This window comes from Thunnus maccoyii, chromosome 15 (genome assembly GCF_910596095.1).
Source record: "Thunnus maccoyii chromosome 15, fThuMac1.1, whole genome shotgun sequence".
Taxonomy (NCBI): Eukaryota; Metazoa; Chordata; class Actinopteri; order Scombriformes; family Scombridae; genus Thunnus; species Thunnus maccoyii.
This window is the reverse complement of record NC_056547.1, coordinates 8,632,831-8,770,630: the sequence shown is the minus strand read 5'-3', so window position 1 is coordinate 8,770,630 and position 137,800 is coordinate 8,632,831. Positions and strand designations below refer to the sequence as shown.

At 38.4% G+C, this 137,800-nt stretch overlaps 5 protein-coding genes across 5 annotated transcripts; 4 read left to right on the top strand and 1 right to left on the bottom strand.

Annotated features, from left to right (window-relative positions):
- Nucleotides 1-18,367: 18,367 nt before the first annotated feature.
- On the top strand, nt 18,368-21,879 carry trhrb (thyrotropin-releasing hormone receptor b). Its single transcript, XM_042436054.1, has 2 exons — nt 18,368-19,393; nt 20,245-21,879. Exons 1-2 carry the CDS (start codon nt 18,608-18,610, stop codon nt 20,668-20,670), a joined length of 1,212 nt encoding a protein of 403 aa, XP_042291988.1. The 5' UTR covers nt 18,368-18,607; the 3' UTR covers nt 20,671-21,879.
- Nucleotides 21,880-34,103: 12,224 nt separating this feature from the next.
- nudcd1 (NudC domain containing 1) lies at nt 34,104-73,903 on the bottom strand. Its single transcript, XM_042436251.1, has 10 exons — nt 73,544-73,903; nt 71,135-71,289; nt 68,999-69,184; nt 65,473-65,656; nt 63,360-63,548; nt 57,645-57,852; nt 53,044-53,188; nt 51,913-52,038; nt 39,199-39,358; nt 34,104-34,617 (listed from the first exon to the last, which is right to left on the bottom strand). The coding sequence occupies exons 1-10, from the start codon at nt 73,812-73,814 to the stop codon at nt 34,328-34,330; spliced, it is 1,914 nt and encodes a 637-aa protein (XP_042292185.1). The 5' UTR covers nt 73,815-73,903; the 3' UTR covers nt 34,104-34,327.
- A 73-nt stretch (nt 73,904-73,976) lies between these two features.
- Nucleotides 73,977-76,629, top strand: LOC121913580 (transcription and mRNA export factor ENY2-2-like). Its single transcript, XM_042436252.1, has 5 exons — nt 73,977-74,068; nt 74,176-74,246; nt 74,349-74,419; nt 74,507-74,581; nt 76,363-76,629. Exons 2-5 carry the CDS (start codon nt 74,179-74,181, stop codon nt 76,437-76,439), a joined length of 291 nt encoding a protein of 96 aa, XP_042292186.1. The 5' UTR covers nt 73,977-74,068; nt 74,176-74,178; the 3' UTR covers nt 76,440-76,629.
- Nucleotides 76,630-82,365: 5,736 nt separating this feature from the next.
- On the top strand, nt 82,366-132,091 carry pkhd1l1.1 (PKHD1 like 1, tandem duplicate 1). Its single transcript, XM_042435056.1, has 77 exons — nt 82,366-82,455; nt 82,789-82,893; nt 83,095-83,172; nt 84,657-84,801; nt 84,910-85,018; nt 85,114-85,171; nt 85,259-85,352; nt 85,663-85,716; nt 85,863-85,936; nt 86,023-86,065; nt 86,349-86,419; nt 86,511-86,621; nt 87,946-88,038; nt 89,279-89,544; nt 89,728-89,819; nt 89,904-90,063; nt 90,729-90,864; nt 91,066-91,209; nt 91,396-91,550; nt 91,776-91,886; nt 92,128-92,277; nt 92,491-92,615; nt 93,280-93,446; nt 93,801-93,970; nt 95,366-95,498; nt 96,537-96,691; nt 97,415-97,537; nt 97,924-98,029; nt 98,640-98,747; nt 98,862-99,026; nt 99,194-99,315; nt 99,598-99,730; nt 100,789-100,981; nt 102,479-102,618; nt 102,895-102,999; nt 103,349-103,534; nt 104,572-104,745; nt 104,893-105,098; nt 105,894-106,866; nt 107,679-107,927; nt 108,824-108,973; nt 109,575-109,749; nt 110,875-111,031; nt 111,243-111,399; nt 111,753-111,962; nt 113,088-113,217; nt 114,409-114,650; nt 114,995-115,131; nt 115,270-116,299; nt 116,936-117,127; nt 117,409-117,560; nt 117,691-117,850; nt 118,514-118,685; nt 118,981-119,069; nt 119,431-119,579; nt 120,429-120,558; nt 121,572-121,690; nt 121,935-122,064; nt 122,407-122,580; nt 122,730-122,833; nt 123,589-123,715; nt 124,093-124,214; nt 124,300-124,390; nt 124,525-124,673; nt 125,124-125,246; nt 125,351-125,462; nt 125,931-126,047; nt 126,182-126,347; nt 126,713-126,945; nt 127,137-127,301; nt 127,398-127,555; nt 127,753-127,888; nt 129,104-129,448; nt 129,571-129,722; nt 129,844-129,990; nt 130,490-130,643; nt 131,404-132,091. Exons 2-77 carry the CDS (start codon nt 82,827-82,829, stop codon nt 131,712-131,714), a joined length of 12,711 nt encoding a protein of 4,236 aa, XP_042290990.1. The 5' UTR covers nt 82,366-82,455; nt 82,789-82,826; the 3' UTR covers nt 131,715-132,091.
- A 1,117-nt stretch (nt 132,092-133,208) lies between these two features.
- On the top strand, nt 133,209-137,299 carry gdf6b (growth differentiation factor 6b). Its single transcript, XM_042435023.1, has 2 exons — nt 133,209-134,062; nt 134,319-137,299. The coding sequence occupies exons 1-2, from the start codon at nt 133,624-133,626 to the stop codon at nt 135,209-135,211; spliced, it is 1,332 nt and encodes a 443-aa protein (XP_042290957.1). The 5' UTR covers nt 133,209-133,623; the 3' UTR covers nt 135,212-137,299.
- The last annotated feature ends 501 nt before the right edge of the window (nt 137,300-137,800 follow it).

Here is a 137,800-nt window from a genome sequence, read left to right as displayed (position 1 = left end):
GTGAAATTAAAACTAACCACTGAGAGATGTATTGAGATGAAGGCCTACATCACAGTTCAAAAAAAAAAAAACGCTTCCACCAGATTATTCCCATGAGATTTTTTTTTCTAGTAACACAACTGCTCTGTTGTTTTATGATCTGAAATGATTTGTCATTTCCTCCAGAGATGCTCACAACCAGCAGGCCATTTTATTCATGCCATCCGGCGAAGTGTGGCATTTTACACTGACGGATCTGCTGTGAAGCCAGGGCACAAGTAAAGCTAAGAATAGCTGATGGGAAGCCAGCAGCAGAGGCAAAGACGCCGGTCCAAGGTTAGACTAGGACACATACAGGAACTGTGCGTAAAGGAGAGACACAACTGAGTCAGACGGCCTTTCAGCTGGACAGCAAGGACGCCTTTAAACTGGACAGAGCACACACACACACACACACACACACACACACACACACACACACATATATCTGCTGCATGGTTTGTGTCCTGTGGCCACTAACCGGAGGCCCGTTGCATAAGAGCTGAGTCAAGCTGCAATGCAAAGCTCAGCTGAGTCGTCTGATTTGTCTCACTGCTCTCACTCAGCGCAACTTAAAGGGTATTTTGGATGATGTTCAAACAGGTAAATCATAAAACAGCATCAAACAGACATCAAACAAACATTTGAGTTTGCCCTGAAAGCAGGAGTGCAGCTAAAACACAGGCAACAGTTCACCAGAGGCTCCCGTTCACCTCCTCCTGTCTCCACTGATAATCCATCTAGTACAAAACATCTCCGTCTACATCCAAAAACACATATGAGTTTAACCATCAAATATTGGACATGTTCCTGATTGAAATTCTGGGTTTTTGGAGCAACAACACTGAACTTTCAGCTGTGGTTGCTTGTTCAAAATGTGTCTAGGGAGGCTAGTTTTGTGTTAGTTTGCACAGGAGAAACTGGGCCAAATTGTACTTTGTTTTTTTTCCTTGCGCCTGATTGTCTGAACAGTTGCTGCATCATATTTCCGAGAAGTTTTTTATTTGCTTGCAGTTTTGAACATTTCAGACAAATCCTGCTGAAACCGGGACAGTGTGAAATTATAGTGCGAGTACCAGTTTACAACGAGGCATAATTATGATGGGTATAAAACATCCGTTGTGGAATAGTTAATCAACTTCATATTCTTTTATATTCTTTAACATCACCTGTTATATATGTATATTAATGATTCAATGTATAAATTAGAGAACTTTTAAGTTGCCAGGTTGGGAGAATAGATTTAAATAAATTATCTGTAACTTTCTACATGTTTTTGCCCTTAACCTCATTAACTCTGTTAGTTGTCCCTCTCTCCCTTTCTTGCATTTTTGTCATAATCAGGTCGTGTTTACAAAAATTAGGAATCTTTTTGGAAATTCGTCTGGACCTCATAACAAAAACACTGCAGAATTGTCATGCTGTGTGCTATCTCTCCAAATGTGAGGCAGGTATTCTCTGGTATTTCGTATACAGCCCCATACTGTCCTTGACCTTTACAGACAAAGACACAAGCAGTTATTTAGACTGAAAAAACATCTTATTTTTAGGTGGACAAAATGTTTAAATTTTTACTGAGTTCAGATACCTCTTTCCTCTCTGTGTCTGTATTGCCTCGAGTGTTTCTGACACTGTCACAAGAAACTTTGGGAGGTTTCCTTTCTGGCAAGGCCTTGTTTATGCATATAGTCACCATGGTTCAGGATCTACAGCCATTTTAATTTGGGTATTAAATTTTAGTTTTTGCTCCAAAATAGGGGTCAAGTGGAAGAAGTTAAACTGCACTAAAGATGGTGGAGCATTCAGTGTTTTGATTCAAATGTACAATCTCACCTTGTCTTTGCTGGTGTTAAGCTATCAAGCAGAATGAGATGTCATCGGTCTCTCCTCACTATATACTGCCCACCTGTGGCGTTGCTACAGAAAGGGCAGCATGCAGAGACTCACAGTGGTTTATAATGACAGTATGAGGCTGCTGCTCAAAGCTCCTAGAAGCAGTGCAAGCCAAATATTTGTGAATGTTGGTGTACCTACCTGCTCTGCTGTAATATGAAATCTTACATATAGACGTACGCGCAGGTTATCTGATTCTGTTAACGGTATTATTTCAGCTTTAACCAACCCTGAACTGAGATATTTATTGTAAAGGCTGGGGAAAAGGAATGCAGGCCTGGGGAAGCTTGGGCAGATAACCGAGTACTGGGGCTGGGGCTTGGGCAGGTAGCTGGAAAACTGAGGCTGGGGATTGGGCTTGAAGCTGGGAACCAGGAGCTGAGGCCTGAGCTGGAAGCTGGCAGCTGGCAACCAGGAGCTGAGACCTGAGATGGAAGCTGGCAACCAGGAGCTGAGGCCTGAGCTGGAAGCTGGCAGCTGGCAACCAGGAGCTGAGACCTGAGCTGGAAGCTGGCAACCAGGAGCTGAGGCCTGAGCTGGAAGCTGGCAACCAGGAGCTGAGGCCTGAGCTGGAAGCTGGCAGCTGGCAACCAGGAGCTGAGACCTGAGCTGGAAGCTGGCAACCAGGAGCTGAGGCCTGAGCTGGAAGCTGGCAACCAGGAGCTGAGGCCTGAGCTGGAAGCTGGCAGCTGGCAACCAGGAGCTGAGACCTGAGCTGGAAGCTGGCAACCAGGAGCTGAGGCCTGAGCTGGAAGCTGGCAACCAGGAGCTGAGGCCTGGGTTGGAAGCTGGGAACCAGGAGCTGAGGCCTGGGTTGGAAGCTGGGAACCAGGAGCTGAGGCCTGAGCTGGAAGCTGGGAACCAGGAGCTGAGGCCTGGGCTAGAAGCTGGGAACCTGGGGTTTAGGCCTGGGCTGGAAGCTGGGAATCTGGGAACTTAGGGTTGAGGCTTGGGCTGGAAGCTGGGAAGCCGGGAAGCTGCGAAGCTGCAAACCTGAGGCTAAGACCTGGGCTGGAAGCTGGGAAGAGCGGGGATCTAGGGCAGGGAAGCAGGGTTGATGAGATGAGATGAGGACTGGAGACAAACCACAGAAACAGAGCAGATGGAACTGCAGGAGACAGGAATACAGGCAACAACAAGAAAACTGGATGAATGCAGGTGAAGTGGCTTGAAGAGTAGTAACACTGACTGAAGCAGAGGCTATGATCTAGCAGAGTGGAAGAGGCAGGGCTGAGTATTTGAAGAGGGCTTGATTACTGAGATGAGGTGCAGCTGATGTCGCCCTTTTCTGACAATAACACACCTGTCTCCACTCACACTCACACACACACACACAGAGAGGGAGAGAACCACTCGAGGAGTGGCAGCAGATCAGGGAGACAGGGGATCATGACATCTTGAAGTTGAACTTCTCTACTGATTGACATATGTAGCACATAGGGTATGTATATGTAATTGCCCACATACTTAATGTGTATGCACCTTATCTTGCATGTTTACAGACACCCCTATTCAATTTCAAACAACTATTTTGAGTATAAAAGGCAGTTAACACCTGAACCAGTAAAGCCACTGAGGACTGTGCTTTTCATTTATTCTTTCAGGTAAGTAAATGTCATGTAAGCATTGATACAGTTTGTCAGTCTTGTAGGCTTTCTATTTAGTGTACTGTTATGTGTTGTAGCATGTTGGCACTAGCTTACACCTGTCAAAACATGTCGAAGGGAGTCAGATGTAACGTTTGCTTGACTCCGCTGATATAGATGTATGTGTAGGATTTAATGTTTAGAGTGTTTTGTAGTTTTTCTTTGTTTTATTTATTTTCTCCTAACAGTTAATAACTTCAGTACATTTTCAGTTTCAGTCTATAGTGGTTAATAGGATGATAGAGCCAGAGCCCGAACAGCATGATTAGCAGCGCTGTTGTTTACTGTTGCCACAGCAACCAGGCAGAGCTCACAGGTTGTAATAAGTCACATGTAAACAAAGAGGAACAATAAGAGAGATTATATCGTTAATGTAATTGTTGTGTGACTGAAGGGATAAGGGAGTAATAATTGTTTTGTACTGGAAATGATGAGAATTGTAGATAATAGAATTATATAGAATGAGCACTTTCAATATCCTTACATGGAACTGATCATTTTTAATAGCCTGTTATATATAACAGCCTATTTTTTGTTTTTGTGACTCTATTAGCCTATTGGTTTTAATTGGAAATATCTAGTGAATGCATGGTTATTATCCTATTTTTAAATATTTAAATTTTGATGATTTTGATATTATATTGTTATTGTTTTACATTTATAACAGCCAATTTTATGTTTATTGTAATTCTATTAGCCTACTGATTATAAATGGAAATATACAGTGACTGCATTGTTATTACCCTATTTTGAAATATTGAAATTTTGATATAATAATGATTCAGAATAAATAATTTCTAAAATATGTCACCCCTTGAGTCAGCTTGCACTCTATGGGTGTAACACATACAGTAATGTCTAAAACACATTTAGCCAGAAATGTGTTGGTTGACTGGTTGTATTTAACCTAGAGTCATAAATGCAAAGCTGAAAGAGAAGATTTTAAAAACTACACCAAATCCAACAGTGATGTCAAAGGGTCCTGGAGTAAACCTGGACACAAGTGTACATATGCAGAAACCAGATTTTCAAGGGGTGTTAAGTAACTCTGTAACTCAATAAGTGAACTGAATCTCTGCAAGACGTGTCCAGAAACTTGAAATTTTATGTTATGCAACACTGCAAACACTGAATCAGGATCAGAACCAGGTATATATAAGGAATTTGCCTTGGTATTGTGGTGCATAAGAAAGAAAGAAAGAAAGAAAGAAAGAAAGAAAGAAAGAAAGAAAGAAAGAAAGAAAGAAAACCTGTAAAATTGCAGCTTCACATTTCCTCTTTTGAAACAATAGGTTACATCTTTAAAAGAGTAGTTTCAACCTTTCAAATCATCTCAGTTCTAATTTTATGAATTGTGAAAGGCACTTTCGCACCTTCACTCCTACATACCTCCATGTATTCACACCTGGTTCAGCTGCCCTGAACAAACACAATTTTCTGTCATTGTTGTGCGCACCATCAGTCTTTTTCTTATTTTGATCCTGCAGCCGTCTCGGTGCGTGTTGTGTGCAGAAGAATCCCACACAGAAGAAGGTGGTGAAGAAGACAGTGAGCTGCCTTATAAGCAGGAGTAATGCTTTCTATCAGAGGAGGTTATGGACCGGACCCCACAGTATACTTACCATTAATTGATGCAGGTCAGGGTCGAAGCACTGGGCAGCTTGTTTATGACCAACCTTGAGTCATGGGTCTGTAGTGTGTGTGTGAGTGTGCATGTGTGTGTGTGTGTGGTTGACAGCCATATTGGTCTCAGTCGGCTCCATCTGATTTACTTTAAAATGACCTGCCACCAAACCAGTAAACCAGGGCGGTCAAGAGTCATTTCACATTTTGCAGCACTGTCATGCCATCGATGAGTTATTATGCATACTGTATATGTTTTCCTTTGCATCAACACAAAAGTAATGTTTTTTTTTCAATAAATACTTATATATGTAGTGTATGTGTATATATATTCAGGGAAGTTTCACTTTGGCAGGAACGCCCTGATCACATTCACACAGAACACATTCACATTTAGATTTACTACACTAGAAGTGAGCAGTTGCTTTGCACATTGTGTAACAGCCGTATAACTCAAAGGAATTGCCATGTTTTATGGTTTATCGCTCTTTGGGAACAGATACAGACACACTGATATATATGTTATAGGTTTGTGTGAAATATCATGAGGCTCAGTCTCATCAATATTCATGAAGTACCTGCAGAGAAAATCATAATCTTCCCTACACTGCCATCTTTTTATGGTGTTCTTGTCAGACATCAGCATTGCAGCCTGTGCAGGGCTCATGTTGAACACTGTTCAGGGCTCCACATTGGAAACACGGCACTGACTGTTTTTGTTATTGTCAAAGGTAATGGTCTGTGGGCCCAGACATCATCGAGTCCTCCAGCTCTGGAAACACACATGTTCCCCCTGCTGGCCTCAGGTTGAAACCTGACAGAGCTTAATCTGTTGCATTTCTGCAGATTTGTCTCCTTTGCTTCTTCTCCCTCGTTCTAAATATAAATCTGACAGAAACAAACGTAACACACACTGTGGGTTCTGCTGTGCTGAACTTACAGCCCTTTGAAGATGTTTTTCAGCAGCCAGCGCACGTTCTCTTTTTATTCTTTATTTTTTTATTTCTGTAAGATTTTTGTTTGTTAGCTTTACAGAAGAAAAAAAAAGAGGACATCAAGGAGGGAGGAGGGAGTCTGAAATCTGAAATCCTTTTCAATTATTTCTGCAAGTAATCAAACAAAAATTTGGCATAAAAGAAAAGAAAAACAAACCCCCAACAAAACAAAGCAACTTAGCAGAAACAGTTTATTTTAACTCCCCTTATTTAGCATTTATAAGCAGTATATAACAGTTATATATTATAACACACTATATTGTAGTTTTAAACAGATTTAGTGTTTATTAATGTCTGTGTTAACAACTATAACTCCTCTTTTAGAGGCATTCATAACTGGTGTTTAAACAGTCAATGAAGGTTTGATTACATAGTAAATGCAGTTTTAATTATATATATTAAGTAGTTTTAAAAACTGTTTTAAACCTAAAGGTATAAGAAAAGTTATAAAATTATGTTTTTGAGCTTTTAAAAAAATCTTTCTCTGTTAAACTTTGTCATTTTTAGACTGCAGATATAATGCTAGTGACACAACAACTGTTTATCTTTAGAAAAATGTTTAAATATGAAAAGCTATTGTGTGAGCATCGTTAACATAAATAAATCATAGATCATTTCACTTAACTGTGTTTATACAACATGAAGAGGTATTACTTGAGTGAATGTACTAACATGATGAATACACACATTAGATCAGAAATGTTTCCACAAAAATGCATAGAGTTCTGTGTGGGATGCACATTCATGCTCCTGACATGTGATCTATACGTTCTATTAGCATTTATCAGTATTAATCAATCATACATAGTGAACCCTTTACTTTAGGCCCCCTTTTCATGTTCCAGTTTTTCTGAAGTTCCAGGTTTTACTAACAAAGTTAACAAACCTGCTTCTTGGAAAACATTCAGTTTCTAAATATGCAGCTCACATTCACGCTCAGCAGGAAATACACACTGATTTTGTTGCTTAAATGATCAACAGCAAATTCTTGGAAAGTAATTTATAGTTGCTGGAGGACAAATAAGCAAAGCACCTTGTTTTTCTAAATACAGAAGAAAGAATAGATGGATGGATGTATGTATGTATGGATGGATGGATGGACGGAAGGACGGATGGATGGATGGATGGATGGATGGATGGATGGATGGATGGATGGATGGATAGATGGATGGATGTGCGGATGGATGGATGGATGGATGTACGGATGGATAGATGGATGGATGGATGTACGGATGGATAGATGGATGGATGGATGTACGGATGGATGGATGGATGTACGGATGGATGGATGTACGGATGGATGGATGGATGGATGTACGGATGGATGGATGGATGGATGTACGGATGGATAGATGGATGGATGGATGTACGTATGGATAGATGGATGGATGGATGGATGTACGGATGGATAGATGGATGGATGGATGTACGGATGGATAGATGGATGGATGGATGGATGTACGGATGGATAGATGGATGGATGGATGTACGGATGGATAGATGGATGGATGGATGGATGTACGGATGGATAGATGGATGGATGGATGTACGGATGGATAGATGGATGGATGGATGGATGTATGTACGGATGGATAGATGGATGGATGTATGGATGGATGTACGGATGGATGTACGGATGGATGGATGTACGGATGGATGTATGGATGGATGGATGGATGTATGGATGGATGTACGGATGGATGTACAGATGGATGGATGGACGGATGGATGTACGGATGGACGGATGGATGGATGGATGGATGGACGGATGGATGGACGGATGGATGGACGGATGGACGGATGGATGGATACACATGCTCCATTAAGGTTTGAATTGTTCATATGTATATACCACTAAAGAGAAGTGATTATTATATTATTATTCAATCAGTCAATTAATTGATTACCAATTTGGCTGAAATGTTTTTTTGTTTTTTTGTTTTGCAAAAAAAAAATTCAAATCAGGTCAAATATCAATCCTAAAAGTTTTGATAGCACAATATTTACTTGTTCACAGGTCTTTTTCTCCCTTTTTTCCTTTTCTGCACAGTACAGCACATTGATATTACAACAACCATAAAAATATAACTTGATAGTTTCAATGAATACAAACTGTCCTGTATAAATGTAAGTGCATTGTGCTCATTCTGAACATCATGAAAGGTTTTCTGCACAGCATCAGTCTCTTTTTTTGGGGTGAAATAGCATGACAAAAAAAGGAGTGACATAGAAGATAAATAAGATAAACATAGTGGACATACAGACAATAACATAAAGCAGTTACGATGCTGTATGTGATGATATGATTAGAGTCTGGGAGTAGAGATTAGATTAAATAGGGTATGTGATGGGTTGTGTGTGTGTGTGTGTGTGTGTGTGTGTGTGTGTGTGTGTGTGTGTGTGTGTGTGTGTTTGGATGTTTGTATGAGAGGCAGTGATATGTACCTGTGTTTAGTCATCCTGGACAGGTTGGTGTGTGGAGTAATGAGTATGACGTGTGTGCGGACAGAAAGAAAAAGACATAGTGTTAATGTTATAGTGATAATAAATATATGATGTAACAGCAGTATCACTATAATAGTAATATAATAATAAAATAATATGATAATAACATAATACTATAATCATTATATACAATGCAATATAACATTATATCATAATAACCATTATAATAATTAACATTACATTTATACAGCAATGAGGAGTGAGACCAGACCGGGGCACCAGAGAGGCGAGCGAGAGGCTGCCACCTCCCGGCCCCCTAGCAACACAACCAGAAGCCCCGGTGGGAGACAGGTGGGGCAGGCCAGCAGGTCACCCCCCTTTTAGTTTTAGGGAGATTTTGTTTCGAGCCTTAGCCAGTCCCAGAGGAGGGCGCTGACCCATTGCAGGTCTTGTGCCTTGACCTACCTTGGACCCCTTCCAGACCTTTTGGGAGGGAGTCTGTCTGCTGAGGAGTGACATTCTTTGTTTTCTTTGATTGTTTATTTGTTTGTATTCCTGGGGAGGCACCACTGCCCCCCTCAGCCAACGCAGTCCGGCCCCACACCCCATTGCTTTTGTTTAACAGTAACAATGTCATCACCACAATTACAGCAAGAGAAGATAAAAAAGTAATAACAATTCTCTAAATCAATAAGGAGTATGTATATGTGAAAGAAGAGAAATAAGAAGGGGGTGTAGGTGTGTGTGGGGGTGTATGAGTACAATGTGCCATGAGTGTGTGTATCCAAGTAGATGTGTGTGTTGCAATATGATGTGTTGTGTGTGTGGGAATGTGTGCGGCACTATGCCAGCCCCAATCTTTCCTTAAAAACTTGATGTTGTTGTTACTGTAAACAGTGGCTTTTTCCATAGATATGTATTCAGAAAGGAAGTTGGTCCAATAGTTAATATTCATTGAATTTTTGAATTTACAGTTTAAGAGAAGTGTTTTCTTGGCAACAGTTAGAGAAATGAGCAAGCTGTTCTTGTTCTTTTTGTTTGGTATGTTCATTTCTGAAGTGTATCCTAGCAGACAGAGCTGTGGGGATGGAGGGATTCTGCAGTCCAAGATGGTGGAGAGCTTTTGTGTTACAGAGTCCCAGAAAGAGTGAACCTGTTGGTCGGCCCAGAGTGCATGAAAATAATGATCTGTTGTGCCTATTGTGCATTGTGAGCAAGTATCTGTGTTTGCCAGTCCCATTATGTACATTTTATATTGAGCAATATGTATTCGGTGGATGATTTTGTATTGGATTAGCTGTAGGTTTGTATTGGGCGTCATAGCAAAACTATTTTTATTTATTTCTATCCAGAAATCGGTTGCGGGAGAGATGGATAGATCAGTGTTCCTACTGTAGCTGCTGGGACTGTTACAGCATTATCTGAGCTTAATAAAAGTCTGGAGAGTTTTGAGGTTAGTTTATTTAAGTTTGTAAAATTGAATTATATCATTTATTATTTTTGGAAGGTTCAAGTGTTGAGGAAAGGTAAATCTGAGAGTGAGAAGTTTTTGCATTATAGTTGCTCCAAATCTAACATGGGATATTGTGGTTGGTTTGATGGATCCATTTAACAAGGTATTGTATTGTGTTTGATTTGCCATGTAGTAGAAGAAGAAGTTTGGAGCATCCAGCCCACATTGAGATTTGCTTTTTTGTAGAGTGGATAGTTTTTCTTTTTTATTTTTCCAGTAGAAATGTGTAACGAGAGAGTCAATAGATTTGTACCATTTATCTGTTGGTGTGACAGGCAGCATTGAAAAAAAGTAGTTAATCTGGGGGAGTATTTTCATTCTGACAGCTGCAATTTGTCCTATGAGGAATAGAGGTAGATTCATCCAGTGCTGAAGGTCATCTTATACTGTTGTTAACAATGGAAGTCTAGTTAAGATGAAATAACTCTGACAGTCTTGGCGAAATGTCAATGAATGAATCCCAGGCATCTTCTGAAAGTGAGAGTATAGTAGACTTTTTCCAGTTTATTGTGTAATTAGAGATATTAAAGAAGGTGTTAATGAGATTAAAGGTTTCTTTCAGTGATGATAAGGGGTCCTGTAAGTACAATAAAATATCATCTGCATAGAGGCTCCTTTGATGGCATTGTTATGACGTAAAGCTGCGGCAAGTGGCTCTAGGATGATAATAAATAATGAAGGAGAGAGTGGACATCCTTGCCTGGTGCCCTGGTGAAGTGTGAAACTCTTTGACCTGATTCCATTTGTGGTGACTGTGGCTTTGGGTGAGATGTATAGTGTCCTTCACCAATGGATGAGTGACTCCCTGAAATCAAATTTGTGTAGTGTGTTTAACACAAAAGTCCAGTTAAATTGTTTGTTTTGAACTGGGTTTAAGTAGAACTGATATAACGGATGTATTCATATGCAAAATAATTTGTGATGTATTTTGTATTTCTGATGTTAGTCTGTAAAATACTGGGGGTAGTATTCAGGAGGGAAGCCATCAGGTCCGGGTGATTTATTATTCGGCATCTGGAGTGGGGAGTTCATCTGGGTGTCTGCCTCTTGCTTAGATAATTTGGGTAGATCCAGCTTGTTAAGGAAGGACTGTATCTCTGAAAGGTCAGGGTCTGTGTCCAAAGAATATAAATTACTATAAAATATCAGGTTTTTTAAAATTTCTTGTTGGTTTTGGTTGGTTTCGCCTGTTGAATTCTTTATGGCTGGAATTGTTGCTCTTTCTTTTTTGTGTTGTAACTGATTAGCTAAATATTTGCCTGACCTATTGCTGTTTTCAAAATGATCATATTTAAGTTGTTGAATCAGAAATTGTGTATTCTTTTTTGTAATTTCGTCTACCTGGAATTTGGCATTTTGTGGCTAATTTGTATTTGTTCATTGGCATTGTATGAGTACATGTCTGTAAATTTCTTAATCTTCTGTTTCAGATGTTTTTGAAGTTCCTGTTTCTTTCTTTTCTTGTTTGAGGACTATGATATTATTTGTCCTCTAATTACTGCCTTACCTGTTTCCCATAGTACTGATGACGAAATTTATGGGTAGTTGTTCAGTTCCATAAAGGCCATCCTCTCTGTATAAAGGGAGTGAAATCAGAGTCTTGAAGCAGTGAGGTAATGAAGTGCCAGCAGGGAGTCTTTGGTAGTTGATTCAATCTTTGAGGTGAGGAACACTGGTGCGTGGTCACTAATAATGATTGGATGTATGATGGTTTCAGATACCTTGGTTAGAAGTGTGTTATTGATCAAAGAGAAGTCTAATCAGGAGAATGATTGGTGTGGTGAGGAGAAATAAGAACATTCTCTAGATGGTGGGTTACTCATTCGCCAACTGTCGCCAAGATCAAAATCTCTCATGTATTGTTTTTATAATTCGGTAGAGTGCCAATTTCTCAAACTGCCAGCCGTGCTTGACCGATCAATTGTAGGATTAATTACTGTATTCAAGTCCCCGCTAATTATGATATTTGTTGGTTCTTGTAATGTAGAGAAAAATGTGTCAAAGAAAGATGGATCGTCACTAATGGGACTGTATGTATTGGCAATTTTGAATTTTTTGTCATAGATGGATGCAGTAATTATAACATGTCTCATTACCAAGTCAGCAGTTATGGAGTGGTGAATTAGAGGGATTCTTTTGTTTACTAAAATAGAGACACCTCTCTGTCTACTGTTGTAAATTGGTGAGAATACTTGATTGATAAATTGTTGAGATTGAAGTTATGTAATTCTGAATGTGATAAATGAGTCTCCTGCAGCAAACATATGTCTGCCTATAGCTGAATAAGATGTTTTAAGATTTTTGCCATTTAAGTATGAGAACGAATGCTGCACACATTCCATGTTATTAAGTTGAGTGTCTGTGTTATGTTTGAGTGAGCCTCTTTTAGAGTGTGTGTTTGTGCATGCTTCTTGTTGACAATATAACAGTTTTTTTAGTTACACAAATATAATACAAATAAGCAAATAAAAAACAAAACTAAGAGAGGAAAAAGAGCAAGAGGGAGAGGAGAGAGGTAAGGAATGGACGTAAGATAGAGAGGTGATGTTAAGGTCGGAGATTGTGTGTTTGTGTTTGTCTGTATGTGGGGCGACAGTCTGAGTCTGTGCATACATGCAATAAGAGCCAGTTTGTACATAGGTGTGGAGTGAGAAGAGCAAAAGAGAGGAAAAAGAATCAAACAAAATGAATATAAATAAGGAAAAAACAAAAAAGAAGAGCAAAGAACGTTCGAGGGGTTTACAGGTACATCATGTTGATCGTTATGTCTATGATGTGTTTAAAAGAGCCATGGGGTTAACTTTGTGTTTTGGAGTAGTTGTCCGTCAATGTAAAGTTTGTCCACTACTGGAAATTGGTCGTTCAGACTGAATTTAGTTCCTTTTAGTTCTTTCCCTCTGCTTTTGATCAGTTCTTTCTGTCGAAAATGTTCAAACTTTGTGATGACTGGTCTGCGTCCTCTGGTTGATGGTGTACCAATGGAGGGTTATGTTGTTTACTGTTTCTGGTGGGAGTTTACGGTGAGTTTTCATGAAGTCTGTAATCTTTGTTTCAGGATTGTCAGATGCAGTCTCGAGAATGCCGGTGTTACTCTGTATTTGGTGACCCAGTCAGATCCTTTACCTAAGTATCAATACCACAACTTAAATACTTCATTACAAGTAAAAATCCTGCATTTAAAATCCTACTTAATGGACCAGTGTGTAAGATTTAGGGGGATCTATTGGCAGAAATGGAATATAATATTCGTAAGTGTGTTTCCATTAGTGTATAATCACCTGAAAATAAGAATTGTGGTGTTTCTGTTACCTTAGAATGAGCCCTTTATATCGACATAGGGAGCAGGTCCACTTCCACAGAGGTCGCCATGTTGCACTGCCATGTTTCTACAGTAGCCCAGAACGGACAAACCAAACTCTGGCTCTAGAGAGGGCCTTTCTCATTTTCTGTGAGTTTTGCAGCCACCATAGGTTCTCCTGCTTGAAAGGGGAGGGATGGTTAATTGCAATCTGCAACCTCACCACTAGATGCCACTAAATCTTACACACTGGTCCTTTAATGTAATTTCCTTTCATGTCTGGGTTGATTTTGCTGCCTGGCTTTTCCTAAAGTAAATTTAAGAGGAAAGACTGACATCTATGAAATCACACTGCTCTGCTGATAACAATGTAACTGACTTTCAGACTGTACTCAAGAGGATTATTGTTTTATTTCGGAAATTGTCCGATAGAATCAGTAAAAACAACTAGAAATCTAAATTTATATCCATGTAAAGGTTAAAATCAACATTGCATGTGCTCACACACACTGCTGTCAGTTATTGTTTAAAAAGTGTCTTTGAGATATTTTAGATTACAGCCAGAACAGTTCTTTGGAGGGCATCCTGATGGCCTGGAGGTTTATGATACTGACCATCATTTCCACATCCCTGGTTTGATTTTGACCAAGGACTTTTGTTGCATCATAATTTCATCTCCCCTCACATCATGTCACCTCTATACTGCTCTTTGGATTTGAGTTTGTGGAATGACCATCAAAAATATAGGGACTATGTAATAGAAATGTCTGTTATAAATTCAGGTGATCAGTTTCCTCTCAGTCGCAGCACTGATCAGGTTTGTCCTTTGGGTGGCAGTAAAACTCTTTTAGTTATTTTCTACAAATCCCTCTCGGCCACTGCTGCTGGGATGTGAATAATGTAATCAAACAGAGTTGATAAAGCTGGACAATAATGATAAAACAATAATGAAACATAACAACATAATTAATACTGATTAAAGCATGAATATGTAAACAGTTTTACTCATTTCCAGAAAAACAAATTGCAATTAATTTACACCCTTTGTAATAACCAAAAAGAGGCCGTCCCTGTCTTATTGTCCTACTGTCTAATTGATTTTTAACTTGTTCATATCCACTGGTCTTACCTGTTTTCATTTAATTTTACTAATTTGTTTTAAATCACCCTTTTGTATTGTATTTATTGCTTTTGTTGTGTGTCACTCTGTCTAAGTGATATTAATTTTTCAATGTTTCCCTGTTTTTGTGTGCAACTTAAATTTCCCATGAGGGACAATAATAACTGAGCAGATCAGAGAAAGAAGTTCAGGCTGTTTTGAGGCTATGCCACAACATTTTCACTCTGTGCATTTGTAACCAGGAGATAAAAAGCTGACAGTTGGCTAAAGTCTTCTTTTGGACTCACTCCAAAACCACCATTTTTATTCAAATAGATGACATTTTGATCTAAGTGGAATCCTTGTCATGTCAAAAGGTTTCAATGTTTCAAGATGTTGCAGAACATTTTGACCTGATGATGATTGAAATGTTTATTTGATTAAAAATTGTGGCTTTGGAATAAGTGTGCAGACATTACTCTTTTCCTATTGGGGCTGTTTTTTAATAGTCTTGCACCTATGTGATGCATGTATAATTGCACTCCTTTAGAGTCTCATTTTGTGCCATTTTCGAGTGCAGCACTTGGCAAAAGAACCATTCTTAAAACCATATTGTTAACCTTTCCAAGTAGAGTGGATTTCCACTCTAAAGTAAGTAAACTCTTCCTTAGAATGAATTTTGAATGAAGGAAAACTCACATAACACCTGCTACACACAAACCAGCTTTACTATCAGATTTGTGTTACTTGACTTCACCCAGGCCTGAAAAGCAGATGAACAAACATGCATAAAAGCAATTGATCTAAAACAGACTCTTCCCTTGCTCAGAGTAGATTTCCACTCTAAAGTAAGGGCAGTAAACTCTTAATTTGAATCAATTTAGAAAGAAGGAAAAGTCACATAAAACCTGCTACAGTAAACAAACCGGCTTCGTTATCAGATTTGTGTCAACTGACTTCACCCAGGCCTGAAAAGCAGATGAACAAACATGCGTAAAAGCAATTGATCTAAAACAGACTCTTCCCTCGCTGAGAGATGATGGGAATCATGGGAGAAAAAGGGGAGGGCGTCGTTATTATGTAATTCCCCGTTGTCCTGGTCCACCTGTTGCTCGTGATGGACGGCTGGCGACTTCAGCGCTCGCAGCACAATGAATAACACGGCGTGTTGGCGTGATCGTCACCGTTTTCAGCACAGTTCCTGGAGAATGTGCACAGTTGGTGTGGAGGAGAGTTTACCACCTCCACAATGTTGTGCAGAGAACAGGCAACCCTGCAGATTCCCATGTTGTTGGGCAGCACGGCAGTTAATGAAGGTTACGCACTGCAGATCTGTCTTTTTGTGTTTTTCATGTTGGCTTTACAACAAAGAACTGGTCTATTTTTCAGCTTCATTTACTCATATATTACAATTTAATGTATCAGCTTTCCACTCAGTTAGGCACAGCACAAATTAAATAGCACAGAAGGCAGTGTTGGACAAGGAACTAATTAGTACTTTTATTAACTAAAAATATCATTACAGTATTCAGTAATCACATTTTAGAAGCAGCTTGTACTTACACTGTTGCTTTAAGTGCACTGTGTATCAGGGAGGTTTTTTTAGTAAGTGATTGCAAAGAAACAGCTGCGATGATTAGTTGATGGTCAGAAAATTACTCAGCAGCTATTTTGATAATCAACTAATCATCATTTTTCAAGCAAAAATGACAAATATTTGATGGTTCCAGCTTCGCAAATGTGGTGATTTGTTGTTTTTCCTTTTCATATATGACAATAAATTGAATATCTTAACATTTTAAACTGTTAGTCAGACAAGACAAGCAATCTGAAGACATCACAGTAGCCTCTGAGAAATTCTAAATGCCATTTCATCCATTATTTATCAACATGTCATAGTCTAAATGATTAATCGACTAATCAAGACTATAATTGGCAGATGAGTAGATAATGAAAATAAGTGTTAGTTGCAGCCCTGCTTCAGGAGGACTCTTCAGTAAGTTCATACACTGTTATTTTACCAGCTGTGGTAGAAATACTGAAATAAAGATATTATAAAGATGTTTGTCACATCTGATGGTGAAACATGGACAGATGGTGTTACAGCATATACGAATGAAATTAATATTTAACACCAAACCTCCACTGTTCTGAAATCTTTCTTCCTTCAGTCTTAATCAGGGCTTGTACCATTGAGGACAGTGAAGTTATCTATCCTCTAATTTTCTGGATATTTGGGGAGTTTTGAAGCCTCAAGATACTTTTAAATATGTGGTCAAAAATGTGCACATTACACGGTGAGTATTATATAGGCTGATTCCAGTATTTTTAGGCTCAGTATGTTTGAAGTTCTCCTCCAGACATATTTTAAGAGGTATAAAAATGCTCTATATGGAATAATAACATCTGTCTGATGTGTTTTTTTCCACAAAAAAGTTCAATTACTGACTTCTGATCCTTCTCCCTCTTTGAGAAATGCAAGTTGTTTCCTACTTCACATTCTCAGTATGCGCACTGGAGGTTTCAAGTTTCCACATTACTTGTGTAAGTTTTATACTGGACCACATTTGGCTCCAGACTAGCTGTGAGCAAAATACTGTCTGCACATACACTACTCGGACTCAGATTTATGGTAAACACAGAGAAACTTTCCGCCTTCAGCAAAGTAATGTGAAAACAGCCTTCTGTGTCAAACTCTGCACATACATTATTCTGCATAGTGATGCTCAAACAATCAACTGAAGTAACAAGAAGAAAAACACATTTTTGAGTGGAGGGTGACTTTAAATTTGACAATTTTAAGGTAAATAAATAAAGGATTCAGTATTTTTCCAGCAGAATTTTATTACAGATACGTGACGAGGGCAAGAGTTAAGAAAATGTTAACTCTTAACTGAATATTCAAATAAATTATTGTTTTGTTGTCTGGTCAAAATCTTCTGAAGGGGTTAAATGTTGCATTGGGATGAACTTTGACCTCAGTATTTCTAAAATGCCTGCTAAAATCTGATCTTAATTGCAGTTGGAAAAACAACAAACAATTTATTGTCAGCACCTTATTCATCTGCGATCAATATCATGACTTCATCCATGAAAGTCACTAGGACATATATAACAGAGCGATCCAATTCATATTTTACAGCATTATTTATGTAATGACTCTGTTTTGATGCAAATGCAGTCCTGCAGAAGAGCTTGTACAGCCTACTACATCATCTTCCAAAAAGCATCCACTTCTAAATTAGATTCCCAATGAAACACTGCACCAAGGAGTCAGCCTACAGCTTCACCTAAAAGCCAGCAAATATTGACCAGCTTCATCATATAAAGACTGCATGCAATTCCATTATGGAGCCTAATTCATTAAAGCGACAGCCTGTTGAGCTGGGCTATTCAGAGGAGGTTAGACTGCCCTGTAAAATCACGCAGCTCACAAACTGAATTCAGATTTCAGCCTGAAATCGATTTGAGGATGCAGATAAACAGTCCAAAGATTATATCCATGAACAGTAACATAATAAGTAGTGCCAAGCACACCTATATTGTATGTTAAAATCACCTTTTTAGGCATTGCTATCACTGATTTCTGCTATATTTTGTCGATAATAAAAAAAAACCATCAATTTGTGTCAGAGCAGCAGATAGACACAAATATATTGATTCATTTTGTTGATGGGGGAGGTCTGGTTTCGAAAATGTAATCATGGGTTAATCCCCTCGTGTGCGTAATGAGAGCTCGTGCCAAAAGCAGGGCTCAAAAACCAAATCGCCATCTGTCTGACAGACACAGTTTGTTCGGACGAGAGCAAGGCGACGGATCGCCTTTTACGCACAACACGACCACGGAATTACACCGGAGTCCGAGCAGCTCTTTGGCACTTCATGTTGGTGTGATGTGCAGCACAAGTCTGAGTGCACTTTTAAAGTATTAGACGTCGATTTACACTTTTCCAGACCTGCAGAGTTAAGTAGATCTCTCGCTTCTGTCGCGCGTAAAACCTGTTGGGCGCGTCGGGGAGCAACAAATCCGCTGTGAAGTCCAGTTTTTTCGTCGGATATTTGAGCCGATAACACAAAATGGAAAACTTAACAACAGCTCCAAAGCTGAACCACACTTTAGGGATTTGGACGGACTACAGTATCCAGTACAAAGTGATAAGTAGTTTGCTGCTTTTCGTGATTTGCGTTTTGGGAATCGTTGGAAACGTTATGGTCATCTTGGTGGTGCTCACTACCAAACACATGAGGACTCCTACTAACTGCTACCTGGTCAGTTTGGCTGTGGCTGATCTGATGGTGCTAACAGCTGCTGGTTTACCGACTATCACGGACAGTATCTTTGGATCTTGGGTATTTGGACACTATGGGTGCCTCTGCATCACCTACTTTCAGTACCTCGGGATCAACGCCTCCTCTTGTTCCATAACCGCGTTCACCATAGAGAGATACATCGCTATCTGCCACCCCATTAAAGCTCAGTTTCTGTGCACTTTGTCCAGAGCAAAGAAAATCATTTTATTCGTTTGGGCTTTTACGTCTCTTTACTGCGTGATGTGGTTCTACCTGTCAGACATCCAGGAGCTCGTGTACGACAACATCACCATCATCACCTGCGGCTACAGAGTATCCAGGAAGTTTTATTTGCCCATTTACTTTTTCGATTTCGGCGTCTTCTTTGTGTTACCGCTGCTGCTCTCCGCGGTCCTGTACGGACTCATCGCCAGGATCCTCTTCCTCAACCCGCTGCCCTCCGACCCCAAAGACAAGAAGAAGAAGAACGGACATAGCAATCACGCCATAAATAAGAGCACCAGCTGTAAAAACTCTCGCCACTCCAGCTCCACCGCGACCTCCCGCAGACAGGTGGGTGCAGGAGGCTCACAGCTGACAAGCTGACAGCTGTTACATCAAACTACTGTCCTAAGACTTCTGCTAAAATTGCAAAAATGTCCATCTTATTATGCGTTTTTGTCGCACACTGTGCCATGAAATGTTTGCAACACAATTAACAAATTTAGTTCATCAAGTTAAATTACGTCAATTAAAACCAATTACCTAACTAACCACCCAATTGATGACTAATAAAAATAAATATTCTTGAAAGAATGCAGATTAGTTCAAAAAGATGCCACTAAATTGGAGAAAATACCAATAAAAATTGTGTATTAGAAATGTATTGTACATTCTCCGTGCATTTGATAAGAGTCAATACTTCAGTGAGTGGCTTGTGATGACTATTTGCTGCATTGCACTTCATCACATATTTATATCAAAAACACACAATCCTCTGGTAAGTTCTTGGAAAAAATTCTCTTTTTTCCATGCAGATTTTTTTAAATGACAAAGTCTGGGTACATTTAAAAAAAAAAAAAAAACATTTGGATACTACTTGCTGGAAAATGTTTTGTTTTGTTTCTTTTTGTGATATGGGTGAAATGACCCTTTAAAAAGTGGCATCATCTGTGGCCAGAACTCCTTCACTGTCAACTAAAAAAAGCATCTTTCTCTGGATGTCTATAAACTCAAAATGATGAAATGCAAGAACAGATTATCTTTCAATCATTGCTCCTTCACATTATAACATGTGCAGCTCCTCATTTGTTATTTTTATTTACTTGTTCATTGCTCAACAACAGTATTGATTTGCCTCTCGGCTCTGCTGGGAGCTTTACTGCTGCGGCAGCTTTCATATTTCTCCTTGTTGCCCACTACAGGTGACTAAGATGCTGGCAGTGGTGGTGATCCTGTTCGCCATGCTGTGGATGCCGTACCGCACCTTAGTGGTGGTCAACTCCTTCCTGGACCGGGCCTACCTGAACAGCTGGTTCCTGCTCTTCTGCCGGATCTGCATCTACCTCAACAGTGCCATCAACCCGGTCATCTACAACGCCATGTCTCAGAAGTTTCGCGCCGCTTTCCGTAAGATCTGCCGCTGTGGGCGGCAGAGCTTGGATAAACCTGCCACCTACAGCGTCGCCCTCACCTACAGCGTAGTCAAGGATACATCAATTGTGGAGAGCACAGATCACTTCACAACAGAGCTGGAGGAGCTTACTGTCACAGACGAACTGCTGTCTGATCAAAAAATGATGTTCCCAGACTCCTGCGTTTATGGGAAAGTGAATTTCAGTGATGCTTGAGGTTTGAAAGACTCCATGTTTGAGGCCAGAGGGACGACTCTGAGGGCCACCCGAGGATTAAAGAGTTTGGAAACATCACTTAATGGAGTCTTTTAAATGCGGATATTGTTTCCTGAGTGCCTGCTGACCTTTTCAAAGCCAGACTGCTGTAGCTGGAGATGTAAACACAGATTACAGCCACTGATGCGTAATGACAGTGTTTGAGGCACAAAGCCAAACATGCTCTTCATCAAGAATGATCCTGCACATTGTAGAGTCACAAACATTGACAAATAAGCACTGTTTTAATCGGACAACTGTTATCTTATCTTGGACCTACCTAAGTAAGATACTGTGTTTGAGTCAACAAAACCTGAATGTGAACAATAACACCATCCCCACCTCTTCAATGCCAGTGTCACAAAGACTCATATCTGATCTTTAAAACTGCACAAGACTGCACGGCTGTGAGCGGTAACTGGAAAAAATGTGAACTCCAATACCCAGAAATCCTGTGATGTGATGTCACTAAACTACCTACATGTTTACCAGTGTTTGTCAGTGATGCTTTACGCCAAAGGATACAAAAGACATGACAGGAGCAAAATGATCTGGGTGGCTTTGGTCTGGATGGAGTCACAGTTTGGATTTCTTCTTTCTCCTTTCTGATTCACCAATTGCAATGCGTGAAGTGACCCTGTACATACCAAAATTCAGGTTTTCTCCGCTTCAAGCATGTCTGCCTGATTTTAGGCTGATGAGAACGGTGTATTTTCATACCAAAAACCTCATCCCGTGCAGCTTTGATAACCATTTGCCATCCTGCTTCTCTGATGTTTTTCCAAGGCAGACAGTCTATTAAAGGGTGAGTCACACCTGAACCTTCACTGACAAAACGGTTCCTATATTTATAGTGAAGGACGCAGATGCAGCCTCGAGCACCATGTGAAAACCAAGGCAGACTGCTGTGAGGGCTCCGGAGCCTGGGGTTAAGTCTCTGTAAGGACATTGTGGGGTTTTTCCACTGCAAATGACAAGTGTTTACTGAGAGGTATTCAGTATAAAGTACTTTGTAACTTAAGTTCAAAAAGTGCCATAAAAATTAAGTTTAATATGTGTAGTAATAGCTCCCACAGCATCACCCTCATTCAAAACAAATAATACTTTATGAAGGGTTTAAAAGTTGTGACTAATGGCTTTATTCATAGGAAACAGATACTTTTATAATGCTTTATAGATATGTAATAAGCCATTTGTAAGAATAACTTTTGAGTTGCCAAGTATCCCTTTGGTTGTTGTGTATACCCCTCCAGCATAACTTGATTTTTCTTTTTATGTAGCTAAAAGTTATATTCCTTAGGATTAGCATGAAATTAAATGCTGTTTTCAGTATTATTTATGTCAGATTTTTTTAGCCAAAGGCATTCAGTGTATTTACATCCCATAAGAATCCCTCTATATGGTAGTTTTCAATGTCAGTAACAGAGTCTGCCATTCAAATTTGCTACCAGCACAAGGATTCACAGGAAATGATGCCCGTAATCTGTTTTTTAATTTGATCTCACTGATATCAGCCTCAGTGCTAACCACAACATTTTCAGAGACATATTTAATTCACACTAATGCAAACCACACCAGTGCAAAAAACAAACAAACTGCAGGGTGGCTTCTATTGTGAAGTAGTCACAGAAAGTTCAATGTTTTTGTCACTGAGGATAGTGCTACCCACAATCACTTATCAAAAATGTGTCCACAAAACAAGGCATGGTCATTTTGGGCATTTTTTGACAGAGAATCAGCTTCAAATATTGCAGGGAATAATGGAACAAGGCTGCACACCTCCAACTTCTCAGCAAAGAAACCAGCTTCCCTGTGCCCCGTTATTGTGTGGACAACCACTAATACCGTGAGCAGCATGGAATCATCATCATGCTATTGACTGACTTCTTTATTAAAAACAACATGAGTTTGTTTGGCTGCACTGTAAACAGACAACACCAGCTGCTCCTCTGTTGTTTTTCTGATAAAGCAACTGCTCAAGCCACACCTGCTGTTACCACCAGTAAACCACGCATGTCGCCAAAGCAGCCAGGACTAAAATCGACTATAAATTAAATTCAGCTGGAAAACACTAACCTGGTTTCAAACACCTTTTTTTCAAATAGTAAGTAGATCTGGTGTTGTGCTCATTAACTGTAGTTTTCCTGGTTGGAAAAACAATCAGAGCCAATCAGAGCTTAGTAGATGGGATCATCATCAGAATGGGGATGTAATTTTCCCATGCAAAAGCCAGAATCTATTCCAAACTAAAATGTGATGTAGATGTGGATGAGATGGACACAACTAGATTGTTGTAAGTCTACTTACAGAAATAAAACATCTGGAATTGACATATTTCTTTGAGCAACATGACAAACATCAAGTTAACTGTTCCCAGCAACCACAAGGGATCACTGCTGACTATTTAGGGAGAAAAATGCCCCACTTTCCATCTCATTTAGAGCTGTGGATCATCTAGACCTAATTCCTTTTACTAACAACTTATTAGCATTTATTGCTCCAGACTTAATGGATTACTGTCATGAATATATTAATTAATGTATTTATATGTTTATTAAGAACTCATAAACATTTATCAGTGCAGAACTGATGGGTTATGTAGGAAAATCTTAACACTTATCTCTTAATAAATATTGATACAGTATTAGTTACAACTAATAAGCCCTTTATAATATATGCTTTATTAGACATTGATGCCTCCATCATTCTTGAATGATTATTCTATGGGTAACTCACACATTATATTAAAAAGAAGTTTTGTTTGTACAGCAGCAGTCGTTGTAAACCTCAATATTTTAAGTGAGAAAGACTGTATATAGTGGTACAGAGACGTAGTGTAATATAACATAATGATATATTTTAGCTTTCATCTAACCATTAGTGTTGATGATCTCCAATTGCAACAAAGTGAAGTGAATGTTTCGGTCTGTGTTGTGTATCATGTGAACTGTGGATTTAACAAACCATCGCTTTGCTCGTCTCGCTTTTTAGTTGTGAAAGCCGTCAGTGAGCCGGTGAACATGGATGGACGTGTTTAGTTTAGATATGATGATGTTGCTTGTCATTTTCTGCCAGATCAGTGACTGTTCATGAATTTCTGAGCACAGTCTGCCACACAGGGGAATATAATTGGGCAGCAGCAGCAGCAGCAGAAGCCACGGTGGAGGAAGATGAAGCTCTCGCTCTGCTACTGTTGCAGGCAAACAGGGTTTCACTCACTCCTGTATGTGGGAAAACAGCTACAGTTTTGTTTAATGATTGTAACAATACATGCATTGAGTTTCAGTAGATTCATGCACTTGTGTGTGTATGTTCCCTGTGTATTTAAAGTGATTTTTATTTGTTTGTCCGGCAGCTACAAGAGGATAACTGTATATTTTTATGCACTCTGTTGCCTTTACTATTGCCCATCAAAAACATTATATATAATATAATATATATATATTATTTTGTGATGTGCTATTTGGAAGCTTCTGCCTTGGCTTTTTGGATTAATATGTTTCTGTGAATATGTTGATGGTTATATAGAGATTGTTCATTTGTACATTTTATGTTTATGTTCCAAATAAAGTTGTTTCTGAAATTAGAGTAGACCTTTATTCCCATTTCACATTTGAGGGTGTCGACCTTTCTTTTCTATATGAAGTACAGCACGTTCTAAAAAAAAAATGGTGATTATGTTTATTGTTCTGCATGCCCATCTCTTCAATAACCACCCACACTGAGCAGGATTGAACTTCAGCCCAACAGAGAAGATTCAAAAGGACAAATCCAATGTTCCTGAAACTAAATTTCTGTCTATGGATCAAACATGAGTCCTAGCGGCTAACAGGGGCCACGCTGCTTCTTATATCTGACTGGAGGGTTGAACTGTTTGATCCACTGCCTTCATCACCTCATTAACAGGCCTCAACAAGACTAAAGGCTGCATGCTTGAAAAGATCTATTCTGTATGATATGTTGTCAGACCTTGTCAGAGGTGTTAATAGCCGTTCTGAACGGCCCACCGTCAAAGAGACGGGCAACATGTGGGGCTGATGGGAATATCATTAGTTTTGCAGGTCAAAAGTATTTGTCAACTGGAGTTCCTTGAATTGATACCACACATGCCACATATCCACAATGTCCTTGGTTCAAGTCTGGCAAGGGACCTTTGTTGGATGTCATACCTATCTCTCTCTCCGTTTGTTTTTCTGTTGGCCTCTTCGCCAGTAACCATCCAATGAAGTGAAAAAAAGAGAAAAAAACAAAAAAAAATCTTTAAAAAAAAAGTATTTGACAATTCAAAACATGTACTTGATGATGGTGCTAGATGCAAAATTAGGCAACCACCAAACAATTAACCTTGAGGAGGGCATGAATTTCTGTACCAAAATTCATTGCAATCTATTCAATAGTTTTACAGACATTTTGCTCAAAACCATAAATGTCAGTTGCCTCCTTGATAATAGATGAAAAGTCAGGTAATCATTATTAGTATAAATTATCAAGGAACCATGAATGTCTTTAACAAATTTTATGCCACTCAATCTAGAAGGTGTTGAGATATTTCAATGGACAAGTGGAGACTTTGATGTACTGTTGAGGAGAGAGGAAGGGTCACCAAATCAGTCAGTAGTAGGATTCATCCACTGGGGATCATGAATGTTTGTTCAACATTTCATGGCAATCCATCCAATAGTTGTTGAGATATTTTGGTCTGGACCAAGTGGTGGACTAACTGATTGCCTCATAGACTGACAGGCTGTTGCTAATGGCAAAAAATGGCAAATATTCTCGAGTTCCAGCTTCTCAATTGTGAGGATACGTTGCTTTCTCTGTTTTATAATATTGTAAGTTGAATATTTGCTGACTGAACAAAACAAGACCTTTGAAGACTACGCAATTAATTGATTAATTAAAAGTACTGTGGATTAAAAATGAGTCTTTGCAGCCATCAAAAGCTATGCTGCTCCTTATGAACAACAAGAAGAACTGACTGAACAACTGGCTTTTGGTTAAAATGTCAGCTAACAGGCAGCAAAAACAAATTATACTGAAAACACAGTATTTTGTCTCTGGAGGACCTAAAGAGAATCAGAGAATAGAAAGACAGACATGAAATGTGTCATCTTGATTTATATCAATAAAAAAAAAATCATAATGTATATTAAAGAATAACACATGGTTATTTATCTATCTGTCTACTTACATAACAACTATAATACTGGTGACTGTGAATACTGTGTCTATGTTTCCATCTTAGTAGCCACAGAGACAGTAAATCATATTTATGTAGTGTTTTGTTGACATTAACAGACAGCTCCTCTGACAAAATGGAAATGTGCTGATGTTTAGTATGTTAATGTTAAAAAAAACAAAAAAATACCAGCTGCCATCTATAAATTTATATTAGTTACATAACAGTCACACTCATTTGCATTCAAATGGACATCGTTCCTAGACTGGATTTATTTTGAGAGTATATATGATAACATAAACACAGCATTTCTCACCAATAAATGCAAATTCTGTCATCATATCCATCGCACATCACCTAATAAAAACTCAGCCTGAGAACCATTTCAGTTACTGCTAATTTACCTCCATTGCCAGGGCTGAGTTACGTGACTGGAATTTCAAAAGGATTCATACAATTTCTATGGAGTGTAAATAATGTTTTGATGTGAGCCCTCCTCCCTGTACGCAGATGTTGGTCTGCTATGGGCTGCAGACTCCGAGGTGAGAATGGCTATAAAACTCCTTATAAAGAAGACAGGCGGTCCACAGAGAGACATTAACCTTTAGGCAGTTCTCTGATGTAAACCTGTCGTACAATAACAAAGGAGCAGGCGACCTTTCTTGTAGTTTATACTACAAGAATCACTCAGTAGCCGGCATGTAGCTTACATTAAACAATGTGTATTTAGGCCATTTTGACTCATTTATAAGGTCAGTTCACCAAAAATTACAAAGAAAACTCAACATTTTCCTTTAGTGGTATCTAGCTATGGAGATAGTTTAATAAAATAACTAAACAAGCGATGGTGGAACATACCTAAGTGCATTTACTCAAGTACTGTAGTTAAGTACAATTTTGAGGTACTTGTACTTTACTAGTACCTCAGTACTGGTAGTAGTACTGGTATTTCCATTTGATGTTACTTGATACTTCTACTCCACTACAATTCAGAGGCAAATATTGTACATTAGTTACTATTAGTTACTTTTCAGATTTAAATGTTACATGAAATAAGATATGATGAGCTCGTAAATAACACTACATTGTTAAAGATTAAATCAATAAATAACTGAAAACTCTCCAGTATTTCACAAAGAAGCAAAGATTTGAGAAAAGCTTGAAAAATTAATCCAAATTTGTGTAGAAGAACTTTTTGTTTTTTCTTCTTTCTTTTCCCGTTAATTGTCTCATGACCCCTCAGATTTATCATATGACCCTTTAGAGGTTCCCTAGGTTGGGAAAGTCTGGGTTAAACTGTAGTTAGCTGTAGTTACATCGATGCATCAGTATTAACAATGTACTTTATTAAATTAATTCAATATATACCAAAAAACATTAGAAACAGTACAGCAAACAGTACTACTGAAGAAATAGTCATTATTACAACTGTGAACAGCATATTCTGTAGATCATTGAAATTTTTTAATGTAATCTTTCAAAGCTTTGAGCACCAGAAACTATTCACCATTCATCTCCACTGTTTCTGGGTGAAGGCAACAGTCTGACACCTCTGCAGTCAGATAAAATAGGTGTTTGGACTTGAAAGAAATATGCTTTCAGTGCTGCTTTACCTAAAAACCCTCACAGCTCAGCCATTGTGTGTCTGCTCTATCGATCAACACCAATGTGTTTTTCGAGCATTAGCAGCACCACCTGTATTTATCTGACGTGTTTTGTGGGACTGTGGCAAAAGAATTGATCTTTATTCAGTGTGGGCTGGAAGAAAAGACAGATGACAAATGTACTTGATGCACATGTTGATGTGTTGATGCAAAAACTGGTCCATTAATCAGCAACCACAACAACTGCCCCACAAAGCCAAAATGCAGAAACTTCACTACATATCTGGTTAAAACTGACATTCGCTTTTCCCATGTAAAAATCGCAGTGAATTGATGGAGTTCTGTTAAGTTAAAACTAGCAGGTAAGATAGTCACCGCTAGCCTAGCTGAAGCTAAATTTACCTACTTTTTCCAACTTGCTTTGTAATTGAAAAATCAAATTTTTTATATTAAAATTTCTGTTATTGGGCAAAATGTAGAAGTGCAGCCATGTATTGTATCTGCTATTTATGTAGTTGCTTGACCATATAATATAACTCACAACCATTTTTGTAATGTACTGTAATGAATATACAGGACATTAATCTTACAATATCTACACAAAAAAATTAACAGCTTTTTATTCTTATAACATTACTACAGTTTTGTGCATTTCACAATTAACTACAACATTTTTGTGACAAAGTTAGCCTAAAAACAATTTAAAAGACATCATTATGTCACCAACACTGTTTGCTTGACAGGTGATTTCAGGGAACTGCAGTGCAGAAACACCACAGCAATTACCCATTAGTGACAAGGACAAAATCTAAAACAACTTGTGGACTACTTCTTTAAATGATGTTTCTGTAGGACAGGATATAATTAGCAGACTATCTGCAAGATGCAGGCGTTGAACTAGATGAATTACATTAGTACCCCTCAGGAAGTTAAATAAAAGTGCATCCTCGCTGTAATATTAATAATAGTCTGAATGTAGCTTCATCAAGTGTCAAAACAGACAAGGTGTAAAGGATGAGCTGACGTGAGGGGAAAGATGAGAAAGAAATACACAAAGTACAATCAGAAAAAAAGAAAAAGAGGGAGCATGAGCAGGGGAGAGATGTAGAGAGGTAGAGTTAAGAAACTTTCTGGCTCATTAACTCTGAGATAAATGTGTTTCAGCACAATAAAAAGAGGTTGTTCAGTCATAATGGGACTGTAATGTTCGTTATGACACCCCGGACAGAGACAGCAACAAAGACAAGGGGTGGTGTAATTACAGCTCTCCTGCAACGAGGGAGCAGCGCCGGCTTTTATGAATAATAATTACAAGTGGAGTGTCGCTGTTCAAAGAGAAGTCACCTTTTCTCCAACAACTGTGATGGAAAACCAGTTTTCATATTATACAGTAATGAAACAAAGTGCTGTAAATCCAACTACACTGTAAAAAATAATCTTTGTTTTTACTGATTTTTCCTGTATTTAAAAAGTATATGAAAATGTCAATAAAACTATAGAAATATACAGTGAATTAACATGTCAGATGTAAAATAATATGAAAAACATGTAACTCATATCACACTTAATATGATCTTAAATTAAGTGGATTGATGCGATTATTAACATGATCATCTGTTTTACAGCAGTGTTTTGACATTTTTAAAAGGTATATCAAATGTTTATTGGTGATAAATTATTTTATTACATTAAATAATAATTAAATATACAAGATTTCACCTAAACATGTTATTACCTGTAATTAAACTCAACTTAAAAAAACACAAAGAAAATTTAAAAAATACATAAGATTTCATGTAAAATTCAAACTGTAAACTGCATTTTAGTTACAGGCAATTACTGTATTTTTATGAGTTGGTTATTTCCTGTTATTTTACAGTATTTTTTGGCACCCAGCTGCTGTTTTTTTCTTTTTTTACAGTGTGCTGTAAAGCCCAGAATTTATCTGGCCGTATATTTCAAGGATACAACTGGTGTTATTGTACATTTTTCTTTCCTTTTCCCATAAAAAGACAATGAAAACATCCATGTAGCCAAAGCCTGATATCAAAAATCTTCTCATCTAACTGTCAGCAAGAAAATGAATACACGCATTTCCCAAAATGTCAAACCATTCCTTTAATTACAGTCTAGCAGCCTGTAATCATTCACAATGCCCTGTTTCACACCTTGCACAATATACAGCAGACTGTAAGTTTTCTGTAATATATATATATATATATATATATATATAATTTCAACACATTGAAACACTGACAACACAAGGTTGATGGAAAACACTACAGTCCTTTTCTAAGTAATCTGTCTGGTTTCAAGATGCTAACGTACTTCTACGCTGTCCTAACAACCGCTGCCTGCAGAAAGGCGACTATGCAGGTATGACATCCATAACATCTAATTACTTTCCCTCCGGCGAGTGATCCCAGCAGGGGAGGAGCTCTATTCATTACAGAAGAATGTGCAATCAACCAAATAACAATTTACCTATGTGATTCTCTTACCGAAGAAATATGTGGGTTTGTTTACTTTAATCATTTGAAAAGGTGCCAATTACACCTTGCAGAGAGAAGCGGTCTCATCTGGAGCGGCTGAGCTCTGTAATCACAAACCAAAATCACAAGGCCTCTCGGTTCTCCTCACAGTTAAGATGACACAATAACACTCTGATATAGCAATATATAGCATTTGAAGGATGTACCAACAGTTCAGCTGATGATTAATGATGAATTAAAGCAAATACCAATGCTCATTACACCAAAACTAAAATATTTACATTTCCTTATTAACCTATCTATGAATTAATGTTTACACAGGATATGACATATGAAAAGAGAAACATGTTATGCATCTCTCTGTATACATGATTCTAACATGAACCTAGTAATGAAAAACAACAATAGTTTATCTCCTGTTTTCACCTTCATTTCAGTGCAAATCATCTTTACATCATTACTTTGTCATCATATTTTTACTATATTGACTTACCACTACGTCACTTAAATTGGAGACACACCTGTTGACAGACACTGATCACTGAAGAGTTTGGACGCCACAATATTCTGGTTTCTCAAAACCTGGATGAGGCCTTGTCAAGATTTCTGACACCAGGATGTTTACATGTGCAATTACATAAAAATGCTAACCTGAACCTGCACCTGGTGCTCGTAAGTTAAGGAGATGTATTTGAGACGGTGTTGTTTAGAAGTTATGGAGTAGCTTCCAGTTCTTGGCATCATACTGGAAGGACGACAAAATGAAATCACCAAGTCAGTGTATTTAAAGTCCCTCTGCACTCAAAAATATGTTTTTCTTCTTGTTCCATCAGTTGGATGTTTGAGTTTCACTGTGCAGAATGATGTATGTGCAGAGTTTGAGTAGATGTAAGGATTTTAACAAGATAATTAAACATTTTTTTGTGGAAAAACCATATTGGACAAATTATTTTTTATTATTATATATATCTTTAAATCACAACTGGGCCACTACTTATATTTGAGAGTAAGAAATCTTAAATATTGATCTGAATAAATATTTATCAAGATATACAATTGATCCTTCATCACAACTAAACCTTTAACTGCAGTTTTATGACACAGATATACACTCACTGTGCAATTTATTAGGAACGTCTGTGCAATCCAGTACAATCCAACACAACAGCTCTGCTATAAATTCTACTTTTATGAAGCTTATACATTTTCAGTTGATGATAATTCTACTTTATGTTTATTATTGAGGTTGTAGTGGGTGGTGATGTACTGGAGTGCATTATATTGAAAAGCGTTCCTAATATTTTGCCCTCCTCATGTATGTTATTGCATTAGATTGCACAGGTGTTCCTAATAAAGTGCTTCCTTTTATCCTATCTGAAGACATTGTTGTATTTGTCCTCCTTGTCTTTCTTTGCTTTGTGTCCTTACTGAGATATTTATCAATCACTACGTCCTCATACCGTGTCCTTGTGATCCGAGATGCGTAACAAATGCAGTATTCACATCTGAATATTAATGTTCTCAGATTATGGTGTAACACTCTGTAATCATACTGTCTGTATCGCAGAATTTGGAATATAGATATCAAATATCTCAATCAGTCAGGCTCCACCTGAAGCCATAATTAACAAATGTATAAAACCTCAACAAGGACTTTGATATGAGTGTTCTGCTGTAATCCAAGATGTTTCTTTTCTTCATTTCTAGTGTAGAATTTGGGGCTTACAGTTCATGATGGCCCTCCATAGCTCTATTTTTGTTTTGAGATGTTTATTTCTTATAGATTTGGGGATCTCTGATTTATGATGTGCTGGTACTACTATAAGGTGCTTCCTGATCGTATTTTTTTTCTTTCTATATTCACTGTTTTCCATACTTTTTTTGTATTCTATAACAAGTATGGCTTCCCTTTGTATGCTTCACTTAAAAACTACAATTCCCAAGAGGTGGAGCTTCTACCACCAGTGCACAGGTGTATCTCATACTGCCAATGATTAGAACGGGATTAGTTATTTTTACCTGCCTGTTTATGATTGAATCATGTCTGATTTTGAGCTCAAAATAAAGTGAGATCCTGCACAGATCTAAGTGTGCAGAAATCGATGCTTCCAGCACCTTACAAAGATCTAGCCAGGTGGAGCAGTCGTCATCCTGCAATATAAACTTAAATTAATAAAATGTGATTACCTTTATTAAAGTTGCATGCTAATTTTACTGAATGTCATATGACTCAGTTGGTTGCCTGAGTCAGCACTGATGACTAATCCTTGAGCATCAGAGTCTACCTTATTTGATTATGATGAACAGATTACAACAAGTATCTTATACTAGTACTGAATGTTTACTGCATGATATGACTGAAAAAACTGACCCTGTTTTGGGAAACTTGATTTTAATGTAGAACCAGATCAAGTTTCCTGATCCTGGAGCCAATGAAACTCATTCGACGGGACTGATTAAATTTTAAAACAGCATGTCTGTCAATCTGGAAAATTCTCTTTTAATGAAGTTCACAAAAAGTTGATTTATAAAGATGTGTGATGTGATATCTGAAAGCGGCAATGTGGAGGTTTGGGAAATACAGAGAGTGAGCTGTAACTATCTTTCATTATCCAATTCTCTGCGGTCAGATGGCTTGACAACGTGTTTTTTTCTTTGTGTCTGAGTAAACACAGAGCTAATCCTCAGAGACATTAGCGGCTCTGACAGGCCCCCTTCAAGTAATCTAGGGATGCTGGTGCACCTAATAAAAAACAAGCGGTGCAGTCTGATTCAATTACACACCAATAATTAAATAAAAACTCTGAGTAAAACTGGATTTTCCTGAGCAAAACAATGACAGCCAAGAGAAAAGGGTGATTACCTGCGGCCAATAGTGTGGCTTAGCACGGGAAAACAAATCGTCTCAGAAACTGGCAGGACTCAAGGGGAGATGAGGACATAAATTGCATATAGTCTTCACAAAATTGCCCATCCTGATCAAGACTACTGAATTGTAAAGCCAAATTGCCTTTGACTGGGTCATCGCAAAGCAAACATGGACTTATGTTCTATAATTACTGAATATCAGCAAACAGCAAACACAAACTAGCTGTTCTGTTTCTTGCTGCCTTTGAACATGAAAAGACACTGATATTAATCTGTTTCTTGCAGAATCCAAAGGGGATGTTCAAGCCTCTAGACTTTTTTGGATCAAACCCTGCAGAAAAAACATTCATCCTTTGTCTCTCTCGGTTCTTTTTTGTGTTACAATGAAAGAAAATATATATTTTTAAAAACCACCCTTTTCTTTCACAAAAAAAAAAAGTCCATTAGTGTCTCTCGTTTTTGTATTTAGCTGGTCGATTGGCTGAGTGGACTTCTTCAGGATTTCTTAAAATGGAAAAGGAAAATGTTGCTTAATGCTTAAAATGTGAACTTTTCTCCATCATGTGTCACATCTTGCTGAGGTACACACGCACTCTAGTTTAATAGCTCAAGAGCAAAAATCACACCACAGCATTTATAAATATATTTCTAGCTTCTATGAGCAGTGTAGCATTTCCATTTCAACCTTCAAATCCAACATGAAAAGGAAACAAAAAACGTTTAGAAAGAGTTTAGATGCCACAATATTCTGGTTTCTCATAACCTAGATAAGGGCTTATCAAGAAGACAACAGGATGTTTACATGTGCAAACACATTTGCATTTTTATGCCACTTGAGATTTTAGGCTTGAGGTCCATCCCAGATTGAGGCTAATGCAACAGTGAGTCAGTGTAAATGTTTTAAAACATGTTTATGGAGATATATGGAAATGAATGTTTGCTTCTTTCATAACTTCCACAGTAATGATTGTAAAATGAGTCAAGCGGAGGGATTTCCTCATGTGTCCTCCTCCCCACTCACCATCTGACAAAACGCGACAACCAACCCTCAGTGCAACACAGCCAGCCAACAATACGCCAGTCATTCATTAATGGAAATAAATATTAATTATTTTGGAATTGGAATTAATGCACTGAGCATTAAAACAGCACTACAGTACCTGTATATGAAATGTAAGTGACATCCAGTATCATCAAATGTGATCCATAAGATAACAGTGTGTTGCCTTAAAGAATTTCCTTAAAAAAAAATTCAGCTCCTGTGAACATTTATTATTATAATCTGTCTTTCTGAACATGATTCTTTATTTCTTGGTTGTACAGACATATTGTAGCACAGAAGACGTGTGACAGGTGAAACATGAGGAGAATACAGACACATGAAGCACAAATTTGCACACAAGGACATTTAAGTTTGGAATGATTTCACTTTCAGGGTGAAATGAGATGAAAATCTGAAATCTAAAGTCCCAAATCTAATTATTATTGACTTTTAGAACAAAGAGGTTACTGGAGGTCAGGATGTACAGTCTCTCGTTGGTCGCTCTGAAGCCTAGAATCGGTTTGTCGGAGTCCAGGCTGGCCACCTGTTGCTTGGCAACCTGCCCCACCTGGCGGCCCTGCTTCCTGTTGAAGAGGACGGTTTCCACCGGCGACGGCTGTCGGTAGATGAACGCGCGGCGGAGACACTCGCACAGTGAGGCGTAGGAGAAGTTCGGAGCGCAGGTCGCGAACTTCTTATCCCGTTTGGATGCCTGGACGTAGCCTATGAAAAAAAAAATTAACAATAAAAATCAGACACATGAAAACCACTGCAGATTGCCTGATGAACTGTAAACTGCACATTAGCAGCTCCAAATGACACAATGGTTTCTCTTGGATTTGGTGTGTAGGTGGGAAAAGAATTGGACAAAAGAATAAAAGAGTCAGACATCACAAAGGACACAGCTCATCATTATATACATATACAGTACATCCCTCAGTTTTACCCGAAGAAGACCATGAGTGGCTGAAAAGTTGTCCATGTAGAAAGAAAGAACAACTGGGGACAAGAAAGCACAGTGCCGGTACTTTTTCATCCTTTTGCTTCAGATTATTGTTATCCAGCACCTGCAAATATTTATGGATGTGCATGTGCCTCCTGATGATTGCAGGAAAACAATTAACAAAATTAAAAACAAAACAAAACAGCTTAAAAACTAATCATGCAGCAGAGTTTAAAAAGTCTTACAGTTGTAGTGTCAGGTGGAAACATGCTCAGGTATACAAAGAGTGAGGATAAAATCACCTGAGTACGGCTAACGTAGCACAGTTACATACATGTTTAATAATGAAATCCACCACAAAATGCCTCAACAGATGTAACACATGAATAAAATCATTAATGATGACACAATGAATCACTTAGTTGAGTCATAAAAAAGAGTCATTTATCAAGCAGAAATGACAAACATTTGCTGGTTCCAGCTTCTCAAATATGAGGGTTTGTTAATTAAATTAACTGCTTCATGTTAATGTAAAATAAATATCTTTGTGTTTTGAAATGTCATTTAATTAAAAAATCAATCTACACATTAATCATGATGAATGTAATGTAGTTAGAGTAGTTGCAGCACTGATGTAGCTTTTCGGTTTCTTATTCTGTTCTTCAAGCTCTGAATGCTCCTCTTCCACTCAAAAATGTGTTTTGCTTATTGTTACATCAGTTGGATGTTTGAGCTTCACTGTGCAGAATGGAGTATGTGCAGAGTTTGACACGAGACGGCTGTTTTCACATTCGTCTGCTGCTGTGCTCACCTTAAATCTGAGTTTAAAGCGTTTACCTACAAGCATGACTTCTGACATCACAACCAGTTTGGATTATTATCATTTTGAAAAGAAAAATATATTTGCGTATCATAGATTCTGGGCTTTTCAGTGAGGCAGAAGGACAACAGAGGATTAATTTTCAGATTTTGTTTTACAAGGTAACTGCAGTTTTTTGTGGAAAAACCATATCAGACACAAATTTTTCAAAGCAGAGTGCTTTTTTTTAATGTCTTAAAAAATGTCTTGAGGGGACGTTTAAACTCATTAAAATCATTTGCCATCTGTAAACTGCCCACAGTGACAGTACCCTCATATCTACCAAAGCAGAAAGCATGTGATCATATAACACAATACCAAAGAGGACAAAAGATCAGATGTTAGTGAACTGAGCTTTCGATGGCAAGGGGCTCGTTTGCTGCTGAAAAACAAATTATCTTTCACTCTTAAAATCTGATTAGCTACTACCTGCGTTCTGAGATTTCCCATCTGAGACAAGGGCATTTCAATAACACAAGACGGGGCATTTTTCTCTTCAGCTGCCCAACTTACTCATTAAGGCTAATAAGATTAGTTTTACAAAACAAAAAAAACAAAACAAAATCTTGCCTAGTAGAGCTTCGACCAGCACAATCTATTCTCAACCCAATACTGAATTATAAATTCTGCTCTGTCAGACTGGGAAACATTTTGAGACTAATGTTTGTCCCGACAGTGCAGGATCTTTCTATATGAGAATATATATAAACTCATTTGCGAGGTGAAAGCCATTTATAATAATGACAGAGTCCTTTCTGTTGCACCTAAACAGGCTTTGATTTTCGTGTTCAAACATACTTTTTCACCAATTTTCCTCTGAGTCTCATTTTTGGCTCGCTGAGATAACGTCTGAAAATATCACCGGGGATCCATTTATATTCTCAAATTGGATGATACATTTCACACAGAAATGGACAGATTGGCAAAACTCTGCGGTGTTAGCGGCAGACAAATGAAGATGTCATACCTGCCAAACGGGAAAATTGAAATAAAACATGCTCCAGATGCCGTCGTTGAGGAGAAATAGATGAGTAGATAAATTAAATCAAGACGGAGATTGAAAGAGACGCGGCTCTAGAAGTGGGTACAGTGCTTGATGGCCTGAGTATCTGATTTAAGATTTGGAGTTAGATGAACAGTCAACACATCAGTCAGTGACTGAGCTAATGGGCAAAATATAACCCAGACCTGCTTGAATGGTTTATATGCACAGCAGAGGAGAGACCTGCTAATGACCCTGTTTTCAAACAACTTTCATATATTTCGTTTTGTGTCCTTGTAGGCTGAAATCAGCGCCGGTAAACACCCTCTTATCATTTACTGGGCTTTTATTGCAGCCATTTAAAATGTTTGTCGTCTATCCGCCGCAGCACCGGAGGCACGGCAGCTGCATGAGAGTGAATATAAACAAAGTTAATAGCTGTAAGAATGAATTATTCAACTCGAGTTGGTGTGATTCATCAAAAATGGAAATGAAGGAAGGCTTCTACTGAGAATGCTGACCACTCCCACATACTTTTACTAATGTTCACTAATCATAAAAGGTAGCTTGTGGGTTTTTTTTTTTACCACTAGGAGCAGTGGTTTTAATGAGCAGGTCTATATATTGATTGTTATGTAATCCAGCGACACGTGCACACCATACGCCCAGAGGTAATGGGATCTTTCATCGTGAGACTTATATTTAAGTGTCTTTTGTAGCACCTCACATCCATGCAATTCAAATCTCAGGGATTCTCACACTGTCAAACAAAGAACTTATGTTTTTTATAATCCTAGTACAGTGATAAATGTTGGTCGATCCTGGATACTACCCTGGATACACTGGTAGTGGAGCAAATGGGGGCAAAATAGCTTGTTTTGGCGTTATTGTGACTGAGCTTGTTCTAAAGTGGACTCGAGGATGTAGAGTGAAAGAGATGAGGTGGCAAAAGAAGAGAGCAACAACTCTAGACACTCAGGCTCTCCCCAAGCCAATTTTCTACCAATGCAGAGGTTAAATCAAATGTACTTACATAAATAGCCTTAACAATTATTAATATATCCTTTTAGTATAATGTACCGACTTACAATGTAACCTAAAAAACTTCAAATAAAATCTACTGGCTGTATTTTGAGTAAATCCTCAGAAGACATTTGCAAATAGATTTAAAGCCTCTGGAAACGTAGCTTGAAATCATAAAAATGCATAAATGATATCAAAGTTGAGTGGCTCATTAAGCATCCACAAAAAATCTGAATAAAAATAAACGTTCATAACTATTAGAAAATTTAGCTCAAAAACAGCTCATTTGGCTGCTCAAACCATTTCTCAGGAAAGTGTGGGCGTGTCCAGATCACGTTTGATTGACAGCTCACTTTCAGCTCAAGTACCACTTTATTTTCTATTCATTCACTAAAACGTTTTGCTGATATGGAATAAACTACCAAATCTATCAAATGGACTCTACTTGGTTAGAAAGCTTGACTAATCGACTAACTAGCAAAACAGGTTAAACCACCCAAATATTTGTGTTTATTTAACTATACAATGTAATAAGTTTGCATGTTAAGGTTTTGCAATTGTTTTACAAGGTAAGAACATTTTTATTAGATCTTAAAGCGGCTATAATCAATATTTTTTATAATAACATCGTATCAAATGAAAATGTTTAGTATGAGAGGCTCGTAGTGATGAACCGACAGAGAATTATTCTGCAGCTATTCTGCAGCTTCCCTCGGCTTTACGGAGCTTTATAGCGAGTTTCTGTCTGGCTGCAGCTTTACTGTTTTGGTTCACTGTCTCATGATGTCGTTTTTGGCTGTGGCAGACAGCTGTTTTCAGAAAAAAAAGCTCTAAAAACCCACTGTACTCTACCTGCTCAGGACCAAACGGCATACAGAGACAGTTAGTGGCAAGCTGATCAGAGTGGAGCATTTAGCAGCTACAGACTCAGATATTTCCCTCAGGAGTTGGGAGAGAGCAAAAACAGAGATAAAAGAGAGTGAATATTGGACTTACATTCACCAGGTGGACAGAAACTCCAAATGAATGATAATGTGTTTCTGTAACTCCTGGATGTTTAAATAAGCAACTGTTCGCTAAAAAAGTTCAACATATAAACTTAAAAGGTGATGCGTCAGTGATGACTGTTGATTTATATGGAAAACTCTACTGTGTTACTTTTATCAGCAACATTAATGCCAAAAATATGACCTTAAGAAGATGACATCACTAGGTGTTTACATGGCTGACATCTTAATCCCAGCATTACATCATCAAGCTCCAATGTAGCAAGGAAACTAGTGATCTGTGATGTCCTCATTTTCAAGGTTTTATCTTTCTAATGATGTATCATGTTTCAACTTGGACATGGATAATAAATCATAAATAATTATGTCTAATACAAAAATTCAGTTTTTCTGGGAGATACTTTAGAAACAGCATGTTTAATGCTTTCAGGATGTCTGTGCGCCTGTTTGAAAGAATCACAATGAGTTTGTTTTAACTTGAAGCTCTTACCCAAAGCGTTGAAGGTGGCGATGTGCTCCCACATGTTGCTGGGCTGGTCGGGACGCGGCTGCCACAACAGAGCGTCGACGTCGTGTCTGAGGCAGAGGCAAGGCATCTCAGATGGGTTCACATCAACTGTGAACAGGTACTGATGGCTGCCTAGATTCACCTAGAGAGAGACAGACAGGAGAGGCAGGTATAGGTATGTATGTTTTGTTCACCTTTTCTCCATCTGTCATACACAAACGTGTGAGAGGAGTGTGACATCCCTGAGCAGGTTGAGGATCAGTGCTGCAGTGAATTGACACAATAATGAGGATAGAGTGAGGATAAAACCTGTGATTTTCCACCTTCCTTTCCTTTACGGTGAAAAGCGACTATAATAAACTCCTGAATGACTTCTGCCATCATTCCCCTATCACAGCCAGACTTTATCAACTTGCCAGCTACAAAAAAACACCCCACAATAGCCTCAAAATCTGTCCAGAAATTGAGATAGATAGTATCTGCATTCACAAGGATTAGGGTGAAATCTCCCAAAATGCAACACATCAAAGATTTTACACTGATGTGGAAAAAACTGAGATGCAGAATTTGTTAAATGACACCTTTCCTTTGACATTCTCCTTTTTCTGTTTAGCATCTCTGATTCAATATTTCGTGCAGAAATATTAAAGAGGAGTGGTGTGACGGGGCAGCCATCATGATACATTAGTAACCATGAATACCAGTTATGCACATCCATGTGGATTGCTGATACACTCTTTTTCCCCCCCATCTTTCTATTTTAGCTTTTATCTCTTAGAGCTGGACTGATATATCAGCTGACATTAGCATATCAAAGATATTATGGTATCAGTCTAAATGTCAACCGATAAGGTACAAGACATTTATATGACATATGACAATATATAATATGATTGAGGTCATTTAAAAACACAGTTTGTCCGTGAGAAAGCACTGATAAGTATTTATTTTAATTAAAAAATTATTTGCACAGCACATATTTTTTTTTCCCTTAAGGGAACTGTGGCTGATGAATGTTTAATTTAATTTTTAAAATCTCTTTAATCTTGATATCAGTGTCAGTTAGACTATATTATATGTTTTTACTGACAGACTTGTGTTAATTTTTGTGATGGTGGTGGTTTGGGGACATGTATTACTGATATGTTTTAATTTATTAATGTTTACACTGCTCATATTTCATTTCATTTCATTTTTTCATTCCACATAGTTACCAGTTTGATTAAACAGGGAGTTTGCTGCAGATCTCCATCCTGACACTGAACATGGCCATTATGGGTAAAAAGCTGTTCTGAATAGTAGCTGATAACAACCATAAAAGTCTATGTATTTGCTCCACGTTCAGCTCACACTCATGAATGTACTTCAAGTAATTGCATGTGTACAGTCTGGTGCTATTCTAGTCTGACTCCATTTGTTTTGGAAAGAAAATGACCGCTGTTACGACATGATCGCTCCTTGACATCTGACTGTTCACACCGATCTCTCACTCAGACTCAACTCCCATCCCGTGAATCCAACTGCCAACATCATGTCTCGGAGGCTGTCAGGCAGCGCTGTCCTCCCCGTCTCAACACACACTTGACAGGCATTGAAAATTCAGCATAAACCAGCCCATATGTTGACGGTTGTGCACAGTGACAAGCCTTTTAGCGAACCATCACTCCTCCACTCTAGAACTCATTTTCTTGCCACTTGTGTTTGACTTGGAGCGCACAGCAGACATTCGCTAATGCTTTAGTGGAGCCTGTGTGTGTGCGCGAGTTGACTGACAATGACGGCAGTGATTGCAAAGGGTCATGTTTTGTGATGAAAAAAAAAAAAAAAATTAAACAACTACAATGTATGCTAAATTAAAATGACTTAAATCAGATGATTTTATGTGCCGTGGAGGGCAGAGAACGTGCAGGTTTAATCACAATCCCTGCAGCGAATTCTTTTAATAATTAGTTAATCTCTGCAATTAAAGAATGTTAATCAGTAGGATACGAAAAGACAACATGGCAGACAGCAACATTGTCTTAGGACTGCATCTAACGATTATCTTCATTCACTGCTGATTACTTTCTCGATTAATCATTTTGTCTATAAAATGTTCTACATGTTCTATCTTGTTATAATTTCTTACAGCCCAAAGTGACGCCTTAAAATGTGACGTTTTGTCTGATCAACAGTCCAAACTCTAAAGATATTCACTTTCTGTCATGTTTGACACAAAAAAGCTTAAAATCCTCATATTTAAGAAGCTGCAACCAGCAATTTTTTCGCCATTTTTCCTTAAAAAAAACATACAAAAACAATTATTTGTTAATCACAATAGTTGCAGATTCATTTTCCATCAATCAACCAATCAATTAATCAATTAAAAGCTGCAGCTCTACATCGGCCCCACAGATTTGATTCCAAACACCGGAAGTGAACCCTGCAAGCGTCACGACAAGCACAGTGTGGTAGGTTTTGGGCGTAATGACTGCGTGGGCGTCTCTGTGCGCACCTGCTATTTTGGTTCATATATGTGCTGCACAAGACTGGAAAAAAGTGCAGAAAGGCTGAGTGAGGGAGAATATAGATCAGTGGGTGTGGTGGTTATTAAATACTCTCTCAGCCAGTCACATCGCTGCTCTCATAGCTCTTAAGTTTTTCTTCAGGGAATGTCTGGATAGTTCAGAGCCCCACGGCACAACTTTTGCTAAAAAGAAGGTTGGAAAAGAGGCTATGATGAACGCTAGCAACCCGACATCTCAAGCAGAATATTGACTTATAACCAACTAGTCTGATGTGTGTAGTTATTCTGTAGCAGCCTGGTGTCATGTCAGGGCACTGTGCTCTGGTGCAGCACTTCTCAGAGTCTGCAGATTTATCAATATATCAATCCTGCTGCCTTCAGATGCTGCAGGGATTTAATGAACTGAAGGAGAAGCTTTTCATACAGTATAAAGCAGCTGTGGACAAAAGATACTGTAAGAATCACCCACATTCATTGATAGATCACTGCCAACTGATTTACCGACTTTCATGCTTTAACCACATTCAACGTTATTTTCAGTGTTTAATTGAAATAAATTATTTATATTTCAAGCATTAATCCATTATTGCACCATGTTTCCAGCAAGTATTTAGTTTGCTCTTGTTGATGAACATCAACGACGCAGCAGAAGATTGATGTGGAAAAAGAAACAGACATCATTCTAAAACATCTGTTTTCAGAGCAACAACTAGGACCAAACTTAAACCAAAATACAGCTACTCACTTTGTGCTGCCTCTCCTCCAAAGCGAGTTTAAAGGTCAGGAAAATACCAAACAGTCAAAGCACTGCTTGCACTGGTCGTTGTGCATCCACAAAAACAGGGCCCATAGATTTCACCAAAATTTCTGAGTCTCCTGATGATGTAGTTAAACTTAATAATCCCTGACAATGTTTTGTTGAAGTTGCTTCTGACACAAGAGAAGATATAATCTTATGGATAAACTTTGATACTTGCAGAAAATCTACTTACCTCTTTCTCAATATCTGACACTCTAAGACATAATAACATCCTTTGCCCTTACTCACAGATGCTGACGTATTGTGGCATATTGCCCTTAGAGTTCTAACTAATAAACTAATTATCTCTGGCAGTAAACTTAAATCTGCAATTACATTTCCCAGAAAAATAAAACTAGGTTCTCAAACTCTGTAGGTTTAGTTTGTTTTGCAAGACATTTTCAGAGTCAGTGACTAAGTGTTCCCATTATACGACTGATATGAATCTAACTTTGCCTCAGTCTTGAAAAATGATACCATTTTCTCTGTGGCTTGATAATGGTCACATTCTGAAAAAAGGAAAAATTAAATTACAAGGCTTTTATCTCATTATTTTTCAGTATACCTTTTCCAACAGCCTCTGGACTGCTTATTTTGTCAGATATGTACCGTAGAAAGTTCGGGTTTCATCTTACAAGAGGGCAATCAGGCGAATCAAAACATCTACAAAAAGGAGCTCAACTATCCACATAAACATAAGAAGTTTCTGCTCGATTCGAATCCAGTTTCTTTACACAGCCATTATTGAATGAGGAGGATTTAACTGCCAGCAGCTGAACAGAGCATCGGATTAACCTGTTGAATCCAAATATGTTACCTGCAGAACCGAGATACGCTACTCTACAAAGAGAGCAATAAACACATGAAAGATACGCTCAGTTCTTTGGGTCCAGAGGGCTTTTATTAAAACCGGTGGATGACCTAGACACAGCTGAACTTGTCTCAAGTAGTCTGTCAACAGGCAAAGAAAAATATTTTCCACTGCAGGACATTAAATGTACTGTATTTGATGTATTTACACAGCAGAAACAGAATGCAATGGGGTGAGCACGTTTGCCATTTGACTACTTTCATGTCTGCTGTGGTAAAAAACACAGTTTTTTTTTTAATTATTTTGTATAGTTACTACAGGATATACATTTAGTAAAGGAATCAGTAAAGTACTGAAGCTATGAACATGTCAGAGTATGTACAGCAAGTTTAAATGACCGCAAGATCTTCACCTGATAATTAGACTGACATTCCACTTTGTTCCACTTAATCATTTAATCATTGTGTTCATGTTATTTTGTTTTGTTCTAACCTAATCAGTGTTGAGTGACATATCTGTCCCACCAAAACCATTTTTACAAAAGCTACAGTTGTGGTTGCTAGGAGCAGTGGTGATGAAATGATAGTAGATTAATCAACTAGTCAGTTGACAGAAAAAAAATTAATCTGCAGCTATTTTGATAAGCTGTACAGAGGCTGTACTTATCTAGTAAAAAAAAAATACCAAACATTGGCTGGTTCCTGCATCTCAAATGTGAAAATCTGCTGCTTTTCTTTGTCTTATGTGACAGCAAACTGAATATATTTGGGTTCGGAGCTGTTAGTGGGACAAAAAAAAAGACTTTGAATAGGCAGTTTTCAATACTTTCTGTCATTTTCTAGACAAAATGATCACATATTGAGAAAACAGATTCACAATTTATGATGATAGATGATGATGATAGAAGTAATATGCAGATTTAAGAGCTACCCTTGTTCTTAACCCTGCATACAAAGCTCTAATTTGAACTACAGCATTTGAATTGCTGAAAAAAATGAAAGATGTGGGATTCAGAGGTCTGAAACCAGGCTAAAAAGATCTGGGTCCATTTAAAAAATAATAATACTAAAATGTTTTTTTAAAAGGTGTCTTGTGTATAGCAGGAAAATATATATTATATATTGCATTGATGGTTCTGTCTTGGCCTTGGAAACAGCAGACAACAACTTATTGTTGTCTCCAACCACATCATGTGGCCTTGTACTGCAGATGGAGCTGAGCATTAAAAGAGAGTAACTCTATTCAGTAAGTTGAACCTTATGTTGAGAATATTTTGTAAGGATACTGAACATTGTCTGATTGTAGGGGTTGTTTTATTGATGTACACTGTATGAAGCACTATAATTGGGTTCAGTATAGGCAAGAATACATTACTTGTACCTGTTCTGACTCTACAGAAAGCTTTTTAGTGAATACTCTTCTTATCAAAGGGTTTAAAGGCTTTGTAGATGGAGGAGAGGAAGCGAGAGGGTCACATTACAAGACCAAAAGCAAATGCATCTGTACACAAAGGCCAGATGTCCGTAATAACAGCTGAAATGCCAGCTCACCATCATCGCTTCCATCATGTTCCTGCAAGGCTGGCGTTCACTCGCCTTTACAGCCAGAGGACAAATCTCTGTTTGTTTAGACTCTCTCCTGCCAGAGATTTTTCGAGTCCTTTTAAACTGCCCAGGTTGATTAGTTTGACCGTAGAGAAACCAGTTAGATCAAACAACATTCAGACACGATGACCTTTGATATCATCCAGTCTGCGCTATGTGATCATAACTGTATGATGGTAAAATCACTTTCCCTCAGGCTGTTGGTCCCTTTGAAATCACATTGAATTAGTGTCCCTTCTTTGAATCAAAGGGAAACTGATTATTTTAAAACTGGTATCATTGTCCATTTTACACAAAAACACAGTAGATGGAGGTGCTCTCTGTGCTCTGCTATTGTAAGATGTTGATTGGCTTGCGGAGTCACACCTGTCTTGGTTGACGGTGCCAACACGATGAAAGAGTTTCACACCATGTTTGTGTTTTCACTCGCTGGAGTCAATAGCGTTAGCCCAGCAGTATCACACTCACACAGGCCGATTTAAATAAATAGTGGGCTTTCACAAAAATTACAATTGTTATAGTTTAAGAGAGGGATATAACACAGAGGTATAAATTTTAGCTGTGTCCTAGGCTGACATTATTGTCTTCCAGAGGCTGCAGCGGGCTCAGTTTTAAAGCTACAGTGAAGATACGGGTATCATATGAAACTAGGCTATCCGTTGGTACCGACCATGTCATGAGTGGTGCGCTGCTGCAGAATTATGACCACCACTGCTGAAATTTCACACCATCACTAATTTCAGTTGGCTACAAATGATTTTTCACTCGCACACTGTACAAGCACGATAACACCCTTGTTACTGTGGAATTGTTTTGAGCCGTTGACTAGTGCATCAAATCCCAGAATCCTCCCTCTCCTCATTCTTCAAAGGACATCTATGTGAAAGGTACTGTTAAGAGTAATGTAGCTCCTTTAAGGAATAGGGCAGTGCATAATGTGTGTGCATAGCGAGCGTGTGGTTGGGCGTGTGTGAGAGAGCGAGCGGCAGAAAAGTGACGAGTGCCGAGAAAACTCTCGTCTGTTGTTTCCCCAACTGCTGGAAAAGTGAAGGGGTTAGCCCCAAATTTAGCAACAATGGGTTAGCCCGCCGCTGCCGCCCTAAATTAGTAACAAAACTTGAGTGCTGATTCTTTAAGTATTGCAATTCCATATTACAATTTATTCCGATTTTTGTTTACTTTTTTAACACTAGACCATGTGATAAAGTTAAATCGTGTATATCCTGAGTTATATTTCCAAAAATGATGTAATTTTCTGTTTAACTTTTGATGATCTGTTGACATTTGTTTTAACAGTTTCTTTTTCTGTCCTTTTCATATGGTACACTTATGCATTATGCTGCATTTCTTGTATGAAAGGTGCTATACAAATAAAGTTATATTATTATTATTTTGATGTGTATTCATAACAAAAGAAAAATTACACTTCATCTTTTGACTACATTGCCATCTATCAACATTGTTAATGATACTAATAGATTTTACTATTATATATTGTACAGCTGTGTTGAAAGAGAGGGGCCTTGCTGGTGTGGGGAGTCCTGCCCGAGCAGCCAAGAAGAGGGAAATCTTAGACATACAAGGTTTGGATTCACTGTATTTAACTATAGCCCTAAATAGTGAAAGCATAGATGAAAGATCACAGTTATTGATCTCTTTGAGTATTTTCTTTGCTGTATTAAGCATGTGAAATGAACACAACATGAATTGTGCACTACAAATATTTTATATAAATTGTAATGTGTGCAGGGGCTCGGGGAGTGGCATGAATCAGTGGAGCCAACTGCTGGAACATAGATGTGGTTCTTTCATGGATCAGGCAACAGGTGGCAGGCTATTCAGCCTCCTGCCTCATTGCCTCAGCCTGGGGAGCAGGGTGCAAAGTTAACTTTTTTTGTCCACCACCCAAATGGCTAGCGAATGTTCAAATTTTACCAATCACTCAATAGATTACCATTGTTTTTTGTGAAGTAGTGAGAGCAGAGTGAAGCCAATCTAACAGCCATTTGCATATTTTACCAGCATTTGGCTGGTGGCTGGCGCTAATTTTGTGCCCTGCTTGGGAGAGAACCCTTCTGTTTCTGAATCAGCGTCCCTTGATTCAGCGCCATCTGAGCCAGACCAGGGAGAGTGTCAGGGTCAGAGGAGCCAGGGCCACCAAAAAGGCAATGGTATGACGCCATATTGGAACTGCTGGAGGGGGAAGGGAATAGGGCAGAGGAGAGGGACAGGCGGGATGAGGCCAGGGAGGAGAGGCTGTTAAATGTATTAGAAATAACAGATGAGAAAATATAAATGATAAAAACAGAAAGAAATTTGTTTGTTTTCAATAATAATAATAATAATAATAATAATAATAATATTAATAAAATTCTTTTCCAGAAACTGATGAGCACCGACTGATGGAAACTAATATCTACAAAGCAAATTCTATCATAACATTTCGGTTACTTTCCAATGGGTTTAACAATGTTATGGAGAAGTTACAGATCAAAGGCTATATTGTTAATAACTATTAACACTATTAGCAATAGCATTTGAGACTATTTACATGAAATTAAGCTTCAATCAAAAAACTTGTGTGAATGGGTTTTGACTTAAACATGTTTCCTTAATAATAATCATGGTCATGAAGAGCTGGAGTAGTGTTGTTTGGCGCTGAAAGAACAGTGGCGATGCGCCCATGCAGCTGTTCCCCACACTGCAAGTCAGGCTGAAGCCGACCACCTCTCGGTCATCTGGCCCCAGTGCCTGTTCCACAGGCTCAAGTGTGTCTCCATCTCTGAGGCTGCTCTCTAATTGATCGCTTTAGATTTTCCACAGCTCTCTGCGCTCCAGACACTCCCACTTTTATTGGCAGAGAATTGGTATTGTTTTTATGTTTTTTTTTATCTAATGTTACTGGACAATTCTTGACACCTGTCATTCATGTTCACCTTGCCATGTTCACCTTTGGTCACCTTGCCACCTCATACTGAATTTCATGTAACTTTGGCTGCTATATTGTATTGCAGCCCACAACCCTGGTGAATGCTGCGGATCCAGCCAGACGTTCAAAGCCAGCACCAGTTCTTTGAAGCTCATCAGATGGTGGAAAGCAGATGACCCTGTTTTGAGCCTGATTTTTTTGTGTGCGACCTGTGGAACGTGGGATGCCAAACGCTCTAAAGACAACATGGTAAGAAGTTGCACTTGCCAGCCAAAATAGGAACACTAGAAGCTCTAGGTCATGACCCCAGCCATGATAAAATGGAGAGCAGAGGATGTGCATCTGGAGAGGCGGAAATCTGGTCGCAGGTCACTTTTGGCCATCAAAGCAAACCACCCAAATCTGTATTAAATCAATGCTAACTGTTTGATGTGAGTGAATGGAAGATGCTAAAACATTTAGGTATAGTTCAATAAATACACAGATATTTGTGGTACCCTAGTCTGCTAGTTAGCCAATTAGTCAAGATAACAAGCAGACTACTGGGGTAGTTTATAATAAGCTCAAAAGTTTCGCACGGAAAAGCTAATGCTAACCATTTCATCTAAGTGAATGGAAAATGCTGAAACCATTAGCACCATACTCCGGGAGATATAGTTAAATAAAAACACAGATTTGGGTGGTCTAACCTAGTCAGCCAGTCAGTCGATTAGTCAAGCTTTCTAACCAAGTAGGGTCCATTTGATTGATTTGGTAGTTTATTCCATGGCAGCAAAACATTTTAGTGATTGAGTGAAAAATAAACTGGTACTTGAGCAGAAAGGGAGCTGTCAATTAAGCGTGACCTGATAACGCCCCCACAATCCTGAGAAATGGTTTGAGCAGCCAAATGAGCTGTTTTTGAAATAGGTTTTCTAAAAGTTATGTACATTTATTTTCACTCAGATTTTTGCGGATGCTTAATGAAATACTCAACTTTGATATCGTAAATGCATTTTTACTATTTCAAGGTTCCAGTGGCTTTGAGTGAATTGATTTTTTTTTTCCCACCCCCAGTTACCAGATGAGTAGTTATCCTCTATTGTAAAAGGTATTACACATATGGCCAGTGGAAATGACTCACAGCCTCCCTCTGGGAAACGCACATAAAAACCATTTTCCATCTTTTCAACTGAGACCGGAACCGAAGAGGAGGAGATCGATAAAAGATGCTTAATTAATAGGAGGTGCTACAATTTTAAGCTGAAAGGTTTTTAAAAGAGGTCAGCAAATATATATCCCGGTGGGCAGGCGAGCGACTGAAGCATTAAGGTGGATACAATGAGGGGAAGGAGAAAAATAGAAGGGTAAGGCTTCGTGGATGAGATAAACACAGGCAAACATCCACACACACACCTGCATTGACTCACATGTTAGCACACATGTGGAACAAACAGATGACTGCCCTTCAAAAAGGCTGATGGTATACAGGTACGGTCACAATCCACCTTATTTAAGGGCAGCAGCTTGCCTGGATGTACTATTTGCAGAGTAAATGGAGGGAGAAACATTAAAGAGCTTTCATTCACATCAAGACCTTCATCACAGCCTGAGTAGAAACACTGTACCTTATATTCAATACTCATTATTAGCCTTTCATTACATAGTGAAAGGGTTCATTTTTGACTGTTGTGTGAGTTTTTGTGATGGGGAATTCTTATCCATAAACACATATATTATTTTGTGCAAATGAAACAGAGAAACTGTTGTAAGTGGAGCATCAGTGACTGACATTGACTAATGTCCACAGATGAATAGAGCTTTTGAAAAGTGCTACGTATCTGCTTTTCAATATTTATATCAGTATTTTCAAAATATGGAGGCAAAGCTGTTATAGCTTTGCTTTTTGAAATACGTCTTGGAGCAAAATATTTTTATTTTTTGTGCTATCGGCAATTTTCTAAGTGTACAATGTGAATGTGAAATATAAGTAGTAGTAGTTTTCTCTAACTAAAATAGATTAACTTGCCTGCAGCTAGACAGTTGTTGTTTTTTCTTCACATATTCAGGGAAAATCTGGATGGAGTAAGTAAACAAGACAACCTCTTACCTTCCTCAATGAATGCTGTTAATGAGCAAAAACCTCTAAATGCATAAGGGAAGGTTGAAAAATGACATAATACAAGACTGAGATTTCACTGTGCAGCACTTCAGAACAAATGTACATAAGCACCCATTATACCACAGCTAGAGGGCTTCTGCAATAAAATCATTCACAGCTCAGCTGCTAAAACATACAATTACAAAATACTGGAGGAACATTTTATATTAAACTTCCATAGCCATTATAATCCACATAACAGTAAAGTGTATTCTATATTGAAGTCTATCTAAAATTACATTTAATCATCCCTCTTTGCAGTAATAAATAATAAAAATAATGGCTACATGTTTTTAAATGTATTGTTAACAGTTTTTTTATTATTAGAATAAAGAAAACATATTAGAAATTCCCCTTTTTTGTGTCACAGGCTGGTCTGATTGACATTAGCTGGTGTTAAACCACACAGAACGGAGACAAAGTAAACAAACTGCTGTAGCTACAAGTCATGGACAGACAGCATGTCACTAACAGGGATTTTGAAGAGCAACGACCAAACCAGCACATCTGACCGGACCAAAGTGACGTTTTCAGGAATGTTAACATGCTGTTTTAATGTGATAGAGAATGAGCAACTAATTAGCTCTCTAGCCTGCCAACCGATGATAGTGGTGCACTTTTCCCTGATGAATGTTTGTTTGGTGGCTCGTTAAACAGGCCGAGGTGAAGGACAAGACCTGTGATCATGTTTGTAAATTAGATAAGGAGACTTTAGCAGTTAAGTTAATGTGGGTTGTTGTTCAGAGTCTGTGGCTCTTGTGTTGTGTAGCAGGATGCAATCAGGCTCAGTGTGACCGTCTGTTCTGCCTATGATTGAACGCCACATTATCGCTTTATTCAAGATCTGATTTGCTGCATTGAAATAAGGTCTCCAGCTATGTAAGAAGATGATGGAACAGTATTTAATCAAAATAATGTAAAACTAGGGGGCACGATCATGAAATCAAAGACTCTAAAATACACATTTCTCCCTTTTGGGTTCTAAATTTTTCTCAAAGGAGAAAACAGGACAAGTGACTTACAAAGCAGATACAGTATGTATGCTGTAGTAGACAAAAAAGGCAATTTAATTTCAGATGGACAGAGTAAATGCCTATAATGCAATCGAGCAAACAAATCCACAGTAACCATTTACTTGAGAAGCTATAGCTTACTGCACCTGAGACAGACACCCTAGTAGGTAGACCATCGCAGGTATATATCAACAAAGCAATAACGAGTAAAGATCCCTTTGATGCAGGGCACATTTTATATGAGTGATACTATATATCTTTGGAAGCAAGCCAACAGGTCTGATTATTTCTCGTTCAAAAAGCAAAGAGTCGAGATATACGACTCAACAACAGAACAACATAAATAATGAAGGTACCAAACAGGAATCTAATCAGGAATCAGCAAATCTAAACCAACTCGTGTACATTATATGCTGGCAGAAACTTTGTGGGATGTAACCTGTGACTTCTTAATTAAAGGACAGCCTCTCTAACCACTAGACAACCCTGCCAAATGACATGTTGTACCCTGATGAATATATTCATAGAATGAGTGTTTATAAAAATAGATGTTGGCTACAATGGTTTAGCTTCTTACTATTCCAGTCATGAGGAGGGGCGAGGAAAATTAGTTGGTGTGCCTTTCTCTTCTTTACTGGACGTTTGCAGAGCTCTCTGGTCAAGTGGCTTGTTAAAGGGTAAGGCCAGCACTGGCTTACGCACTGAAAGCAGGGCTGAATAAAAAAACATGCTCTCATAAAGGCGGTGAGCATCAGGTAGCCAATAACATACTTGAGGGGAATGAAAGATAGAAAGAGCCGACAGAAACAACTGAAAATGTTTAATATGAGGGCTCAGACTTGAAGGATTTCAGAATGAAAGTGTGTACCGGTGAAGGAGAGAGGTGTTACTCACCACCTGAGTGGGCATGAGCGATTCTCCATCAAAGTGTGTGAGGCTAGAGCTGTCTTCTGGAAACCCATCACAGTCCTCCAGCTCCTGAGAGTTACAAGGGGGCTTGTCCCTGTCAGGGTTACCATTCTGGACAAAAAGGAGGAACAGGATAACAAGACAGAGGCTCGGGTTACACTTGTTTTGCATTTATTAACATGTGAAAGGCTTGATTTGCAGTGAAGCCCTCAAGTGGACCCAGATGATACTAATGAAGGGTGATGGTGAGAGAGGAAGTGGCTAAAAACACTGTCGAACATGAGACTGAGAGGGACTCCGGAGACCAGAGTGTTATGATGTGTACAAGACTGACGGAGGAAGAGGACTCAGAGCAACTGAAGAGGAGAGGGATGACGATGAGAGGCCTCGGAGGAAGGAGGGAGGCTGAAAGCTAGAAGGGTGAACTTTAATAAGAAATGTATGGGAGGTCATGAGTAAAGCCCTGGAGAAAACAAACCTACCCCACTAGAAAAATCAATGCATCACCAAAGTTTTATGTTTGAATAATATTTTCAAACACTGAAAAACTTTTTGCTATACGATGATATATACTGTAACACACAGACATCTTGTTATTCATCAACAGTTTCTCAACTGAGTTTCCAGAAAATATACTATAATCATGATATATAGATATTATATTCTTAATATTGTGCTATATGACCATAATAGAAGATTTTATCCATACCGTATAACTCTGCTGTATTCTGCATCTTTTTGTAAATATCAAAGTCTAATAAGCAGAATGTTCCAAAAGTTATGGAGTTAATTCTTATTCCTTCAAGGATTTTTCCTTCAGCAAAACCTTCAGGACAAAATGTGAACCTTGCACACTTTTATGTTGTAAAGATAAATTACCATCTAATTTATGAGCACATTCTCACTCACAAGGAGACAAACACTTTTGATTTAAAGTTTGGACTGCTGCCATCAGGAACACTGGTCCTGTCTCCTACTTCACTTTTATTATTTTCCTTCATAACTTCGGACAGGATGGGGCTGCTCTGCAAAGTTTTCAGTAATTTAATGCATGGAAGGCAGGATGTTTGTATACAACTGGAGTTATCAGTGATGCACATGGAGAATCAGCCTCACCAGGTCTTCGGAGGTGAGGTGGGTCAGCCTCTCATGGATGAGGGCGGCCTGCTCGTCACTCATCACATACTCCCCTCTCCTGTCTCCCATCACCAGCTCCGACCACATGGGTCCCTCACTGCGCTTCTGCAAGGTCACCTCCAGGCTGAGGACACATTCATATAGACACACATGTATAGAAATAATTACATGTTCCCTCTCGTTCAAAGTGCTGATGATATGATTCATATATGCAAATGATAAAAGCTTAAGCACACAGCGTGAAGACAGGTAGAATCAGGAAGCTCAGTTACCGGTTCGCTAAATGTATGACTGTTGGAGCTCAAAGCTTTAGTTTCAAAATCCTAGAAATTGCCTGAGAGCCTGATTTTTAAGAACGCCAGAGCGAAAAGGTATACTTAGAATGAGACTGATGCAATCAGCCAGTAAACATCCAATCAGGAGCAGTCTGAGCTGAAATGCATAGTTGATGAGAAAGGTCAGAAGAGATCTTGTAGAGTTATTCGGGCTGACAGGACTGTGGCTCATCTGGTTTTGACACAAATTAGGTTCCCCAGTGTCAAGTGAGAGGTGTTTGAAGTTGAGCAGCAGAATAAATCAAAGACGGCAGGAAAAAAAAATAGTAATATGACCACCTGAATCTCAAAACTCCCAAAAGAGGCATCATTTGATGTGGTATATACCTAAAAACACTGCACAGTGCTGAGCCAAATTTACATCAACATGAAATGACAAGGGTGTAATTTGCACTTGCGAACGCTTTTATTGTCAGGTTGATATTATCAGTTAAGTCTCACTGAACATTATTTTGTTACTATCCTGCCTCCGTAGTCCAGATTAGAGAAGATCTGAGTAGATAAAAGTGTTGATTACGTCCGTCTGAGTCGAGCAGCAGCCAGTTGTGCAGCAGGTGCTTTATTCTGGGTTTCACCTCTCAGTTTACATACACTGTAATTGTGTCTTTCTACCAATGAAATCTATACAATAGATGAACTTGGCTGGAGGGTGCACCGTGGATTCAATACACAGAAACGTGAGTCTATTCATTAACTCTCAGTGTCTCATTAAATGATGGTAATGAAAATCATTCAAGGACTCAAGGAAAAATCTGAATAAATTAGAATAAAATTTGAATGTGATTTTCTACCTTGTAATAAATATGTTTGCATATGTGCATTTTGCTCAGAGCGATGTTACATTTCCCTGTGAAAGTCAGTCGAGGTACTGGGAATACTTAGTCACCAGTGCAACATTTGTAGATTTTTTCCATTAAGCAATAATGATCTATGTTGGAGCTTTATCATGTTTTGTGAAACTGACTCCATCATGTACAAATGTGAACCCATTTTGAACTACAGTATAAGGTTGAATAGAAATGTACAGATTGTACAGTTTTACCTGTGATGTAGAGCTGCAACAATGAGTCGATTAACTGATTAGTTGCCAATGGTTAAATTAATTGCCAACTATTTTGATATTCAATTAATCATTTGAGACATTTCTAAGAAGAACATGTCCAGATTCTCTGATTCAAGCTTCTCAAATGTGAATATTTTCTGGTTTCTTTAGTCCTCTATGATTGAATCTACCACTTCAACATGGCATATGGGGCAAATGTTGGCAGCTTCAACTGAAAAATTCCAACAGCAGCCTTCAGAAGCCAGAATCACTCAGTATGCTCTATTATACTGCTGGATGTAATAAAACAGGACCATATTTGGGCAACAATGACAAGATATGAAAGAGACACAAAGGGCAGCTTCTTAATTCAGTTCCGGACTCAGGAAAGCAGGATGGTGCTCAGCTGTCTGTCAATAAAGAGCCATTTGTATGGAAAAACATGCTCAAAACAAACAATGGGAGTGATTTTTTTTTTTTTTTTAGATATTTACATTGTAATAGGCCATCCAGATGCAGTCTGCATGCATGCATGCACACCGATACATGCTTTCCCCTGCTAGATTTCCATCCAAACTACGCATTTTTAACTTAAGATGGAAACAAATCAAACCATCTATTTTATATTTTGTTGAGCCGTCATGATGTCCTTTGTGTATCCTTGGAAAAAACACAGTGAATACCCAGAGTGAAGGTGATTTACTTGAGATATTCACAGCTTTAAAGGGCATCTAGAGATGCATTCAGCACACAAAGGAGGAGATATCACCTACAGATGCAGACAAAGAGAAAGGGTCACGGTCTGGAATTATTGCTAAAACGGCGAAAAAAATGTATCCTTGGTAGATAAGCAAGTATAAGCTTTGAGGATACGAAATGAAAAATGAATAAAACTTGATGGATAAACACTCCAGCCCACCTCACAGATAGTTAACCCAACCACATTATTTTTAGATTTTTTCTTTGTGCACACAAAAACAAGACACAGACAGACAGATATGCTCACATGCAAGAGCCTTGGGATGTATCAAGGATTATCAGAAAACTAACTAACAGGCTATGTAACATGTTTTTAAATCACAGCATTGAAGGACTCATATTGAAAGAACAGGAAGCAGAGATGGAGAGCTAATAGAGAGATGAGAGGTCTTAAAGGATGGGATATGACTCAACTTCATGTTGACAACAGGATTGATAGATTTAATGCTTGGAGTGCAGTATTCAACCCCCTGAGCCTTTTTTTTATGTTTTATTATTTAGCAACACTGAATCACAGTGGATGTGACATCACTGAGGATGCATGTCAAGCAAGCAGAGCTGCAACAATTAGTCAATTAATTGATTAGCTGATCGACAGACAAATAATTGGCAACTATTCTGATAATCGGTTAATCATTTAAGTCATTTTTAAAGCAAATATGCCAAACATTCACAAGTTTTGCTGCATTTCTCTTCATAGAATTGAAATTTGAATATATTTGTGTGTTTTTTACTGGGCTCTGAGAAAGTGTGATAGACATTTTTACTATTTTCTGACATTTAAAAAAAACAAACGATTCAAGACAATAATCGGCAGATTAATCGATAATGAAAATAATCATTAGTCACAGCTGTATTGAAACATTCTTATGGTATCGACACCACCGACAATTTCTGTCATTACTGCAACTATCTTCATTTTCTGAGGGCACCATGAACACAGCGCAGTGCTTCTCACACCCACAGCAAGATCAACAAACCAGGCTCCTTCTAACTCGAGCTGCTGAGGCCATGACTTACATCCACTGAGGTGCAGCTAGTTTATAGGTGCAAGAGAAAACATGTGTTTTATGTGACTGACAACAAAGATATTTGCTGCCTCAAGACTGCACACTTTACACTCTTCCTCACAAGTCAGCTTCCACTCTGCCCGTGGTGTTTGATTGTAGTAAAGTGGAGGTAGTGGCTAAGAGCCCATTATGTGCCACAGTCCATCGCTCTTATATCCTGTGCATGGTGCATGTTTACAAATGTTCTGCCCTTTAAAACGTACTATTAACACCCAACAGAAAATCAGAACATACATAAGAACATGACAAAGACGCCATGCTGCCATTCAAAGTCATTTCCAACTCCGACTTAGTCTCAGACTTTTAACAATCTGCTTTTGATTATGGTGTTTGAAGTGTATTTGAAGGTTTTTTTTGCAGATTCTAACAATATTACAATATAGTGTTCACAGTGAAGTTTGTCAAATTTGATAAAATACAAGGCAAACATGGTATAAAGGTAATTTTACTTTATCTTAGCACTAATAGTATTATAGTACCGTGACATCTTTGACCGCAATAATCGTAGCATGAAAATGTTATACTCTTATTGTGAAAGTGCTCGTTCCACTGCCCAACTACAGTATATCCTCAGTCAAGGTCAGTAGTTGGTCTCCCCTGCTGAAAACCAACTGAACGAGGCCCCGTCTACCCTTCCACAGCTCGTCTGCAGGCTCCCCTCCCAGGCCCGGCTCCAGGAGTTTGTCTCGGTCTCCCTATTCAGGGAGAGGTGACTCTTTCCCGATGGCGTTGGTTTAATGTATAAGGCTTCTTTAAATCGCTCTTGGGTCTGGCTTTTTGCCTGGAGAGACCCTACAAGGAGCTACCGACCCCTCAAAGGCCCCTCGAATGATTTCTGGGTCCTGACCAAAACAACACTTGTAACTAGATCCCCCACCCGCATCTTTTCAAGATCTGAATTTCTTGACGGTATACTTGGCTGAATTGCTATATAGATGAAGACTGTTCTCCACTACAACCAACACCACAACATGTAAAATGAGTGTATGTACAAACAAGCTCATAGTAAGTCTCATGTCACTGAAATCACTGGAATGGTGCATGAATGTGGCATATAGTGAATATTTCATCATTTCCATGTGCGGAACAACTCTATCTCCTGAGATTCGTGGGGTGCGAGCTATTTACAGTATGTGAGATTCATGGTTTTGATATGAGAGAATGAAAGTGAACACAGAGTAGAATAAACAAAGAGTTGGAAACTGTTCTTTAGAGTCAATAGTGTGTGGGTGCCTGAGCACAAATCTCATTCTGGGAAAAACTGAAATACTGCTGTAATACACTGTGAGGTTTCTTGGTGTTTCAGCTCCTGAAAATCCTGAATTTAAAAGAAAAATTCTGAAATAACAACAATACACGTTTCAAGTTGCAAACCTTTTGTCATTTTTGATGATCCAGGCGCTGGCCTCTGGGTCTACAGATGCGAACAGCTGCCCTTGCACTAAGGGAGGGAAACCTCGGACTCCGATGCTCACGTTGTCCGCCGTAAGCCTGAACTGGACCTCTTCTTTGGTGATACCCTCGGGCATGCGGACGCACACCGTGATGTCCTCTGTCGTCTGCTGCCAGAAGTAAATGGGATCTGAATTCAAAAAGGGAATAAACGCACGGTGCTGAAGTTAATGACAGTCCTGTGCCAGCTGTTGCAGGGGTCATGCATAAAACATCTCAAACAGTGCAAGAATTGAAGGTAATTACTGTTGAATATTCAGTGACACTGCAGACGGGAGACTTGAAATAAATGAGTTATCAGACTGCAAGGGGAGATTACGAGGACCTGGTTCACGCCAGACGCTATTAAGCAACATTCTCTTCGCACAAATTGGCATTTTAAGCACGCGGTGCAGTGCAGAACCGTCCAGACAGTTCAACTTTTTCATATTTTGTTGTGTCACATGTAGTTACTGACATGAAAATGATTTATTCTCAATTTATATGATTTTCAGGCTGACGTCTATGCAAAGCACTTAGTTTAATTAAAGTAAAGTGAGGATCTCAATTATATAAACTGCAGACTATTATCTTAATATTCACACAGTAATATGCAACCGAGGGTCCATGGACTGATGCGAGAATCCAAAATTTTAGTACATTTTACATTTTAGTGAGAATGCGATTATGGTGGCAACAGTTATTAATAGTGTCGTGGATCAAAATCTAAATATTTACAGTACATGTGAGTCAGCAAAAACTAATCTATGTCATTTATTTCCTCCTCCTAGTATGGACCAGAGAGGTTATGTGTTTTGGTTCTGTTTATTTGCTAGTGAGAATGGTTTCTGAAAAAACCTGTAGACAGGTTTCAATTAAATTTAGTGCAATGTTAGGCTACTGGCCAAAGAGCACATTAGCAGTTTTTGGTGTACATCCAAGCCAGGTGCTGATTCATGGTTTTTTGGGGGGTTTTTTTTAAGAGGATTTCTCAATAGCGCTATAGTAAACAAGTCTTTTACTCATTAACTGCTGCTCTTACTTGAATGGAAAAATCTGGCACATATATCCTGTGATTGTATGTGGATTTCAATGAGCTGGATCTAGATGTAGCATGAAAGTTTCATTTTCTATAATTAAAACAACAAATTTAAAAAGGTCTTTGTAGCCTTGAAGAAGGAATCATTTGAGTAGCAGAGTGGGATGAGTTACAGGAAGGGTGATTTGACACATAACACCATAATTAGTTCAAGCATCTGACTTCCTCGTTAAAAGACTTTTTTCACAAACATGATGTATTTCCGCTTCTTCTTAACAGGGAACAAATCTGTTCTCACCAGTGCCCACATTGTTAAGAAGCCAACTTTCTGTTGTCTCTGACTCAGCACCTCGGGTGGCCTGTTAGCATTTGTGATTCCTCCATCAAATCAGTTTTTTTTAAGTGGTCAAAAACAACACCTATACAGTGTGGTACGCTGAAACATACGATAAGTCATCGCAGAGGCTTTGAAATATTGTTGGCGATGGTGAGAACAGATGTATACCCTGAATAACCACTGACAGTTATTATAGCACAGAGCACACCGACCTTAAATACAGTCAATCGTACATAAAACCAAATTAGATATGCATGTTACAGGCTTGTGTTTAAGATAACTCTGCTAAAAAGACACAAAAAAAGAACTGTCGTGGATGTTTCAATATGACAGAAGGGGGAGACTAGCCTGAGCTGAGTCATCCGACTCGTATACAGACAACTCTGTGCCAACTTTCTAATATACAACACTCCCATGGAGAGAACTCTGTGCCAGAGCTGCCATATACTACACACACTCTTGATTACTGGCAAAGCTTAAGCCCTGAAATTGGTCCAATTATGATGTTCCAAACCAACAGAGCAGCTCCATATCTGGCAAAGATGTGAGGAACCGAGACATGTTCATTATCACCTTTTGTTGTCGCATGAATCAACAAAGAAAATAATGAGGAGGCGACAGGTGAGCTGCCAAATCTTTCATTTCATCTTTCATTCCCCGATCTTCTTCTCTCTCGCTTTCTTCTATTTGAACTTCTCTACTGGTCAAAGTGCTGAACAGAAACATATCACCAACCCTGCATAGCAAACGGAAAATTTAAAAACATCCACTTTCAGAACATGAATAACCCATAGTCACACTTTATTACTTTGGGCAACCGTTATTTTGTACATTTATTTATATAAATCACTCTGTTACGCTTTCTCCGTCTATACAGCATATATACTGTATTCATATCTACAGCTTCCCTGCATCAACACAGCCTCAGGTCACCCCCCATCTCTCCTGCCCCCCTTGCATTTCCTCTCCTCATCACTTACAAGCCTCTTTGAAGATGTCTCCTCTCTTGACATCTATTCCACTTCTTCCTCTTCGAAAGGAGAAAGGCAGACCGCTGATAAAAGGACAGGCTAAAAAGATGCCATTATTCTGCTTCTGCACCATCAACACACACACACACACACACACACATACACCTCGCCCAGTCTGGGTCATTCCAGGTTTTTTATATCTTTGAAACAAGATGGTAGCTGTTTGTCTGCTTGTTTAGAGGTTGTGACTATAACCAGGTGTACAAGAAATGGGGAATGGATAAAACCAGCTGGGTATGAACATTTGGTCCAGTTCATATACCAAATGTTTTGTGAATTAAGGATAAGTTCTGGTGATGTTTTCACCAGAACTATTTGTAACTCTCCAACGTTTGACATTTCTCTGACAGCAGAGAGTGAAAAAGGTCCATTGGCCACAAAACTCTCAATCCCAGATTCCAAATTTATCTCAAACCCCTGTGATATGGTTTTACAGTTAGCACATATGAAATACTACAGTAAAGCCAAGAATCTATCTGTGAAACAAATAATAATCACTGCTGAAAGAATATAAGTAGAGTAAAGGAATAGTTTGTTTTCTTGCCAAGAATCAGATAAGAAGATCAATACCGTTCTCTCTAGCTGTAGCTTCTAAATATGTTACAGCTAGAAGATAGTAGCAACGGTTAGCTCAGCTTAGCACAAAGACTGGAAACAGGGGGAAACATTAAGCCTGGCTCTGTCTAAAGGTAACAAAATCCACTCAGCAGCACCTCTAAAGCTCACTAATTAAGACATAGTGCAAACATATCTCTATTTTGGTTTTTGTATGGGACTTGATCGGGCGCAGTGGCTTCCTGGTTGTACATATTTGAAAACAAAGTAGATACAACAGGTTTCGAGCCTTTGTGCTTTGCTAAACTGAAGCTTCAGCATTATATTTAAAAAGGGGACATGATATGCTTTTTGTGACTTTGCCATTTTTTTTTTTACTGTGATAATAGTGGATGTTAAACATTGTCAAAGTTCCAAAACATGAAATAAACGTATGTAAAAATGCTACCTGAAAGTAAAAAGCCAGAGCCTCAGCCTTCTATGAATGATCTGTTTGAAAAGTTACCTCTACTTCCACCATCGAAGTAACCTCAGATTGTTCGCACATGTCCACCAGCAGCCTTTGTTGCTAAGGTTGTTGCTAAGGTTGTTTCATGAGTTGTTCATGTTGTCCACTCGAATATTTCAGATCAGATTCAGGCTAAAACATGTATGATGTATTTAAGAACTTTCCATTTCGAGTAAAGAACAAGAAAAAGAAGTGAAATCCTACTACTATTGTATTAAAGAAACAGGAGCTAAACAGCCTGTTTGAGACAGAGGCTGAACTAAGGGGCCAGTATAAAGGGCCAGCATAAGATAAATAAGGATTTTTTTGAACTGTAAAACATGCAAAGATATTCCAGCAGACGCCCAGAATAAAAATATGGACCTGTAAATGTGCATGATACGTCCCCTTTAAATTGATTAGTGATAAATTAATGGTAATTTTGATAATCATCTGTTCAACAGTCATTTAACAAGTACACATACCAAATATTTTGGGTTCCAGTCTCTAAAATGTGAGAATGTGCAGCTTTTCACACCTTATGGCTTTTTGAGTGTTGTTCAGATAAGCAATGTGTGATGTGATCTCACTACGCTTAGCTAACCTATGACAGGCATTTATCATTATTTCTGGCATTTTCAAACAAAATGAATCCATTAGTCTAATTGCTGATAAATATTACTGAATAACACTCTTCCATTAACTAAACTAAACAGACACTTTGACCAACCAATGCTACTGTAAGGGAAGAATTATGCTGCAGGTGTTTTATAGAGACTGTTTCACAATAAATGGCCTGGTAACATATCTACTGTATGTACATAGATAGAGATTTGATTAGCAGATGTGAGAGACCCCTGGTTGAATATCCTGCAAGTGACAGCCCAATCTGGTGTTTCTATGGCTGCAACCCAACTAGTCAGTTTGTGCCTTCAACCTCGAGCTCTTAAAAGGAAATGAGCGGAAGAAGTGAATGTTGCATGAAAACAAGCAGCTGCGACTGCATGATGGATTTCAACCGGAAACAGCCAGGAAGTGAATGTTGTAGTGACATCATATCTCTCATGGATGGGAGGCAGGATTGTAGCTCAGAGCTCAGATGATGTTTGTATTTCACTTTGTTTCAACAGTTTTACAGACAGGCTTGTTCGCTCTCTGGACAGTTTCAGACTGTGATCTTAACGAGAAAAAAATAATAAAGGTGGCGCACGTTCTCGCTGTACATATGATCAATGCCAGACCATGCTGAAACGTCTTCCAATGTTTTCTCAAAGTCTCAAGAATGAGTAAAACTGTATTAAACGTGACATCACGGCTTTTACAAAGATCTTTAGATCTGCACTCTGCAAAAACTCTTTTGACAAAGAACCATGAGCTGAAAGAGAATAGTAGAGGTGAAGACCAGAAAAGTGAAATCAGACATTTGTTCCTTTAAAAAGGTAACATAACACTATGTAGACATCGGTTCTTTTGCAGTAACGTTTCTTCTTAAAGCTCTGCTGATAAATATTTTTATATTAACAACAGATCAAAAGAAAATGTGTAATATGAGACGGTTTGGAGTGAGAAATCCATAGAGAATTAAAACAAAGCTCTGCAGTTCCTCTTTTTGACTTTTACCTCATTGTTTTGGTTTTAAAGCCTGAGACTCTCTCTTTAACCCTGCTGTTTTCAGCAAACAAGCTCTGATAAATCCACTGTGCACTACCTGCCCAGGAAGACAAATTTAGCAACTAGCTGGTGAAAGAAAAAGGTATTTTTCTCACGTGTTGGTGCAGACCACAATGAAGCTAAAAGCAAAGTGAAATTTGTCAGGAAACAAGATATATGACTCAAAAAAAATAATAATGTTGCTACAATGTTGCTTTGTAAAGATTCTTTTCCAGAAAATGTCAAAAGAGTATTGCAATTTGAAAACAGCTTAGTTCTGCTAAAAGATGCTTTTTCTCAACATAATAAATTTACTGCACATCAAAATATCTAAAAATTTAATTGCTTGACATTTTATGAAACACAAAAACAGTGTGTTTTTGGAGAGCTACATCCACAGGTCACTGTAGTTTACCATCCACTTCGGTTTATAACATGGAAAATAGAATTGAAAGGCTACATAATGAAAAATATTATGTAAAGTAGAGAAATTCCTAACCACAGTGATCATTTTCTAACATTAAGTTGGCTCCTTTCCTTGTAAAACCTTTGAACCAACCTGTCTTCTCCACCTCCATGGGTTCTGGGTCGGGATTCTCAACAGGTCGACCGTCGACATGCGTGAAGACAAATGGTTTCTCTGAGGCCACCATCAGGCCTTTCCCCTGCGGCTCCACCGCTGCGTAATGAGGCACAGACTTCCCCCTCAGGACCCTCCTCTTCTTCACCTCATACTTCTTCTCCTGGCCTGCATGTGGAAACCAAAGGGCAAGGTGTTAAAGAAGGTGACCAAGAAGAATTACGACAACATCAACATGTCTCAGGTCAGAACAATGCAGACAGCTCGGGGTTATTTTACTGTACTGAGCTGCTTCCATCATGGCCGAGGTTTTACCTCCCCAGAGGTGGAACTAACAGGTGTATGATCTCTTTTATTCCATCAGCTATTAGCTCTTTGAACAAAATGTAAGTGGCCTGCAAGCTGTGGTAAATGTCAGAGGGGTGTATCCTGTTTGTTGTTGATTTACTGTAGTTACATTATTTAGATTTATTGCTGTGTTTTTTGTACTTATTGTTCATTTGACTACTGTCTGTAAACCAAATTGCTCTTTAGCTTTAGAGGTACAATGGAAATGTATAGAAGAGGTAAAACATGGCAATTTACTGTAGTAAAATCAGTAATTTTATCATGTTTTACATTAAATTCAGGCTGTAACTAATAACTGCTTTATTACTGATTAATAAATCAATTATTTTCAATTCATATTTTTGTCTTAAGATGCCTTCAAATTACTTGTTTGACCAATAGAGTGGATTTTGATCCCCATCACTTACATTGGAAACACATTTGAAGGGGATCTTTTAACAACCAGTATGAACAGGAGGAATTACTACAATGAGGAAAAACCTCTGTCACTGTTCACTTGACTGTTTTAAGACAGACTTAAAAAAATGTGAACCTGTCCTTTAAGGAGCTGCAATCAGAAAATATTTGTTATTTGTACTTACTCATTGAAAAGTATTTATGTGATTAATCAATTATCACAATTACCATCAACTCATTTGCTGTCCATTTACTAATCAGCTAATCAGTTCAGTTCTGTTATTTTTTGCCACATGTAGAGACTGCTTGAGAAATCAAAAAGAGAGCAGTTATCTAAGTAATTGTGTAATCTAAACATTATACAACACTGCATCATATCTCTTGTTTTCCTGGAGAAGCTCTTAGAAAGTGGGACACAAAAGCCACCAGACTCTTGTAATCTCATCGTAGAGAGACAGAGCAACAGCTGCTCAACTGACTCTCAGATACAGAGACGTGTCAAACCTGCAGTGATTTCACAAGGTTTGGACACATTTTCAGGCTTATAACTACTACAAAGAAAATATAACATCCAATAAAAAAAAAACATCTTAAGAGCTCCTTGTCAAGAATCTCTTGATAGGATCACAGATTAAAAGCAATAACTTGTTTGTGTTTGCAAATATTTATGACATTGTCTTTTAAGAAACCTGATATCGAGAACGTTAATCTGCATTGAAGCATATTTTATGAAAAAAAAATGCCTTTGAAGACTAAGATTCCCCTCTACAGTGATATTCAACCCCTACTGAGTGATAACAGAGCCATGAAAAGCATGTATTAGAAGTTAAGATGAGGCATACAGGAGCTAATTAGCATTAAGAAAATGTAGATTAAGTCGAACACTGAGACACTAAACAAACAACAAAAGATTAAGCTGCAGCGAGCAGATATCAAACGGCTGCATCTTTAAATCCAACAAAATGAGGAAAGGATTCTCCAAAGGCTGCTTCTGTGTTGTTTTTTTTTTTTTTGTCCATCCAATCTTTGAATCATTAGTCAGGGTGTCTTTCTTTCACAGCAAGTGCCAAGAACTTTAATGAAAAATCCCTGTTGCCAATGTTTGTGCACTAATCTCATCTGGGGCGTAATAATCAAACTCTATTAATGGCCGACTATGACTAACTTCCTCCCTTGGTTTCATTAACAAGGATTTCTGTCACTGGATGGGTGTAACTACTGTAAAATGCACATGAAAATGACATAAAAAAGCTTGAAATTTAGATCCTAATTACGTGTGACACACTTGTCTCATCCGACTTCACGCTCAATTACCAAAATTACAGCGGGGGGTCAGCGTACCACCCACCTTGTCCTGCGGTGTTGGCGACTGTGATCCACTCAAGAGACACCGAGTATCCGCTTCCTTTGGTTTCCTGCGGGTCTTTGAGAATGCGGAGAAGCAGCACCTCCATGGTGTGAACTCCAGCCTGGACATGTGAGACGCTGTGGAGGATGGTGAAAGGCTCCCCCGTATCTTCACTGAACAGAGGCTGAGACATGACACACAGACGGCAAATAATTAGGATCATTTTAGCTGTTAGCTGGCGTTAATGTTCATGTAAAAATCCTGAATGTTTTTATGTAAAATGAATGTCTGATTTGCTTATCTACCACCAACTGATATCACTGAGAAGTCAACTCATGACATGTGCTGAGACGATTTGTTGATTGACAGAAAATTAATCGCTAATAAACAGCTTAATAAAAAAAAAGAATATATGCATTGATTAAGAGTAATGATCCTTTGCACTATTTTATCTCTAGACTTTACTAATATCTTTATACTATGTAAATTATATGGATATTACTGTAAAGATTTTTGGTAAATTGGCACATTTGTCCTTAATTTACCTTTTCCTTTTTCATTTTTTGATAGATGGGTTTAAATTGTTTTTTGTTGCAATTATAACATTGTAAGATTGATGATATATCAGAACTCTTGCTCTTATTTTACTTGCTCTATACATGACCTTTGGACAGTTTGGGATAATATAGATGTTGCTATAATATAATATTTAATGTATGACAATATTGTAAGATTTACTGGTGTTTCTGCCTTTGTGTTATTTTCTCTTTCTCTGGTCTCTGCTTTGCTTTTTTCACTGATTAATCTGTAGGTGATGCATACGGTAGGCTATGCTTTGGATTAGTTCAAGGTGCTCATCGGTCAGACTCATTTCTGGATGATTGAGGCAGCTTCTATGGGTATTTACAGTATAAAGAAATGTTGTGATGCTGCCCGTATACCTGATGAAGGTCAGACAGACCGAAGCATTGTGAATTAATAAAAATTACAGCAGTAAATGAGACAGTGTGTGGGAGTTTTTCCTCATATGTTTTCAAATAAACGATTTAATCAAATCAAAAGATTTTATAGGATGTTCATACAGTGTGATGCTCATTCTGCAGATGAACTGAGCGGTTAAAGAGGGCATAAACTCCCTTTAACCTTCTCGATTTCTTTCATTTAGATGGTCCGTTCACACTTTTGTTTTATTTCATCAGTCTGTGGTGATCAGTTAAATATTTAGGGCTCTTTCTCTGATCAATAATAATGAGCTTCAGTTATTACTAATATTTGTTAATTTTTAAAAAATCTAAGTTCATTTTACTGTGTCAGTTCTTGTAAATCATTCTTGACAGGAGCTTATAAGCTTTAAAATGTGAAATGTGGAGTTTAGGTGGAGGTGTAGCTGCATTTGATTAATGGTTTGAAATGACAAAACGTTAATGGTTATAAAGATTAAGGGCTATATGCTAGCTAATGTAGCTGTAAAATATGCTTTAATGAAGGCCACTGCATTTGCTTTGCATCAAAATGTTCCAAAATGACCTTAAACGGTCTACGTTGCGCTTCAGAAAGAAGATATTCATCTTCATTTTATCAATAAAATGCTAATTCAAACTAGTATTTCTAAATCAATGTCTACAGCTACAGGTTGAGAAGGGTGATATGATGCCGAGACTTTAATGTGACTGCATAAATATATCTGATTTATGGGTCTGTTTTACTACCGATATCTTTACAACTCACACACACACACACACAAACCAAAATGAAAGAACGTTTCATGGCTTGGCGGGGATCCCTGAGTGCTGAAACTTAAAATTAGAACATTGGAAGTAAGTCACTCAAGGGCTTAAATCTTCATTACGAATTCCACTCTTGAAATTTGCTTCCAGAGTCGCTTCGAGTGTGCTTGTTCAGAGGGTGAACTCTCATTTGTAGGCAATCCCAATTGTCCGCCTTCATCCCTCGCTACAACAAGCCAATTTCCAAATCCTGGCTGAGCTTTTTTAAACACAGAAACTGGTGCTAAAGCTTAGAATTTGAATAACTGTTCAAACAGACTTATTTTGGACAAGTTTTTAAGTTGATGAACAGGACGTTTCTTAATGCAAAAGCTAAACGCTGCCTGCATTTCTCAACAGGACTATTGGTTGGTTCATTCTGATATTTCTACCTTAAAATACACTGTTTATACAATATAGTCGTTTAAATACAGCACTGCATCTGCTACTTCATCTACAATAGCATAGAAGACATGATACAGGGATCAAATATCACCAAATATCTGCTGAAAAATCATAATGAACAAGCTTTTTTTTAATATCTAATGATCCTGTGGGGCTTTGACAGTGTTAGACAGTGACAGACATATTCATTATATCACCAGTTTAGGCCTTCTCACTTTCCAGACATTCAAAACAACTTGGTCTGATTTTAAAGAACCTCTCCAGACATGTTTTATGATATATAAGAATCATCTGCTTTGATGTTTTTTTCCTACAAAAAAAAAAAAACCTCATTAAAACTACTTAAAAAATCAATATCAACCGTTGGCAAATACTTTTTCAATCAAAGTGTGATGTAGACAAGGACGTAAAAGACATAAGATATCTCTTCACGTCTTTAAATATTTTGTTTTTCGGTGTCTTTGCTCAGGTTGTTTATTGTGTAAATTGGATTTATGCTTCCAAAGATGGATGAAGTGTTAAATTTTATGTGTCTGGGCCGACGGAGAAGATGACTGGCTTGTCTTTCCTCTGATAGACTCGGGGACGGTATAAATCCAATCCAGAAATCTATGAATATTCAAATATTCTTTATATCAAAAGTTGAGCTGCCGGATACAAGACGTCTCCTGCTTCACTGAAAAGTACATTCATGTTGTGTTCGTTGTTTACTGGCCCTCGATTGGCTCAAAACTAGACGTGATGTCATAAATCACGCTCCTAGGTACACTCCTTAACCTCAGATTTTTGGTGAGCACAGATAAAACTTTCCCTCTTCAGCAGGTGAATGCAAAACAGCCTTTTGGTGTCAAACTCTGCACATGTATCACCCTGCACTGTGAAGATCAAACATCCAACTGAAGGAACAAGAAGAAAAACACATTTCTGAGTAGAGAAGGGGGCTTTAAACTTGTGCTACAAGAAATGTCAATTATTAATGCTAACAAGTCACGATGTCGAGCCAAAAAAGCGGACGACGAAGCAGCACCGTTATCAACAGAGTACATGGTGACATATTTACTCTTCAGCATAGAATATATCTCTCACTATTGAAATGGTGATAATAGTTGACTGTGACATTCAATTATAGGCAACACTTATTCATGGAGATACTGTACAAGGGATGGCAGCTGTGCAATAGATCACTGAGGTGAATTCAAATTCGTGTTGTTGCACTTCTGGTGAGTCACCAACAGAGGTCGTAAAAGAGGTCATAAATCAGTTTCTGCCCTTTTATTTTCACATTACATTACTACTTTATAAAACATTTGTATTTGCGTATTGCTTAAAGCAGTAAACCCAGTCGCTATACTTACTTCCCACTTGGTATGGGAGCTGTCTCCTCTCTTGCCGGTGCGGAGGAGGTAGAGTCTCCCCGTGCCGTCAGACAGAGCCGCCCAGGTCGCTGAGGTGAGGCTGAGGGAGGCGCAGAGACGATCCTCACACCGGTCGGAGTCGGAGGTTATCCGGTAGACCTCTCTCGGCTTCCCCAGGGCGGTGTCCTGGATTCACGACACAACAAACCTCTCAAGTCAGAATTCAGGAAAAATATGACTGCAGTTGTTTCTACATAAATCTGAGCGTTGTTTGATTTATTCATATCTGCAGGGAGTGAATGGGGTACGAACGATTCATTTCATGATAAATGAATGCCCATTACAATCTCTCACAACCCAAGGTAACATCTTTAAATTTATTGTTTTGTCTGACCAAAAGTCCAAAATCCAAAGAAATTCAATTTACTGTCATATATGATAAAGAAAAGCTGAAAACCTTCACATTTTGAATTTGATTTGCTTGAAAAGTGGTAATCTGAATAGTCGCTGATTCATTTTCTGTGCATCAATAAATCAGCTAATCCTTTCAACTCTAATGGTGGAGAGAAGCACAGGGATGGTACAAAACTTGATTTAGTCACCATTTTTCACTACATGTTCTACTAAAAATGAGGGAAAGTTTGAATTTTGTAGAATAATGTCTTACTGCTTTTAAACAAGTTCAACTAACCTATGAAATAACGTTCTGTAACTAGTTATGACTCACAAAGATTCAAACAGACACTTAATCAGAGAGGTCTTTGAACCACAGAAGAAGAAAAAGGTCACTGCTTTCATCTTGGATGAGTCACTCTAATCCCAGAAGAAAATACTGCAATTAACATCTGATACATTAAAAACACACTGTAAAACATCATTTCTATGATGTTCTGACTGTCAAAACGCCACAGGAAAACATCTTCAACACTAAACAAGATGCACTCATCAAAGAGAGATGAAGTTACCGACCATCCTGTGGCTGCCCATGTGACTGCGCTTCACATGTGATGCACGACTCACCGAGCCTTATTAGTAATACACAGATATGCCAGCGCGTGAGCATCAATTACTCATCGCGTGAAGTAACAGTGTCTCAAAAAAGGACTATGCAGCAGCTGCCCTGTGGTTGCCATGGAGCGTGACACCGCGTATTATATCGCTACCTAATGTACGACGCACCTTTGAGATCTTTTTCTCCAGCATCTGTTCCGTTAATGCCCCGAACAAAGTGCGAACCCCTTATGCACAACGTGCCGGGCGACATTTCCCTTCAAATGTGCACAAAAGGCTCGCTAGTGATGATAATTATCATGTGATGATTGTAATTAGAATTTCAGCCACACATTTCCATAAAGAGTCATTTAATGATTCCACTGAAAGCCAGAAATACCGTCCCCCCAGGATTATAGTCGGATCACTCAGGCCAGTTTAGACGTGGCGCAATTATCTCTAATCATGGTCAGTGATGTCTCAGGCATAAAAGAAGTCTTGGTTGACGAGTTCATTTCGCTGATTTTGCTCCACATCTCAGTATCTTAGTGTTGGATAACAAACCTGGATCAGCACCTTGAGTCAATTATGTAATCGGTCCTGTGATTATCCAACTGAGGCTCATTCAAAACTGTATCTTCTGTGAATCATAGCAAGGACAAAAGATGAAATAAAAAAAAGCTGTCTTCTTCCCCTTCTACTGAGACTCTCTGACTGTCTCTAATAGAGCATCTTATGCAAGAAAACAGCAAGTTAGGTAAATTATAATGAGCCAAATTAATAGTGTAACCTTTGAAATGTTAATATTGTGAATTTTTTTTCAAATTTAGTTTTTATCTCACCTGCCAGAAATGCATTGTGGGCTGATTCTGCTATTACACATGTATTGGTAAGTATTTGGTCACCACCTGCTGGTGTGTCAGATGCATTAAAGCCCATCAGCAATTCACAACTGTCACAACATCAGAGCTGCACTTGCCAGCTACAATAAATAAACAAGGATTTGCCTCATAGACATTGGTGGAACATTATATTAACAACTGAGTCACGATAAATGCAAATAAGCCAACCTGCTGCTGCAAAACAGCTCTCAAAATTCCTACCAGCTATTTTCAAGAAAAAAAACAGAAGGATTTAAAAGTTTACCAGCGTGACGGTGAGACTGAGAACTCGTCCTTTGCTGTCCACAAACAACACGCTGTCTTCATACCAAGGATCTAAGTGCAGGTAATTGTACATGCCAAATGCACGCATGTGTTCCAGGGTGTACTGAGTATCCTTCAGCTTAACTTCCTCCACAGCTGCAGGAAAGATGGAAAAGCAAAATGTTAGAATAAGACCAATTGAAAATGTTTACATTTTTATTTTTCGATCTTTATAAAGTATTGTAAGAGTGATACAGCTGTTATACGTTCAAAAGAAGCAGCTAAGTATCAGCGTATTGTTGGTATCTGCCACCATTAGCTTTGAAGTAAATGTGTGATCTTGGCTGATATGTGGTAGATTGTGGAATTAGTATTTTTGATCATTTTTAATGTCACTTTATATGTCATATTAGCAACTGAATAATAAATAAATGGGAAAATGTTCAAAAAAAGCTCAAAAAACATATTTGCATATCCCTGCCTACCATGGCTTCATTTTCTGACTACATTTGTCTTCTTTTACCTTTATTTTCATGTCTTCTATACATTTAGCAGATGTTAATTTGGTTGCGATTTTTCACTTCATTTTTTGACTGCGGTATGTTTTGTGTTTAAAGCACTTTGTAACTCTCAGGGAGGCATTATAGACAATCGAGAGCCACCAAAAATGTGTACAGCAAGTCATTCCAGCCAAATGCAATTAAAGGTTCACAATTTTTTTCAAGTCTGTCTTAACCCTCAGAGACCTACAGAAGCGTCTGCACCCTCAGACAACATTACTGTATTTCAGAGGCTGTAGCAGGCTCAGCTTTAAAGCAACCTAAGGCATCCATTGGTACCAACCATGCTAGCTTGTCAGGAACAGGGCTAAATAATGCTACAAAGTTAGGCTAAATTTTGTCCATTTTCAAAGGAGTCCCTTGACCTCTCACCTCAAGATATCTGAATGAAAACGAATTCTATGGGTACCCACGAGTCCTCCCTTTATGCTAATCCCATGCAGTTTTTGGCAAAAACCATGCAGTATTTACATGCAGTATAAATGGGTTAGTGTATTTGAATATTTCTGCATACTGGGGTCCCTAAACAGTCTTGAAATTTCTTAAATTGGGACTGAAAAGCTGAGACTCTTCAGGATTCAATGAGCCCAATTGTATTCATGTGTGATGATGTTAGTCCCCATAGTAGCCATTTCATTGTAGTGAGACCATTTTTTTTTAAACATGACCTCACTGTATAAAATGACCTGTTGTGACCTCTAGGATAATAACATTCTCGTGAAACATTACAACCACAAACTAGAGACCGAGGGCATTCAGAGAATGTGTCTTCCTATGTTTATTGACAATAAGGGGGTTTCTGAGCAATTTCCAGAACAGAAGTGCTCGCCATCAAATCCAAAAAAAATGCAGTTCTCACAGAAATCTCCAAATGTCAAAAGCTTTTGACACCAAATCACAGCATGATTTTTTTTCTATGGTGTTCCTCAAGGTCTTGGTGTTTTCATGTGCTATTTTGGAGGGATTTTTGCATGAAAAGTCCTGTATGAAAAATCCTACTTAAGTACATAATAATAATCATCATCATCATACTCATAACTTTATTTAGATAGCACCTTAAAAAACAGCGTGCATAAGTATTATGAGTAAAAGTAGTGGTTTGGTCCCTCTGACTGATATATTATTATATATGACATCATTATATTATTAATACTGAAGCATCAGTGTTAGAGCAGCATGTTACTGTTGTAGCTGCTGGAGGTGGAGCTAGTTTGAACTACTTTATATACAGTTAACTAGTTTAGTCCAGTGGTTCCCAACCTAGGGGTGGGGCCCCTCCAAAGGGTCACCAGATAAATCTGAGGGGTCGTGAGATGATTAATGAGAGAGAAAAGAAGAAAAAACAAAGTCCTGATACACAAATCTGTTTTCAGTTTTTGGACTTTTTCTCTCATCTATGATTTTTGGTGAAATATTGGATCATTTGAACATTTATTGAAATTAAACCATGTGAGAAGTTTAGAGGGAAAAATGATGGTGGAGCTGTTAACAACTCATAGACATCTGAAATGTGACCCCGACTACACACTGCTTTTTGTAAGACGTCAAAAGCCAAAAAGGTTGGAAACCACTGGTTTCATCTTTAACAATGTGTTGTATTTTAAACGCTTCTTATATTATCCATTGTATCAAATCTTAATCTGAAAAGTAACTAAAGCTGTCAAATAAATGTAGTGGAGTATAAAGTATAAAATAGCCTAAAATGAGATGCAAATTTCAGATAAATATGAGAATAAATGAAATCAAATGTTTATCTTATATTCTCAGCTTATTACATAAGTGCTGTGACAGACATGTATCAGTAGTAATCTGCTAGCAGACTGAAGCTAACTAACTGTAGTTTCTCTCACCAGCATCCAGCTCTACGTTGTACGTTGGTATGGCGTCCAGAGATAACCGGTAACTTTCGAAGTTGGGGTCCAACAGCTCTCTGTTGACCTTCAATGAATAGTTGGACGCAGCCATGTCTTTTAAACTGCGACTGCCTTTAATCACAAGTTGGTGACAGCCTGTGCAGCAAGATGATGATGGTGAACAACTCGGCAAGACAAGACACACGTTTCCTGTTTTGTCGCACACGGAGCCATTTTTACAGCGGACACGACGAGCCCGAGCACTCATGGGAAGCCGAGTTCTCGTTGTATTTTCTCTCAAAACGCTTTGTGTGCCTTTATTTATTTAGTATTCACAGACATGATATAGTCATTTGAAGATTATGGGTGTTATCAGACTAGATTTTGAGGAATAACGTAAGTTTGGTTCGGTTGTTAGAAAAGTAACCGCTGCCATAGCGGAACCATTAGTCGTGTGATGTTTTAGACGGTACGGCTATGTGAAGGCACTGTGTATTTTTCAGCTGATCCATTTCGACAAAGGTAGCGGCTACCTGATTGCTCGCTAAACAAATCATTTTTTTGTATATTCCCCTGAAATGGTTGCATTCAAACTGACCCTGTGATTGTTTGTATTTGATTTGTGACAGATCATGAGCAAAGATTCCCAAATGAGGGCTGCAATAAACCAGAAGCTGATAGAAATGGGGGAACGGGAGCGGTAAGCAAGCTTTCCTCTGCAGTGATTCGGTCACCAGTGGTTTAGAGACAGCACTGGCTTTGTAAGATACTAATATAATGTCAACTAAATGTGTGGCTGCAGGTTGAAAGAATTACTCAGGGCAAAGCTGGTTGAGTGTGGATGGAAGGATCAGCTGAAAGCACACTGCAAAGGTATTTTTGTTTGTGTTTGTGTGTTTGTGACGGTGCTTTAGTCCTGTGAAAGACAGGATCTCTAAAGTGACTAACTCTTGTGTTCAGATGTGATCAGAGAAAAGGGCCTGGAGCACGTCACAGTGGAGGACCTGGTCACAGAAGTCACACCGAAAGGCAGAGGTATTGTACAGATGTTCATGTTCAAAAACACAACAGCAGAGGGTGGAAGAACAGCAAAAATTACCACATCAAGTAGAAGAGCTGCTGAATTATGCAGGGTGTAAAAACCTGGATATGAGGGGGGAAAGTGCCTAATTTAACTTCTACATCTTCCACAGTCAAAACTAATTTTATTTGTATTCTGGTGGAGATACCAAAGTGTCTAAAGATGCTAAATGTGGCGGGCTGAATTTAGGGGAAACATAAATTATTATTATCATTATTATTATCAAGAGAGACCTGAGAACATTTTATTATACACAGTATGATTCATTCACATCACAAAACAATCATCATACACACTACGTAAACACAAACATTATTGGGCTTCTTTAATATATTTGGATTTTTGACTGTTGGTTGGGAAAAATAAGCATTTGTTTCTTTTTTTTTACATTTCATAAACAAAATGATGAGTCAGTTAATCAAGAAAATAATCAGCAGACTAATTTATAATGAAAATAATTGTTAGTTTTATTCCTATCCACTGGGGCTACAACTAATGATTATTTTCATTATCGACTAATCTGCCGATTTTCTATATTATTTTTCGATTTGTCATTTTGTCTATAAAAAGTCAGAAAACAGTGAAAATACCTGTTTTAATATACCAGAGTCAAAGGTTACATCTTTAAATGTCTCATTTTATCCAAACAACAGTCCAAAAAACCAAAGATACTCAGTTTACTGTCATGTATGACGAAGAAAAGCATTAAATAATCACATTTGAGAAGCTAAAAGTAGCAAATTCTTGCTTAAAAAATGACTAAAACGATAATTTGGTTATCAAAATAGTTGCAGATTAATTTTCTGTCAATCAACTAACCGATAAATCAATTATATAGAACACATAATAAAATATACTTGATAGTCACTATAAAAAAGATCATTAAATATTTCCATTTGACAGAAAGGTGCAGCCATAAGAAACATAGACTCTTGGCTTTAAATAATTCAGCCATTGTAAATATCATATAGCTTTAATGAAGAGCTGGAACAAGTTGATGCACATGTTATATGTAACACTGTGAGACAGACAGGCTTCAATTATTTGTCTAAACTTAAAGCTACTTAATGGGAGAAAACTGGATTTTTAAGAGGTTAAAAAAAACTCTGATTGTTCCATTTTGTTGTAATAAATCATCTTTAGTTGTAAACTTCAAATGGCTTCACATTTGGCTGTTTAACATGACAAGTTTCTGAACTGGAGAGCAACTAGAGAGACGACACTTAAGCTCCCATAAAGGTCGATTTGTAATATAAAATGCAGCACAGTGCAGTACACCAGTCAAAAAGCTCTGCAGTAAAAAGGTACAATTATACAAAAGATGCTAAAGGAGATGAAAATTATAATCTGTTACTTCCACACTATGTTGATGTCTTTCATTCAGAGATACACAGACACAAATGTGACTCAGATCTGTAAACACATGCAGCAAAGTGTTGTGTTTTACAACAAATGATGTGTTACATAAAATCTGCAGTTTCTGTTGAGACTTCTGTTTTAGTTGTTTGTCGAGAACCAGATTCTTAACCAGATACACACTTAAACTTCCTCATTTACATTTATGGAAAACTAAAAATACTTGAGTCATCATACAATATAATGAAATCCTGGACAACAACAATCTGTAAACTACGTTTGACAGATTTAGTATTATTTCTATTTTTCTGGTCACTCTATGTGCTCTAACATTAACTCTTTCCAATTTTTTTTAAATCTATGTTTCTCTCCTCCGCAGCCCTCGTACCAGACAGCGTGAAGAAAGAGCTTCTCCAGAGAATCAGAGCATTTCTAGCTCAACACGCAACCTTGTGAATGACACTATTCTCTAGACATTTTTTTACTCTCTGTAGATTCACAATTAAAACCCAAACTGATGTTTGTTCTCATTGTGAGCGATGCTGAAGTGTTATTTTTGTTTTGTATTGTGTGTTTTCATATTGATTTTAGTTTGTTATGCAGCAGTTTTGGAAAAAAAATAATAAAGTCATGCCTATTTTGGTCATTTGGTGTACTGACTTTATTTATAGCTTAAAACTTGTTGGAATTGATATGCTGTTCAAATCAAAAATGCAAACATTACAGAACACGTCATACTTCTTTTGCTCTTTTCTTCTGCAGACAGCATGGAGGCTGATGAGGGTTAAAAATAAGAGCCGGCGGTATGACAGAAATGTCTTTTGTTATTTAAATATGTTGTACAGCTCTTCTTATAAATGTTATGTTAGAGGGAACTTAAGATTTCTTCTAACACTGAAAATCTTATTAAGGAACTCTTAATAATTGCAGTATTGTCCTTGGTGATAAATTTGTAAAAACAACTCTGTATTTTTATATTTTCAAGAGAAGGACATTGCTGGTAATTCTAATGCAGACAATTTTATGTTTTTACCTTTTAATTTTATTGTTTTTACCTTCACAATCACCCTGTACACTGTATACTCTCCTTTTTCATTGTTGTAGTCTTTTCAGGCATGATGTCATGCTGCTGCAGTTGAATAATCTGCCCTTTCAGGAATCATCAGTGAGGTTTTCTATAAGATTGTTCAGGGGAAGTTGAGCAAGATGTACCGATGCTGTCACACATTGTACATCTCTGCCTGAACTCGCTACACAACATATTTGTCCTTGTTCCCTTTTTTTTTTTGCATGACTTCAGTCTTTGTGGAAAGAACTCATCAGATGATCATGAAGTCTTTAAATAGCACAGACAGTGACGGAGATATTTATACTTTTAGATTGAGTTTTTGGTTTGGTGCGTGGGGAGTGTGAGAGCTTGTGTGTGTGGAGGCCGCAAGTGTATTTTTGAGAGTCCACTTACACTGAGTCTCTATGTGTGGTGGTTGTTCTGTACCGCCTGGTTTTGCCTACACACCAGAGCGCTGTTTCATGCAGAAACCCGATCTGAATGCCAATAACAGAAAAAGCAACCCGATCACATATTCAGCAGCTGTTTTAATGTCCCAAGAGTTTTATCCTTCACACCCACACTGCTCTCACCACTAATCAGACTTCACTTTTTCCTCTAATTTCCAAAACTAGCTAAGCTAAGCTAAGCTATTAAGTAGTATGTGTGCTGCCTGATATGTAGAGGTTGGAGTTGCTAACATTTTGCAAATCCACCATTTTTAGTTCAAATAGACATCACATACAACTTGTGACATGTTTGTCTCTTTTTTTACATTTATATAATAAATTGCTGGCTGAAAAAACAAGAGAATATTCTGTAATAATTGTAATATCCTTTGGAAAATTGCAAAGGCTCAAAAGAAACAATGTTCATGTCTAATAACTCAGTCGTAGCTCCTTATGCAATGGATCAAATAAAGAAAAATGTTGTTGTATTCTGGATCACCTGGTTGTTCGATACTGTAGAGGCTTAAAGTAAATAAAGAACAACATGAGATGGGATTTTCATACTATAAACCACAATTTATGTCTTGTCTTTTCAACCAGAATCACTTGACTATCTTTATAATTCCTTCACAATTTGCGTCTCTCTGACCATGATTAATATGGTCTAACTATTACAGCTCACTATAATAATAAAGGATATGGCTTTAAATACACACTTTAACTTCCTCAGATTCTATCTTGAGTTGTCCGACTGTCCTGTGATGATTGTTCATTTTCATTTGTTGATATTCAGTATCTGATCTCTCGTGGCCGAGCTGAAGTGAACGCTGCACAGTAATTAGTCATCTGTGTGTTTGACCGCAACTACATTACAAGTTGTTTTTACTAATTTGTTCCTTCTTGAGTCTGAACTAGAGCAACCGCAACATGCTTTACTGCGTTTGTCCTTTTTTTTGTTTTGAAACTAAATTAAATAGTGATTTTGGTCAACAGGGGTCCTGATTTTTCTCCTCTGTTGCAATCAAAAAGCAACAACAACAACAACAACAAAAAGGTTTATTTGCAGGTGTTGAGTGAATAACTTTCACAACAACAACAAGTTAATTTCCAGGAGTTTGGTCATTTTTCTATCATCATCATCTCCTTCCTCGTCTTTTCTTGTGAAACAACATAATAAATGGTTTGAACCAAAAGTAGCAACAAGAAAGAATGACAAGCATTATCTTGTCAAAGTTAAGAGCAGCAGAGCTCTGCTGTTGTCTTCATAGATGTTATGTAAGGAGACACGACATGTCTTTGAACAATCTTTTTTTCCTTCCCAGAGGCACTTCAGTGAACAAATGCTGTGACATGATGTCAGTTAAACATCTCCTCTATATAATACTATGTAAATACATAAAATTGCAGTTAACAATGGACATTTCAAACATCTTTTACAGACTCTGGAGGCTTGTAAATATCAGACTGACATTTCTAGGATGAGTAGTTTGATTTATGAGCTCAGAAGGTAATTTGGTAGAAACATTTGTGGCTCCACAGACTACTTTAAACAATCGATGCCTCACCTTTTTTCCAGTATTTTTTCATTACTGTTTCATAAATGAGAAACAAGTCTGATATATTCACTTCTCGATCAGTAAACCTTCCTGTTACTACAGATTTAATCCATATGTAGCAGATTCATAAACACAATTTAAAAACTCTTCTCACATTAGCAGCAAACAGAAGATAGATAATATTAACAGTTTACCTGCAGCAATAAAATAAAACATCACTAGTATCTATTTAAGTCACATCCTCATGCAGAGCGGAGGCTGAAGAAAGAGCTAAAAACTTTTAACCACCATCAAAATTCATCCAGTATGCATATTTTATTCTGTTGCAGTAAACAAACGTGTGAAGAAAGTTGCAAATAAAACATTTAAACACTAAGTTGCTCCTCACTTGTCTTTTTTCCTCTTTGTTCGTCTGATGCGGCTCCTCGTGCTGAGCTCACCATTGCACACCAGCACCTGCCACAGTATGAATTATTTTCATCATCTCCGCAGCAGCTAGAAATTGAGGTGAAAGGAGTGAAGTCGTATTAAACATTTACATGAAGCCAGTCAAACTTTTCAAACCTCAAACTTTTATCTCTCATCAACACATGAAGCTGCCAAAGTTGCAAAGTTGTGCTTTCACTTAACTTATCTCGGTCTTCAGGTTTCATCAGGTAATCAGATTCTTGTATTTCCTTGTTTGCCTCTTGATAAACCATAGCTCCACTTGACTATTAAACAAACACAGCAAGTTTTTTTGTTGTTTTTTTAATGGATGTAAAGCCATTAATAACCTCCCAGCTCTAAACAGCTTTTAACAGCAGGAATAAGAGTCTGTAGCACTGACGGCATCCTCGTCATCAACACCAGAAAACAAAAATAGTCGGATGGATGAAATATGGAGAGACGACTTTGCTTTTCTGGTGTCTAATAAACATAACAACTGCTTCCATAACCATAGTCTTCTAGTCCTTTTTCACTTCTTTTGCCCTCCTGGAGAGGTTTAAGATTACACACACCCAGCAGCTGTAATACAGAAGTCTCTACAATAATAATGTGTAATACACATGAAATGATGTAACACTTCCTTGTGTGTGGGGGTGTGGGAGAAGACGGCACAGATGATATGACATATGATGACTAGCAATGAAATTACAGTCTGAAATCTGTCTGTTTAGCATGTCATGGTGATAATATTTGTGTAATACATGAATATCGCGTATGGTATGATGAGTCAAACATGTTTTTGGTCCACTGAGCTCAGTGGTTGTTGCAAAATTTTGTGTTGAAATTACACGGCTGTAAACATTCCTGAGCTGCAGAGCGTCTTGGATCAGTTTATTGACACAAGAGTCCACTTGTTTCAGAGGCAGCACATAGTTAAACGCCTGCAAACACCACTTACCAGAATATCTCAGATAATGCTGCATATTATACGTCACTATTGAAGACTATTTGGTTACATGAAGACCCTGCTGAGCAAAGAGGCTCTTTTATGTTTTTACACACCCATGATTTGTTATTTCCCATCTCATACAATCATGCTGTATTCTGCACAATTCACAAACTGTGTGTATGAACCGTAGAGTGTGGACATTGTAATGCAATACAGTACATAATATATATAATAAACAATACATTTAAACAGCATTTTTACATGTCTTTATGCAGTTTATTTCATGTTTTATGTTTTGTGAGTTTTATACTTTTTACAGTTGAAACTTGTCTTCAGATGTTTTGATTAAGTAGAAGTGGCAATACTACAATGTAAAAATGCATTAAAGTATGAGTATGTAAGCCTACATATTGTCAGCAAAATGTACTTAAAATATCTGAAGTAAAAGTATTAATTATGCATATTATATGTATTATTATTACTGATGCATTATTGCATAAGCAGCATTGTTGTGATGTAGCGGGTTGAGACAAGGCCACTATTAACTACTGTTGGGTCATTTCATTTGTAAAAACGCATCACATTTTATAAATGTGTCACCAGTTTTGATGTAGAATCTGAATCTATAATTCTAAAAATAAATAAATCAATCAAACAATCTAAAACTATGACTTTTAAATGTAGTGGAGTTGAAATATAAGGTAGCATTATATTTAAATACTTCAGTAAAGTACAAGAACCTCAAAATAATACTTAAGTACTTGATTAAATGTAAAATAAATAATGTAAAGGATGCTCTGAATCTGACATTAAAAGCATAATTTATTAGAGGGCTATTGAGTTGGAGTGATGTGTGTCATGATGTGTTCCTATTATTTTGTCCACCCCCTGAATAATGTTTTTTTTTTTTTAACTAGTTTCAAACTGGACACAAATTCAACCAACATTGTACTCATGTCTTGTATATCTTACACATGACATGTAGCCTTGAGCAGTGATTCTCAAAGTGAGGTCCGGGGACCCCCAGGGGTCCTTAGGAGGGTTCCAAGGGGTCTCCAGCAAAAAGGGGAATCATTTATTTTCACTGTATTTCCGTCCATAAGTAACACAATGACAGAATGTGTGACTATTCTGGTCATCGGTTTCATACACTTTCTGTAATAAAACATCTTAAAGCCAAAATCTTATCAGATGAGGGTCCCTGTGACAAAACCTTCTCTCTCCTGTCTATCTTGTGTCAGTTAGGGGTCCTTGATGTGGAGACGTTTGAGAACCACTGGTCTAGAGGGAGGTTAATAATTAAAACAATTTATTATTATTAATTATTAAATAAAATAGAATAAATACATTCCATTACAAGACATAGAGTACACTGTCCAGTTGTTCATTGTGTTAAATTAAATATTAGATATTATGTAAGCACTATAATAGAATGCAATCCAAACAAGAGCTGGAAAAATTAATAAAATCACAAGTTACAAAGGTCATATTTATTCAAGAGCTGTTGTTTTGGATATCAGCATATTGTCTTCATGTTAGTTCGCTATGTGCTCACATATTTACATTCCAGTAATTTATCTCTTTCAATGTTTTGTTTATCTCCATCCCTGATCTACAAATCATGCGGGACAGAACAGACTTCATGACGAATCAACTCTGTGCTATTCATAGCTTCACTTCTTGATCTGGCTGATTAGGAAACACTTCCATCAAAGTCTGATTTCATGTTCCTCGTCCATGAAGCCTGTTACTCATCATCCCATTTTGACCCAGTTTGACTGTCCGTATGTGTTTGTACACGGACAAAACCACTGGGTTTGATTTATGCTGCGGTGGTGATTAATCGTCGTGGCATCAGGAGCCAAGGATGGGATGAAACCAGCTCCTCCCAGCTCCAGGTGAGGGCGGAACACTGAGCACACTATAAAGAGTTAATGCACCTTCCTGCACACACACACACACATTCAGACAGGGCCTCTAATACTGTCTCTGAACACTTCATACATTCAGCTGGTAAACGACTTTTTGTGACAGACAACAGGTGAGCTTTAATCACTTTTACATACTTAGACTTTCATCTTTATTAGGGACAAGCTCATGGGGGGTCCATGAGTAGATATGGCTATTTCTTTTCATTGTTAAAAAAAATAGTACAATAAATCACTATATCATCGCTATAATCCTATAAGCATGTAGTGTTTAGCTACTGAAATGTGACTTTGAACCTCTTCCAGGTATCTAGATTTTTCCTGCAGAATGCCAATTATAAATTAATTTATCAATCAAACCAAACATAAATATTGCAATTCTGCTTTATATGAATTTTCTTAGAAGACACAGTATTGTATAATAGCTCGTTTAAATTGTTCATCAGGTAGTGGCTGCAGGTGAGGAAGCTGGGAAATCTGCAGGATGGAGTCCGCGTTGAGGCGTCCGCTCCGGCCGGCGGCTCTCCTCCTCGCACTGTGGTGCTGCTGCGGTAAGTAAAGTCTGAATATTACAGTATTTATTGAAAGTTCATAGTACCTGTGTTGGTTTTAAATCGTGTTCCTTTGGTCTAGTTGTCATTTTTAGCCCTTTTTTTAGCCTTCAATGTGTAAAACATGCGCACATTTCTCCCCACACAGCCTACTGTTCAGGGGGGAAAAGTTCATTATATTGTTTTTTTTTATTTCCTCAGATGCTCAGCGTGTAAGTTACATTTATCCTCATCGAGGAAGCTCTAACGGAGCCACACGTTTGACCATCTCAGGAGAAGGTAAGAAGTTTAACCTTGATGCTTAAATGTTAAGTTATTTTTAAGCAGTAATTGTTGCTTTTTAAAATTCAGTTATGAGACAATTAACAGGTTTAACATAAAAATTCTTTCTAAAATCGTAGTGGAAACCGGGGTAAGATCTACTACAATAACATAATAGCTAACCAACGGTCAGAAATGTATTATTATCAGTCTAAAAAGCTAACTAGCTGACTTTATGTTACGATAATAACGTTATAACTAGCAGTATTAGCTTGCTGTACCTTGCTGGTGATGTGACAGATTGTAGCCTGCTGTGTACACATGTGATTTATGTCAGTAATTTACATATCAATGATAATAAAGTTATAAATTTCTTAAACAAATTCAAATTCAAATAATCTTTATTGGCATGACACATCAGGAACCCTATATTGCGTAAGCTGCACCGAGATGATTAACATTGACAGATAATTAGCAATAAATATACAATAGTAATAATAAATCTCTCCAGTTGGGATTTGTCCTAGGCCTATCAATTAGAAATTCATTGGCAATAATCAAACCTTTCTAAAAACAATCAAAACTAATTACTGTATGTAACATTTATCTTGAAGTTAAAGTAAGAAAACGTCAAAATTTGAAGATAAAATTAATCTTGTGCATTAATACCAACTTTGTATAGATCAGTGACTCGTGAGGCAAAACAAAACTTTACATTTAGTTTAATAACAACAAAGTCTGTTGATTTAATTACCCTCTAAATTTGTATATTTAAGCACACTTGTTATGTAGGACTGGGCAATATGGACAAAATCATAATATCACAATATTTTTGACCAAATACCTCGATATCAGGACAATATTGTAGGGATGACTATTGGGGATTTCACAAAATATTTACACAATGAGATTTTTGATAAATATTCATCAGTAATGTGGATATAATGACTAAGTGGGTAAAGAGAAATAATATAACAGCTAGAACAGTCTGTTAAGTTCAGAAAATGACATCACTTTACTGTAATGCAGCCTTTAAAACCAGGAAAAGACAAAACTTATCACAATATCCAAAATCTAAGATGATATCAAGTCTCATATCACAATATCAATATAATATCAATATATTGCCCAGCCTTATTCTTGTGTACATATTATATTGATATTCAAATTATAGATATTTTAAAAGAAAATTGACAATGTTCTTACCCATTTGTATTCACTAGCTAATATGAGATGAAGTATGCTGTACATGTTACTACAGATAGCTGAATAAATTAAAGTTAGTCTGGTAGTTGAAGTTGATGAGTTTTTCTTTATAATCTGTGACCAAAGTCAAATCCTAATCCAGAATTTGCAACTAACTGCCTAACTGTCACCTGTTTTGTGATGCCAAACAATGTCCTTCCCTGTAGTACTCATCCTGTCTGCTTGTCGGCTCTCTGAGTGACTCCACCATAAAACCATAAAAACTTAATTTTAAAAAAGTGACTTTTTATTATTAGGTTTTGCCCAGGAGAGACAGTTCCAGCTGAATCCACAAGACGACACATTCGGTAACCGTGTGACCCTGGTGTCAGATAAGCTGTCGGTCCCCTGCGATGTGGAGAGAGACTCAACACACAGCAACCAGATCATGTGTTACACCAGGTAGGCGACAGGCATCCTTTAACTGAATAAGACAGATTCTTTAAAAATAAATATGGAAGTCACTTCATGCACGTTACAAACTAAAATGATTAATTTTGTCCCTCGCAGGCCCATGCCGAATGGTCAGTACGTGGTCCGTGTCAGTGTGGATGGTGTTCCTATTCCTGACAGCAAAATATGCAACGGTGATCACAAACCATATCACTGCAGCATCTATGTAAGTATAACCACAAGTAAATCAATTGATCAGTTACATCCTGCAGTCAAATTGTCAGATTTGTTTTGACGTATTCTTACTGTGACTCTCCTCAGACTGTCTGGTATCGCACGCCAAGCATCTACTCTCTGAGTCCAATCAGCGGCCCCCCAGGTACGGTCTTTTATTTCTGTAGCGAGTGGTGAATTCACAGAGCCCAGTTTGAAGTTTGAATTAAACCCAGTTTCAAAAACACTGCAGGCACCGTGGTGACGCTGCATGGACGGATCTTCACTGATGTGTACGGAAGCAACACTGCCAAGAGCTCAAACGGTCTCAATGTCAGATTTCTGAGGTATGGAAATAAAACAACTTCCAAAACGTGCATATTAACCCACTTTATCTAACAAAAAATACCAATATATAATCTTAAAAGAAGTCAAATAATAAAATAATGATAAAGGCTGAAGATGCAAACCAAATTTCTTAGAGAAAACAGCTGAAATTATCTCAACCAATTGACATTTATTCCCTTGTTTTAGGGAAAATTTAATATTCAATGTTACTGTATGTTAAAAGAAGTGTATTTGCTTGTTCTTTAATTAAAATGCAGACTATTATATTGTAATATAATCAATTGATCAATATAATCTCATGTATTGCAGAGCCTACATGGGAGGGATGCCGTGTGAGATGCTCAAACCAGATTCAGATGATCTGTAAGTAGTTTGTGTGGATGCGTAAAATATCCTAAACTATAGACAGTGAACATATTGTTTCAAGTCCAAATATATTTTATAGCAACTCAAGTGATATTTATGTGATATTTTGCACAGTATTAAAAGTCTTTTAAACATTTCTTAAGATACAACCTGAGACTGGAAAGTGAAAGTTCTTGGTGGGGACGCATGAGTTGCAAAATGACAGGAACATATGTTGGTAAGCTGGTTTGGTTTATTAGTAAAGCTGAAAAAAAACAACCTTTTCCAAACTGTTGACTAATAATTATGTTTTTGTTCCAACAGGGCATCACAACCTGAGCTACATTCTTGATAGTGAATTTGGAAGGTAAAGCAAAAAAAACCTCACACACTAACTCTTAATTTCGTCAATTCCTATCTCAGCTTCAATTTAAGATTTGCATACACACAACATTATTGTGTCAGAAAATTCTCTAACCACTGGGTATATTCAACCTTTGAAAACGCAGATAAACTAATAATTGCATACATATTCATCCAGAAACAGCTCCTGAAGATTTGACTTCTTTCAGATAAATTATTTCACTCAGCAATGATGTTTCTGTATGAACGACTGTAATTATATTAAGTCATTTATTTAAATTTTTTAGGAGTTTACCAGAGAAGAAACTGTTCCGGGTTTCAGCTTTGGGCAAGCTCTCCATGTTTCAGACCTTTGCAGGTATGTTAAGCAAAAGGACATGGATGTTTTCATAAAGTTCATCTCTAGTATTTATTGTTGTTACAGTGAAATGTTTGTTTTTCTTGCTCAGAGGTGACTGGAGTCTCACCTTCAGTGGGTAGCGTCATGGGTGGAACACTTCTAACCATCCATGGCCGCTTCTTTGACCAAACCGATTACCCAGCACGTGTCCTCGTCGCAGGTAATTATCACCACCACAGTGGAAACTTACTAACTCAACATTTAAAGCCAGTTTCGGATACCAGGACGAATGTGCTGACACTGTGTTCCCATAGTACAAAGTGTTCAGCATGAATAGATGTGTGTCTCCACCAAACAAAACTCTACAATTGTTGGGGACCTCGAGACATGCAATGGTGATAATCCTTTTCAACACAACAAAATGTGTGCATACTTCAAAACAAAAGAAAACCATAGAGATGTCACACAGTTGGAGGGAAGAATCTTCCGAAAGCTTAGAGACACAACGGACCGTGACAAACGATATGGTACACTGTATTTCATAGGTTTTCATGAGTCATTTAACATGTTGTTGACTTTAAGCTATAGCACATGTTTGACAGCGAAGATCAGCACTTCTGCTGAACCCGTTTTTTGACATTGTAAAGAAAATGATTGATGAACTAAAAGGGTTTAAAGACACCAGAAATAACAGTCATGTAAGCGAATATAGTAACTGTATATTCCTCTTTAGTAATTGTCTGCATCGTCCTCTTTTACAAGCTTTAGAGAAATTTTTTGATCATCTTTACACCTGAAATTTTTAACGTTTATGAACCATTTCATAGCAGTTTGAAACTTCTGAATGTACAATACAGAGGAAAATAAAAACTCATCTTCCACTTCTACCAGATCACAGAGCTCACAGAATTTATCTTCCTGAATCATTTTTAATCTGCCAACCGCAACAAAATAATATTAACTAAGATCAGATAAACTTAATTGATGCCACGTAGGGAAACTGAAGAGTCACAACAGCAAAAACAGGTAAAAATGATGCAAAGTATAGAGAGGTAATCCTGAAAAAAAACTATAATACTATATCAAATATGAGCATCTATTTAATACAAATAGATAAACTATAACAAATAGTTGTTAAGTGAACTGAGACACAAAATGTCACAAATATGTGATGAAATGAGGACGTTTCAGTAAATAATTAAATAAGACTGGAAACAGGTGGAGAATAAAGTGTTAGTTGGAAGAAGAATACTTGTTGTTTGTGCAATTAAGGTACATAATGATTTTTTTAAAAATTGTATTTAAATTGAATCAAATAAATTGTAAGAAAATGATACGAGAACTCTTCTTCATGTCAGCTGAAAGTTCTTTGAAATGTGTAAGAAAAAGTTCCTACAAACTACCACTGTGTTTTCAGCTGAAGGTGAATAAATAGCAACAGAAGTTTCACTTATTTGTTTAAGTGTAGCCTTCGGTTTTATGTCAGTGGAAAGTTACTGTGAGCTAAGACGAGCTTTCAATCACTGATACTTGGTTTTCTTCAGGCCTGCCTTGTAAAATCCAGAGCGTGTCCGATGACAGAATCACATGCAGGACCGCCGAGCACCAGACGAACGTCAACATGACACTTTACCCAGGTGAGAACACCCCTCTGCTTCTGTCTTTGTCCTTTGATGTGATGCAGGCGACACTTATCTTGATCCACCCTGTTGCTTTATTTTGCGCCGTGTCATTATCTGCACAATACATGAGCATCAGTTAACATATTAATCAGTGAAAGAATTTAAAGCATCCGTCCCTCCACTCGTCAGCAAAGCTCTTGTTTTGAGGATGTAGCATATCGCTCTTCCTGTCTCTCATCATTATTCATCAAGACTCCGCGGAGACTTTGATGTGCTGTGTACTGTGACAAGATAATTTGTTATGTCACTGTGACAAAGAAACATATATCTAATCATGCATCATGCAAAATTCCTCTGATTATAGCTGACATCATCGGCAGATACTGCCACCAGCCTTTAATTTCTGCAACATTTTTGTATAAGAATTTTTTAGCGTTAAAAAAAGAGATCAGCTGTTGCTTTTCATGTTATTTCATCAATGATTTCCCAACTGCTCCATGTGATTCAAAGATTTTTATTTAAAGTATGCAACTTGCAAAATAGTGTCCAACCAAGCTGATATTAAAATTGCATTCTGCAGACAATGTTTTAATGTTGGAACTTTTGGCTTTAGCAAAAAATAATTTAAGTGAATTTTGCAACTAGTGATTATTTTCATTATCAATTAATCTGCTGATTATTTTCTCAGTCGATAAATTGATTATCTGATTTATAAAATATCAGAAAATAGTGGAAAATCCCCATTATGATTCTCCAGGGACCAATGTGACATTTTCAAATTGCTAGTTTTGTGCGACTAAGAGTCCAAAACCCAAAGATATTTGATTTACTATCATATATACCCAAGAAAAGCAACAAACTCTCACGACTGAGCAGCTAGAAGTGGTTAATGTTTAGCATTTTTGTTTAAAAAATGACTGAAATGGTTAATTGATTGTAAAATTAGTTCGACGATTGTTGTTTTATTGTTTCTGTTCTAATTCTGAAACACAATTTTTCTATTTTCTATCATCTTCTAATCTCAATTTGTTACATGATTTTCCCATATTGCCATTATATCACATGTTGAGTAAAAATGAGAAAAACTCAGACAGACTGAAATAAACTACTAAACATTCCAGCACTAAGTGTGATTTTTCTTATTTTTATTCAAGTTGTACTTTCCTCCAACGCACCTTTCACATATTCAGGTGTGCAGAGACTTTTCAATTTTTTGAGGACATTATATCACATGAACCTCTTCATCTAAACCCAGGTGGCAGAGGCTTGAAGATGGAGGTGTGGAACGACACGAGACCCCGTGCCCTGACTGACATTTGGAGCTACAATGATAACACGACTGGATACTGGTCACAGTGGGTCGACCACATGCCCTACGACTTCGATCATGAATTGGATAGTTTTTCTACACGATCCAGAGGCTTCTTTGTCCCTCCAGACAGCGGCAACTACAGGATTTACCTCCAGTGTGATGACCGATGTGAACTCTACCTCAGCAACACCAGCCGCCCAGAAGATAAGGTATGAACACAGAGTTTAGTACAGAATAATAAGATCTACTGTAAATACCTGATGGTACAATATCAAAGTCATGTTTCCATTTTAAACAATCAAAGGTAACCTAACATATTAATGTTGAATATATTATTTTGTAAATCTTTTCTTTCCTGCATTTAACATATTTTTTCACAACCTTCACTTCAGGTTAAAGTTGCTCACCAGCCGTATTACGTATCTGACATCACACACCTGGATTCACAGAAGACTGAAGTAATGTCTTTTGAGAAAGGAAAAGCGTAAGTAATAGTATAATATATTAACGATAACTGTGAACTTACAGTTTCATTGAAAATTATTTAAAAGCTATTTTTTTTCTGCAGCTACTACATGGAAATTCTGCATCAAGAATACGGCGGCAAAGCTGGTATCAGAATGGGTTTGTTCCGCGGGGACACCACTTTCACCAAAGACCAGACAGACGATGCTGTCAATGAAATGCAGACTATCGTGGCAGACTATGAAGTGTATGATGAAGAACAGGTATGTGGTGGCTAAACTGTAGTTTTATTTTGTTAAATATAGCATATTACACAATATCTTCTTCTTCTCATCTAACTCATTTGTCATTGCTTAACAATAAACTGTCTGACATTAATTTTTATACTCTTCTGCATACATCTTAAAACATTTCAAAACTGTTAAAAAGCAGCTAAGCTTATAACAATTTAGCATAAACATTAGGTTTCTGTTAGTCCTCAAAAAAGTTTTATTTCTGACTTTCTAGTTCAGTTTTATGAGGCAGTGCGAGCAAAGTCTGTAGTCACAGCGATAAAGCCAGAAACATAATTGCATTTTAAGTTTTCTCAACTGGAAATATTCTTGTTTTTCTGTTGTTACAATTCAAGCATAATATAATACATTTTTTACTCACGTCTGTTCTTCACACGTTGTCATTTTTGCCAATGTACAGTAGCAAATGAGTAACCGAGGTACAAGTAAATGTAGCAGGTTGAGGGAAAGGGGATACAACAAAAAGTCAAACACTTTATAACAAAAATAAGTCCTTGAATGTGTTAAATAGCAGAGGTTAATGATAAAAAACTGTAGATTGATTCTTCTCCTAATCTTAAAGATCTTGTATGATTCACCATATACCCCATCACTGCCTTTGTGTCTCACCTGAGCTCATTCTCACTGTCACCCAGGTGGTTACCTTTGAGTCGTGGCCCACAAACGCCACCCGAGTCCAAGAGGTGCAGAGAGTGACCGTCAGCAGCAGCTGTGCCAGCCATCAGTGTGGGAGCACCTTCTTCAGCCTGGGCTACGGAGACGCAAACACTGGTAATGTGGAGAGTATTGGACTGCAAAAATAGTAACAAAAATAAAGAAAATTTACTGATTATATGTTTATTGACTGGTCAGATAAGTTCACATTATTTAATTAGTTAATTTCCCTAAAATACTATGAGTGCATACATTTTGGGCAAACTGACACTGCTGCTCACATGTTTTGTTCATGAGCTTTGTCTTTATCGCCTTTAGGACCGATTCCTGTGAGCGCCTCAGCAGCAATAGTGGAAGCAGCCTTGAACAGCCTTTGGTCCATCAAACCCGACACAGTCCAGGTGACCAAAAAGGACGACGATCAAGGGTCTCACTTCACAGTCACATTCGAGTCTGACAGAGGTGAGAAGAGACAGAGAAACAAGTCAGGAAGTCTATGGATGTTGCACTTGAGTCACATGTAAACTGACTTCAGTATCAACTTGTCTTCATCCTCAAATTCAGATTTTATAGATGCAGAACTTGTAAACAAAGTGCACAACAGTTGCAACAAATTAATGGATTATCTCTCTTTTTTTTTGACTGCAGGTGATTTCAAACCTCTCCACTATGAGGTTTTTGGCTCCGACACCAATGTCACCGTCGCAGAGGTTACCAAGGGGAAAAGCAACATGGAGACTTTCACTCTGCTCTTGGGGGGAATCCCTACAAAGCCCATCGCCTTCAATGCAACTGTGTCTGAGGTCTGTTGTGTGAAAATTGCAGTTCCTGACTCTCTATGTGCTCAGATATCCACAAGATAATGTTTTAAATGTTTAACCTAAATCCAAAGCAGTCCTGTACACAAAGGTCTTAAGAAAATGACAGAATTTCTAGTTTTGGAACAAACTCATTGCAAATCTTGTAGCTTCTACAGTGAAGTAGAAGTAGAATCGAATTTAACAACCAGCTTGTGTGATTGTGAACAGGTTCAGTCGGCTCTGGAGGACATGATGACAGCTGAGTGTCCCGATGAGATTCTGAGCACCGAAGGAACTGATGTGAAATACTTCAAAGACTTTGAAGATGACAACTCTCAGGTCAGTGAGGACAAAAAAAATCCATAACATTTTTACAAAAATGCACAAAAAAATATGTTAAAAAAATGAGTAATGGAGAGATGTTTCCAGCACTTTGTTGAGTTCCTACATTGGAATATTAAATACTTTCTCCTTAATTTTCAACAATTATTTGCTTTATATACTAGCGCACAGACCTTAAATCTTTGGAGAGCATCTGATTTTGGATTTTCACAGTTTTCTCATTTCTTGTATTCACCAGTTTGATAATACTGAGGAAGGGACTCCCGTGAAAAACTCAGGTTTCTGTGGCCTGTGGTCGCTGAAGAACGCCGAGGTTCTTTTCAAGAACAGCTACACCAGAAAGACCGGTGGCGCCTACGGAACAGTTTCCTTGGACCAGCATCCCACGGTAAAACACAAACCTGGCTTTATTTATTGTTGTTTGAGTCAAACAGCTGGATCAGAATTTATGCTGCAAATACACAAATGGATGCAGTTCAGAGAGTAATTGATAAATGTACTTAAACATACTCGTTTTGACGCGATCTGTTATAAAACCTTCGCTCTGTTTACTGTGACTTACTCTTCATTTTCGTCATCATCTTTATTCCTTTCTTTCCAGCTTTGCTTTGCGTACAAGGGAATGTTGAAGGATGAAATTGGAATGAAGTTCACTTACCGCAACAATCAAGGTCAAACCAAGACTCAGACCGCAAAGATCAACACTCTGTTCACTAAAGGCCACAAGTCAGTAAAAACCATGAAGATTTTTTTCATTTATATAAGACAAGATAAAATAAATAAATGGTATTTTTCACTTTATTGATCTCCAGGGGAGAATTAGATGTTACAGTTGTTGTTTTTGTTGTCTGCCTCGGGGTTTAAGGGACTCTAAATCTGCCAAAACTTTAAATTAAATCTTAAGACACATATTTTTAGCATTGCTTTGTGTTTTTACCTTATTTTATCTTGTCTTATCCTGTTTATTTAATTTAACTTTATCCTGTTTTATTGTATTTATCCTTATTTTACAGTTTTATTATTAACATAATGTTTCTTTTCTTTTATGTGAAGCACCTTGTGTCGCATTTTAATTATGATATAGAAATTAAGTTTATTATTATCATTACACTACAAAAAGGATTGAGAAAGCAGGGGAATAACAATATAAAAATGGGGAAAATCACTCAAAAATAAAAATGTAATTAAATCTATTTACATACGCAAAAAAGTAAACAGTAAGTAGAGAACAAACTCTTAAACAGATTTAAATAAGAAGCTATATTACACAGTTTTGTACACAAGTGTGCTTAATGTGTAATAGTGAGGTGTACAATATATGCAAAGACTGATAACATGTCGCTGTTTCTCAGCAACATTGCAGCACATTAATGTGATTATTTCTTCACAGGTGGAGTTACAAATGCATGGACCTCCAGACTTCTCTCTCACAGACAGAATACATCGGCAGCAATTACAATCTTCTGGAGTTTTACCTCTACAAAGACGCCTCCGATGCAGATTTCTACGTGGATGCCGTTCACATTGGAAAGAGACCCACCACAAATGATGAAAATGGTACGCAGCTCGATACTAGTTTTGGTTTTGGGTGGCCGCTTTTTAATATCAAAGCCAGTTGTTATTCAGAAGTGCTGCTAAGATTAAGAAAAAATATGTAACAAATCAATAACATTTGCAATGGATAACACATTTAGCATCATAAGCACAATACTCTGATGTTTTGGGGGTTTGTGTAGAAAATTACAGCAGAAAATTGCAGAAAATTACATATTTTTTGCAGAATGTGAATATCTTTTTATATGTTAAATTTGATATTGATGTGTAAAGGTAGGACTGTCCAGATGTTGGTCACTATTACCAAGACTTGAATGTTAACTAATTTACTGTATTGATCTGTGTTGTTTCTCACAGCTGTTCCCCACAAGAGGAGGCCCCCACCTTTTGAAAGCTCTGGCCGATCCTTCAAGGCGTTCTCTGTTAGCAAAGACACATCAACTCCTTCAAAGATCAGCTATGAGATCAACGCCACACCAGTGGACTGTGCCTTTGGGTTCCCACTTCTAGACATTGGCTTCATGCAGGTAACTGATTCATTGAATTTCTGTAACAATGTGATATTAAAGACTAAGGACATTGTTCGTTTTGACCTACATATTCATCCCTTGGGGCAGCTGTGTTGACTGCAAGAAATTACAGGGGTGGATGGTGTAGCGGCAGAAGTGAAGAAAACAAGTAGCAACCACACGTTAGTTAATCAGACACTCCCTAAAACACAGACATCTCTCCTGAAGCCTCAATGGTTTCTTAATGAGATTTCAAAATTTAGTGGTAGCGAAACTATTGAGATCCAACTTGTTGAGTGTTGATTTTGCGTCCTGCATGAGAAGGTGGGGCTTTTCCATTCACTTCACTACAATCAGAGTCTATTGGACCATAGTCTCGCAACACCACACATACCAGACCGCCTGCTGACGTGTGGGGATTTCTAAATGCACGCTAATTGCTTGAATGGTAGCGAGAACGGCTTCTAACAAATCTACGCCCCTTACATTTTGTCAAGGGCACGCCTTACCGGAAATGAGGCTCTCCCCCCCCGATTCTCCTCCGTAGTGAACTGCATGTCGCCGCCCCGATATGAAGGGCCGCCCTAAAGACTTTGGATTGGTTCTGCAATGCAGCATTTTTTTTAAAACCCTCTTATTGTTTCCACCCAGTTTAAATAACGAAAGCTGGGAGATTGTCCTCAGTCTCTATGAGTGAAGTGTTAAGAGACTAACCTGTGAGTCTATTTACACCATAAAATCCATTCAAAGAAAGTTTTTGGGCCAGAAACCAAACCTGAGTCCTTCTGCTATGATGCAACAGTACTAACCCAGAGCCACTGCGTCCTGATAAGGGTTCTTTGCAAAGATTTCCACCCGGGCAACCAGCTGTAAATAAAAGGAACAGTGCTGTGTCAGATGTGTGACTCATAAAAACAGAGGAAATGTTCTGTAGCCCACGGCCATGTGATGGAACTTACAGTACAGAGAGGCGCCAGAATGATCCTCTATGTGTCTCGTGCCTCAGCACGCTTTGCAGGCATCATTTGCTTAACAGATTAGGTTTGGAGCAGTGACTGTAGGGGCTGGCATGGAAATGTTTAACTGCGGGTTAAGTGTCTGTTGTAACACGTGTTTCACTTATATCTGACAGTCTTATCGCTTGTAAAGCTATTCTACTGGCAAAGACTTCTATGTAGATGATATTTACTGTATATGAATAAAACACAAAAAAAGCATAAAAGCTGGGAGACCAAATAATCAAGGATATCAGTTGGGAAAAATGCAGGTTGCTTCATCCTAGACTTATGATTGTGTAAAACTAGACACATCATAGGGTTTAGAGAACACTCATTGTTCATGTGAAAACAATGTCTGAGTAGTGTGTCCTCAGCATCTGTCTAATCCTATTATCTCTCCACTCGTCTTCCAAAGATGTCCAACAGCAGCGAGGACATGGCTGAGTTCAGGGAAGGAGCAGCCACCGTTACCATCACTCGCCCCCATAAAGCCACACCTCCCCTGAACGGCACCTTTGATGTGGAGATTTACGGAGACCGTGTTGAAGGTAGTTCACGGGAGCATTTGCATTGCAATAACTATACCTTTCCTGGCCGTAAGCGCAGATAGGATCACCCAAAAGGTTAAGCTCCTTGTGACTCAAGATTGACTGCTGACTTGTTCTGCTATGTGTGTCGCCATTAACAGTGATTTATAAGCTAACATTAAAGATATATGGTATGAACAAGCTGTTTGGGAAAGTTTCCAAGGCTCATTGACTTCCTCTCAGTCACTCCTCATACAAGCTACTGTCAAAATTTATTGTACACAAAACAAAGACAGAGAGAGCTTTAGCATTGATTTAATAGATGTTGGCTCTGGTTAGTGTGAAGGAGGCTTCTTAAGTTCACAGATGACAAAATAATGACACTCGAACCAAGTGCTTTGACTTTCAGGTGTTGATTCTTTTCCAAAATTATTTAAACTGAGAAATGAAAGTACCAGTCAACACAGAAATTGTTAATGTAGAAGTTTCTCTCATGTCTCCTGCAATTTAAAATGATCACATCATGACCATCAATAATACTTTAATAATAAATGGTTTATAACGCACTATAATGTAGTTATTAGCTGATATATGTGTTTATTACTCTATTTGACAAGAACTATAACTCCTAGTGTGGCCACTTAAGTGGAGGCTGATGTATAAACAAATAATTAATGACAATGTAGTAAAACACAGACATTTTAAGGAAAAACTTAACTCTAATATGATAAAAAAAATGGACAGTATACATATAACAGTTAGGTAAACAAGTTGTTAAAGAGATGCATAATGCTCTGCTCTGAATGGAGGAAAATCGCCCTATTTAGGAATTTTCTGTTTGTGATGTTATTGGTGCAAAAGCATACTAACATCGTCTGCATTTGAGCACATGGACCACAGGACCTCAGAGATACTGCAGAGGGACAGTGAAAGATGTAGTGAACACATATCACTCCGTATATCCACATCAGTACACTTCTATGTGCATTCAAGCAGTACAACATACAACGCAGCTGCTTCTGCAGAGAGGTGTCTAACACGACCAGTGCTTGTTCTCAGGTCTGCCGGTGGACATCAGTGAGGAGGACCTGAAGTACGCTCTGGAGGGAATCGCGGGGATGGGCCAGGTCAGAGTCACAAAGCCGGGAAGCTGCAGACTTCCCAAGTGGAGGGTCGAGTGGCTTACAAAACCTGGAGACCAGCCTCTGATGCAGGTCAGACTCCATTTTCATCTTTGCTTTATTTTTTTATTTTTTTACAAATTATTTTCAGAACTCACGATAATATGAGCAGAATTCGTCACTTTCTATCTGATCATGTAATAAGTCCTTCAAATGTAATTCTTGAACTACTTCTCATAAAACCAGACACGTTGACCATCTTCACCTTCCTTTTTGTTAAACCAGACATGGCTTTGTTCCCTGAGATATTGTGATGCATATTATTAAGAGCTTGCCATTGGTTCAAAATAAGTTTTAAAAAAAAAAGTCATCACATTATTTCATAATGTCTAATTAATTTAGACAATATTCATTATTGTCAGCTGATTGGTGTTGCATTGCTCTGTTTATTTTTCCGTCTCTTTGTTTTTCTTATTTCATTTTTGTCTGTATTTGTTTCTATTTTATTTTACCAATTCATGTTTTTTTATTCTTATTTTGGGGAGAGGTCCAATGTATAAGCCTATAACTTCTTTGCTTTTCCTGTTGCATCTGTTTTACTTAAGTTTTGTCTGTATAAGTGCAAAATAAAACTAAACTAATACCAATAATGGCAGTAGCAGTGATAGTAGTAGTATAGTTACCACAGTGTCAGTTGTAGCTCTAATAATCTTATTTTTTCACACTGAATGTTTTCTGTTCCAAAGATTAAAGTTTCTACAGAGGTACAGAGAGAACAGCAGGCCGGTCCTGATCTGTGATTCAATTTCATTGCAGGTCAATGGTTCTTCACTTGTTGGCAACAACGTCCATGCTTTCGTCAAGGAGAGGAAAAAGGGAGGACTGTTGATGCGCAGCCTGACAGGAGATTTCCTCCGTGTCTGGGAAACGAAACCACAGGTACAGCTGATTCAAAAACCCTCCGGCACATGTGGTTTTCAGTTTCAGCATTATCATCCTATCAGCTTTCTGTTGTAGCTACCGCTGATTACTTGATGTGTTTGCTTACTTAATGTATTCTGTTGAGCGAGTACTATTTTTGTCTGCGTTGTTGCATAGCGCTGCCTCCAGGCACAATTTAATTAATTTCTTTGCATGCTACTAAATAACTGCTTTGTATCACCGCAGTTACTGCAGTGACTGACAGTCACAGTCCTCCATTGTTCTATTGTTATGACTCTTGTAGCAGCAAGTTCACATGCTAAAACAACCCAGTGTGTCATTTCTATGTTGGGAAACTTTGTCTTGAACATTTTTGATGAGATGTCTGGTGATGCTGTTTGCAGGTGGAGGTTTACATCAATGGCATTCCCTCAAAGTGTTCTGGTGATTGTGGCTTTGAATGGTCCGAGGAGAAGACTCCAGTTGTGACTGGAATCAGCCCATCTCAAGGTGTCCCTCTGAAATATTATTTGTTCATTCATCATCTAGCATTATTAGCGCTGGTTAAATCTCTTGGAGCTGTAAAATATGCAATATATACAATAAATATGCAATTTTATATCTTCTAAATCAAATCAAATGGGTGCTGTTATGAGTGTAAAATTTGAGAGTGAATAATCCAAAAGGGATTCAGAGTCAAAAACAATTAATTATTCTATAGTGTAAAATATTCAATACCAGTTATAGAACTTAAAAGAAGAAAAGATCTGGAGTGTGTCTTTGCCGTGTAAACAAAAAGTAAAAGTAAAACGTCTTCTTTGGAGTCAAAGGGCACAATGACTAACACTGACACGTCAGCCTTGTCATATTTAAAGCTCTTTATTATTATACTCAAGACTCAGTCACCTGGATTTTATCCTCTTGTTACCAGTTGCAAAACATCTACTTTTCAAGTTCTGAATAACTATTATTATTATAAATATTGATAAGTTTTAGTAAACTGTCTTTACATAAAAAAACATCTCAACATTTAGAACTTATATATGCTACATGTAAAACATCAGAGATGATGATGATAGAGACTGTTGTATCTGTTATTAATTATCCCTGACTTCTTTAGGATCTAATGGACTGGGGACTCTTTTGACTGTTACTGGTACTGGCTTCAGCAGTGAAAATGCCTCCATCATGGTGGGAAAGGCAAAGTGCCATGTTGAACAGATCACCGGTAAGTAGAAGATGTTTGGAGAAGTGAATACTCTACTCTAGTTTGTTGTTAAATAATTCAGCTGTGTTTTTTTTCTAATGGAAGGAGACTAACCAGATTTTGTTAATATTTCAGCTACCACCCAGGTGTGCAGACTGGGCAGCTCCAGCGCTGGTACTTACCCAGTGTCAGTCAGCTTCCCCTCTCTGGGTAATTCACGCTTTGTAGGCGACAGCGTCCTCCACTTCACCTACCAGCTCATCGTTTCCTCTTTCTCTCCGGTGTCTGGAAGCGTGGCGGGTAAGTCATTACAAAACATACAGTGTGACAACTATAAAGACCTGATGTACCCAAACTAGAACCTCAACCCATGATAATATCACAAAATCATTGGCAAAACCACTTTCTCCATGAACAAAATGTCAACCCAAACATTTATACATCTTATTTTTATCTTTTTTTCACAGGAGGCACACTGCTGACAGTGACGGGCTTCGGCTTCAGTGAGAACACCAGAGTTACTGTCGGCAGTGAGGAGTGCACAGTGGTTCACGCAAGTGACACTGAGCTGAAATGCAGAACACCAGCAGTAAGTGTACAGACTGATAAACACACTTCCAATGCACATTATTTTCCTGCACAGCTGCAGCTGCAGATTAACATGCTTAAGTCATTTGTTTTACTAATTTTGATACTTAGAAAAATTAGTAAATTATATGTTTGACGGCTGCTTTAACACATTTGGAGCATGGCTAGATAACTTGTCCTATATTTTCAAGTTCTCCAAAGAGTCCCAGCTCTTGTCATTTACTTTTATTGGACTTCTTTTGCTAATTTTATAATTGATACATGCACTTTTTACTTATTTCAGGGAACTGCAGGGTCACAGACGGTCACAGTAATGGTGGGAAACATGAGTCAGACAGCAAGCAGCTCCTTTACCTACGATACTAACCTAACACCCCAGATCTCAGACCTGAGTCCCCAGACGACCACGGTGATTGGTGAGTTGAGAGTCTTTTTTTTCTTTTACTCTAAATGGGACTTTTATTAATTGTGTTCCTGCATTCAATAACCATTCGATGAGGCAGAGTCATTATATTAAAGTGGGGTAAACCCAGAGGAGCGCTTGTATTATGTTCTTTGATATGCTTAAATGAAGAGTCAGGTTTAATGGGGAGGATAACTTTTATCTTTAAAGGTCAATAGACATCAACACAGACATCTGTCTAGTGAGTCTACATGTCCTTTGTTCATGGAAATAATAGGATATAATGTTTATTCTTTGTGTTTCAATGCCGAGCATCATGACATTTCAATACCTACAGTCCTTTTCTCTCACAAAACAAATCACTCAGTGATCCACAAGCACAAAACATTTGTCATCAGTGAATCAGTTCTATGAAGACAATAGTTAAAAGAAATAAAATGCTATGTCTCTTGTAATTGTCGACAAGATTAGCGTGCCATTTCTAATGTTATAAAACCAGTTGTACAGTGTAACAGGTTACTAAAAGCCATTAAAAAAAATTTCCCCAGAATACAATACAACTAATAGACCAATTGAGGCCGAGGGTGTGTGAATTTATGAAATACCTGAAATGCCCTTCTGAGGAGAGGTATCAATCTAAGTATATGTGCCTGAAGGGAAGAGGAATAGCGCAGTGTTGTTTTTATTTAGTTGTTCCTGTTCAAAGCTCAATGTGACTCTGGTGTCATCAGGAGCTTAAAGAAGTGTGTAGAAACCTTTTGTTATCATTCTCACCGTATTAGTATTCGTAATGTTGACTCACAGGTTTTCTCTGTTTTTTGCCCTTGGTAAACCTTGAGAATCTGAGCAGAAGAGACTTAACATGTCAACCATGTAATTATAGTCATTGATTTGGAAGCATCCATACAACACGAATACCTAGTAACCTGCAGAACAATCAGCGGCACTTTGTAAAAAATAAAGCTGCAGCATTAACCGGCTGACAAGTGTTAATTATCTTGGCGCTTGAGTGACAGTAGCGCCTTCATGGAAAACATGTTCATGGTAAAAATTTGATCTTCTTTTGTGTAGGACATCACGTTCTCACCATCCAGGGTTCAAACCTCGGTGCTCAAGACAACGACAGCGCCGTGTTCGTAGGCAGGAAGGAATGTGTCACCGTGCAGTGGACGGCAACGAGCATCACCTGTCTTCTCCCCGTGCTGCCACCCGGCCTTCACAAGGTGGACGTGCAGGTTGGAAACAATGGCTACCCCCAGACAAGGTACAGCTACTGTGAAAGATACTCCCACACTGAGTGATTACGCAATAGTCTCAAGGACAACAACTATTTCGTAGGATACCTTCTGAAAGAGTGCTGATAGTATCGCCAGCTGTTACATGGGTTTAGAAATCTTTTCTTACATGCTACATGTTGTGTTAGATGTGGTAGATTACATAGTTTTCAGCTAGCGACGTGGCTCCAGAGATTGCATTGTTGTTCAGTCGGTCCACCGCTTTGGTCTTTAAATATCTCAACAACTATTGGATGGATTGCTGTCAAGTCAAGTCAAGTCAAATTTGTTTATATAGCACATTTCATACAGCAAGCGTAAACTCAATGTGCTTAAAAACAAGTAAAGATCATACATAATGAATATATTACATTAACATTACATATATAAAACAAATAAGATAAAACATAAAATAAGATGTTACATATATAAAAACATATAAAAACATATAAGACAGTAAAAAATATATATATATATCATTATCATGATATCGTTTCATTTTATACAGACATAAATGGTCCACAGAGGATAAATCCTAATGACTTTGGTCCTAATTCCTGGTGTCTGCAGGTGTTGACAAGTCAAATGTCGTTTCCTCAATAAAGGCCTCAGAGGGTGTTAAAAAGTCTTAAATGTCATTTACCTGTCCTACCCTCCTTTAACCTGCTGTAGGCAGTAATGTTAGTTATAATAGCGCTTGTATCTAATCACAGGCTGTCAGGAGACATTAAACACCTTTTGAAGTTTCAGTCAGCACCATTAGACCTGCAGCAAACACTGTCACTACTGATAGCTACAGTAATGAGGATGCTCACCTGATCATAATGGGCATGTGATAATTTTAGCAAAAACTTAAAATAATTCATCAGTTTTAATTAGTTTATTCATCCATCCTTCTTCTGCAACTTATCTTGGTTCTTGTTGCATTAATTTAAGTAATCATATCATTAGAAGTTATTGCTATATTCTGTATATGCTGAGGGAAAGTACTGAAAAAATGTGATAATAATAAATAATTCTAGGCTGTATCATCCCATGTATTATACTGTCATACTTTGGCCTTTGAAACAGATATATATACATAGGTTTTTAAAAGATGGTCTTTAAATGTTTAATTCAATTTAACTTGGTGAACATTGCAGAAACCACAAGTCACTTGAAATATTTCAACATGTACAAGAAAGATTGGCACAAAAGTTTGCAAATAATCATGGTTTCAATGTGCCCTAATAAGTTTGGTGATCCATCATTAGGTCAAATTTTGTTCAATACTTTTAATTAGCAGATGTTAGCATTCTAACACCCTAAATTATGATGGTAAACATGGTTAGCATTTAGCTCAAAGTGAGATACAGCCCCACAGAGCTTCTAGCTTCTTCTACCGTCTTGTTTTACACATCATATTGAAAAAAACTACCTTGATATTTATTTATATTCAAGTATACATTTTTAACTTCTCTTTTATATACTTCTTTGTTTCATGGCAGCGGTGTGAACGCCACCATTGAATACATCCTGGAAATCCACAGTATCTCCCCCATGTTTGGCTCTCTAATGGGAGGAACCAAGCTGACTGTTTCTGGATCTGGTTTCAGCAACAACACCTCTGACAACAAAGTCTCTGTTGGTAAGCAACATGAAAATGTAATTAACACATAGGTTATATTAAATTTAAGTATTAAAAAATGTTTGTTTTATTAGCCAATTAGATTTTTCTCAGTGGAATTAGATAACAGAGTGATGGTTGAGAGGAAACGCTTTCTGACCAAATCCAAAATTTGATATGTTGGCTGCTGGCTGGTGGTCATCTACAATAATGGAACTAGATGCAAATATGGAAAAGCGATATTATAGTACGACTGCATCAGGTTTCCTGTATGATCTCACACATGTTTTGTGACAGGAGGGGCTGAGTGTGAAGTGGAGTCCGCCTCGGAGAATGAACTGCAGTGTGTTGTAAAGTCGGAGGAGAAGACCCACACCGTCACCAACCAGGGATCCCACCGCAGTAGGTTTACGTTTCCATCCTTTGTCCAGATGTCAAGCTAAATCTCAGCAAGCTACAACAGAAACAGGGTTAATTTACAGAAAACTGCCGCAAGCAAGGAAACTGTCACCTGTAGCAGAAATGTGACTGCACCTAGAAACTGTTTCAAAGACGAAGTGTTTAAAAACCAGTTTGACCTCATTTCTTTGCATGATTAACCATATTTCGAAGGGGACTTCCAAGTATTTAAATTACATGTAACGAGGAAATGTCTCCTGTATGGGTTTATTCATCAGTGTCTGTGTATTCTGTTTGTACTGTATGTATACATGACTTACTATCTAACTTCATGACTGTCTGTGTTGTCCAGCTTATGGCCAGGGGTATGCATGGAGTCCTGCCTCACTGACAGTGTTTGTTGGAGATACAGTAATGTGGCGTTGGGAGGCACCGGCCTTCCAGAAAGTCGGGTACCAGGTTTTCAGTGTTTCCAGCCCAAGTGGCACCACCTATGAAGGAGGACCATTCACCAGTGGAGACACCAAGACCGCTAAAGGTAGAACAAAATCCCATCCCTCAACAGAAATGATGATGAAATGATTCACGTTTACTATAAAAAAGGCCTTTTTTCCTCTTTGTTATTGCACTTTATTCCCAATAAAGGAAAACCCACCCTTACATACTCTTTCATGCATCTTTTGATGCAGGATTTCTGTCATGTTCTTTCACTTTTCCTTTATTTAATAAGATAGAAGTGAGATTGTGTTATTAAAATCCCTTTTTCCAGCAAGAACTCATGCAGCATAGAATCAGTGTAATGATAAAAAATACATTGCAAACAACATAAACAGGCTGAGAAAAAACTGCACAGTTCTAATCGTTTTCAGTTACGGTGCACATATCGCACATAAGTATTTGGATTTTTGAAAACCATCCAAACAAATTAAAAAATAATGACCTCTGACAATTTCAAGTCCTTCTTTATATGTTCAGGTGAAGAGGGCAGCATATTCAAAAGCTTCTTTTTCCCATCTTTATACTTTGCTTTGGTTAGAGATCTCAAACAGGTGTGAAAATCTTGTTCTGGCTCTCTGCATGAACAGAGTGAAGAATGGAAATAGTAATTATAGTAAAGCTATAATTGAAGCTCATCATTTTCTTGCATTGCATTGTGGTCCATGTTTGTCCTATTCTTAGTAGAAAAACAGCTCCTTCTGCCTCTTCACTGGCCTTTTCTCTCTTTGTTGTTGATGATTGTTGAGTTCTTCTGCTATAGGTGCTCATAAAATATCTCAACTTAATTTCACTTTGTCTACATTTGTCTATTTATCCACAAGAAAACTGTGAGAAAAAATCAAGTACCAAACAACAGGGTGGAGGATTTTTCCTTTTAGTTTTTGTGATCGATGGCGTGATAAACAAGACACATGAAGGCACATGAAGAACTTGATGTGCGCCATGTGATGTGTCACATCTTTCAACATGCATGAGAGAGACAGAACAAGATAAATGCACGCACCATGTCCAAGTATGCTATATAATAATAATAGTCACAAATTTAGACACACCCTCTCTTTCTCTCGATCCCCTCAGGGTTTTTCGGCCACCGTTTCACCGTGCCTGGTGTGTACTACTACAGCAGCGGCTACGTAGATAGCGCCAACGTCAGGCTGCTGCAGGGTGTCGTGAAAGTTGAACCTCGGGAGGAGAAGAGCAGCAAGGTCTCTGTCAGCGTGGGAGGCATGGAGGCCAGACACATGACAGGAGGTAAATGTACAGATGTGTGTAAAACATGCTCAGTCACACGCTTTTTCCCAAATTGAAAAAATGTAAAAATAATACTTGCGTATCTTTTAAAGATGATTTCCAAGTTTCATCATCATCATCAGTGATTCAAACTGTCTCCCCCTGCAGGTTCACGTCGAACCTCCAGGTCAGTCGATCAGTGTGTCGCCTCGCCACAGTGCCCACAGACCAACGGGACATCAGACGGCCTTTCCTTCACCGCCTCCACCTGCTCAACCCCAACAGTCCACTCCATCTCTCCCAACCAGGGCTCGTACCAGCAGCTCATCCACATCCAGGGAAATGGCTTCAGCGACACTGCCTGTGCCAATGAGGTGAGCGGCGTTAAGGTGGCTCTGAACTAATGGGTTTGGTGTTGAAATGCTTTGATTAGTTTTTAATTACACTTAGGTAGAAGTTATATTAGCACGTATTATAGATTAATATATACATGATACATGCAGATGCTGGAGAGCACATAATTTTTTATGTTTTATACATTTAGTGACGACAAAAATCTTTTATAAAGTCAGTAACATCTTTGAATTCTGTATAATATTCAATATCCCAATCAGTTATGTTTTTACTAACAATAACTGTTTTTATCAAAAGTCTTAGCTCTCAAGACTTAGAACGAAAACTTTTAATGACATAATTTGAATCAATACATTAATAGTTGAAAAAATTGCGGGATAATTACACTGGTAATTTAATTTAAGTTAAGATGAAGGAATAACAGTAAGGGAAACAAAATAACACAACTTTGTAAGTTATTATCTCTCTACAGTAATATGTACTCATTGTTAATGTAATACTGTATTTGTTATTGACCCAAACAAACACACTTTTGTCACACATATGTAAACATTATATTACCATTGTTTACATGTCAGTCATTATTTATAATTTTTAAAGTTTACAGGATTTAATTTTATTGTTCTCTGCAGTTAACCAGTTAATCATCAATCAGTAGGCAGTTATTTTCTAGATTGTTGACAAATAATTTCTAACATCTTTCTACTCCAGATCTTTCATCATTATTCTGTTGCCAAAACATTTTATGATGAAATACAGTGAAAGTTCAGACAGAGCTTGTTGTCATTTACTCTCGGCTGCTCTGCGTCCTGTAGGTGACGGTTGGAGATCAGCCCTGCCTGGTGATCAACAGCTCTTCCTCTGAGATCTACTGCAAGCTGAGCAAGGACAGCGGACTTCCCATCGGCCTCGCTCTCCCCGTAGCCGTCAGAGTTAACAACTTGGGTAGCGCCATCATCGCTGTACAAAACGAGCTCGACCGTCGTTTTGTCGTCCTGCCCGTCGTCGACTCGGTCTCGCCTCCTATCGGCAGCACCACCGGCCACACCAGGCTCCTCATCCACGGCTCCGGCTTCCTCGACGGACAAGTGACTGTAGCCAGCGAGCCGTGCGCTGTTGTATCAGTCAATTACACTTCTATTATCTGTGACACCTCCCCTTCTCAGCCACACACTGGTAATGTCGTCTTCCAGGCGGGAAGGATCCCAAGCTCCTGTCACTCAAACTGCTCCTTCATGTACTCTCCTTCTGTCACTCCCGCCGTCACCAGCATTTCCCCCGACAGCATCAGCGATCTAACCACCGTCACCATCTCCGGCTCAGGGTTTGGCAGCCGCGTGGATGATGTGGTAGTTTTCGCCAGCACCGTTGAGTTAGAAGTCACCGCCGTGACTGATGGAAACATCACACTGAGCGTCGACGCTCTTCCTGCAGGCGACCACGCAGTCACAGTGATCGTGAGAAGTAAAGGCCTGGCGTCCGGTCATGTCACCCTGAGCAGCCACGCCCAGGCCACCCTGAACCCCGATGTGGGCAGCCTGGCAGGTGGGACCCCTCTTGTCCTCACAGGAAACGGCTTCGCTCCAGGGAACACCAGCGTGATGGTTGGTGGCGAACGCTGCGAGATTCAGGAAGTGACACCGGCTCTTCTCCGCTGCCTGACGCCTCCTCACAGCGAGGGGCTGGTGACGGTCGACATCCAGGTCTTCTCTGTGGAGTATCCTCCTCTCAACTTCACCTACTCTAGAGCTCACACTCCTGTCATCAGCTCCATCAGCCCCACCACTGGTAATTATGGTCCTCTACATCCTGTAGTCATAGTAACGCTCAGTAAGTAGGGAGAAAATATTGTAGCTTTACTCTGATTATTAACTCTTTAACAAACAGCAGTCTGAATACTGGCCGGAGGGGGAGTCTGTTACATTATTTGGGATGTCAATCAACCGTTACAAACTATACTTTATTTTAAAGCACAAAGCTTCATGATTTAAATTTTGTAAACTATTTTAAGATCCCAATATCAATGTGACAGCAGTAGTTTATTTGCTAATAGCAATAAAACCAAACAGTCCAATCTGTAAGAACAAAAACCATACATTTTTACCTTTGTAAATTTGGTTCAGTATCATTCAAACAAATTCCTACTTTATGATAGTAAACTCAGAAAAGTAACCTCACTGATAAGACGAGGATCATGACCGTAATCTAAAGGGTTCGAGGATGGCAACCATAATATAGTTGATTGTCTTGTTCAGCCTAAAAAGAGCACTTTAATAGCTTGTTTAAGAAAAGCAGCTCTTTTTCTAGATAGATGATAGTATGTTTTAAGGGCAAGGATTAGAAAACTTAATTAACCCATAGAGCTTCGTGTAATTCTTCTATTTCAGTAAAACCAATAAACTTCATATAATCATATAAGCAGCTTGATTTTAACCCGACAACACCCATACATCTGTCAGACAAAAGCATGCAATGTGTATGTTCACTTGAATAAAATCAGAAACTGTAGCTATAATGTCTCTGATTCAGTGTCTCCTACTCATATTACATCCATCCAGTCATCTCATTATCTCTTCTTCCTCTCTCTTTGTGTCCCATAGGACCGGGCGGTTCAGTCGTCACACTGACAGGTTCAGGATTTGGCACTGACCCGCAGCAGGTCTCCGTCGCCATAAACCACGTTCCCTGCAATGTGTCCACAGTCAGCGACAGCCAGGTTCAGTGCACCACAGGAGACAACCCAGGGGGGGCATACCCAGTCATGCTTCATCACCAAGTCAAAGGTCGCGCTCAGTCAGAGGTCATGTTCACCTATGAGCTGACTCTCAGCGGCGTGCAGCCCAACGAGGGTAAGCAGAGAGACAAACTGTTCTACAGCGTCTGCTATGTTTAAAATATTATAGGAAACGTGTTTCTTGGCGTTCCTGAAGCAACTAAAGACCCGATCACATAACTGTTCTTTGCAGACACATTTAATACTCAACACATTTTCAGATCAAAAATGAAAAGTGTTTAACCAGTAATTCATTTTTAAAACATCTGTAGCTACATCTTGCAAAATTAATTCTAGAAAAAATAAGCCTGAAAAATAATTCAAAATATAAATCTGTTCTGTATTTGAAGGTAAATCTATATTTTTTATATCTTTTATTGTAAAAACTACATGTTAAACTTCTTCTTTTTAAGTTTTCATCTGCAGCTTAGTATTCTTTGTGATTATCCCACAGTGATTGTTAAAGTTTCACAGTACCTTTTGAATTTGATTTGCTTTTTTTTTGTATTTTTAACCCCCTCCCAAAAACCACACCAAAAATCTAAACATCAATCTCCTTTACAATAACTCTTATTAAGTGCATTTCATAGAGTATCCAATAATAAACAAAGCAGAAACACAAGGAAACATATATCAACAAATTGAAAGAAATGGAAAAAGAAGAAAAAAATAATAATAATAATAATAGAGAACAAAACACAAAAATGGTCCCAACACACCCTCTGAGCAACTGGTTTAAATTTTTCTTTGAAATCTAAAAGGACCCCAAACTTTATGAAATACATTGTGAGTTTTCCCAAATTGGAACACAGGATAACATCTCATTGAACCGTATTACTTCCAACAAACTGCAATACACTTACTAGCAGCTGTTATCACTATTCCTAGAAAAAGTTTTGATATTATTTGTGAGGGTTGTTTTTGAGTTTTAGGTATCTTGACTTTGTTCTTTCTCTCTAATCTGTGATTCAGGCAGTTTCGGTGGCGGTGCTCTGCTGTCCGTCCAGGGCTCTGGGTTTGACCCACACACCTCCAACGTGCTGATCTGCGGGGAGGAGTGTGAAGTTCACAGAGAAATGTCGACATCGAGCCGTCTCTACTGCCTGTCCCCGTTCAACAACGGTAAGTATGACCAGATTTCAAATAACGGGTGATTAGTTGGTTATTTTCTGTCCAAAGCAGGTGAAGATTCCAAACTGTGATCGCCAGGTTATATATTTTTGAATTACTTCTTTTTTTTTTCCTTAAATAAATTAAAAACATTATTTTGCTGCCTTCATGATACATATAAGATACATCCCAGAAATCGTCTCTGTTATTTTATCCATTAGATTGCCTTTTTAAGTGCTCCCATCTTTCTAGTAAAGGTCAGCATTAAAGGGAATAAGATGCTAGCTTTTGTAAGTTTTTCTTTGAGAAGAATGTGTTCCTGCTGGTTTTTGATATTTTTGGTTCCCAACTCATTTTGACAAACCAGTCCTGTCTAAGTTTAACTTTAAATGCTCTAATGGCGACAGACTTTATCTACGAGGAATGTTCTCAGCCTTTCAACGTAGGCAAAAATGACAGACATGTCAGACAAAACAATAACTCGTCAAGGATGATGAGACGACTCAGGCTGCTGTGTTATCTCTGAGCACACATCTTTATTCTTCCTGTCCTTTTGTTGTTGCGTGTATTTGTCTGTCTGTCTGCGTGTGGTTACGTATGGGTGTCCTTTCAGGCACAGAGTCACAGGTGAGCTGCGAGGTTGCTGTCATTAACCAGCTGGGTGCCGTCAACATATCAAATGGCTTCACCTACAAATCTCAGCTTACGCCACTGATCACTGAGATTTCTCCACGCAGAGGAGGCACCGCTGGAGGCACCAGGCTCACAATCACCGGCTCTGGTTTCAGGTGCGGCAAAGGAAGAGTCACTGCAATGTACACAATGACACAATGGAGAGGCACGCCCAGATTAGGGAACATTAGTTAAGCATTAAGTGCTCAAGATACACTTGAGCACTTAATGCATGCAAGATAATAATATAATATATTATAACTCTTATTATTTTCTTAATGTTGTGTGTTCTATGTTATCAATAATGTAGCACTTTGAGTTTCACTATGAATGAAAAGCGCAGTACAAATTAAACGTATTATTTTATTATAAGTATATTATACTATTGTAATATAATACTGTTACAGGTCAATATAGCAATTTATTATATTATTATATATTAAATTACTCCCATATTATATTATCTTGAATAAAGTTATATTAAATCATAACATGTTGTGTAATTATATGCATATATTCATACTTTACCAGACTATAATGTACAATACTACAGTTTAGTCACAGATGTTATACTGTAATAACTTACATTATTATATAATTTAACGTAATTTGTTATATGATAATATAGCAATAGCAATATAGCCTAATATTGTATCATATAGTATATAGTTATATTATATATACTATATATAGTATATACTTGAGTATATATTATATTATCCTATTGATTATTCAATTATAACATGGGATTAAACTGTGTTGTGGTGCATTATTGTGCAGAGGTACAGTATATTATATTAAAGTTAAGTATTTGATAGTATCTGGTATATATTACATTACATACATATTTAATACATATATCACTATACAGTTTATAATATAAGCCTTTAGAACATAACACTAATTCTAACACATATATAATAATACTATAATATAGTATAATATAATTTAACATTATATATTATATTATATTATGTACATATATGATACATATTACTATGTTTACCATTACTATCACTATTACTACTATTATATAATGTATAATATAGACTTTATTTTATAATATAATTTTATAATATAATAAATCACAATACAAATGAATAAGATAAGCTTTTATTTCATTTATTAATCTACCATTCCATCAATCAATCAATCTGTCTATTGATATACGATACTTTATACTTTTTTTCATGCTTTCCCACCTCATTGAATATCATCATGTTCACTTTCTCACCTTGCAGCACTGACATGAACGAAGTCAACGTGACAATCGCAGGTTCTGTGTGTGACGTCCAGTCCACCAACAACACACACATCATCTGTGTGACAAACGCTCAGCGGCAGTCTCAAGAGACCAAAGTCCGAGTCAGCATCGGAGACCGAGGCATCGCCAAGATGGTGAGAGAGGACGCTTGTTTGATGCTTAGTAAAGTAAACGTGTTGAGGTTTTAGTGGCCTTTACTAAAACTGACACCTTCATAGCTCCAGGTGCTGTTTTGTCACTCACAAAAGGGAAGCAAAAGGGAATCTTCACACCAACAATATGATCAGACAGATTTCATAGTGTTTGAGGACGTGTTTTCATCCATTATTTCTCTTCTTCCTTCAGGACAACGCCGATTTCTTCTACATTGACGTGTGGTCGTCCAGATTCACGTGGGGAGGGTTGTCTCCACCTGAGAAGGGCTCGTTTGCCGTCATCACTAAAGGCCAGACCATCCTGCTGGACGTCAGCACCCCTGTGCTGAAAATGCTCGTCATTCAAGGTGCAAAAAAATCCTTTTCTCATGGCTGCTTTCTAATGTTTGTCATGGTTATGAAACCTTGTGTATTTATAATGATACAGAAAGGGTTTTTTGGTTTAGCTGTGACTAAAACAAGACATTTTAAGGATTTAAATGTATTTATTTTTTTATATTTTTGGTATGTTTTTGTAGGACACATATTTGTATTGATGTAACTGGTGCCAATAGTTTAATATGAATATAATATATATATATGTATTAATCTTCACAGAGCATCTTACCAAACTGCACTTAAGGACCTCACATTAGACAACTTCATACTCTTTTTGTTCCACCTGTATTTAGTCTGTAACTTGCTGGTTCTTTGTGCTCAGGAGGGACTTTGGTGTTTGATGAAGCGGACATCGAGCTGCAGGCAGAAAACATCCTGATCGCAGACGGCGGACGGCTTCAGATCGGCCAGGAGGGGGCGCCGTTCCAACACAAAGCCATCATCACACTTCACGGAAACCTGCGCTCACCAGAACTTCCTGTTTATGGAACCAAGACGCTGGCCGTCAGAGAGGGAGTGCTGGACCTGCATGGTACGAAAACACAACATTGGTACACACAGAGGATTTACAGTTGGTTGATTTGTAAAGTTGAAAAATGTCACTTCAAATTGAGATTTTTCTTCTGATTGTGAAACTTATAGGAATGGTTAAATATTTTGGGAAACATGGTTATTCACATCTTGAGAACATGTTAGATGAGAATTAGATGCTACAGACAGCAGCTGGTTAGCTTAGCTTGGCACTAAAGCCTGAAACATGTGCCCAAAGGTAATTTGTTTAATCCTTATGTGGTACAATGACATGTCACTGCTCCCAGCTAAGAAATAGTCCAAATCATAACTCCCTTCTAAAACATGAGCTTGTCGTTTGTACACGTAGTATCACATGAGCTTTTTTAAAGAATAAAACATTTTATTATTATTCATATTAAGGAAAAACCTTAATTGTTAACATCAATGCTGCAAATACATCAAATTAACTAAGTACATTTAATCAAAGTACCGAGTACTTCTGTTTTATGTTACTTCATATCTATACTCCAATGCGTTTCAGAGGAAAACATTATAGTTTTAACCCCACTTCATTTAAGAGAAACCTATAGTATCTAGTTATTTTGCTTTTTTTTAAACATACTGTATGATCACCTGCTTAAACATGTTGTATTTTTCAGTGAAGTAAAAGGTCAATTTTCTTATAAAAAGTGAAAAAGTCAGTTTTGAAAAAAGTTGTTCTGTAGAAGTAATATTTCAATCTATTTTCAATACAAATCAACTTGTTTCAAGAATTATGGGCCATTCGGGATTATGACTAGTTTTACTTTTGTTACTTAGAATATGCTGCTGATTATACTTGTAGTATGATTTTGACTTGTAATGAAGTATTTTTATATTGGTGTTTTGCTACTTTTATTTACGTGAAGAATCTGAATACAGTCAGTTTACTACATGTTGATCCAAAAAGTTTTGGCATTATGCAACAGAAAACTTAAATAGCTGTGACCCAAATATTCCAAAAAAACTCACACAAGTCATTATGTCACATAATGGTAAGCTGACAGTGTAATTCGAGTCATGTGCCCTGCAGGGATTTTATCATCAGTGACACCTCACCTGTCCTCCTAAGGTGAAAGTAATTGTTGATAACCTGTCTCTCCAGGTATTCCGGTTCCTGTCCCCTGGACCCGTTTGGCCCAGACTGTGACTAATGGCTCCGTCACACTGATGCTGATGGAGGCGGTGACATGGAAAGCCGGAGATGAGATTGTCATCGCCTCTACCGGCCACAGGTAGAGTGCATGGACACAAACGAGCTCTCGCACACACACACACACACATACACACACCTTGAGGCTGAGGTTTAACAGTTTCTCTCATAACAGGGTGTCAAGTTGAAAACCCCTCAAAGAGGAGAAGTCAGGATTATAACTGACATCAAGCAAATCCTGTAAAGTAACCAAATCCTTTAAAGTTGAAATTAATCTCAGCCATTCAGCAGCAGCACAAAAATCCTGCCTGACAGGAAAATGTGGGATTGCATTATTCACATATTTGTCTCCTTTGAGGTATAAAAAAATCTCACTCCAATAAAATGCATATGATCACATAGTTATTCAGCAGCAATTTTAATATTTTCTGTTGTAAGATTTTTTTCTTTTATAAAAGTTACAGGTGAACAGTTAGTTATCACAGTTAGTGATTTATTAAACTTTTTAAAAGCTTTGGGCAGAGCTGTCATATTTACTATATTTACTGTTTTTTAATCTATAAATTGACACTCAAGTGTTCACGTGAGAAAGGTGAAGTTTCCTAATTATAAGCCAGTCACATGAAAAAATCATCAGAACCATGAGCAGGTTATTCAGTATTATATAAAATGAAACTGTTGATACTGTGGGGAAATTAGGTTATTAATAAGTAATATTTACATGATATAGAACACAATCATACATCTAGAATACCATAAGAAACAAAATAAATAAATAAAAATAATATACAACTATTAAAATGATTATTTTTGGGACACTTTGGACTTATTAAATACAGTCAGGATGATGATTTGTAGTCTGGTGTACAGAAAATAACTGGATATTTGACAATTGTGCCATTTTGTCTCAGAAAGCCACTTCACAAAGCTACAGAGGAAAATGTATATAGAGATAGTATGACTGTGTGAAAAAAGGCTAAAAGCATAAGAGAAAATTAACATTGATAAGGGCTATCTGGCTAACATGTTGCACTGTTAACAGCTAATTAACAGGGTTGAGATGTTTGTTTTTTCTAATAAAAAGTCCACAGCATGATAACAACCGTCATTTGTTAAACTAACTGTATGTATTTAAACCTTGAGTAGACACATTGTTGTGCAGAAACATTTATTATCTCTGACATTGTTGTCATGGAAAGCAAAGTGATTCTACTGAGCTCTAAAAATCTTTCTATTTGGCCCTGATCTTAACTCTTTTATTTCTGTTTTCCAGGCACAGTCAGAGAGAGAACGAGGTGAGGAAGATCGACTCTGTGTCATCTGACGGCAGGACCCTCACCCTGACCGAACCACTCAAGTACACTCACCTCGGGGTGAGCGTCACGCTGCCTGACGGGACGGTGTTTGAGGGCCGAGGAGAGGTGGGTCTCCTCACCAGGAACATCGTGGTTCGAGGATCCCAACACCAAGAATGGAACGACAAGATCGAAGCCTGCCCAGATGGTTTTAACACAGGTACTGTGTTGCAGTGGATGAGCTCTTAGATTTCTGAACTTTTGTGATTAAATTTTACATTAAGTAAAATAAATTCAATCAAATCAAAGTGAATCAAAGTAAAAAGAACAACAACCTAGCATTGAATAGAACAGTAAGCCTTTCAAACAGAAGAAAAATTTTGTTTTTTTGCTTTTTTTCCATTTTCATTTTCATTTAAGAATAAATGACCCTCATGAAATAACAGCGCACAATGCAACAGAGACTTTGTTACATCGTTGTACTTATTTTGAGACGATAACAACATCATCTATATGGTCATACTGGTTTTTAATATTAATATCTCTCTGTTCTGTGTGCTGCAGGTGAATTCACCACACAAACTTGTTTCCAAGGACGGTTTGGAGAGGAAGTCGGCAGCGATCAGTTTGGAGGCTGCATCATGTTCCACGCACCTCGGCCAAATGAGAATCTTGCAATCGGCAGACTGGAATATGTTGAGGTGCTTTACATGTATTAACTGGCCATGTTTTAACTTTCAACCCGTTTTTCTAAAAGTCCTCGTCCTCACAATCTGTTAATTTTTGCTCCTTGAAACTGAAATGATAAATTTTAAAGTCTTGATGCTTTTGTGCCACAGGTCTTCCACGCTGGACAGGCCTTCAGGCTGGGACGTTATCCCATCCACTGGCATCTGATGGGAGACATCAACTACAAGTCGTACGTCAGAGGTTGTGCGATCCATCAGACCTTCAACAGGGCCGTAACCATCCACAACACCCACCGGCTGCTGGTGGAGCACAACGTCATCTACGACATCATGGGCGGGGCCTTCTTCATCGAGGACGGCATTGAGACGGAGAACATCCTGCAGTACAACCTGGCTGTGTTCGTCAAACAAAGTACAAGCCTGCTAAACGACGACGTCACTCCTGCAGCCTACTGGGTCACCAATCCCAACAACATCGTCCGCCACAACGTCGCCGCGGGGGGCACCCACTTCGGCTTCTGGTACCGCATGCACGAGCACCCTGACGGTCCATCCTTCGACCGAAACATCTGCCAGAAGAAGGTTCCCCTCGGTGAGTTTCACAACAACACCGTGCACTCCCAGGGCTGGTTTGGCCTCTGGATCTTCCAAGACTTTTTCCCAATGAAGGACGGAGGCTGCCGCTCCAGAACCCCTGAGCCTGCTGTCTTCAACTCCCTCACCACCTGGAACTGCGAGAAAGGTGCTGAGTGGGTCAACGTGGGCGCTGTGCAGTTCAATGGCTTCGTCATGGTGAACAACGAGAAAGCCGGCATTGAAGCCAAGCGCATCTTGCAGTGGGCCGTGAGCGGCTTCGGAGAGAACGGAGGGGCGATGGTGTCCAACAGCACCATCGTGGCCCATGTGGACGAACTCGGACTGGGAGACACCTCCTGCACGCACCGAGGTGTCATTGCGCCACTCGATGATGGCATGAGCGTCGTTAACACCAAGTTCATCAACTTCAACCGCGGCTCCTGCTCAGCCATCGGGGTAGCCTCTATCGATGGGACGTGTGTGGATCGGTGCGGAGGCTGGGCTGTCAGGTTTAGTGGAATCCAGTACTTCGACTCACCCAACAAGGCCGGCTTCAGGTGGGAGCATGAGGTGCAACTGGTGGACACCGACGGCTCCCTCACAGGTACTCAGTCTTCCGTCTCTTACTGCTAATTTTTTTGATGTATTGCTCCTATTTCTCACTTAATAGTCATAATAATGATCAGTTTGTTATATAAGAGTTGTAAAACCTTCCCACATACATACCTAATCAGTCCGTAAAACCATGAGGTTTATATCAGAAAATTATTCTTATTAAAGTCTGGTATTATATAAGACCAAAACCAACAATTCTGTTTGTCTCTGAGTACTTTCTGTTGTCTGACACTCGTAAGTGTGACGGAAGTTTTTAAAAACAGCTTAAAAATATACAGCTTTATTCTTAAAAAAGGCTCAGTAACTTCCTAAAACAGGTGAGCACTGTAGTTTTTAACAATAATCACTCATACAGGAGGAAATAGCACATTTGTGGGACATTTGGGGACTATTTTCAGCAGTGGATTAATACACACTCGGTGCTCTAGTGAATATCTACAGTAGCAGGATGGTGTATATGGGATTGACTCAATATAAACTACAGGATGTGTTCATGGTAATGAAAGAACATGTCACTCATTCATGAATTTTTAATAGTTTTTAGATGACAGTGGAAATCTATGGCTCTCAGTTTTAGACGTGAGGTTAATGCAGCTTACACTGATTATAATTACTTATTTTCCAGGAAACGTCGACCACAAAGTCGTGCCTATGAGCGCCTTGCTGGACCCTGCGCACTGCACCCAGAGTGCCGAGTGGAGCGTCGGTTTCCCCGGCGCCGTGTGCGACCACACTGTCAACTTCCATCGTTTGTCATTCAACAACCCCACACCCGCCTCTCTGAAGGCCAAGGATGTCATCATGACCAACGAACATGGTATTAAAACACAAAGACTTGCTACTTTCAAATGTCATGTTTGTTGTTGAAGAAGCAGGAACTCATCTGGAACCTTTATTGACCTCTACTGGTGATTAATGGGAGTTGAAGTAGATTTCTGCCATTAAAGGATAGGTTCACCAGTTTTCAGTATTCTGTTTACATTTTTTAATCACTTAAAACTGCCACATTGATGGAAATATATAAATGTCTTTGCTGTAATATAAGACTGTCCTGATTGTGTGTTTTCATTGTTGAATGAAAAAAATACACTATTACAGGCACCAGTGTGATTCCCTATTTGAAGAAGAGAATGACTCATAAGCTTGGCTGGATGGTTATGCTGGTTTCTGGAAAAACTTACAACTGGTACTTCAACGACATGGACCATCTCACAAACATCACTTATAACGCAAAGTTCTTCGGCTTCAAGGTACATTTACAGTAGATATTTTCCCTCAATAGTCGTATAAGCAAATTATCTAATTGTCAATCAAATTTCAGGCCAGCTTTCTGCCTGTTTGCACACTGATGTTTCTACTTGTGCTTGTTCCCTCATACAGTCAGATCAATACGTGATCATGAACCACAACTTCACCCAGAGTCCCGACAGGTTCCGTATAGTCGACGAGAGGAACGGCTCATCGACGCCGCTAAGCTTCAGCGATAACGACAACGGAGACTGGTACTTCGACGACAACTCCAACAACCTCTACTACATCGGTTAGACGCGCTTTATTATGGATCCATTGATTGTAGTGATCATTTTGATAATGGATTAATCGTTTAAGTCATTTATAATATAAGGGAAAAATGTCAGCTAGTCACTGATTGTAGCTTCTCACATGTGAGTGTTTTTCTTGTTTTTTATATAAATGTATATTCAAGTTTAGTATCTTATAACCTATAATATTAATAAATAAATTATTAACAATATTAAATAATCACTTTTTTAAAGCTACACTTAATGATTTCAGTAGCCAGTGGATACAGAAAACTTTACGATTGGTTATTTGTTGACAAATTTAGCATTTTTTTTCTGTGGACCATAAAAAAAATAGGTTATGTAGGTTATAAAAAAAGGTCATATAGTACACATTGTGTATTACGGAATACTGTTAAATCACAGCATTAACACACTTAAATCTGCTTTATTATCACCATTATTTTTAGTACCAGAGTCATTTTGTTAGTCTGTCTCTGTAACTTAAATCTTTTTGTGCTTTAGTGATAGTTTGCCTCATTCAGATCACTAACTGGAGTTCATAGTTTGTCCTCCAGATTATTTATCATTAAATCACACTAAAATATCAAAATGTTTAGAAACATTCAATGATTCAGTGATTTGTGCGTCTTCATTCACTCGACATTGTTGTGTTCCTACAGTGTCTGGGAAAACCAGCCAGCGCGAGCGTCGCAACAGCGTTGACCGCTCCATGGTCGATGTTGGCGTGAACTTAAGGGTCTACCGCTGCTTCTATCCCGACTGCATCCCACCAACGCCACCGCCTCCAGCCACACTCGCCCCCTTACCCACCGGCCGACCAGACGACTTCATGTATGTTTCCCCTCTCTGCAACATTTCATACATGAGCAGAACACATTTAAACTCATTAGCTACAGTGAGACATCACATAACTTTATTCATAAATTTTATCGCTTGCAAATAGCAAATATACTGTAGAACTCATCAAAACCTTTTGCAATATCAGAAGTTATCAAAAGGGAATGCCAAAATTGCTAAAAGTTTATTGGGAGCAATTGTTGCATTAAAAGCAAACACTGTTGATATAAAGTGGTTATTATGTTGACTCTGGTATGGTCTTTCTAATGCTGTGTGTTTTTTTCTCCAGTCGCTGGTCCAGTGATGATTTCTGGAAAAGTTCAGCTGAGAATAACTTCACTGTACCAGCAGAGGGCGCTGATGTGGTCATCCCATCAGGTAACATCTGGAATAAAAAAACCCTAAAAATCTTGACTGAGTTAAAGGAAAGGACATCTGCTGGGGAAATCTTCATTATGTGACCAGTGTTGCTTTTTGTTTGTCCACCTGAGTTGTTGCATGTCGATTTACAAATGATATCATGATTTCCTTCACCATAAGATGACCTTTAGACAGTCTTAAGCTTGTCTGGTGAAACAGTATGATTATAAAAAAGATTTGTATATTTTAAGCACCAATTACTGGAAATTCATTCAAGACTTTTGAAATTTAAAACAAATTCATAATAACAACCAAAAAGTCAGTTTCTAATAGTAATGAACCTTTAATACAATACCTTTGTATCTGCGTTGGCCCTCAGGAAAGTGGGTCGTTTTGGACAGCGACATTCCTCCCCTCAACAAGCTGACGGTCCTGGGAGTTCTCGAGATCCCCGACTCCAGCAGACAGGCTCGCTCTACACCCGAGAACAGGACTGTTGTGATCGATGCTGTTTACATCTCCATCCAGGTCAGTGTTCAGTTATCTTTCTGGTTCACATGATTATCCACTTTATCGCTTCACACCGGTCCAGTGATTATTCATGTGTCCCTCTATCAGTTAAATTTATTTATGGGCAATTCCTGGAGGATAGATAGAAGGGAAGGGAGGCGAGAAAACTGCAGGTTTTTATCAGTTGTGTCTGTTTGCTTGTAATTTATTTACCAAATTTTGAGATGTTTTGCCTTACAATTCTTGTATTTTTTTAGTAGAGTGAATGGTTTTGTACTAACTTATTTTATTTCAGGCTAACTTCTGCACATGTGCCCTTATTTTTTTTTTTTCTTTTGTTTGATGTTGATGTTGCTGCAGCCCCCTCAATCCAAGACTATTTTCTCCTGCAGGAGACAGTAAAAATAACCTTGACCTTGATTTGAGATTGTTTCAATTTGGCAAACCAGCTTTCATGTTAATAAATGTTAGTTTAGTGTCTCTCACTGCTGGACATAAAACAACAATGAACCTATAATCAGTTCCTGAAGGTGTTTTCTATAAACAACCAGCAGGTGGAGCTGTAGGCGTATTTTCGGAGGGAGGGGAGATTGTTTCACACAAGGAGTGATGTGTTTTATGTCACAGAAGTAGCAATAGATGTGTTTGTGAAGTATAAATAAGGAGATAATGTATTATTAAGATTTAGGCATTTTGTATGAGCAACAACAGTTAACCATGATTGAACAGGCAAAGAGAAATGTGCCGCTATAGAAACTACCGTGAATAAAAATGAAGACAAGATCACAGTACGACACAAACTGTATGAGTCACAGTTTGAGCTTCTGATGTCCAGTGAAGTGATGTTCATGTCTCATCGTGTTTCAGGGCGGCAGGATGATGGCAGGACGGGCTGACGAGCCGTTCAGAGGTCAGCTGCACATCAAACTGAGAGGGAACCACCGCACTCCTGACTGGCCTCTGCCTAACGGGCCCAACCAGGGATCCAAAGTCCTGGGTAAGAAGACTGTGTCAGGTTTAAGATCTGACGGTCGCTGTTAGCAGCAAATGTTTGTCTGGGAGATAAATGAGAAACATTTTGTTGTTTCAACAACATTCTGAACACAAAATATATAACTGATATAAAGACATTTACTACTCCAACAGAAACTATAATGCAACTTTGCAGTGTATGTAATGAAGAGCTGCAACGATCGACAGAAAATTAATCTTTAACAATTTTGATAATTTAATAATCATTTTAGTCATTTTTTAAGGAAAAATGCAGAATATTTGCTGGTTTTAGCTCCTCAAATGTGAGGATTTGAAACTTTTATGTGTCTCACATCTTAATAAACTGAATATTTGAATTTTGCGCTGTTGATCAGACAAAACAAAACATTTTCCTACATCATCTTACACTCTAAGATATTATAATGGACATTTTTCACTGTTTTTCATGGTTATAGAAAAAACGATTAATTGAGAAAGTAATAGTCAGATTCATCAATAATGAAAATAATCATTAGTTGCAGCCCTAATGTAATGCAACTATATTTTTCTCATAATAGATATAATTGTAACATATCGTCCCACACATTTAATAGTATATTTACAATACGTTGTAGAATATTCTGCCATATTTCATGTATTGTAAATATAACTACATACTCTACTGTACATGTGGACCCGCCCAAATATTTAATATATTTTCAAATTACATTATATTTAAGTCAGAATATTATAATAGTATATTATAAATCAATCAATGATTGAAGAAAATCTACATTTTAATTATAACCTTTTCAGATTTTGTGATGATTTATTAAAATGTTATAACTGTATTACTCTCAGAAGATTCTTAATTAAGTTTTGATTGTACAGTCCACCATGCTGGGATTGACAGGCGTTGTCTTTGCTGACGAAGACGTAATATTATTAAGTGACACCGTAAAATGAATCATCCCAGCCCAGACGGATGTGTGGTGACACATAGTTGAGCACTAAGTCTGTTTTTCTGTTGTCCAACAGGTGTGTTTGGTACGCTGGAGCTCTACGGACAACCTCACAACGTTTACCACACCAAACTAGCTGCCACAGCTGACGCCGGCTCCAACAGTCTGAGATTGACACAGTCCGTCGACTGGAAGGTCTCTGTGGTTTTATTTTATTTGCTTTATTTTGTGTTAAATGTAAAGATCTTAAAAGCAGAAATATTCATATCTAAGTGTACATTTGAGTTATGAAGTCTGTACTAAATCTAAACTAAAATTTTGGTTTTACATCAAATCAAACACTGCAACAGGTTCACTGAACGTTAATGTTTAATACCAGTATAACCAGTAACAGCCAGTAATCAGTTATTTTTGTTTATATATCTGCTCATGTTTGCAGGTTGGGGATGAGGTCGTCATTTCCACCACTAGCTACAACGCATCGGAAACAGAAAAACGCAAGATCACTGCCGTGTCATCAGACGGCCTCGTACTGACCCTGGACCAGCCTTTGGCCCACACGCACATCGGTCAGTTCAACATCTGTCTCCACAGACACAGCACATGTCTCCAAAACTTAATAATGATGCAGAAATTGATGATGATGTAGATTGTGTTTCATAGACGATCTGGCAAGTTGGGTAACGTCAGACAAACATACAAAACTTATGGATCCGTGTGTGACGATTATTCATAATAAAGGTTGAGGGAACTGTGCAAATTACGGGAGTTTCCTGTGAGAAACAACAAAACGGGAGCACAGCAGGAGAGGGGGTGAAAATACGGGAGAAACCTGGAAAAAACGGGACTGTTGGCAGGTCTGTTAAAATGTAATGCATCCTATAAACTGATCCCTCTGTCTCTCTGTCCAGGTGAGACTCACTCCGTCTCAGGTACGTCGCTCTCCTACACTCTGGCTGCTGACGTCGGCCTCCTGACCAGAAACATCAAGATCATCGGTCAGGAGTATCCGGATATGATGAAGGACTCGTTCGGAGCCAGACTGTTGGTCGGCACCTACTCCTGGGATGGAATCAACTATAAAGGTGAGCAGACCTTCTTCATTTAATGAGTTTAAAGTAAATTCTGTGTTATTTGGATATTCAGCCCTAGTATGACTGTTTATTCAGTCTTTTTAATTATTTGCTTGTTATTTAAACATATTTAACACATTGTTTTATATTTTATTCTTTAGGCAAGGCTCAGATCAGGAATGTGGAGTTCTTCCGCTCTGGTCAGGAGGGCTGGACCGACTACTCCGATCCTCGCTACTCTGTGGCCTTCCTCAACCTCGGAAAGGTAAGTTTATGAAGTGATTTAAAAGATGGTAGACATGTCCAACAAACTTCTGTATTAATATTCCTATTTAAAAAATATTAAATTGAACATTAGTTGATTTCAATGTCCATACTGGGTTCACAACCCAGTTTAATCGTATTATTTAGCTGCAATAGTGATTGCTCTAATCATAAAAATATAAGTAATATGTAGTCATGTATTAATATTCTTGTGCAACAATGATGAATTGTTTGGTTCAAATGCAATTTAAATAAAGCAAAAAAGTCTTAGAAATGTTAGAGTATCAATGAAAGCAATTAGAGCTGCAATGATTAGTCAATCGACATAAAATTAATTGCGAACTACTTTGATAACTGATTAATCATTCTGGATCATTTTTGTGGATAATTTTTTAATTTTGGATGTCAAAAAATGTCAGAATTCTCTGGTTCCAGCTTCTTAAATGTGAGTGTTTTCTAGTTTTGTTAGTCTTCTATGAGAGAAAACTGAATATCTTTGGGTTGTGGGCTGTTGTTCCTGACAAAAGAGGACATTTTAGGCTGCATCATGGACTTTGGGCACAAAGCTGGGAGAACAAGGAGTTGTTGTTTTTTTTACTTTCTGTAATATCAAGCAGGAGTTCATGTGGCCACTATATGAAGCCGACGTTGAGACTAAATACAGCAGAGTTCACTGAGGAGAGAGGAATCTTAGCAGGAGGCATTCAGTTTCTTAACGATATCTAAAATGAATTTTGTCTTTTCTTTGTTAAAAAGGTTTCAGGAGAAGATTCGTATCTTCAGGGCTGCGCTTTCCATGATGGCTTCTCTCCGGCCATCGGAGTCTTTGGAACAGAAGGGCTGAACGTTGACGACAACATCGTCCACCGCACCGTCGGAGAAGGTAAACACTACATTGTTAACTTTATATAATGTATCGCTTTACAAGTTGTTTTCATACATGCTGTTTCCAATTTCAATCCTAACAGAAACAATTAAAATCTAATTTAAACATTTTCTATCTAATTTTAGTTTTGATTTTACATACATTTATCCTCATATATATATATATAAAAATATAGCTGCATCATTTATGTAGACACATACATTTAACTGAGGAATGAGAGAAAACATTAATACACTGTAATGATTTACAAATGCTATACAGTTTGCACATGGGCCATGATTATCCAGATTAAATGTGACCACAGTAACAGAAGCAACTCTTCACTAGCACTGATCAGAAGCTTTTTCAAGTATTAAAAATTTGTCCATTTGTAGGTATCAGAATTTGGGGCAACAAGACCACAGTGAGGAGAAACCTGGTGATGATGACGCTGTGGCCTGGATCGTACCAGGGCAGAGAGGAACCCTTCAACTACGCCTGGAACGCTGCCATCGAGGTCTGTTTTCCCAAAATATAAGAACTTATTATACCTTTTTAAAAAACTATGGCCGCTTTTGTGACCTTTTTTTCTGTAACATCAGGTCAACGAGGGGACAAATGTCGTGCTGCAGAATAACATCGTGGCAGGTTACGAGAGAGTGGCGTACCGCATCGATGGCGAACCATGCCCAGGTAGTAAAAACACGGATGTTTTTAATGATTTCAGTTTGCAGGTTTTATTTTGGTGCTTTTGCTCAGACTGAGGAAAAAGGTGCAAGTCAGACATCCTCAAAGACTTTTTCCCCACATGACTTATGCTTGTGCAGGAAATGTGAACGAGAACGAGAAGTGGATTCATAACGAGGCTCACGGCGGTCTTTTCGGTGTGTATCTGAACAAAGACGGTTTGCCCGGCTGCAGTTTCATTCAGGGCTTCTTCATCTGGAAGAGCTTTGACTACGGCATCTACTTCCAGGTACACTTACCTTGATTTACAAGCTTTATTCCTCAACAAAAAAAGAAGCTCAGAGATTATTTTTGGACTAAATTTAACTACATCAAGAGGAAAGAGTGTTGAGTTGTGACTCTTGTCAAGGGTCAGGAAATGTGAAATAAACTGGGGATTTATTCAAATACGACAGAGACCAAGTATGAAGAGCAGAATGAGCATCCTGCTCTGATCTAGACAGTTGTAGAAGGAGTTTTAACCTTTAATTTAGCACATTACTAAAGATGAAAGGTCGGTTCTGTTTCTGCTCACTTTTTAAGATCATGTTTATTCTGACCTTGATATCAATTAGTTTTGTTCCCGACATTTAGTTTATGGGTCCTTGTAAAACAATAAAGACCAGGAGATGCAGGCTTCAGATAATCTAGATTATCTCCAGGAAATTACAACATCTTCCTCTTCCTCTAACCTTTGCAGACCATCTCAAATGTCGTTGTCTCTAACGTGACCCTGGTGGACAACGGGATGGGCATCATGCCTCTCATCTTCGCTCCTCCTTCTGTCACCCACGCGTTCGCTGATAAGAAAGTTCACATTCAGGTAACAAGTTTATAGCGATTCAGTCAGTATTTGTTTCTACTGTCTCTCATATTTCATTTAGTTGTGACTTTTTTTTATTGACAGTCGTATTCCTCTTTTCCCAGAACGCGCTGATCGTTGGCAGCAGCCCGAACTTCAACTGTGCAGACACTTTGTCCAGCAGCGACTTCAACATGGCGATCAGCGAAGGCCATCGAGCCCCCAGACCTCTCAATGGTACAGCACATAGATAATATATCACTGCTATAAAGTAGATTGATTTAGATTATTTTCATGTTTTAATTCAGGGATACCATGTCATTTTAAGCTGGGAAAATTGATATACTGTACAGGGTATATATAATTAATACTATACAGTTGCTACAGGCTTTTAGAGGTCTTAAATCTGTTTAAATTTCTTTTTGAATTCAATGTCTTTTCAGATTTGCCTTAATGAAATATATATATTATCCTGCTGATAACTCAAAGATAAAGATTTGTGTTGATACAGAAGCTGTTTTTAGGGTTGGAGGTTATGATTATTACATTTTTAAAAAGAGACTGTGTAATTTTGACTATTTAATCACCAACCAACACCTTGAATATGAATTAAAATGCTGGATCTGTTTATTCTATATAAAAGCAGGCTGGTAAAATTGAAAATAAATCTTCCTCTCCTCACTCTGGGTCTCTGTTTTAACTCAGGTGGCAGATCTGGAATCTGTTGGCCCACTTTTGGATCTGGACACAACACCGCCCCGATAAAGGTCCATCATCTGAACAACAACTATAACGCCATCAAAGGACTGATGACAGTCAACGGTGAGTTCAGGCTCTGTATTCTGCGTCCAAATTAGTTTAATTTAAAAGGTATTTTATGCTGCTGTCGTGATCAAAATCTTCACAGTAATTTGAAGAAAATCTATCCCTTATTTTCCTGTTTTCTCTTTTTCCAGACACGACGTTCGTTGGATTCCGAAACGTCTGCTCCAGCGAGACGAACATCATGTTCATCACCAACCCGATAAATGAGGACTTGCAGCACCCTGTGCAGGTTTCAGGCATCAAGATGATCGACAGCGCAGAGGGGGCCAAAGTCTTCATCCACAGGGCTGATCTGGGGTAAATCATAAACAGAATGAGAAAAAACTGAGAAAATATGGCTGAAAGATCTGTGAAATGTAAACAAATTTGCCAGATATTGATAAATGATACACCTGGATACGTCTTTGATGCACTGACAAAAGCAGAAATAACTAACTACTAATTTTTTGTAACTGTTAAACGTAAACTGTGCACATCTTGCTAAAATTAACCAAACTTAGTAATGGTTGCTGCTTTAATTTATTATTTAAATTGATTAAAAACAAGTGTATGTTTATATAAAACTACATATGATTTGGTCGACGCTGTTTATGTGTTTTTGATTTTTAAATATAAGTATATGACAAAGAGTAAAATCAGCGATGTGTGTTTTTGTGTTTCAGTAAAGTTGACCCATCTAACTGTGTGGACATGGAGTGCGACGCGAAGAAGAAAAGCATGCTGAAGGACTTGGACGGCTCGTTCCTGGGCGCAGTGGGAGCTGTGGTTCCTCAGTCTGAGTATGAGTGGGGAGGAGACCCCAGGAGGGGGCTGGGCGACTACCGAATCCCCAAAGTCATGCTTACTTTCCCCAACGGCAGCCGCATCCCTGTGAACCAGATCGCTCCACACAAAGGTACAAAACAACACTAGGGAGTCTTTCTGGATGACAGATCGCACAACTCTTCTCCAAATGACGATGCTTTTTTCTGAGTAAACCTCAGTAAAATGGGTTGTACAACTACTTTGAATGGAATTGTAATATAAGAAAAAGAAACAAAGCAGAGGCTCTGTCTGACTGTCTGTCATTGCTTCATCTTTCCTCAGGTGTGATCAGAGAAGACTGCACGTACATGAGTACCTGGCAGGGCTACAAGTGTTTCGGGCTGAATTACAGGATGCTGGTGATTGAGAGTCTTGACTCAGACACAGAGACCAGGCGGCTGTCCCCAGTCGCCGTGCTCGGAGACGGCTTTGTGGATCTCATCAACGGTAAGGACCAGTTTTAGACTCCTGATACAACCAGGACTAGGTGTAAAAAATTACAGAGAATGTGTGTTTAATTCAGGTGTGTGTTTGTGTGTCCAGGCCCTCAGGATCACGGGTGGTGTGCTGGCTACACCTGTCAGAAGAGAGTCTCTCTCTTCCACAGCATCGTGGCCACCGGCCGCAGCTTCGACATCTTCTTCAGCAGCGTCAGCCCTCAGAAACTTCGCCTCATGATGCTTAATGCTGATCCATCTGAGGTCAGTGCACACTCACAATCCACAATATTAATAACTTTAATTGAAATTGGGTTATTATTTTAATAGTTCTCCACAAATTTGTTAAGTTTCCCAACCTATAAAACATAGATATATTCTGTAAATCTCACTTCAGCTTCAATTCAGTCACTTTTTTCTCATTTTTCACCAAGTGACCTTTTGTTTTTGAATGCGTGCAGAGCATCATGGTGTCAGTCTTCTACTCAAAGCCTCAGCGGTTGGATGTGTACGTTGACAACAATCTGATCCCTCCTACTAACGCTAAGTGGAACTATGACAACACTGACTACACCCTGAAGGAGCCAATCTCTGCAGGTGCTAATGCTTAACACACACACACACACACACACACACACACACACACACACACACACACACACACACACACACACACGGAGATTATGTAACTGTAATCAAGTTCAGAAAATATTAACAGCTGCAGTATCTGAACAGCATATTCAGATTATGTCTCTCTTTTTCAGACCAGCATTCTACAGCTGGTCACCACAGGTCACAACTTACATCTTGTGCCAATGCTGAAAGTATTGTGTCGTTTATGTAGAGGCCAACACAGACCTGTTATTAATGTTCCCCCTTTTTTTTTAACTGTAACAAATTCTTTTTCTAATCTTAACAATACCGTAGTTTCCATGTGCAGATATTGTAGAAAAAGTCAAGGTCAATGTCAGAATCATCTAATGTCTGGCAGCAGAGTTTTCTTATTCCCTCGAAGTGTAATTTACACCTGAAAGTGAAATAGTCCACAATTTGGTCACATTTCTTCACATGTGATTAAATTGCCTGTTTGTTTTTAGTGTTGGAGCTCACGTTTGTCTGTCAGAGGAACCAAAACAACTACATCTGAAATGGATGATTAAGGGACAGGTCACATTTCTGTCCTAATAAGATTATTGGCAGGATTTGTGCTGCTGTTGTCATTACATAATATTACCTACAAACATATAATCACATCAACAGCATTAAATTGCCTGTTAACTAATGTTATTAAGATAAAGTAAAGTGGCAGTAACTGTAAAAAGAGCTTTAAGTCCTGGATTACCAACATGGCTGCACTGAGGATTTCTGTGTCATTTAACAGTTTCATAAAACAAACTTTTTATTATTATTTTATCATTATTACAAATTAATTTTTCCAACTTCACCATAAGCACCTGAACAAACAAGTTTTCAGAGCAACTCATGCTTTAAATGTCTGACTTTTGTTGGAAAAGTTGATTCTTCAACTGAAAGATGGATGATTTGACTGTAGGCTCTCTGGATAATCACTGATTTTAAGTTGCTGCCTAATTTCTAACATTAAAAGCCAACAAACCATCATAACAATAAAGATAAAAGCCATACAAAGAGTTTTTCATAGACGTTTTTCTTTTGGATGAATTGTGTGTGATAGAAAAAACAGAGTGAGGTGACAACTGAGGATGTAAGACACAAAATAGATTTTTTTTTTTTCAAAATTTCTCAGCAATTCAACAATCATATCTTCTGTTTTTCTTTATCTTGTCTCTCCAGATCAGTACGTCCCCAAGCTGAACTCCACTGTGGGCACCAACTACTTCGACCAGGACTACAAGATGCTGAAGGTCGTGCTGAGAGGCTCCACACCGGTGCAGATCCGAACCTCCCCAGTTCTCTTCCTTGCCTTTGATCTGCCTGCCATGACTGAAGAAGAGTTCTTTGGAGACAGCCTGATCGTGAACCTTGCTTTGTTCCTCAAAGTTCCCCCAAATATGATCCGCATCACCAATATCATCCGGGAGGACGGAGGCGCACGGCGCAGGAAGAGATCCACGGGCCTGAAGGTGGAGGTGGAGATCAAGAAACCTCCAGTCCAGCAGACCACCAACAGCACCGACGGTTAGTGAGCAGTATGATTTCTGCACTGGAATTGTATTTACAGACCCTATTAGCGCTAAAACAGAAAACACAGATCACTGCAGGATATTTGTAACGTCTCTCTGTTCTCTCTGTCTTCTCAGACGAGGAGGACTTCACTTTGTTGAAGAATATTGCCGATGATCTGGGTCAGGCGGCCGTTTCTGGTAACCTCAGTCAGTCCATCGGCTTCAACGTTTCCTCGATGGGCATCATCCCTCCTCCTCCTCCGTCCTCTGACCCCACCTGGAATGATGTACGACTCATAGTACAATTACGTTTTTTGAAAAGGACTAAAGTAATTAAATATTAACGAGCGCTCATACCGACGGGCGTTTCTCCAGACATTCACTGTTTCTGCGCTTTTTTTATCTCAGGTTGCAACAGAGGAAGTGACAAGGGAAGAGGAAAAAGTGAGCTACGTGTCCAGTGTGAATAACCTGCTGCTGATTGAGGAGCCGATGGCGGGGGTCTACGTGGGTCCTCTGCACCAGCAGCCCCGTCTCATGGCTGTGGATGAGCAGGTGAAGCACTGACAGATCTCCAAACAAACATTATCACTGCACAGCTGACATTAAAGCTAATTATCAGTCAGAGAAATTACATAAACTGTGATTTAAAGCTGCATGGACTGATGTTTGCCCACTATTTGGGGGAGTTTTTGGATTATTATTGGATAATAGTAAAGTTGCATGGAGAGAAACTTTACAGATGACTTTTTTTTAACAGGCCTCCTCTGTTGTCTGGTTGGTTGTTGAGGGTTTTTACAGTACTTACAGTACATTTCTTACTACTTCAAGTTCTGATTTTTAATTTTCTTAATTGATTTTTTTGTCTGTTTAGTGGTCAAAAACACATTTTTCTCATCTAGAACCATCTTGAAATATTTTAGCCTAAATGAAGTTGTATTTGCTGGCTGTATTTAATTAATCATCTCCTCATTTTCAAATTTGGTACCATTTTTATCAATTTAGTTTAGAGTAACTGGTGTCTGTAAACGCTGACTTGTGATGTCGTTTGCAGGGTAACTGTGTCTCTGTGGGCGTGACGACTCTCACCGTCACAGCCAGCCTGAAGAACGCCAGTGGCCACAGCGTGGACGGACTGGAAGGAAACGCCACCATCCTGTTCAGCACCTGCTGGGCCAACTTCACCGACCTGTCCATCACCAACAGCGGTGCGTCTGCATCCTGCTTTTTTTTTAAATCAATCCTACAAACAGATCAAAACATATTTACTTTCAGATAAAGGAAGACTGTAGAGTTTACGGCCAAGATGCCAAATCTCTGATCTCTGAGAGTCTTGTCGGTTTTGGTTCCTCATTTTAATTTCATTTAATTTTCATTAAGATTAAAGTCTTTTGTTGCCACGAGGGCAACATTGTTTCAACAATTAATACAATAAAAACATCATAAACAGGCTAAGAGCTGTCACAAGTGACAAAAGAGTGAAAATAATAAGCCATTAAGATGCATAATATGATATGAAAGGTTCCTCTGTGAGAGTCAGAGTTGAATTTCACATTAAGACGAACTTTATTCCACCCTGAAAGGAAATCAGGCTTTGCAGTAAACAAATAACATAATTTATGTATTTTTTTGTTCCTACTGAAGCATATCTAAACTTTGTTACAAGGCAACTCCACATTGTGCAAGATCAAAAGTCTGTAGACATTAATAATCAGAAATAATGAGACTAATAATAATGAACATAAGCAGCTGATATGATTATGTGTATCTGCTTCTTACCAAAGGACTGAAAGACTTTGCTGTTCAGTTTTTAATGATCATTTCCTGTAGAAAGAAACGTGTTCACAACACAAATCTGGATCTTACTTCTCTGATGAAACATTTCTACATAGAAACCGTACCAAATGACTGTTAAACACTTTGTTTTTAAATGAAACACCGTAACAATGACATCTCCTCTCCGTGCAGGTGAGAACCTGACCATGGTCTTCACTCTGAAGGAGTGGGGCGCCGAGTCACGCGCCTTCTCCGTCAAGAGTATCCCGACCACCGAGCCCCCCACGACCAGCAGCCACGTCACTGAGCCACCGTCCGCCACAAGCGATCTTTCCACCGTCTCAACCACAACCCATCATACCACGACCTCAACCACAAGCGTTGAGCCCACCACCGACAACAGCATCTTCAGCTCCAGCACGGCTGTGTCTGCTGGCAGTCTGTGTCTGGTCAGTGTCATCTACGCAGTGGCCTGCTGCTCAGACGACATCCCGATATGCTAGATATGCTAGATACAGTAGTGCTGTGAAAGCTACAATATGAGGGATTAATGAAGGACTCCTGAACACCTAAACATAAAGTCTGCTACATAAAACAAATACATTCCTTAAATATTCTATGCACATGGTTATTTTTCTGTTCTCTGGGGCTCTTTTGTGTCATTATATCTAAATCTCTGTTCGGCATGATTACAAATCGGGTGCGAGATCCATATGGACTCTGTATTTTATTTTTTTTGACAGGTGCAATAGAGCTGTACTTGAAACTCTAACAGGGTGAAAGAAGAAATGAAGTTTTGTAACTGCTGCACTGTGATGATGATTATTTTTTTTGAAACTATATTTTCTCTTCAATAAATTCTATTTTTCATTGTGAAATACATCTTTCTTGTATCAGTGTTTTTCTTGATCAATGCAATTATTTTCACATGTCCATTGCTTATTCACATTATACATAAATAACATCATTCTTCCTAATCAGTACTTCAATATCAATTTTGTTTTTTTTTTGGCAAATGACACAATTTTATAAGACCGACCCAGACTGTGGCTCGTCTTCAGTCTGCCTTTGATGCTCAATCACAGACTTGTTTTAAATGCAAAGGACCGAGTTCGTGGTGTTCTCCACCTCCACCAGTGACTCTGACTATACCGCCAGTAAAACTTTGAATGGTACCAACATCACTCTTGCTGAGTCATGCAAATAGCAGACTGTTGTTCAAGATTCATATTCAACATTTGGCTCAAAAACAAACCTCTCGTATAGAATAAAAGGCTGTCTGTCTTTTTTAAACCATACAATTATATTGCAGTCGACCTTACACGTCTTGATTGCGGAGATGTTCTGTACTATCCTGCTGCTCCATTGTCACTTAAGCAGCTAAACCATGTTTATCATAGTTAATTATGCTTTATCAGTAATTACACACTTTGTACTCATCATTGTTCTCTGTATCACAAAGTTGGATGGACTTCCTTACAGACAAGAATAAATATTCATCTGATGATATTCATCTATAAAGCACTACTGCTGAAGCTGCCTCACATCTCTTATAAAATTTAAATTTTGTAACAACAGAAACAAGACCATAGACCTTAGATATCCCTCATGTGTGCACTAATGTTGGCAGAACTGGTTTCAGGCACCTTTTAAATTGAATGAACTGCAAACTGCCTTCAGTCTTTCACACCCCCTGGAGATTTAAGACTTAATTATCATTATTGTTTTAATAGCTCTTGTATCTGTTTTTATTAATTAATCCTTGATTGTGCCTGTCTGGCCCTGGTTGTGTTGCTTCTGTTTGCTGGTTGTGTCTGATTATGAAAGTTTCTTCTTCTCAGGTCTCTCTTGATAAAGAGATCAATCAATCTCAATGAGACCTGCCTGATTAAATAAAGATTTTTTTAATAAATAATACAAAGTAAAGACTCTGTCCATGGTGCTGAAGGACGCTGATTGGCTGCATGTTTCCTCGTTCACACCATGGCGCTATTTTGCGCGTCACCAGAGGGCAGGAGACTCCATGGTAAATACTGGATGCAGGGTCCACTGAAGCACACATCCAGTGAGAGTTGGACTCCTGCTTGAAAAGAGGGAAAACTCCAAAATACGGTAGAAAAAAGTCACATTTAGGAGCCATTTTGTACTTTTACAATCGAGTTTTGTTGTAGAAACTAAAATCAACTATTTTTTAGTTGTTGCGCATCTTTTCAGCGCACATCTGCTCCCCCCAAGAGGGAGGCGACGGGCGACAGAGGAACAATTAGTTTTACAGCCTTAATTTGAGCCCTCCATTTAGCCGTAACGATAACAGTACAATGTGGGCGTGTTCTCGCCCCCTTTTTAACGTTGCACCGCCTGTCCTCCGAAGCCGTGCGCACTTTGCGGAGCAACCACTTGCTGCAGAAGTGGATGCAGAGTTCAGCTCCGGCTTTGCCCCTGGTCCCCCCCCCCTCACCCGGACACAGCTCAGGCTCCGGCTCTGATAAAGGAAGAGACCAGAGGATGGATTTCTGTCACTTCACTTTTCTCTGCGGGGCTCTTGTGTTTGCGTGGGGAATCCCCTGTTTCCAGACTCTCGTTATTTTTCCCCCATCAGTCCCGAAGAGCAGCAAGGTGGCGAAGCTTTTTGATGGACAAGAGGCGTCCAAATATTTCAAGGAGTTTTACGCGCCACCTTCAATCGACAGAAATAGTAAAGCAGCATCTAAAGACTTAATTGAGCCTCATGACTACATGTTGTCTATTTACAAAACCTTCTCCACGGCGGAGAAACTGGGACTCAACGCAAGTTTTTTTCGCTCCTCAAAAGCTGCAAATACAATTGCAAGTTTTGTGGATAATGGGCAAGGTATGTGACTCTCTACTCTCTACTCTGTGTGTGTGTGTGTGTGTGTGTGTGTGTGTGTTTGTGTGTGTGCGTGCGTGCGCGCGCGCGCGCGCGTGCGTGTGCAGGTAGAATGACTCATGACTCATAGTTTGTCTCTTCCAGATTAATTCAGAGCAGACAATAGCGGGATTCTTCCTGTCATATTCCACTTCTCTGTGGTATGCACATCATCTCTGTGAGAATGTGTCTGACCCCGTTGTTTTAATGCTTTCCACAGATGACCTCCCACTCTCCCCTCTGAGGAGACAGCAGTATCTGTTCGACGTCTCAACCCTCTCCGAAAAAGCGGAGGTGCTGGGAGCCGAGCTCAGGATATACACCAAAGTGTCTGGGAATTTCAGGATATCGGAAACAGAGCCCGTCGACATCCAGCTCCTCTCCTGCCACGACCAGCAGCTGCTCGACTCCAAGACACTGGACCTCCAGGATTCCCACAGGCCAAAGTGGGAGGTGTTGGACGTGTGGGAAATATTCAAAGAGCGACAGCACCTGAGCCAGGGGAAACTCTTCTGCCTGGAGCTCAGGGCCATGCTGGACAACCCTGAGAGGGAGCTGGACCTGCACCTTCTGGGCTTGCACAGGCACAGCAGGCCCCAGCAGAAGAAAGCCATTTTAGTGGTCTTCACCAGGTCCAAGAAGAGGCAGACCCTCTTCAGTGAGAGGAGAGAGGGGAGAGCGTTACTGGGCCTTGGGAGGAAAGCCAAGGAAAGGGGTCCTGGCACCAAAGCCAGCAGGAGAAGGAGGACGGCTGCATCCAAAACGCGCCATGGGAAGAGGCACGGCAAGAAGTCCAAATCCAGGTGCAGTAAGAAGCCGCTGCATGTAAATTTCAAGGATCTGGGCTGGGATGACTGGATCATAGCCCCGCTGGATTACGAGGCGTACCACTGCGAGGGCGTGTGTGACTTCCCCTTACGCTCCCACCTGGAGCCCACCAACCACGCCATCATCCAGACTCTGATGAATTCAATGAATCCCAGCAACATGCCGCCCAGCTGCTGCGCCCCGTCCAAACTCAGCCCCATTAGCATCCTCTACATCGACTCAGGACACAATGTGGTCTATAAACAGTACGAGGACATGGTGGTGGAGTCTTGTGGCTGTCGGTAGTAGACCTGGCAGGTGTAGTGGTTTACTTTGACCTCCTTCTTGTTCTTCAGGATCTCCAGGTAGTGGGGATCAAACAGCATGATCTCTGTGTGGTGGGAAAGCTGCACCCGAAGAGAACATGGAGGTTTTTAAGAAACGTAGCGATGCATCTTCTTATCATCATGGTTAATACCTCATACGTTTGTTTTCTTGTTTGTTCTGTTAAGGAATTGTTATTGTCTCGAGGTAGTCCATCTGGTCGCCTTAAACTCTGCAGTGCCTGCCGATATCATGGATATATGATAAGATAAACTTGTCGGCAAAACTCTTCGTTTATAAGAATAGTTTGACATTTTGGGAAATACGCTTATTCACTTTCTTGCTGAGAGTTAGACGAGAAGATCGACAGCACTCTCACGTCTGTACAACAAATATGAAGCTACAGTACAGCCAGCAGCCAGCTAGCTTAGCTTAGCACAAAGACTGGAAACAGGGGGAAACAGCTAGCCTTGCACATAACCCCCCAGAAAAACCACTTGTCATTTTTACACTACAGTTTTTATATGTTAATTAGTGAGCTTTACAGGTGCTGGAAGGCAGATTGTGTTACCTGTGGACAGAGCCAGGCTAGCTGTTTCCACTTCTTGTGCTAAACTAAGCTAAGAGAGTGTATCAATCTATCATGAAAGCTTAAAATAATAAGCTTAATTCCCCCAAAAATGTTGAATTACACACATAAAATCCCCCATTCGAGGAACTGGAATCTGCTCTTACAAAACTATATTAAATAAAAACCACTTGTGCCACTTTCTGACCTTTTACCCACCACTGTTGGACACTAGCTCTGTGTGCAACTTTCATGGGCTGCACGTACAATGAAAAGTTACATAAATATGAACACGTAATATATGTATCGATAGTTACGACTCTAGATTTTCCAGTTATTTTCGAGAAGAACACCCTGTAGTAAAAATAATAGAGGTACAATGCACAGCAGAGATCTGAAACCTTAAAAAATGTGGTGCCTCAGAGCAGTCTGGCAGTAAAAAATGTGATAAATCCTTAAAAAACTTCTTGTCAAATTCATTTCAAGGGTTTAAAGATCAAAAATAGTCCATTTGTTTTCATTTAAGACATTTGATGACTGAACCAAATCGATTGATTACACTTTTGTGGCTTTCTTCCCACGATTTACTGAACTGATGAACTTCAAGTAAACATTTTTACCCCTGAAATGGAAATCATGAGCAATATCTCTGCCAGGTTTAGAAAACAGATTTTCAGCACTTGACATGGCCTATGACTCAGGGAACGTACTCGAGTGCCAGAGAGAATGGGAAGTCCCTTTTTCAGATAAAAACAAAACAAGTACATTTCCACCAACAGCGCCGCACCAGTTTACTTACCGTTTGTGTTTGGAGGAGATACATATTTTTGTCTGTAATGCACTGATGTTCAAAGGTACCATGTGTAAATATTTGATATGGAAATAATAATTTATGTTCTATGAATAAGTTATTGCATTTTAATTGTCTGCATTGTTCCGTTACAACTTCCAGACTGCATGAGTCACACATCTGGATGTTCAGGTTCAAATAAACACATGTGGGTACAGTTGTGGAAAAGAAACGTGACAGCTATGTTCTGGTCACAGACTGTGAAATCCTGTTGTACTATCAGTGTTTTTTGTTGTATATAAATAGGAAATAATTACTCACCAAATGAAAAAAACATTGCTTTCTGTTTGGTGGATTTATTTTTAGGCTATACAGTTGTTTAAAATATTAGTAACACATTTTAGCCTCTTGTATTTTGTTATGTTTTGCATTATTTACTGGAATCTGAAAATAATATATTATACTGATTGATACTGACTATCAGAAAAGTGAAAGGATAAATCAGTGTTATGCCACAATATGTTTTTTATTTTACTCCTATGGCACAGTTGTAAACTGACACAGTATTACAGAGAAATTCATGATAATGAATGTTTTTTCTACAGTGTAAAAAAATCAGTAAAATTGTTTAACCAAATGAATCTATTCTTATAAAATGTATGAACTGTAAGATATGTAGAGTAATGGGCAAATTAAAGTGTATTGAACTATGTTTTCTGGTTGCAGTGTTGAATTTAGTGACACTACATTGCTTTTTGTTTATTTCACTGTGGTTTATACACTTATTTATGGTACTTGTTCTTAATTTGATCTTTCTTTTACCAGTATTATGTGAGAAGCATTTTCTCCACGTGGTAACATTTAATCCTTATGTCACTCTTCCAGCAGTTTTACCTTCAAATCAGTTCTTTATCAATCCACAAGTCAGGCATTAACAGCTTAATTAAGACAGAAGTCTTAATTGTCCCACATGGGAAATCTGGATTGCAGCATGGCAAAAAAAAGACATCAAAACAGACTCGTCCATCACTAAAACTGAATAAAAAAAGACATATCAGTTGGAAAAACAGTGGGAGGTAATGTATGACGAGTCATGACAACAGACAAGTCTTGCTTTTAACAAGGGGGTTGTAAAAATAATTGCTGTCGTGCAAATGGAGTGATTTTAATTCATACTTGAAAGGAATGGTTGCAGCTATTGCACCTGACCGTG

Excerpts from the sequence above, each read along its gene's own strand:
- pkhd1l1.1 (XM_042435056.1), top strand. The coding sequence starts at position 82,827 with ATGGAGTCCGCGTTGAGGCGTCCGCTCCGGCCGGCGGCTCTCCTCCTC. Across the intron at positions 117,128-117,408 it reads CATCATGACCAACGAACATG|GCACCAGTGTGATTCCCTAT; the intron begins GTATTAAAACAC and ends ACACTATTACAG. Across the intron at positions 121,691-121,934 it reads CACAGTCCGTCGACTGGAAG|GTTGGGGATGAGGTCGTCAT; the intron begins GTCTCTGTGGTT and ends TCATGTTTGCAG.
- nudcd1 (XM_042436251.1), bottom strand. The coding sequence starts at position 73,814 with ATGAGTGCTCGGGCTCGTCGTGTCCGCTGTAAAAATGGCTCCGTGTGC. Across the intron at positions 63,549-65,472 it reads CGCCAACACCGCAGGACAAG|GCCAGGAGAAGAAGTATGAG; the intron begins GTGGGTGGTACG and ends TTCCACATGCAG. Across the intron at positions 34,618-39,198 it reads CGCCACCTTCAACGCTTTGG|GCTACGTCCAGGCATCCAAA; the intron begins GTAAGAGCTTCA and ends TTTTTTTCATAG.
- LOC121913580 (XM_042436252.1), top strand. The coding sequence starts at position 74,179 with ATGAGCAAAGATTCCCAAATGAGGGCTGCAATAAACCAGAAGCTGATA. Across the intron at positions 74,247-74,348 it reads GAAATGGGGGAACGGGAGCG|GTTGAAAGAATTACTCAGGG; the intron begins GTAAGCAAGCTT and ends GTGTGGCTGCAG. Across the intron at positions 74,420-74,506 it reads GCTGAAAGCACACTGCAAAG|ATGTGATCAGAGAAAAGGGC; the intron begins GTATTTTTGTTT and ends TCTTGTGTTCAG.
- gdf6b (XM_042435023.1), top strand. The coding sequence starts at position 133,624 with ATGCAGAGTTCAGCTCCGGCTTTGCCCCTGGTCCCCCCCCCCTCACCC. Across the intron at positions 134,063-134,318 it reads TTTTGTGGATAATGGGCAAG|ATGACCTCCCACTCTCCCCT; the intron begins GTATGTGACTCT and ends TGCTTTCCACAG.
- trhrb (XM_042436054.1), top strand. The coding sequence starts at position 18,608 with ATGGAAAACTTAACAACAGCTCCAAAGCTGAACCACACTTTAGGGATT. Across the intron at positions 19,394-20,244 it reads CCGCGACCTCCCGCAGACAG|GTGACTAAGATGCTGGCAGT; the intron begins GTGGGTGCAGGA and ends TGCCCACTACAG.